Here is a 144179-nt window from a genome sequence, read left to right as displayed (position 1 = left end):
TGCTGTTATAATTCTTTTAGTACCAAGTTTGAGTATGCGGTTTTTAGGGCTTGATAGTTTAACAATAATGTACCTCCGGGATACTCTAAGAAATTATTCCCTTCAATAACAGGGTCGACTATTTCTTTTAGTTGTGATGAAAGGTGTCAAAAATTTTAAAAAAATTTCTAGATCATCTTTAAAGGAAGTTAAATACTAATTTTAAACCATATAAGACCATTAACTCAAACTATAAACACTGTCAGATATTACTCGTAGAAATGCATATATAGCCTTAATATTTTGTTAGCTCTTGTTAAGCATAGAACACTCACCATTTGTTACAATCAATGAAATATTATACATCTAGCGATGATCGGAGCTCAAGCCAATGACTGTTTGTAAGTCAAAAGAGACGAAGATTAGTTGTAAAACCATTTCATTTTTAGCTTATACATTTTTAGCTACCAAGACTGATTAATAATTATAGTCCAGCATAGGAAACAGTCTTATATATGCTTTATATCCTTTAATAAGTCTTGGTAGCTGGGGTTCCTTATTTTTTCAAATATAAGCAAGATATAAAATGGTTTTCTTACGAGATTTTTCTCTATTTTACGGAGCACCAACAGTTCTAGTCTTTGATGCTATCGCAATTTATATCCAACACGCACATTTTAAGATAGAAAGTGAGTTGGATCTTTTAATACTGCTCAATAGAATATTCATCACATTTTTCAAGCATTTTACTAATGGTACCAGAATGTGACGTTGGTTTAGTTGTTAAGCAAAAATGAGGATGTCCAGTTGTTGTTGTCTAAAAATTAAAAAAGTGCTTAAAAATTAAAAATGTACCCCCTATGGGATAATGATGATGAATATTTTAAAATTGCCATGAAGCCATACGTGATTCAACTTAGAACTAGCACTCGTTTTTATATTTGTATAGTACAGTGCGCAAAATTAAAAACGAACCACCCTGAATAACTTTTGTTCTAATGATCTGATCTTTACGTTCTATGTTCTTAATGGTTCGAGGGGGTGGCCTCAAATATGCTAATCAATAAGTGCACACGATATTTTAAGTTACGGAATCAGACGCAAAAACTTATTTTCCTTGAATAAACATGCCTTTTTTTCGACAGATATAGTTTTCTGATCCTCGAAATATGGCCACAATATGGGAAATATGATCTCAATAGTTTAGTCAAGAAAGCGGTCCTTTTAAACCATATTTCGAGAACTTTTTAGGAGAATTGTAAAGTGTTTGCACACAGTTATAAAATTCGTTTATCCAAAGATAATTCCATGCAAAATATACATTTTAGTAGATATCTATTATTTTTTCTTATTTTGTTTAATGATAGTCGAAAATTTATGAAAAAGATAGGTATCATTTTTTAAATATATTTTTTAAGAATGTTACTTTACCTGGAATAATACAAAATTTGAGTGAAATCGGTTAAATAGTTCCTGAGAAATCGAATTTTGAAAAAGTTGTATTTTTAAAAGTCGATATTTCATGAACTATTCGAGAGATTTCGCTCAAATTTTGTATTTTTGCTCTTAAAATGAAAAAAATAAATAATGTGAAAATTATTACACCTTACAAAATTTTATTATTAAATAAAATAATAAAAAGTAATAAAATCATGCGTGCAACAATACTAACTAAAAGTTATATTTTGCATTAAGTTATCTTTGAATAAACGAATTTATAATTGTGCTCAAAAACTTTTCAATTCGTTTAAAAAGTTCTCGAAATATATTGCAAAACGCAAAAAGTAAAATTTGCATTAAGTGGTTCGAACTTTGAACCGAACCCGTTCTCTTGACCAAACTATTGGGACCATATTTCCCAGATAGATTGCGGTTACCGCTAGATTTTGGGAGTCCGAAAAAAGGTATGTTTATTCAGAGAAAGTACGTTTTTGTGTCTGATTTCGTAACTTAAAATATCATCTGCACTTGTTAAGTAACATATTTGATTTCCCCCTCGAACCTTTAAGATGGAGTTCTGGAACGTAAAAATCCGATCATTAGATCAAAAGTTATTTAGGGTGGTCCGTTTTTTTTCTCCGCATTGTACGTATTTTGACACGAGGAATTATATTATGCACGCGTGCATATTCTAACAAATACTCATTGTGTAATAACTAGAAAAAAACATGAAACTCATAAAATTAATGATGATAATATTACACTAAAAAATTGATTGTATTTACTGCTACTTTTCAGTCATAGAAGTAAAAATATATTGAGAATAAGAATTGGAAATCGCAGATAATACTTTCCGAGATAAAGGACCATCATCTCAAAGATGCAAGTGTCCGAAACCCATTAGAGTCGATATTACCCGGTTATAAAAAGAGAACTTTTTAATGAACAGGAGGATTTTTCGGTCATGAATTTAAACTGTCATTTATATTGTTTAATCTTGCATTAAGTTGTGTGAAACTTCTTTATTTTTTAACACCCCAAGAAAGAGAAGATATCTGAAAACTAGCACACATTCCTGGAAGACGAGATATTTCGTACATAACATGCGAAGAATCCTGAACTACGAAATATCTCTTCACTGAAACAAAAGGAGCATTGATGAATGTGAGATAGATACGGTACTAAGCAAATAATCCTAAGTAACGAGATATCTCGTCTAATGTCTAAATGACTAGATATTTACATAGCTAACAGAAGACAAGGTATCTAGTACATAATGAACAATCCTAGACAACGATATCTAGTCTCCAATTCATGAAAGACGAAATATCAAATATTTAGTGAACAATTTAGAATTGCTATATTTATCATCACTTGCTCATAGTGCCAATTGCTGGAAAATTCGAAACCTCGTTCATATTCTGGAGCAAAGGATAGAGGACATTGCTTAGGAGACATAGCGTACATAGAGAACATTGCTTAGCGTACAGTTGAAAGCGCTTAGTGAACAAATTATTCCTACAACTGCATGTAACGTACATTTATAGAAAACGAGATATCTTGCCTATATCAATGATAAATAAATTAAATTAATTAATTCTAAATGGATAATTCAGAAAAGAATGGAATAAAACTTACTATTTCTCGCTTTCTTCTTTCTTCTCTAGACTCATATTTCTTACAAAGTTCAGCTTTGAATCCCCCATGCGGTCCAGAATGTGGGTCTTCCTGGGCCAACAAATCCATGAGATAGGCGATATAACTCGTCGCTAATTTCAAAATTTTGATCTTACTAAGCTTTGTGTCTTGTGGTACGTGTGGAATGCACTCACGCAATTCTGCGAAGGCATTGTTGATCGAAAGAGTTCGTCTTCTTTCTTTTCTGTTCGCCGTGACGCGTTTTTTGTATCCCCTTTCGGGTCTCAGTTCACTTCCAACACAAAATTCTTTGTTTTGAATGGGTGATATAAACTCAATTGATGTATCCGGACTATAATTGCTGAAGGACCAACCTAAATATGAAGAATCTGAAGGAGATTGTTGAGATGCCGATGCAATGTCGTAACGATTGCCGTAATAATGCTGAGGATAGGCCGTTGTGTCTGAGCTGCGAAAGAGTTGTTGATAATTTCCCACTAGGCTCATGCTGTATGACAAGTACAGGATTCGGATGGGTTCTGGTTTGTCTCATGTAATGCGAAAGATTGACTCCTCCCTCAAAAAAGGCGGAGCTTAGTGGTCCATAGTTGCTTACCAAAGGAGGAGAAACTCATGAAGGTATCTGAGTAGGGGATCAAGCAACCATTTTTGTAATTAGATTTAGAAATGCGTCGAAGTCTGTATTTGCACAGAAGATATCTATCACGGGATGTTACGATGTTTCTCTCTGAAATTTAATTAGTTCGTAAGGGATATATTTTTCCGCCATTGGAAAAACCATGATTAAGATCGAGCGTAGGTGATAAAAAAATTTCATCAGATCAATTCTAAATTAATCAGATTGTGGCGACATGTAATTAATTAACCAAAATAAACTCAAAATATGAATTTGAAAAATTCATTCCAGAATTTTTCTTACTAATCATCGATTGAACGCATTCAGCAAAAAAATAAAAGTAGTAACTATGTTCGTTTTACGATTCTCGTTTATAACTATTTTCAAACTAAAACTATTTATTCAAATATATATATATATATATAGATATAAATATATATATATATATNTAGCTACTTCCAATATATAATTTTACATTTTATATATATATATATATATATATATATTTATAAAATTGACCAAAACGAATTTATTATTAATGTTGTGATGATGTGAATTTGTGAAAATTTTCATTTGAATTAAAAATTTATATTGCGTGCATCCACGAACGAATGCATTAAATAAAGTACTTTAATGTATTTCAATTATACGTACTCTCCGGCTAAAAGTGTTTTTCCCCTTTAAATTGAAAAAAAATCAAGATGATCCAAGTGAACTTAGAAATAAATGTTGCAAAAATGCAAATTATTCATAATTTTAACTTTAAATCCAGCATTCATCTTACATGTATCTGTCATTGAAGCATCCAGTAAAGAAATAAAAATAACTACATTCGTAATCTCAGGTTAAAACTATGTCTTCTTAAATTTAAAAAAAAAAAAATTGTCAAAAAGACTTTAATATAAATATTTCAAAAATGAGAATTTTCTTTTAAAAATTTCAACTTGACCCGAGGTGGCTCAGGGTAAAGTGCTTGCTTTCCATTGTGGTGACGGGTTCGAATACCAGCGATGGCTGGTCGATACGAATTCTGCACCCGGCTGGCACCAACCACAGTGATAAACAAAAAGTGAAATTAACATTAAGGGGTCCAAACTAATACGAAATAAAAATTTCATTACGCTCAATTCTTAATTACTCTCAATTTATTTATTACAATCAATCAAAAATATTCTACACAGTTAATAGTTGCATATACAGTTAAAGTTCTGAATTAATAATAAGTAAACTTTGTAATTGAGTCAATTTCTTCTGATTTCTCTTAATGAAAATTAACAACTGAAAGCGAATTCTGTATTTAAGTCATAGACTGATAGAACACACAATATGCTTGTATGGAACACTCATTTTATTATAAATTCACAAATAGTCAGAGAAGGAGCTTAATGTATAAAATTAAACAAAAAAGCACAGAATAAAAACATATTTTTTTAATTTTTTGACAGATTTGGTATTCTGACCCTTGAACTATATGGGGGGCGGGGGTCCCACAATCTGGAAAATATTGTCCCAATAAATTATACAGTAGAGTGATTAAAAGTTTGGAACACTTTCTCTTTTTGCGTATTTCGCATTATCTCGAAAAATTGAAAAGTGAATCAAAAAGATTTTTGCACACAATTATAAAGTTCGTTTATTCGAATATAATTATTTGTAGAATAATAATTATTACGATATATTTTATCTAATGAAGGGAATTTAAATTGTAAGGTATTACATTGTTAAATATGTAATTTTAAATGAAAAAATACAAAATTTAATTGAAATTGATGGAATAGTTTTGGAGAAATCAAGTTTCAAATATACAGCTTCTTATAATTTATTAACACAGAAACTATTCTATCTAATTACATATTTAACAATGTGATACCTGACAATTTAAATTCCCTTCATTAGATAAAATATATCGCAATAATTATTATTTTACTTGGAATTATATTCGAATAAAGGAATTTTATGTGCAAAGACCTTTTTTATTCACTTATCAATTTCTCAAAGTATAGCGAAATACTCAAAAAGTAAAAGTAGTCCAAACTTTTAATCACTTTCTTGTATAATTTATTGATACAAATCTGTCAAAATTTTTTTTAAAAAAAGTGCTTTTTTGTGTCTGATTTCATAACTTTAAATATCGTCAGCATTAATTAACTTATTTAAGGTTAAGTTCCCAAACTATTGAGATTGAGTATGTGAAAATGCAATCATTAGATCAGATCAAAAGTTATTCTGAGCTTTCACTTTTTTGTTTTGTTTATAGTATGTCAAATTTGGCCATTTTAACACGATCCGGAGTAGAGCACCCGACTCCTCTTAAAAACAAATCATTCATTTCGTCTAAAATAAAATTTAACTCTTATTACATTACAAAATATGTCTACTTTTTCCACATTAATTTTGAAACTCAGAAAATTGTTCCGTTGACAAGCATACTTATTTGGCAATTGAAATAATCTATTTATAATCAATTAATTAAAGTGACTTACCCTATGATTAAAAAAAATCCCATAATGTTTCAACAACATTTGCAATAATCTATATAAAGGAAGGGGGAATTCAAGTTAAACTAACTTATTGTTACGTTTCATGTCAGTCGTTAAATCTTTGAAGAATCTCTTGGGGCTAAAGGGGGTTCTTGTTTCCTTTTCTAGTCTCGTTGCATTATTAAAACTTAAAAAAGATGAATACTTTTAAAGTCAAACTAAGTCTCTTTGGAAAAAAAAAGAAAAAGAAAAACATACTGAGTCGCGCTGTTTCAATCTGTTTAAATTTTAAATGTTCAATTTTCCAGTTTACCTAAAAAATTAGTAACTGATCTCCTAATCATGTAATTGGTTTAAAGAAAATGTCAAGGAATCTCTCTTTTATTAGCCCTCCCACTTCTTTGTAACAGAAGTCGCCTTTAAGAAGGGCAATTTAAAAGTGTCAAGCATATATCTTATTAAAAATAATTTATCTCTGAAAAAGGAAAAAAGTTTATAGGGTGGCAATTAGTGGTTCCCAAGATGTTTCAAAGATGAAAAGGATGCTTTGACATGTCAGTGTAGTAAATCAATTTGTTACACTAGTTTACACAAAGCTTCTTCCCAGCTCCAGTTTCGTATTTCAGACCTCAGCTATCCACCGACGTTTCATCTATGCTATAGATTACGTAGGTGGTCCGTTAGGAAAAAGCATTGGTCATTTTGTGATGGGATACTGGCAATACACAACTTTCTTCTTCGTGAGATTGAAATAAATAGAATACAATAGCAATTTAGCTTAAACCATGATCTTGTGTAAGAGCTTATAATTGAATAAAAAAGTGCTAAAAATATTTCCAGAAAAGTACATATTTTTTTAATTTTTTTCTTATTGGAGCTTTGTGGTGCCCCCATATATACACATATATATATATATATATATATATATATATATGTGTGTGTGTGTGTGTGATAAAACAATCACGAATGAGATAAATTTTTGGGGATGTATTTTTAACAGAAAAAGTCATAAAACGTTTTGCTAAACAAGAAAAGAAAAGCAATTTTTTTAACTATGAATTTGAATTGGTTTGGATTTCTGAGATGAAAGATACAACATTAAAAATAATGCAAGAAAAATTATCTTAAATATTGTTTACAGATTATCATGATTAAAATAAATATATTAATAAGACTCTAAACTGCAAAAAAAAAGAAAGAAGAGAAAATAAAAGCGAAAAGTTCAAGAATATTAAAGCAATTTTACGCTTAGCGTTTTTCTCATCTTGTTCCGGTTCAACTTACATGGTTTTAAAAATCGAAATTGTTGTGTTTAAAAAGGAAAATAAAGTTATTCAGTTGATTGACAGCACTAGTATTCATATTTTGAAAAAATGATTAATTATAATAATTGTGGTGGGAATAATTTTATGCACATTTTATTTAATATATTTACCTTTTTATTATTTACGAGAAAAGAAACAGACAAGATGAGATATTTAGGCTTTCTTGGATAGCATGGTCCATTTTGGTAACCATTAAAATTTCATATACATTTACACAAAGAAATGAAAAAGGCAACGCATAGAACTCTTATTTCCTTCCTCTATGAACAGTATTTATAGTTTCAGTATTAAAATTTTAAAAAACTAATGCTTTTAATTCAGAAAAAAATGTTTGTTAAAAATACCAAATTATGAAAATGTTAATTACCACAAAATAATTACTTTAAAAATCCCATATTATTTTGATAAAATAAATAAAATTACATGAAGTACGCATAAAACACTCGTACAATAAATTAGGTAAGTTTAACAAATTATCCCATTCTTGAAAAAAATATTTTTATTAGTTTTTATTACTGAGCGTAATAAAATCATATAAAATTTTTATGGAACTTTTGCATTTAAAATATTCCTTCATTCTTTTAATTAATTAAAATGCTAGTTAATGTTAATTTTTTATATTAGGACACAATTAATAAATATTTATATAAATTTTTTTATTGAATTATCTGTAAATTTCTTTATACCTTATTTAGATATAAACGTGACATTAAATTTCTAAATGAAAACGAAGTTATAGAAAAGTCATAAAAATTCCAAGTTTTGATTTATAATTTTAAAAATTTCAAAGAAACATTGATTTCATAAATATAAAATAAGAGCTAACTCCGTGCGTTAAAAATAAATTCATGCACAATGAACGTTAAAATCATGATTTAATGTACTATATAAAGAAATTTGATATACAAACTATAAAACATAAAGCAATTCTTACAGTATATAAATATACAATTATAAATGTATTAAGTGATTTAATACAAATATTTGCTTATCTCCCCAGGAATGTATTTATTTAATGACTTCTTGTTATCCAACAATAAACACAATTTATGAATAGATAGCCAACAAAGTGATGGGTCTGTTGATATCTGACATGTTATAAGAGAGGACAAAAAACCCCAAGGCCATAAATACCATAAAGACAATTTCAAAATGCTGACCATTTTCCCATAGCTTAAACTGAATCGGCTATTTTTGAGATATCAAATGATTACGCGGGTGGCGTTGAGGGATGCTTTAGAATCTTCTCTATCAGTTAACAGTGTGAAGAAAAGGAATGGTGAGAAGAGCGTTTTATTGCTTATTGAAGTAAAGGTTGACAGTGACAATTCTCTAAACACCTGTTTTATTTTTTTATACAGTGCATTTTTCCTTGTGTGTATTTTATTTTTCAAAATTTTTTTAAATAAATAATATAATAAGTTGCCCTATGTAAAAAGAAGAGAGACAGAGAGCAAACAAAGTGAGAGTTATGGAAACAAAACAGAAATATTTTCTCAAAATAATGGACCCAGGCTTCCCAGTTATTAGGGGGGGGGGTCCGGATCCCTCGGACCCCATGGTTCTGACACCAGTGTAAGATTGTGTTTCATTACACTCTGTCTTTTCTTAACAGTATAGGGTTACAAGTGGAATAGTGCTTCTTGTAAATAGAATAGCTTCTGCAGTTTTTCTGGTTTATACGCCCTTTTTAGTCGAAATTTTCAAAGACCATTTTACTTAAAAATGGTTCCTAGGTGGAAGTTTTATTCAAACATAGTTTTCCTTATTCAAGGCCTTGGGCTTCTTAGCATAAATCTCCGATATATATATATTGNTATATATATATATACAGAGAGAGAGATATTGAGGTAGACTGAGAGATAAATATAGAGAGATATATAATAGATTCTAATGAATAGAAAATTATATTAGCATTTTTTTAACTTAGAAAATTTTCTTTTCTCTTATAAATGATCTTATAAATTGTCTTATAATTTAATTGATCATAGTTCGGCTTTACCCTGTCCCGCCCCCATTTCGGGCATCCAGGGAATACTGTTGAAGGATTAGTTTAGACCAGATCCTCAATTCTGTTTTCAAAAAGTCTTTTAAAAATCTCTTCAATTCCTTTGTTTATTGTCTTTTGGTTCCAGTTTTTTTTAATGGTATCAAAGTTGAAATTTCTCGGGAAAATTTCAATTCTTAAATCATCGTAAACTGGACAGACAGTAAGTATGTGTTCGATATTTTCATAAGTTTTACAAACTTTATAGTTCGGGTGTTTCCCGAACAATTTTGACTGATAACTACCTTGGGCTCCATGGTTAGTTAGAAATTGATTGATATAGAAGTTAGAGTAGATTTTTCGATTACTGACTTTTGGAATAAAGTGGTAAGTATCATTGATCATATAAAATCGGTCATAAATGATCTTATAAATGATCTTATAAATGATTCAGAATGATCACTACCCCACAGAAGAGGATTTGTATTCTTTTAATGCCATAGAAATAACAAAAACTATTCAAGCACACCATGAAATATGATTCTACAGAGGATACGACACCAACCAACCAACCAGAATGATTATTACGGTCATTTTGAAAAAGTTGGGTTCAAAATGGCGACTCGCACAAAATATTTGATTGCTAAAATAATATTGACCTCTTATAAGTATTTCATCATTACTTAAAAGAACACCGTTTGGACTATTATTGTTACAGTGATCCCAAATTTACTCATTAAACTCATCCAATTTTTTTTCTTCATTTTTAATAAATATAATACTTTTATCAATACTTTAATTTAGAAAGTTAAAGGAACTATTAAGAACTACAAGATGTCTCAAAATTTACACAAATAGTAATTTCTATAGAAACAACGGCATTTAAGTAAATTTTTACTGATCCACGAAGTATACAGTATAGGGGTATGTATAAACATATGGGGTAATTAACGGGGGGGCGGGTGATGTCACAGTTTTTGTAGAAATTTTTAATAACCATTTTGGATAAATAAAGCTTTAATGTTTTTAATATCACTTTGAACTTCTATCTTCAAAGCTTGGGTAATTGTAAGAGTTATTAACAACTATAATAGATTTTTTTTTAAGGAAAAACGAAGGGAGAGGCCACATTTTTTAAAAATTTTTCTGACTTATAACTTAGCACTGACTGTTTATAAAAGGCGTTCATATAAAATATAATAATTGAAGGACTTATTGTTGATAAACCACGAAAAATAGAAATTTAAAAAATAAATAAAATAAAAGTGTGGAAGTTACTCTCCGATTAGGTGTAATATTTGTTTCCTCATTGTATTTAACAGTAATTTTTAAAATTTGCATAACGAAGAATATCAAATTTAAATTTTACATCTTTTCACTATTATCTTTCATCTTTACTTCATCTGATACTTATTAAGTACGAGGAAATTTTTCCAAAACTTCAAATTTTCTCAAGGAACAAAAATATAAGAAAACTGAAATTTGTCATTATCGCAATTTCACAATTAACCATTTAGTTAAACAAAAACTAACAAACTAAATAAAAGAATGTTTGGAATTTCATTACTAAAATTTTTGTAGCTAAAATACTTTTATACAAGTATCTTTCTTTGTCTATACATACATATGCACATTTTTTATCGCTCATCATTCATCTGCAGTAGCGCTAAGAAATTCCTCAATTTCAAAACGTACCCGCAATGCAGAGATTCTAGAGTAAGTGTAGCTCCTCCCTCCGATCTTTGATTGGTGTAAAATTTTGTCCTCACCTATCTATCGACCAGAAGGCGGGGATTTTGGATGGGGCTCATATTAGAAATTGAGGTGCTAAATAATTCCTGATACAAATAAGTGTGTTCACTATGTGTGCTTTCTATATTTATTTACAGTTCTCATACTATAGCGGAATTCATTTTCAAAATCGAAAATTTTTTGAGTGTCGATTTAAATTCCTAATATTTTAGTTAAAATATTGGAGTTTATAATATTTACAATAATTATAAAATAAATATAAATTTAAATCAAACAATGATTTTGCTCTAATGTTTACACGTACGACTGGAATAGCGAAAATTGGGAAAACTGGGAATAAAACAATCAACAGTGTTTTCTGCAGATGAAATTTTGAAATTTTCCAAACTAAGAGAGTTTTTGCCATTTTGTTTAAATATTGAATCACTTAACTAAATTCTGTTAATAATATTTACTTGCATGTAATAGATGTTCTTGAAGTAAAAATAGAGCTTAAACGCTCCTTATATACACTGTACATAAAAAAAAATAAAAAAAAATAGCGGAATCTTATTATTTTCTATATATTGAGTTCTAAGTAATTTCTAAGTATTGAGTTCCTGATGCAGTTTTTCTTTTTTTTAAATAAACTGTATGCTTTCAAAAGTTTAATATAGTAATAGATTTTGTTTTAGTTAATAAATATTTTTAATGAATGAGGGAAGGTTTATAGACAATTTAATTTAGCAAGGATAGGGGAGAATTGCTCTAAATGGGTCACTTTTGAAATTTTATTGTTTGGTGTATGTTAGAATAATTATTACTTCAATACGATGCATATCTAGGCATAGATGTTATGCTTATAAAATGTTGAGTAAATATTGAAAAAATAAAAATAAGCGTCATTGGATCAATGAAAGAAACCTTCATTGAATTAGTGGGTTATAAGATACCTATTGTATTTTTTAACACTGTATCATCTTAATAAAAATTAGTAATATATTTATAACTATTATAAGCAATGTTAAGTAAATATAAAATGCTGGGTAGGAACCAACTCAGAACACGGGAAATATATTAAAACATACTCTGATGTACTATGCCGACTCAGAAGGAATAAGCTAGATAGCTATAGAATTTTAGATTTAATTCCCCTTATACGTTTCCTGAAAATCAGATTCAACAGCACTTTGTTGTGAAACTGAAAAAATTTAAAAAATATTAGCCCCCACATGATTTCTAAGAAAGTCTCATCAGCCTATTTATGAGTTTGGCTTTGCGACCCAAAAAATCTTTATTTTTAAACTAACAGTGCTTATTTAATATTATTTATTTAATATTGTTTATTTGATATTGTTTATTTAATATTCTTCATTAAGTAAAATGCAGCAAAAATTATAAGACCATTATTTTTTTAAAAAATAAGTACTATTAAAAATATCTTTACCATATGCTTGTTATAAATTTTTCCGACAATTAGAACAATACTTCACTGGCCGATGAAAGTAAACAGTTTACCAGATATAGCTTTCATATATTTGGAAACGAAATGGCAGACCAGCTGGTCAAAAAAGATTGCTTACTTTCACAGCTTCCTTTTTTCTTTCCTTGCAGTCAAGTTTATTCCACCATTGTCAGGACGACAAATAAATTTGATGAAAACAACCTAACAGTTAGTGCTGAAGGAAAAATGTGGTCCGGCCTTATTCTCGATCCCATTTCCATTGACCTCCCTCGACAGAATTTTCTCTGCCAATTTCAGAATTGTTATTCCACTGTCCCATGATGATTTCCAAAATCACCCAGGCCGTATAGACAGTTCTGGCTCTCTGACTGTCCTCTGTGCTCCACAGGATAAGCTATGAAACTAATCACTTAACAGTTTGCCCATCCCTTCCTGAGTAACATTAGCAATTCTTTGATCATTGACAATTTTCACATGAAGGCTACTCTGTACTGGGCTGCTAGAAAGAAAATGGCTGACAGGACGCCATACCATGGAAGAAATTTTTCCTCGCATATTCTCTTTTTCCTTCATTACTAATTTAAAATTTAAAGTGCAGAAAAAGTGCATTCAGACAAACCTTGAGTAAGTCATGAAGTTTCAAATACCGAAAAGAAAATTTTAAGATAGACAAATGAAAATAAATTATGCGAAGATATCTTAGGATTACGCAAAGGTGAAGTTCTCTTCTAATAATTGGCTTACATTTTTATATTTTGATGTATTTTTTTCAGCAACTGAAACTGCGTGACTTACTCTAAGTATAACTGAGCTTACTTTTTCTTTCCTTTAAATTTTAAATTAGTAATAAAGGATAAAGATAATTGGCGACGAAAATTTTCTTCCGCGGTAAGGTGTCCTCTTAATGTAGGAAGGGAATAAAATAAAATAGATAAGGAAGAGTGGAATAAAACTGAGTACCTCATTTTTGGCGAAATTAGTTCTGTTTTCTAGCGAATATACTCTGAACTACGCTTTACTAGTCAAGAAGAAGGACCTATTACATTTGGTATGTTGTTATTAATTAATTCACGGCGTATGTCAAATGTTTTCTTGCTTTTAAGTCCTCCTTATTTGATGGTCATTACAGTTATAAAAACTTTTTTTATTCCAGCTTATTATACAATTACTAAGGATTTATTCCCCAACAAACAATAAGGATTTAGCCCAATGAGTAGCAATGGTCGTGTCGATAATCTCTGTTCGCGGGGTAAAACTTGGTAATACCCGGTTAGGCAACCTTGACGTGTGTCTATGATGGGCCCACGAAAGCTGCAGCGCATGGGGAGGAAGAAGATAACTATATCCAAGACAGAGCAAATATTTTGCAAGCTCAAGGACAAAATTTATTACGGGCTCCATTCTCAACGCCCAAAAAGCCTTATTTTAATTTTTGAAATTCTTTTATACAAAATTGTAGTTTTTATATAGTTATAAAGAAATTCTCGGCAATTTTCTTTTGAAAATACATTAATAAACACTATATTGTGTCTAAAGAATTTTGGTTGGGCCCTCAGCTGTCCCAGGCCCTGGGACAAATGTCTCTGTCTTTCCCCTGTCCCCCTTAAGTACGCCCTTGACTACACCACAAGCAGGCCCGGCGCCAGGTTAGAGGTAAGCCCTATGAGATCCAGATTTATGTTCCATAAATTATTTATTTTTTCTTTTATAAAAATATTATTTGTTCCAAAAATATATTTATAGTTTTTTTTCTTTTTAAATCTATTCTTAGATTCACTTTCTTTGTAGTTAGAGTTCTTTATATATAAGTTTTACTAAAGATGGAAAGAAAAGTCATTTTTTGACAATTTAGTTTCCAATTTTCCTGAAATTTCCAGTTCCGCATTCCGTAAACCATTCAACAGCATTCATTTCCAGTTCCGTAAACCATTTAACAATCAAGGGGTGAAGGGGGAATTAGTTTAAGATCAGAGAATAAGCATATTAACAACAAGTAAGTATATTAACAGCAGTGAATTTATTCATGGACTAGTGAATGAGTTTATAAATTCATAAAAATATTTGTAAACCAACAAGTTATGTTACAACAGTTAACGACAACAATTTTTCTTTTTTAACATTATGGAAACATAATGAATGCCAAATAGCTTCAAAATATCATTTAAATGTGCATAGTTAAAATAAATAGACCAACCTAAATAACTTTTAATTTAATGATCGGATCTTTTCATATTCCAGAACTCAATCTTAATAGTTCAAGGGGATGACCTCAAATATGATAATTTATTAGTATTGACTATATTTTAAGTTACGAAATCAAACACAAAAACTTACTTTTTCTGAATAAACATATTTTTTACGAGAGATTCAGATTATTGATCCAAAAAATATAAGGGATAGCCGCAATCTGGAAAATTTGATCCTAATAGTTAGCACAGGAGAGCGATCAAAAGTTTGGACTTCTTAATGTTAGTTTTATTTTTTAAGGGAATGGAAAAATTTTTACACACAGTTAAATAATCATTTATCCAAAGAAAATTCTAATAATGTAAAATATGCGCTTTAGTAAACATTTATTATTTTTCATTATATTATTTAATAAGAGCTAAAAAAAGCTTTTTAAGTTTGCAGTTTCTGGCATCATTTTAAAGAACATAATTTTACATGGCTAAATATAAAATTTAAGTGAAATCGGTAGAAGAGTATCTGAGAAATTAAATTCTAAGAAAATCGTATTTCTGAAATTCGATATATTTACCAGATTGCAGCTATCTCCTGTATTTTGGGGCCAAAAATCTGAATCCGTCGAAGTAATAAGGCATGTTTATTCAGAGAAAGTATATTTTTGTGTTTGATTTCGTAACTTAATATATAATCTGCATTAATTAAAGGACAAATTTGAAGTCACCCCCTGGAACTGTTAAGGTTCAGTCCTTGAACTTGTAAGATTCGATCAAAAGGTCATAAGTTATTCAGGGGGATCCCTTTATATTCTTTTTGTGCACTGTACATAAATAATACATTTGAGTACATGCATTTAAGACTTAGATCAGTTAAGTCTCAACTTCTGGTTCTCAATATTATGAAAAAAATTTTAGCAGCAAAAATCTTTCGCATGTGCTTAAAAAATTAAATATAACTGGTTGGCATGTCATTTTAATTACCAATTCAATAAATGCTAATTTAATTACCAATTCGAATACATTTTAAGACTGATTTTAACTTTTCATCGCAAATACTCATAGATAAATGACTCCTGGCTGGGATAGCCTGGTCGGTAGGGCGCTGGGTCCATGTCCAAGAGTTCGTGTGCTCGATCTCCGCAGACTAAAGACTCCCCGTGTAGTAAATGGTGACTGATGCACGTTAAATCTGTCGAGTCTCAAAGTCCTCCATGTTCCCATAACAAATCAATACTTCTGGGGGTACTGATCCACGAGTTTTCTTGTCGTCCGGATTGGTTCACAATTACAAGGCTACGGAGTTGAACATTAGTAGTCGTAAACCCCAAAAATTGTGTCGGCTGTTCAACGACTGATATAAAATGCTCGTAGACTTGGTTACGCTTTTTTTATTTTTTGAACAGTGCCATTAAGCTAAATTTTTCTTTAAAATGCATTGTTTAATATTTTAGATCCATGAATTCTTTTAACTAAAAGAAATTTATAACAGTTAAAGTTCGTTTCGTTTTGGCGAAAAAACACATACAATTGACTTTCTTCGGCCTATAATTAACAATTGCAAATAAGTGCAGAGTTTGATTTTGACAAGGTTACTAATTTGATTTATTATCTTAAAAGGTGCCATTGAGATTATTAGCCTTTTTTTAGCATATTTTGTACTAAACATTTTAATAACAAATTCACCACGATACCATAAGATCATTGAAAAAATTAACAGATACTAAAATTAAATCCAATCTCACTTGCGCAATATGAGTTTATTATACTTACATATACAGTCTTAATATTTGACTGTACGATTTTAAATCTCGAAATACTTGAAAATCTAATTTTTTAAAAAGGTGGACCAACTGGTCGCCGGTTAATATTTTATAAAATTTAAAAACAGGTATTTTAAAATATCAAAATAAATCTCATACTCAGTTTAAGGATTGTACTTTTCACTATTGTCTAGACTAATATGACTGTTTCTTTTTCCAAGTGCAGGTATGCTAATTAAACATTTTCTATTAAAATAATTACATTTTCTTTTTATTTAGGATTTTAGTTCTTTAGTTTTAGTTTAGGAGGGAATGCAACAACTTTACTTTTGTTCACATTTTAATAACATTTCTCATTAATTTTTAAAAATTATTAGAAAATAATCTAAAACTAAATAAATCTATAGTATTTGATTTTTGGATTTTAGACTGGGGCAAGAAAGGGATCTTCTAACAATGATGAAAGAAAAGTATGCGTCTTTTGAGAATTATTGCTCTAAGATGCTTAAATATCTCTAAGCTTAAAACAGACTAAGTCTACATGATTCAAAAGTCTACAGTAACTAAGAGACTAAATTCTTTGGCACTAATTTCTATCGAAAATGAAACTACAAAAACAGTTCATTATAAAAACTCTGAAATGTTTGCGTCTGCTAAAGCACGAAATTTTTTTTTTTAATGTTTAAGCTTTTATATTTGTATGTCATAAAAGAATATGCACTTAATGAATATTACCTATAATAAATGTTTTTTCTAGAATACTTGAGGTGATATTCTCATCAATTAAATTAACGACTTTCTTTTTTTAAACCTTGAAATCGTTAATTGTTATTTATTTTCATCACGCGTTTCTTAAGTCAACATTCTGGGTTGATTTAGATTTGATAATTTTCTGGTAGTAATATTCTAATTTAAAATATAAAAGCAATTTTATACAGCGTTATGACTACACCAGAGAGGCAATTCAAAATTTTTTTTAAGGTAACTTTTCCAAAATTGAGCTCAGGGCGCCGTTTTTAGTGTCGCCCGGGGCGCGAAAATGTCTTGCGCCGACACTGATCACAAGTAAATTACATGTAAATTTTTTTAAATTGTCATATAAAATAGAAATGTTTACTACTTTTTCACTAAAAATTCTAGTATTATGATTTTACGAGAATGACTTAGGGGCCGGGATAGCCTGGTTGGCAGGGGGCTGGACTCGCATTTGTAAGAACGGGAGTTTGGATCCAACCGGCAGTAAATGGTGACTGGTGCACGTTAAATCTGTCGGGTCACGAAGTCCTCCATGTTCCCATAACAAATCAGTACCTCTGGGGGTATTGAATTGGAGATTGATCGTTCTCTGATTCAGGTCGAAATTACGATCTGTGGATGAATGAATGGGTCCGCCCTATAAACGGGTGTGACGTATGGTGTGGCCGAAGTCGAATTCTTGGCCATAGGTGGCGCCACTGAAAAGCAAGAAACGCATCATCTGCCTTAAATTTGCTCGGTTTCGCCTAGCATGTTTGCTAGTGTGGCAAGTGGCATTAGAAACAACAACAGCAGCATTAATTGTAATTGAGCACTGGTTCGAGGGCATTCTAATTACTTTGGTTAGTTAGAATTTATTTATAATATGGGATATTAGTTTAGTTAGCATTACTACACTTTAATCTTTGTTATTTTGCCTTAAATGCTAAATTGCTTATCTTGTTATCTGATGATTGAGTTTTTAATAAAACGTTTTTTTTAATATTTTTTTCAATGTTTTCTTGACTTTCTGATATGGTTGCATGAGATTTACTTAAAAAAAACGGGGGGGGGGCGTAAAATTAAGGTTTCGCCCGGAGCGCCAAAATGTCTAGGGACGGCCCTGATGTGGCCCACCCTATGAACGGGTATTTGTGGCAGTGTGGCGTGGGTAATATTGTTCGCCTTCGTGACTATGGTTCACAGGTGCCCACCGGGCAACGATAAATGAGCAACACTTCCGGCGTTTTCTAAGGCGAAGAACAAAAGTTCAGTGCCTGCCGTTATTAAATTTTTTTTTTTAGTTGTATAAGCAGGCCAACCAAATTTAGTTTATCTAGCACACCTTCATGGTGTTGAGATATTTTTCCGTCAGTGTATATCTATCTATCTATCTATCTATCTATCTATCTATCTATCTATCTATCTATCTGTATATATATATATATAACCAGTTGATTTCATGTCATGTATTATAAATATACAAATTATTATTCAAATGTTATGACTTGGGAATTAATGGGCTAGTAAATAAAATAAATTTAAAAAAAAATGAACGATTCTCAAACTTGAAAAATCTACTGTTAGAAATTTTTCTTTTCTTTATTGCAAAATTTAGATGCAATTTCGATTTTTCCTTTGAAAAAAGGAGGAAAATGTAAAAAATTTTGCTAAAATTGCGCAAAAGAAGCTTTTCAAAAATAAACACAGATTTAAACTTTAGTGGCTTTTATTTTAACCCTTTAATAAATGTTATTTGTTTGTTTGATATTTAATGAGATTATTATGTAATGACATTATTATTTAATATTATTATTATTATATTAGATTATTATTTAATTAGATTATGTAATAAGATTATTTAAATTAATTAAATCACTTTTGATTACAATAGCTTAGTAATGCGTAAAAAATTGAAAAGAAACTTATTTTTAAAAATATAAACTTTCATTAGTTTTTAAATATGAATAAATATAACAAGTCTTCATTTTCGCTGAAAATTACACAACATTTCCTCCAACGTAAAACTCCCACAGGGAAACCTTTATTCTCAATTTATAAATTACTTTTCTGTTTCGTATCACAGGGAGTTTAACTTTCACTTCAGAAAAAAAAAAAGAATAAATGTTTATCTGCCTTTCTTTTACAATTAAATTAAGCGAGAGGGAAGGAAAAAATATTTCTGCACTCTAAAAAGCGATATTATCCAAGAAGATGGCGGAAGAAGATATGCTCTATCCATAACAATTAGTGAACTTCTATGACTGTTGCTTTTATTGCGGTTCTCCGACATGATCATAGATAGTCGTTTTACCCCCACTGCATCTGTTCAAATAGGGGAGCCAATTCAATTACGCAGCCACCCCTTCTCGATAAAAGATTATATACCGTTATTGAATGCCAAAATGATTGAGGGAATTGGTAAGCTATGAGAAATGCTTGCCCGACTCTAATAATTTTTCTCTATATGGAGATGTTTTTATTGTTTTCGTAAAGCAGTAGGTTTATGTATAACAAAACTATAGTCCTGACCAAAAAGAAGAAAGAAAAAAAATCTTTACAAGGTCAATACAGTGCCGGATTAAGCGGACGCGGGGCCCTAGGCCATTAAAATTTTTGGGGCCCTTAAATTAAAATTTTTTTCTCGTATATTTTTTATTTATTCAAATATAAAAGTATTTATATATCTTTTTATTTAAGAAAGATCTTTTTATTTATCTTTTTATTTAAGAAATTTATTTTTATTTAAGATAAAAATAAATAATAATAAATTAAATTTTACTTTATTTTGTTAAATTAGAAATAAAAAATAATCATAACATTTTATAATCACAACATATATATTTGAAATTGATTTTTTTTAAAATAATTGCTTTTCTTAATTTTTTAAATTTTTTTTCAAAAAATCCATTTTAAGGGAGCCCCTAATTATAGGGGGCTCCAGGCCATGGCCTAGTCTCGCCTAATGGGTGATCCGGCACTGGGTCAATACAGCTACAAAAGTAAAAGTTTTATTTTATCCATATTTCTGCACGAAATAAGTTTTAATGCAGTCAATTTTCGTAAGAATTCGTGGCATATCGTAATTAAAAAATAATAATAATTCGTCAAAAACTCATCAAAAGCAATATTTTTATAAAAAGTGTTTTTTATACATTTATACAGAATATTCCTTAACCTACCTGAATAAATATTTTTAAAATTCTTATGAATGATGAAGTAAAAATATAAAAATAAAAATAATTGATTACGAAATAAATAAATAAATAATAAAAAAATGGGAATCTCTAGCAAGGAAACCGGGATTGAAAACATCAAAACCAGTTTGATTACTTGAGGAAACAAAGATGTACTGAAATGAGAAATTGGAAATAACTTTAACTTTAATTCGGCTATTAGCACATTTTGATATTATTAATTTCTATTTCCTCAATAATGATTCGGCAGATTTCGATTGTGTTTGTTTTTTTCCCTCCCCGATGTATTAATTGCACCAATACAACCATAAATATGTATAATTTGATATCCTTTTTAGAAAGCGATTCTAAGAGTAGACATTTCAAGCGGTGAATATAGAACTTCCCGTATATTAAGCTAAGAGTACAGTGAGACTTAAAAATTAACTTTCATTTTCTTATACTAGAGATTTTTTTATATGCCAACTATACATAAACAAGATGCTTAATGTGACAAGTTTCATAAAGATATGCTATAATTTATGGGGACATTAGTTTAAATATTTTTTAATTACACGTAACTAAAAATGCTTTTAATGTTAGAATTTAAAAAAAAAAATTTTTTTTAAACTTTAAATCATAAATACGATTTAGGTTTACGATTTTTACAAACGCAACTACGATACGATTTTTTGGCACATGCTGTGCCAAAAAAAAAAGAAAAGAAGAAAAAAAGAAGAAAAAAAACTTTATCATGGTCAATATCAATATTTTTGTTATAGGAAACAATATAGAAATAGGATAGTGGAATCGAATAATTTTGTTATAATAAACACTATAAAAATACAATATAGATAACGAACTCCAGCGAATTATATTGTGAAGAGGTCCTTGATTCAATCCATGTACAAGAGGAGAAGAAAAAAAGTAAAGGGAATCGCATAATTATAAAGTAAATAACTTTATAGTAATAATAGGTAGGTATAATTACAAAGTAAGTATAATTACAAAGTAAGTATAATTACAAAGTAAGTATAATTACAAAGTAAGTAAAATTATAAAGTAAGCTACATAATTATATTATTTTGATATGACCTGCTTTTCTCGACTCATCAAAACTTAAAACAATTTTTACCTCAATTTCATTTGGCGAATACAGTGCTATCTGCAAATCAAAGCTATTTATTGTTTTCTGAAAGATCCAAATCTGCAATAAAAATAAAAGTTCCAAATTAAAGAATTTAAATTTGGTCCAGCTCCATTCCGGGAGTTAGAGAATCAAGTTTGGCATCATTGAATGCATCTCTTGAAAATATATTTCATGCATATATTGACTGTTTCGATACATTTTTATTTCATTAACTTTGATTTGCAGATTGAAAAATAAGGGTAATCATAACAGAAACTCCCTGTTCTATGTCGTAACTTGGAAGAAATTTATTAAGTTATAATAAGTGCTGAAATTTTTTTTTATAATAGCGCGAAGTTTTCAATATTTAACAAAAAATAAAACTATTAAATTTTACTTACAAAAAAGTAGAAAAAAGTATAGATTTTTTTTCGCACAAAGTAAAAAAAAAGAGCTTAATTTGCTAATTTATAAACAGGGCTCTCTATTGAATTGAAGAGTTATACAAACACATAGGCTTCGATAATATTTCATTCGTTTTGAACCATTGAAAATAAATCAAATTAGAAGCAAATTAGCAAATTATTTTCAAGCAAATTAGAAACCACTTTCTAATTTTTATTGCATCAGAGTTTCTGAATGGTTGCCAAATTTAGTTTGCGTTCCATTCAGATGAATAATTTAAGTCATTTTTAAATTTAGAACGACTCTACCAATTATGTGAATTATAGTTCACATGTTAATCAGCTATCGCAGTTCATAATCCGAAATCGATGGTTCAGTGGTTTTGGTTTAAAAAAAAGGTATTTCAAGTTAATAACAAGATTTTAATTGAAAACAATGATAATATTTAACATCCTGGAATTAAGTTTGATATAATGGCTGAAGTTTCAAGTTTGAAGCAAAACAGTTTTTATCAATCTATAGTTTTGATACTATCGAATCGAATCAGAAATTAAAAGTTTCAGTTTCATTTTGGAGGTGTTGCCAACGGCCATCTGTAAATTTTATTAACAACTAAGTGAAGGTTTCTCTTCATTTGCAAAGAAATCTTGTCCTCTTGTCTAATAAGTGAAGCTACTAACACAAATTTATCTGAAATCCTATTTTGACTTTTTTGAAATTCCTTTCTTTCCTTTTCAATTCCTACTATTAATCCACACTCTCCATATATATATTTATATATTTTGTTCAAATTTTCAATAGTTTATAAAATACCTTTTATTCATCCACTCAAATTCAAATACATTTTTTTAAATTTGTAGTGGATAACATTCGATGTTAATACAGTTTTTTTTTCAACTATTAATTCATTAATTAAATTCAATTAATTAATTTTAGTTTCATATGGGAGAAAAAAAATTCTCTTATATAAGATATTTAGCAGGATATAAATTTAGGAATAAATACCGTCAGTGGCTAAGCGTGTAGATTGCTGTAAAAAATTTGCTTTTTCAGATTCTTTATAAAACAAACAAACAAACAAAAATAGTACAACCCAACAAATACTACACCGTATATAAAAAGGAAAATTGCAAGGAAATTCGCTTTCTATTTTGCCTCTTAATATTGTGATTCTTGCATATGTACATACATATTTATGTTAATTGTAATGCCGGGATAGTCTGGTCGGTAGGACGCTGGGCCTATGTCTGAGAGTTCGTGGGTTCGAACCCCGCCTGCCGAAGTAGTAAAGTGATTGATGCGCGTTAAATCTGTCGATTCGCAAAAGTTCTCCATGTTCCCATAACAAATCAATACCTCTGGGGGTACAGGATTGGAGATCGATCATTCTCTGAATCAGGTCAAAATTACGATCTGTGGGTGAATGAATGGATGTATGAATGGGTCCGCCCTATAAACGGGTGTGACGTATGGTGTGGCCGAAGTCGAATTCTTGGCCATAGATGGTGCTACTGAAAAGCAAGAAACGCATCCTCTGGCTTAAATTTGCTCGGTTTCACCTAACAGGCTTGCTAGTGTGGCAAGTGACATTAGAAACAACAACAACAACAGCATTAATTGTAATTATTTGATAAAAATTAACTGAAATAAAATTTTTCCTTGTTGACCTAAGTAGAAACTTAATTTAATTTTTTTTTAATGTTACTTGTTTATTATAACCTCACGCAGAGTTACTCCGAGATTGTAGCAAAACTTCCCTGCAGTGGTGCAGCTGGAAAAATTTTTCTGGGTCGGATTTTTAAGTTGGTAGTTTTAATTATCCAAAAATTTAAACAGGAAACATCCCTAAATAGATTTTTGTAAACTCCCTATATAGATTTTTGTGATCTCCCTAAATGGATTTTTACGAACTCCCAAAATAGATTTTTGTGAACACCCTGAATAGTTTAGTGTGAACATGATTAATTAGTTAATAGTTGTTCATATATGGTAAGTAACCTCAGTAAACGGTATCATAAAAATCACCAAACCTTAGAATGGTTACTTTGTTTATCGTTTTCCAAATTCAACTAAGAGCATTTTATGCCAGCAAAGCTTTTTTTAATGTAAGAAGAGAATGCCAAACATAGCATACTATTTCCAAATTCTTTTGCGTAACAATGGTCTTAAAAAAAGAAGAAAAGAAGCTAACTTGATTTCTTTCATCCATTATGGCTAGTGTTAACAATGGTGGTTAATGGTTTTAATGTAAGACTCACAACCTCGAAGAGATATTATTATACCCTATCATACTTAAGGAAATGGCAAAATAGAGCTTTTTTTCTCCCTTTTCAACTAGGTAAAAAAAAAATGATTATCTATTTTTTAATATGGTACTGAACACCGTTTGTCCTGAATTTCACCGATAATGTAGGCTCCGAGATAAGTGCGAAATTCTAGCTCAAATATCTTAGAAAGTTGTAAATCGATTTCAATGCCGTTTTATAAACATTTTATTTATTTAACTATTTGCATTTGGTGAAGTCTTACGTTTTTGGAAATACTCATTTTTAAGAAATCGTTAAAAAATTTCCTATTTTAGAAAATCCCTAATTTAGATCACGTATTTTGAACTAAGAGGCCAACGTTCAACTATGTGGAGAGGGAATTTTCGCCAGTCATGTCAAAAAGTTCAAAAATAATTTTTTCTGGAATCGGGGTAATTTTTATGTCAGTGCAATGTTCATATCATAAAATTTTTTGTACAAATGATGTTCTTGTATTTGATCTTGATCATATGTAGTTTCGAAAAGTACACGTTGTTGATTTACTATAACTATTAAGATATTGCTTACGGTGAATGGCTTTCTTCTGAAATGAAACTCCAAATTATGAAGAGCTGTCTATGTCTGATTTTGTCGAGAATTTATATTTAAGCAGTTCCCAAAAGCAAATTAACTTTGATAAATGAAAGATAAATTTTTCTTTTAAAGAAGAAAAAGAATCCGAATTATAAATTTAAGGATTTCTCAGAATTTATTTTTAAAAATTAGCCGATAATTAATCAAAATACACAAAATTTTAAATGTATATTACAAAATCTTTACTTAACTAAACTCCTTTAAAAATTTGAACTTGATGTTTTTATTTATAATTTTTTTTTTGTTCTCGAAAAGCTCTTATGTTATGTTTGTTATGTTCTTTTTTTGGTTCAGGGCATGAAGTGATCATTCCCTAATAAGGAACCTCGGCTCGAATCCCAACTGGTCGATTTAATCATTACTCACAGCTCATACTGATGCTTTTCTTTAAAAAAAAAACTATTTAAAAAAAAGATTTGTCATAACAATAATTAATACTTCCTTGTTAACACCAAGTAATTCGATATGCTTTTCTTCGATGTACCATAATAACTGTTACACGAGAATAATCAAACAGTCATCGATAGTTCTATAGGGAAAAGCCGAAAACAACTTCATTACTGAAAAATTAGTACAGTTAGAATGATAGATGGAAAAATTTAATTAATACTGACAGTATCATACTAATTAGCAGCAATTTTTTTTCTTTTTTTTTTGCTTGTCACGTCGGAAGATTTTTGACTTTCTGCTTTTTAGTTTTAATTATCAGGTATTGAATTCGTGTGCCCTTTTCTGGCTATTCCATGAACAGTCGTTATTTTCTTTTCCAATGCCCTACCGGATATTGACTTTCATCATTCGGGTATCAAAAGGGCAGATTTGTTGACCACTCTCTCTGGGCTAACGTAGTAGATGCTCCCATAGTAAGAAGGACAGATAGGATAGAGAAGAGAAGGAAAGAACATCCATGCCTAATCCGAGATTCGAATCTGGGACCTTCCTGACTTGAGATCAGCTCCCCGACCGTCATACAAGCAGATCGGCTGAACATTCATTACTGTTTTATTTTATTTTTTATAACAGGAGACGAACAGCGGATTTAGTCCTGTGTTTACGACTATCAATGTTCTACTCCGTAGCCTTTTAATTTTGAACCTAATTCAGAAGACAAGAGAAATTCTGAATCAGGCATTTTGACAAACTAGTTTTTGTGGAGGACTTTTTAATGGAACTAAACCTCATTTGCGTTACATGGGATAGAAAACCATGAAAACCTTCCGCGATTAAACCTACGGCAAGGGGAATCTAACCCACGATCTGTCAACCATTGAGTATATTTTTTCATCAGCACAGTGGTGAGTGTGAGTCGGGAGAAGAATTCATATCAACCAGTCACCGCTGGGATACGAACCTGATTCATCTCATTAGGAGGCGAATGCTTTATCCCCTGAGCCACCGAGGTTCAGTTGTTACTGTTTATTTTGTAACCGTCGTCGAACAGCTGACCAAAATTTTACGACTTCCGTGTCGTAAACTTGTCATCTTTAAAATTTTATACTCGGATACATCGTATATGTAGTTTCTTGTGATGGCATTTCGAAGTACCGAAAAATTATTGTTTGTTAGACATTGAGGTTTATGAAACATTGAGTGTGAGAGATGAAATACTCAATTTTAAAGCCGAATCAAATTGTGCTAGTTTGATATATGAAAAAAAATTGAAATTAAATTGAAAAATTGAATGAAAATTGAAATTACGTTAAAAATGCATGGATATGAAAACTGATTATTTTTAACGGTGTAAATACAACAATTAAAAATACTCGTAAAAACACCCACCGTGAAAGCCTTGCCAAGGACATAATCCAGTTTATAATTGGCGCCCATTTTCGTCATTATCCCTTTTTAGCAATTTTGGACCTTTTTCCTTCTTTATGATATCATTTCCTAATGATATCGTAATTAATGGTCGAAAAATGAAATCTTATTGAGCTATTACTTTTTCCTATGTATCATAAATATGAAAAACTTAGTCGAGATATAAAATGATGTAAATTGTTTGTCGTTAAGTACTGGGTGTTGCGTAATAACAACCTCTAATATATATAGATATTATTTAAGTTCCTTTAAAATATAGCGTTAAATGATTTACTCATCAGAAGTTTCAAATTAATACTTAAACGAGGAAAAAAAAACTCCCTCTCAGTTTAAATAATTACTAATCAGGAAATCGGAACTATAAACATCTGAATCTTTTTGATTGCCCGTGAAATTTGAAGGAATAAACTTCTTTTTGTTTCCTCCTATAATATTTACTGTTCCGCCCTCCTCTGTAGTGACTCATTACATTTCGATATCATCTTTATTTATTTCTTGCTATACGACACTTTATGCGAAATATTTTTAAATGGGATTTAAAAGTATAAGTTTTATTTCATTTTATAACAGTCGTTGAACAGCTGACCCAATTTTTAGGTTCACGACTACTAATGTTCAACTCCGTAGCCTTGTAATTTTGAACCGGATCCAGAAGACAAGGAAACTCCTGGATCAATTATTGGGAGAAATTTGCCTTCGTGGAGGACTTTTTGATGGAACTCACCCGCATTTGCGTTACATGGAGAGGAAGACCACGATAACCTCCCACGGTTAACCTGACGGCAAGGGGGCTCTAACTCATGATCCGTTGTCTACCACTGAGGATATTTTACGTTAGCACTTTGGTCGGTGTGAGTCGGGTTTCAGAATTCGTTTCGACCAGCCATCACCGGGATCGAACCCGGTTCACCTCATTGGAAGGCCAGAACCATGTTGTGAGTGGTCACTCTGTATACATTTTAATGTTTTTTTATTTATTTATTTGACCGATTAAATGTGAGTAACAATACTTTATAGATCGCTGTCAAAGAGAAAAAATAATACGCAATAATAATTCATAATAATAATACATAATAATAATACGTAATAATAATACATAATAATAATACGTAATAATAATTATACTTAATAATAATAATAATAATAAAAAAGACGCAAATAGATTTTATTTAAAAAAATCTTTCTTTTTACAGAAATATTTCCCAAATTTAGACACAACTGAAATTTTGGAAATATATTTTTAAATGTTAAAGATAATTGAAATAAAAAATGAGAACTTTCATAAGTTTAATTTTTGCAAATTAAAAAGTTATTATTGATGCGAAAAACGCATTTTCTTTTAATGATAAGGTTTTAAGAGAAAAATAGGATTCGTAAGAAATTTCGTCATTCACACATTTGACGCCAGCTACCGGTTCTATAGTCGCCGCGTCAACCATTTGGTCTTATTTCTAAATGGATAAAAAGAAAGAAGAAGAAAAAAAAAGAGATAAAGTTTCTCTTAGAAGTCATTAAGACATATATAGGTTCTCTTGTAATTTAGTAAATTACACAGTTAATGCTACGAAATTATATTTATTTCATTTCTTTTGCAGTTTAATTTTAATGGAGTTTTTCGCCAGAGAAAGTAAAAAAAAAAAAAGTTAAAAANAAAAAAAAAAAAAAAAAAAAAAAAAAAAAAAAAAAAAAAAAAAAAAAAAAAATAGTTTGAGTGCAATAAACTCAACTCAAATTTTAAACTACTCGTATAAGTACTATCTTATAGAAAAAAAAATGTTTGAACTTGAAAATCGTCAAATAATTTATATAGAACTTAAAAAAAATTATTAAACGTTTGAATCGCTTATTTGGCGAGAGTTTTCCACCTGAAGTTATGCTCATTTTTTAATTCCAGAAAATGTAGTGTTGTAGCACGTGCCGATGGGCATATGTCCCCTTTATATTTCAGTCAAATAAAGAACATTTTTATTAATCATCATCGATTTAAATTCACCAATGTTTAAAACAAGAAAGAGATAAAAACTAATTATTTTTTTTCCAGATATTTAGCAGATATAAGAATTTATTTCTTATGTGTGAAATTAAGAGAACTATTATTACTGTATTTTAATTTAACCTCCCTCAAAAATTGGACACATGCACGCACATGCGCTGTAATAAAATTTTAGACGTTGAAAAATTAGATCAAAAAAGCTTTTAATTTACATAAAATGTGGGTTTTCTTCATACAGTCATTTTTCAACTCTTACATTCTTAGCATACAGCACGCTGGTAGAATATAAACTAAACTTAGTCAAGCATTCATGAAAAAATTTTACACTCTCAAAAAAGCTGTAAAAATAATAACATATACAAATCTTTATTTCATATAAAGACAAAACCTTTTTTTAAAAATAAAAACAACACATTATTAGATAGAATTCTTTATTTGGTATAAGGACAAAGCCTTCTTTAAAGTTTTTTCTTTTCTTTAAAAGTTAAATTTTTTTTTGCTGTAAATTTTCTTTGCGGTGATTGTTCCTAAATATTGCAGCTTTGCAATCATATTACCATAAGAAATAAGTTAAAACTAAAGTTAGAGGTTGCATAAAAAGTTAAAATATCCGGCAATTGCTCATATAATATGATTCGTAATTACTACCAATAATATATATTGGTTTTGGAACTCTTGTTAAAAATGAAGTAAAGAAATTATACACATTCAAGGGTCTTAAATCATTGTTAAAGGAAGGAAAAACTATAAACGTCATTAAAACTCGTTTGATTGCCAAATTTAACTTAGAAAAGGCTAAATGTGATTATTAAAAACACAGCCAAATTTCCTCCGACAGTCAATTCCTCTTTCCCAATTAGAGATTTTCTTCACTTAAACATTAACTTGAAACTCCGTGTTAATACCATTTTCACCTTATTTTCCACAAGATTTCTAAGTGTATTATATTAGGCAGTGTCTAAGAAATATCCTGTATCAATACCACTTGCAACAGCTTGGACAACAATAACAAACTTTTCATATTTCAGTTTTTTTAATTTATTATTTTGAAAGTTAAGTTCAATTTTAATTTTACAAGAGCATGATTTTATCATGATTCTTCAACTGTAAATAAGATTTTCCTCTCGTGTACAGTGTGCTTAGTAAAAAATCGAACGAAAATCACCAATCACTTGATTTTCACGCACTTTTTGAGAGGTTGACCTTCATCATCATCATAGTTGGCCAGACAGCCCAATGTGAGCCAATGCCTTCCTCTGAAGATTTCTCCATGACGACTTCAGATTTACCTTTGATCTCCAATTCTTAACCTTAAGAGGTCTTGAGAGGTTCACCTTAAATATGCTAATTAATTTGTACAAATGATGTTTAAAGTTACGGGACACGAAATCGTGTTATTTCCGAACAAATAAACTGTTTCTTTTCTTTCTTTTTTTCCCGCTGAAATTGGATTCTCGAACTGCGAAACAGAATGGGTAGCTACAATCTGGAAAATATGAGTTCCAATAATTCAGGTGAGAGGTAGAAAGTTTGGTCTCCTTATTGCAAATTAAGTTTTTTTTTTCGTATTTATTTATTTAAATTAACCAAAAAGTTCTTGCTGATATTTATAAAAATTATTTGTCCGTCGATAGTACAATTAAAATTTGTGGGATTATTCATTATTATTTAATCTAATAAAAATAATTATAAGGGATGAACAGATTTTAACATAATTTTAGATTACAGTAGAAGACCGATCTAACGACAATTCATAATAACAGAGGAAATTGTTGTTATAAGCAAATACGCTTATTTAATGTTAAGATAGCAATAAAAAGATCAAAAATTGAAGTAAACAGATTTACCTCTTTTACTTCAATTTTGATTTAAAATACACATAGATGGCTTTTGTCTACAGATAGTAGTTTTGATTACGTAGCTCCGTATTTTATGTAAGGCAGAAAGGTCTACGGCAGTAATGCTTCAGAAATAAGTTTCCAAATCGTACTAAGTAATTGCAAGAAGAAAATGAATGATGTGCAATACCTTTCGACGTTATTGATAACAGTGAATATTGATTTTAATCGTAAATTGTCAGCCGGAACAGCCTGATTGGCAGGGTGCTGGACTCGAACGGGAGTTCGAATACTGTAAATTGTGGTAATTTTCTTAGCATTACTATAAATTAGAATAATTAATATCGAACATGTTCATATTTTATACTTTAAATTTGCTTCATACTTGTTATTTCGTGTTATTATTAGGGAGGTTATTACAAAAATATTGAAAAGTAAATTTTTTTTAGTTTTTATATTTATCTCATAAAATGCAGATAGTTGAAGTTTTAATTTCTTACTCAACTTTGTGGTCATTCTACCTGTACATTGATTTATAGTAAATTTTTACTCGTTATAAATATAATGTTTGTGTATCTTTAATGTTAGCATCTTAACGGTAACTTGGAAATTTGTGGTAATCGCTGTCTTCGTAAGATACCGTACTCTTTGCATTGAGCTTTTACTTTATTCAACTTTAAAGTGACAAAATACAAAATTTGAACAGAATCGCTCAAATATTCCATGAGAAATAAAAATATGACTTTTTTTTCGTTGATATTTTACTTGAAAACTATTTAACTGATTTCGTTTAAAATTTGGACTGTGTCATTAATGTATATAAGCACAACGGACAAAAAAATTAGTCACCCTGAGAGAAATCATGAAAAACTTCATTTAATCGCTTGTAACACCGCCTCTGGATTCGATAACCACTTGGATTCGGATAGGAAGTGAGTCCACAAGGTTTTGCAGGTACGTCGAATCCAATGTAAACCACTCGCTGAGGATTTGATCACGCAAATCCACCGAATTGCGAGGATGCTGATTTCGGTGTTTTACCTGTTGTTCCAACATATCCCACATATATTCTATGATGTTCAAGTCAGGCGATTTTGCAGGCCAGTAGAGATGTAATTGAGTATCTGAGCGTTCGTAAAACCAGTCACAGATTCGTTTATCCCCATGAACTTTGTTGTAGTCATCTTGAAAAATAGGGGTATTGACAACATACTTTTCATGAAGATGTTGATTGAAAGGCAGCATCTTATCATCCAGAATGTTCAAATTAACATGTTGGTTCATGTTAGTGGCCACCGCAGTGAGGGGGCCAAATCCATAGCAAGAAAAACACCCCCAAAATATTACAGACCCACTCTCTGCCTGAATCTGACCTTGCACACAGCCAGGATGAAATGCTTCATCTGCTCTTCGTATCACTCGACGGAGTGAGTCTTTTGAATAAAGGCATAAACGTGATTCGTGAGACCATATTACATTCCACTAGTCAGCAGCTGTCTACGTTCAGTGACTTCTAGCCCACTGAAATCGCGCAGCTTTATGTGATTGTGTTAGCAATGGGCTCTTATGAGGTGTTCGACTTCAAATGTTCTTTGCATGCAGCTCCCGTCGCAATGTTCTCTCACTAGCAGGTTGGGATGGACCTTCATTTATAAACTAAAGCAATTCCTGGCAGGTTTGGAAACGATTTTGAATGACAAGTCGTGAAGCACGTCTCCGGTCCGCTTTCATGCAGGATCCTTTTCCAACCACAATTCTGACGTCGTCTTTCTGGACCACGTGTATTATACTACTGCTTGCAGACGCGTTGAACAGTCCGCATCGAAACACCAACAAATCCAGCAACTTCCTTCACCGTATGACCTAGGGCACGGCCAAACACAATTGCCCCTTTTTGCCACTCTAACACATCCTTACACTTATCCATATTTACACACAATTTCAGCTTCAAGCAAAAATATCTCACTGATAGGTACTTGCGTTTGATCACTTTGAAGCAGTGAGCACGTAACTTGACCACCGCGTCATTTAACGAAACCTAACGATCCATCGGTGCTTGCTCACTAGGGTGACTAATTTTTTGTCCGGAAAGCTTAGTTTAAAGTGATATGAAAATTTGTACACTCTACGGTTCAAAATATTTTCGATCCTAACTAAATTAAATAATAAGAAAGACCCTGGAATCACATTTGTATAAACTTATTGTTTTTTTTTTTCTTTCTAATTCGCTTAAATAGTTCAAAAGGGATAACGAAATTAAATTAACTTTAAGGTCACCAAATGTTTGATCCCTTCCCTGACTATACTTATTGGGACCACATTTTCCAAATTGCGGCTACCCTCATGTTTTGAGAATCAAAAATCTGAATAAAAAACATGCTTATTTATTTAAAGGATGTTTTTGTGTTTAATTCCATAACTTAACAGTTGGAATTAATTAACGTATTTGAGGTCAATTCTTTGAATCCTTAAGACTCTGGCACTTAATTCGTCAAAATCCAAACATTTGAGCAAAAATTATTCAGGGGCATACATAAAAATTCACTCATTAAATTCGAAGTTATTAGATGTTTCATTCTTTAATTTGCTCACTGTGCAGCGCAAAAAAGAAAAAAAATGAATCACCCTGAATAACTTGACCTAATGACCGGAATTTTAGGTACTAGGTCTCAATCTTAATGGTTTGAAAGGGTGATCTATATGCTAATTAGTTAGTGCAGATGATATTCTAAGTTTTCGAGATTATCAGACGCAAAAACGTACTTCCTCTGAATAATATTGTCCCATTAGTTCTTAAACAAACTATTGGGACAATATTTTGGGGATAAGTAATTCAAATCCATCGAAAAAAAATTTAGATTTATTATAAGAAAGCACGTTTTTGTATTTGATTATTTCTTAACTTAAAATATCATCGGCACTAACTAATTTGCATATTCGAGGTCACTCCCTCAAGCCATTAAGATTTCACAGTAACTGAAAATCTGATCAGTAGTGATTAGAGCTGATCAAATTATTCAGGGTAACACTCTACCTACACTCTTTGCATACATGCGATTTGATAATCATGAAAAAATTATGATAACATTAGCTTAATTTTATGTCATTTATAAAATCTCCGAGATCCTCTCCCATAGTGTATTACATGTCATTCTTAACATTAATCTGAGGTTTAACATCTTTCTCAAACCTTAAATCATTTGTATAGCTTTTAGAATTGGAATAACATTGAAATCTGAATAACATTGCTTAAAATTTTAATTAAAAGGTTAATTTAAAACCTCTAGCTCCAAAAATAAATGCGAAAAAACTATATTTCAGAGGTTAAATTATACTTTGGGAGTATGCTTGTACCGGCCTTATCCTACCTGGTCGGATAAAACCGAGTATGTATTGAAATGACGAAAAAAACAAAGTTTTTTCCTATTTAAATATTTCTTTATAGCATTGAATCATTAAAACTACGCTTCTAGTCTGAGAAACATACACGGATTTGACCATAGAGCTGAAATGTAGGTAGAGCAGATCTTGCAGACCGATTTTTATCTCAACAAAATCACATGTCAGTGGGCGATTCGTGAGGGAAATTTCCTAACTACAATTTCTCCTTGTTATTTCAATTTAAGTAAATCTTATATGGTATTTTATTGCGGTGCATTTGGTTGTAAAGAAACTTCGTCAATCAGTTAAGCGTGGACTTAAATTTCAGAAATCTTCTACACGTGTATACACTTCGAACGCAGGGCAAATAGTCCGATTATAAATTGTACTACCAAAATTTATTTAACAAAACATATTTGTAGGAGTTTTTCAATGGTAATTTTTATTTTACAGGACGCATAAGCACGTCATACGCACTGCAATAGAGATTTGGTTTGATGTGTATATGCGTCAAAACATTTAACTGGTTAAAGAAAGATCTTATACCTTTCATAGCCAAGTAATTTAAAAATTTTTTTTTGGAATTACAATGGCATTATTTACTATATAAATGAAGTTTTAGCACATGCTTCTTTCCCTTAAAACATTAATCCCGATTATTGCACTTAATTATTTTTAAAAACCAGAACTGAATATGGAACTAACTTAAATGAATATGGACGCATAAGACTACAATTTAACCATGAAACAATTATTCGTTATTAATAAATGTTTTTAAAATTTTAGTTCAAAAACGTAGTATAGTCCATTCCACCTTAAGATAAAGGCAGGTAGACCAGATTACAGCCGTTGTCATGGAAACTGAGTTACTCTTTAAATCAGTTGGGGGATGAGGTAGCAAAAAAGGGAGAGAAAGTGGCTAGTATTGGCGTTTAAGAAAGCAAGACGCCGATTTTTTTTTTTAAACCAAGAATCGTACTGAAATTTTGAACAGAATACGGAAAAGAACACGAGTTTCTAGAGCATTTCTAATAAGTATTATTATAAGATACTAGTTGTAAGCATTTCTTAATTAGTATTTAAAAAGCAGATTTTCTAATTATGATTTTTTAACTAAACGAAACTAATTTTAAACAACAGAAAAAAAAAAATATATATTTAGAAAGATTCTTTTTCGCTGAAATCTAAGTAAAAAAAAAAAAAATAATGCATAGATGCGCATGAATACTTTGCTTTAAATATTTATTTTTATTTGCTTATTTTTTGTAGATTAATGTACATTAATTTATCCCACATAGGCATTCTGTTGGGGAAGGAAAAATCAGCATAGGCAGGAAATTATTGATCATGAAAAAAATCATACTTATGTTTTATAATATTTACTGTTCTTTTTTCTTATTATGATTTTTCAATTAAACGAAACTAATTTTAAACAAACAAAAAAATATATTTAAAAAGATTCTTTTTTGCTGAAATCTAAGTAAAAAAAAAAGAAATGCATAGATGCGCATAAATACTTTGTTTTAAATATTTATTTTTATATGCTTATTTTTTGTAAATTAACGTACATTAATTTATCCCTCATTGGTGTTTTGTGGGGGAAGAAAAAGTCAACATAGGCAGGAAATCATTGATCATGAAAAATATCATACCTTTGCTTTTTTAATATTTACTGTTCTTCTTTTTTTATAAATAAAAAATTCAAATGTTTTTTCAGAAATTATGGTTCACTATAACCGGGAGTTCACTATATCCGTTCCTCAGACAATTTAACTAATGGTTCCAAACTCCTCCTTTTATTATACATTATTTAAATAAATGACTGAAAAATAATTAATATGTAGTAACAAAATATGTGTTAACTTTTATTTTTATTGCAAATATTGGCTTGATTACATCCATTTTTCAGTTTATGTCCATCTTATCTTAAATGAAGAACGTTTTACATTTACTGCTCGTCATAGTTTAATTTGTGACACTTATTTGCAGGATTCCTTAACTGAACTGAGAGTGTAAACGAGTTGAAATTCGTGCCTTATCTTCACAGATTAGTGTCCACCCCTTTGACCATTAATTAATAACTACGCATTCCAATGCTCTCTCTCTGATAGGAAAGAAATATTGACCCCTTACAGTTGCAACATCTGCTGGTGTTGGCCTTTGTTTAAGGATGGGAAAGTGAGATAAAAGAAGCAAACAAGAAAAATGCTTATTGCTATCTTCCCTGCTATATATGGTTTTAAAAATCGGTTTATGTATTTATTTTGAAGTAGAAATTTCAAAATTATTATAAAAAAATGAAGGGAACAAATTTGTCGAAGACAGAAAAAAGTTCATTATATCCGATTTCCTCTCTTCCTTTGGTTCACTATATCCACAAAAAATAACATTATACGTGTATAGCAAAGCACGGGAGCGAACTTTTCGTTCACTATAGCGGGGTTCGACTGTATAAAAAGAATTTTTTTCTGAAATATACGTATTTGCTTCTAAGAGACAAAAGAACTTACTTAAAAAAAAATTATTCTCAAAAATGGCAAAATTTTGGATTTTTGGTATTATCCACATGGGGGGCGCGTACTGCTTGTATCCCACCCTCTTAGACTCAACAGGAACTCTTTGAATAACATAATAGCCACCTATCCTGGTGGTTATCATGTTATTCATTTAATATTTTAACAGTTGACGGTTCCTTCTGCAAACTCTTTGTGGGGTCGCCCTGAATTGAATTCAATCTACAATTTCTCATCAGGAGAAATTCTACTTAGGTGGTTAGGTGCATTTCTTCAAAAGAAAATACATATTTTAAAATATCAGAACTTTCCTTTACTTTTCATGATCTTTGCGGGTGAAAGGAGGCTTAAGAGAAAAATCCGTATAATTAGTTATTTAAGTATAGTAGAATTAGTTAGTCTGGAAATATTTTGTCAGATACTGAAATATCTTAATATTTTCCATATATAAGAGAAATAATTTCTCAACTTTTTTGGCTTTGTATTTCAAAAATAATAATTAAAATATTGATTGGTTTAAATTAACCTTTCGATGTTTAAAAAAATTAACGATTCAAATTTTGTGTCTTTTTTGAAATTATTTCAATTCCTATACATTTTATTAGTTTATAACTAACGGATTTGCACACTTATATTATGGAATTTGTATTTCAGATAATATTTAAAAGTCCCTTTAATTAAACAAACTAAAAATCTCAAATTTCCGCCATCACATTATTAAAGTTCCTATAAAAAGTGAATTGTACTTCAGAGCTACACATGGCGCAAAAGACACAAAATTTGAATCTTTACAGAGATTGAATAAAGCGAAAAAAAATGTTTACTTTTGTCGTAAAAAAAATAATAAAATCACATGTTGAATTAGCTGCACATCAAATATGCTCAACTGTCAGTTTAATAATATTCACCTGTGTATTTTTTTTTCATTCATTCTGAAGGGAAAATTTTTGTCATTAAATATTGTACATATGAGTTTAATATTTAGAAAATTAAATAACCAAATACAAAAAGAAAGCGAAATAAGAACTGCACAAGAGATAGGACACTTAAGCAAAGAGAATGGAAAGAGCTGGCTGACCCGTGTAAAAACATAGCCAACGCGTCAATTCCTTGGCCTTGAAAACTAATCCAGCGCCAAACTAAGACACCTCCTTCTTTGTACATTCGCTTTACTGAGAAGGTATTTATAAGTTAAATACATTTAAACATGAAAAACTTCTAATGCATGTTTCAAGATAAACTTTTCTTACTATACAACATTTATTTTCTTTTGTACGCGCATTTAAACAGCAATTACTTCCAAAATAGCGAAGAACTACTTTTCCAAGGTGGAGTATTACATTTCCTACCCTTCCCTGCAGTGCCAACTTAAGGTGAAACGTTTTACTCTCTATAATGCTTTTGAAAAAATGAATTCAATATTTTTAAACTTAATCTGATCGATTTAAATTAGTTCAAAAAATACATATGCTCAGAGAGAAGAGGGGTTATGAAAGATTATTTATAAAACTATTCAATAAAAAGGACTAAGTTGCCTTTAGGACGAACTCTTATTACTTGGATGAAATCGTCAATTCTTTTTTAATTGCAATAATATATGGAAAAAAAATAGTGTAAAGTTTAAATAAAATCGAAAAGTTTAAAAGAGTAAAGCGGATTTTTTATATTCACAATTTTTACTTTATTTTTCGAATCATTTCTTGTAAATATTTTCAAAAACTCCAAATACATGAGAAAATATTCATGATTTTACAAGAAGCTATACTATTGTAAATTTTAACGAGTATTATCACAAGATAATTTTTAAAATCATTCAAAAATTAAAATTCTTGTAATTTTTTAAAGATGAGAAAAATTTTGTGTTTATATACATACATATTAAGAGCTCAGAACTCAATAAGAATTTTTAATATAACTAATTTAAAATAGCTATTTATCTTTAAGGAAAAAATCTAATTTTTACTTTTTTGTAAACCTTGAACTCAGAAGTTTAAACTTTCCCTTTCTTACTTTTGAAAGAAAAAATATAACAGAATAAAGTGCTCACCTGTCATAGGAAACCCTTCTCACGTCTTAGGGACTGATGCTTGGGACAGGGTGATATTGTGAAGTATATTAGCATGCTTCTGCTACCTCAATGGACTCAACCGTTAAAAACTGAGGAACATAAATAATTTGTTTGCAACTTTTAATAAATTAATTTAGGTACTTAGAATCACAGATAAAACTTAAATCTTGTTTCTCTACTTTCATATATCCAACCACCCTAGGATTTTGACTTCACCTAGCTTATAAACTTATACCCTATCTGATTGACTGAGAAGGCCCCGAATTTACCGAAAATCTTCTACCAGTTAAAAACTACAAATAAAATCCATAGTGAAAATGAAGTCTAGTAGCATCTATCAAATTAAAAGAGAAAACATAGCTTGAATATTTAGCACCGAAAAAAGTTTTTGTTTTAGAATATCTTTGGATTTTGCAATTCTTAAGCTATAAAAATGATTTAAGGTTTGTGAAAGTTGTTAATTTCAGATTAATGTCAAGGATAACATATATTACACTACAGGGGGATCAAGGAAATTTTATAAATGGCATAAAATTAAGCAAATGGTTATCACACTATTATGTCAGAATTCTAGATTTTGTCTTTCAGTACTTATTTTAAAAATTGTTTATTTATTACTGAATGATTGCATCAGTTAACCTTAAAGATATTTCCTGCAAATATGTAAAATACTGTGTTCGGATTTGTAAAAGTAAATCAGTTCAAAGAGGTGCTTGCTGAAAGACAGCAACCTTTTTACTTAATTTCTTCTATGTTTTTCTATAAATATAGGCTTAAGTATTTTTTGGAATTTTATAACTTCAGTGACCTCATTTAAGATGAATTTAAATTATCTTAATACTATAAAGAAAAAAAAGACGTTATCTTTTAGAGTCTTTATTTATTGCCCATACATAAAGTAATCAAACGTCCCAAACCCAATATAACATAACCAATTGATACACATAGCGCAAAAGCTCAGTTTAACAATACAAGCATTATATGATGCATCAATTCTTAAGGCTGATGCATATATAGGCACATGGTTATCAATATTACATATAAATTCATAAATCACAACAGGCACTTTTAGAACTTCAAACTTTACCAAATTTCACACTACACATACAAAAACAATGCTTTCACTTGAGCAAAAATGAAATGTACACAACATATTTTCAACAGCACAACTCTGTCAATAAATGAATTTCACACACAAATATATACAAAAAAAAAAACCTAATTATTAAGTAAGGTTGAAAAAAAAAAATCTGTTTTCATCATGTATTTTTAAGGAATTAAGTTAACTAAACACAACAAGAAATCACAGTAAATAAAAAAAAAATCTCAAATACATAGCAGATAGCATTTACTAGTTTTACTAGAAGTTTAGGAGATATTCATGACTATCATAAAAAAAGTGAAATCTCACATTTATGAATTATTGAGCTGAAAATCTAGATGGCACAACTTTTAAAAAACAAAATTTAACATGCAGAAATTACTTTTTGTGATTATACTGAACAATCTTACTTGAAAAATTAAACTAGTAATTAAAAAAGAATATTACAGCTCAAATTCAAAACTTTAGTAATTTGGCACAGCTTCAAAAGTTCTGCTGCAAATTATCAACATCTTAAAATGCATTTCTATGCTCAACTTCAATATTAATAATAATAAAAAATCTATTGGAATTTTTATAGTCGTGGGGAACAAATAACAGCAATCTAATAAGATATGAATATTACATTGATTTAAAAGTACTAATTATGCCAGGAAATTTTTGATATGAAAATATTTATAGTTTATAAAATAGCATAGAGAAAAATAGTACGACAAGACCTAATCTGAAATTTTTTTTATAGAGCTTATCCAATCTTGAAGCTAAACAAAACACAGTAAATATAATAATACAAACATTTTGATTGATACAAATCATGAACTATGTTGGAATGCAACATACTGAGCACCATTAGAATAGCAGGAGAGTTCTTCAATTAAAGAACAATAGTTAGATTTAACTATAAACTTAAAAATACATAGTTAAAATGTCGTGCTTTACTGATCTGAATCTGGGTCGAAAATTAAAATAACACTAAAATGCAAATAAATGCGTTAATTAAGAAATTATTCAAGAAATAGTTATTTTGTATTATACTTAAAACAGTATTAATAGTTTCTATTAAGTAAGTTATAGAAGGGAAGACAAGTTTCCTGAAAAATAGAAATAATTTAAAATAGAAAACCATTTAATCCTTTTGGACTAGGATATGTTAATCTATAGATGACTGACTAGAGTATAAGTAAATATATATATATAAAAAGCCTTAAAACTATATCTTCTTTTACACAGTAAAAAGAAACTTTTTTGGTAAAGCACATCCGCAAGCTATAACCCAAATTTATAAACAAGTGTTCTTGAACAGGTGACCATGTTAAGAAATTTAAGTCAAGTTAATGTTTTAGAAAAATTTACAAGTTTTAAAACAAGTTTATGAGGCATGAAAAAAAAACAAAAACACAATAAATCTCAAAGCCAAGTATGAACACACAGAAAATCTTAAAAATCATAAGTAATTTTTAAAAGAGACAAATTTTCAATAATTACACAAGCTATTAAACGCTCAAAAGCTAATGCATCTTTTTGTAACTATATTGCAAAAAGACAGATAAAGATAGCAATAACTTTAAAAAAAAAAAATGAAAAAAATTGTTTGTCAATAGTCAAAATTTTTTTTAAATATTTACAACCTTAAAATTTTTTAATCTATAGTTTAAAACAGTTAGGTTTCAAAATATTCAAATTATTTTGCTTCAAATGTTAAATAAGTGAATCATCTAATTTATAACTTAAGGATTTAAAGACTAAGTCTTGAAAAATAAATAGGGGGAAAAGTAGCAGAAGCAGTACTTCTTCATTAGAATGAGCTCTTTGAATGCTTGCCTTTATAATTAAAATTTTTTTTTGGCACAGACTAATATCGGATGAATTTTACCTATAAAACACAGTTAACAAGAGGGCTTCGTAAATTACAAGTAAGTATATTCAGTTTCCCAGTAAAATACACCATTTACACAGATTGCAAAGCCTCTCAAGAATAAAGAATACTTGAAACTATAAACAGACAAAATAACATTCAAAATGTACAAAACAAATTACACCCAAAGCATAAAATATTTCATGACATACTATTTCCTTTTTTTAAACCATAGAACATGAAATTTTATTTGCTTAAGGCTTAGACCTCAGAAACAAACTTAACAAATGAAATTAACTCCAGAATAAAACTATTTACAAATCATGCTTAACAAAATCCAAAAGAAAAACATTTAGGAATTTGCTGTTTTCTTTTTATGTTGCACAAATTAAGATGTTCAGACAGATTTCTTACATGAACAAATACTTTTGAAATCAGCTACCTACCAATTTGTAAAGTAATAGCGAAAGGTTGAGTTGACTTCACGTCACAGCACAAAAGAAAATTATAAAATAAAACTCAGTTTTTATGTATATGAAAAATATATAAATTAATCCTTTAAACTAAGGTTTTTGGTAAAAATATGTGCTAGCTTAACATAAGTACAAGCATATGCATTAGTAAATTGATTTAATTAAAGAAACTATAGTTAATTAAAAAAAAACAACCTAGAAACAAAAATATAATCTATAGAATACAAGTATATATACTATTGGTAAAAAAAATGTGCTTGCTCAACATAAGTACATGCATATGTATTAGTAAATTTATTTAATTCAAGAAGCTATTGTTAATCAAAAAAAAANAAAAAAAAAAAAAAAAAAAAAAAAAAAAAAAAAAAAAAAAAAAATCTATAAACAAAAATATAATATATAGAATACATGTATATAATAGTTTTTTTAACAAGAAAAAAAGAAAAAGAGCAAGAATTCTTATCTTGCATAAGTCAACTTAACACTGACACATTCTTTGAAATAATGCATTCATTTCCAACAACACATTCACTCATTAATACAATAAAATTTGTCAAATATTGGATACAAATAAAAGAAGTTTTTATATATCACCAATGTTTTCAAAAAAGAAAACATGAAAAAATTTAGTCGGATAAAAATGATTTCAATATATGTATTCTCTTGACAATTAAATCATTCAGATACAGCTAAACATAAATCACACATTATCTAAGAATTTTTTGTTGTTTTTTTTGTTGACATAAATACAAGGCACAACTATTATTTGCAAATGGCACAAATGAATTTAGAGGATTTCTGGAGTTCAATTACCAATATAAAAATATTTGTATCACAAAATTGCCTTAATTTTTAATAAAGTGAACTCAGGAACAGAGTCAATTTCTGGACATCATTTAAGGAAACATCTGAAAATCAAGAAATCTGAATTAATGACAAAAACATTTATAAAACAAAGCAAATACAATAGACCTCTTTTTAACCAGTTCAATAATAAAAGCCAGAGAAATGAGTCAGCATATTCTTACAACAAGCTATTTATCACTTGCTCATTTATTCAGTAAAAAATTCATTAGAACTAGAGTAATCTAAATTTTTTTTTTCTAGAACTATAATTGAAAAAAAAAAAAAACAAAAATATTTTTTCAGCATGCATAATTTTATACATATTGACGAAACAGGGTGCGTAGCCAAATTTTTTGAACAAAAAATAAGTACACTTTAAGCACTTAAAAAATATTTAAAGCTTTTCATGTATATACATAATATCAGACTTGGATTAAGAGGGAAGTCACTGGTATTGGAGTCCCCCAAGCCCTCAAATAATTTAGAAAAAATTATTACACATTTTCAAGGGTAATATTTTACTATCTTTTTTTAGAATCATTAAAATTTTTATGTATTTTGAGTGAAAATTTTACTATATATACAGGTATAGGACAAAAAAGGAACACCTGTACATAGTACCGCTATGCACAGGTGTTCCTATTATTTTGTCCTATACCTGTATAGATATTTGGTTATGTTTATCGTTCTACAACTCTACAAAATACTTAAAACTTAACGGGTGAATAAGGTACAAAAAAATATAATTGTTTGTTGAGCTGACATAGACATTTAATCATATTTTAATGCTGAATGTAATTTGTATAGTAAAAATAAATAAATCAAAATGCTTTTCCAATTCCAATTTTTGTAAAAAAAAATGTGTAATACCAATAAGTTTTTGTTAATTTAGTATAGAATAGTATACAGCGTTTTCATTACAGAAAAAAAATGGGAGAGAATTTCTCACCCTTTCTCAAAAACTGGGTGAGATTTCAAAAAGTTAAGTGAGATTTCTAAAAATTAAAAAAACAGGAATAGACTTGTGAAAAAAAATTTCTTTAAACATAATACATTTTTAACATCATATAATTTCTAAACCATTGAATATTTTTGCTGCATCACCATATGGAAAATGTTCTATATCTACTTTCGCATTAGCTATTCTCATTAGGTTGCTCAAATGCTCATCAGTCAATCTGATATATTTTGTTTTAATTCGGTTTTGGATGCTAAATGAGCTTGCAACAGATGCTGAACTATTCGGAATCACAAATTAAATTTGTAGCATTGTGCACACACTTTCCTATCTTCTACATATGCTAGCATAGGCTTTTCAATTACTTCTAGTATAGAATAGTGAAGTTCGTTGAAGTCATTTCCATGTTCATACTTCTTGTTATGTCTTCCAGTATAGTTTTCACAGACTTCAACTTTTACAAATTGCTGTAAATTGCCGATGAGGGAGTTTGGTAATTCATTAACAGCTAAAAATAGAGCTAGCTTTAAACAACTTATTATAAAGGACTCATTTTCTTTCTCAACACTTGTTGCAGCTGTTTTCATATCTTTTTCAAAATGGCAGAAGACTAAATTTTTTTTCTAAAATTCAAGAGATTTGCACATTTTAAAATTGATAAATGGAGTGAGCGAACTTCTCGCATTAATCATTTTTTAATGCGAGAAAAGAAAAATATATCAGAGATTCTCGCGCTATGGTGAAAACACTGGTATAGGTAGTATTCTAAAATACATATTAGCCCCAAGCCCTAATCCTTTACTGTAACTTAACTAATTGTTAAAATTTAGATTTTTCACATGAAAACATTTTATGCATGATTTAATATATTCACTGTGGAATTATTCATTCTATTCTTTTAATTAACAATTACTTTACTCAATTATGCAAAAAAGAATAACAAGAATAACTTTAAGATTACAATAAGTTACGCTTTATTTGGTGTATTATTTAGATTTAAATAAAATATTTATAAATGTAAACTAAACAAAGGCATTTATAAGACTGACTGATAAGATGCAAAGACAATAAAGTAAACAATAGAAATCTCAATAAATTCATATAACAAATTAGTAAATGGCCCTTTTAAATTACTATTAAAAACTGTAATTTAGTTCATAATTCACTTAATCAAATGATTAAAAATAATTTAAACAATTTTGAATTGAAAATATAATAAGCATCACAGCTACACACTTTTATGAGAAGTAAATTATTATACGGTTCCTAAATTCATTACATCAGATATGTGATCGATGAAGTGGACTAATCGTAATGCAGGGGTGATTGTGGGCCCAAGTCAAAATTCCAGAAAATTCTTCGAGTAAAAAAAAAAAGAAAAAAAAAAAAGAAAAAAAAAAAAAGAAGTTTAAATCGAAAAAAATTTAAAAAGGTTTTTTCCTTTTCTCAACATTTCTTAGTTTACTTAAAATATATTTAAAATTTTACACATACCTATACCATTTACAAATACCTATGTCGATGTGGAGAATTAAAATCTACAAATATGTCTTTTTTTCTTGAGTTGATGATTATAATAACTATTTACTGATTAAAAAATGAATATTAATCTTGAATATAAGCTTATAAAGTAGCTCTCCTTACAAACAAATAAAATTAACTGTGTTTTTAAGTTCCACCTTTGCGAATTTGATTTCCGGAAACTTTTGTGATCAATGATTTTTTGAAACGTCTGAACCTTCGAACTCCAGAAACTTCCGGATCACGGTTAGCAAAAAATCCGGATTTTTTCCAGAGCACAATAAACCCTGGTAATGACACAGTTCTCAACAGAACACCGAAGTCAAGCATCACTGGCTGCGCTCAGTAAGTGGGTGGGTGACCACTTTGATCAGCCAAAGCAGGGACTGAGGTATCGGTCCCTATTAAACTGTTCTACCTTAAAAGTGCTAAAATTCATGCACAAGTCCTTGGGCTACCAAAGCAGAGGAGCCACCCCATCTGCAGAGGATCAAAATTGCGATGGCGTGTCTTTGGATCATCTTTAGGGATGTTTTCCAGACTGTCGCTAACAGCCCATTGTGCAGCTCTAGTGTGACATTCTGAATTTTTTTTGCTCAATGTGTAGTTCTTCTTCTTAATTCATTTTGTATATAAAAGATAAAATAAAACTAATTTTTTATGCCCAAACTAACATTCATAAAATTTAAAGATAAATTCGTTTTTATTGAATAAATTTCTTTTCTCTCTCTCTATATATATATTGAAAACAAAACATTCCTCATTATGCAAGTCTTCAAAATCGTTTTGCAAATTACTAGCTGTCGCATCCAAAAAAAAAAGAAAAAAAAATCTGGGCTTATGATAAGCATTCGCCACTTTGCCAAATGTGATAAAATTGTAAATTTGATGAATAAAATAGATTTTTTTTGCGAGAGTATTAGCAAATTTTTTTCTAAAGAAATCAGTAATTTTTTATTTGATTACAGTAATTTTCGGTACATGCGTCACACAACCGTTTAGAATTGGGTCCAAATAATATAAGCCTGAAATAAACTATCGTAAAATAGTTTTCTACAAGAAAATAATTATTTAATAAATAATATAAAATATGGATTAGCATAAGTATGAGAATAACTGTCTTGAGATTCGCGGAATTTGATTAGTTAACTGAACAATCACATGCCTGTTATATTTAAGAAACTTGAGATTTTTGAATTGTTAATTTACATTTTTAAACTAAATGATAACGAACAAAAGAATTCAGTTTTTTGAAATGACAAATTTGAATTACATAAGATTTCTCACTACATTTTCTAAATGTTAAATAAGTGAAGTGCCATTCAATTCGTAGTTTAAAAAAAAAAAAATTCTTTAAAAATTGTATTTTTTTAAATAAAGAGTATAATAAAAAGCCAAAATTACTTGACACAATTACAATTCCACAGGTACAAACTCCCATGATTATAAAATTATAATTTTTGTCTTAATTAAATCAAATGAATCAAAAATTTTGAAAAGATGGAATTGTCTACTGCTTTGAATTTAAATGAAAATATTTTATTAATGAAGGATTCCAGTTTTAAGTTCAAGGATAGCAGTATTGATCAAAAAAAGAAATATTGCGTGATCTAGTTTACACTTTCCATTGGCTTTTTGTAAAGAAAGTCAATGTTAAGTTGAAATTTTTATTTTTTTTAAAGAGAAAAATATAGAGCTAGAATGAAAAATGGGGAAATGAAAAATAGAGAAATTGTTATAGGAAGAAGTTATTGGTTCATATCAGTAAATTTGTTAGATAGCAGTCAATTTCTGAAAATTCTGGTTAACAACACTAGACTGTGTTAATTAGTTAAAAAATAAGTTCAGTCTTGAAATTTTCTTTTAGAGTGGCACCCATGGTCACATTAAATAGTTTTAAATCTTTAAACTTCCTTACAATATTTAAAGCAAATAATGAAAACTATGAACCAAGCAATTCCAGTAAGTATTTGTGTTTTTACCTACCATTGGTTTCAACTTATAATATTATGTATACTAAAAGATCAATTCTATTTTATTTTTGATAAATAACTCAATAGTTTGCATATCACTAGTTACCATTGTAGGGTAGGGTATCTATAGAATATCACGCAGAATAATAACTAGAAGCAAAAACCTCTTGAGTAAGATTAAATAACACGTTTGCACACTGTAACATATAAAATTATCAAACATACCACTTGAGTTTTGAACTAAAAATCTTTATTTAGATGTGCGTAATTCCTTAATTTACTATTTCACATATCAGTGTTAAAAAAAAAAAAAAATCTTTTGTGTACTTGAAACTTTGGTTGAAAGCAAACAATACCGTTCAAACAATTTCAGCTTCTTTAAACTTATCAGCTGTACATGAGCTAACAAAGTTTCAATTATAATTTTTCCGATAAAAAACTATTTAAGATTAAAAAAATTTTCTTACCATTCATTCAACTGACTTCTTCTCATCATCAGGTTTTGTACAGCTATCGGAAGAAATATTTTCACTCTGTTCTTCTGCTTTCACACTGAGACTAACAAAATCACAGCAGATGTCAGCAGCACTGTCATCATCTTGTGAACTTTCTTTGCTTATAGAGGTTTCTGGTTTAACTTCAGATGAAGTGTTTTCAGTACATGATCCTTTATCAACAGTATTTTCAACCTCTTTAGTGGGTTGCTCAGTAAGCAATTCAAGTGATTTTGCATCATTTAACGTACTTGACTCTTGGTTTGAAAGATCAATTTTCGAGTCAGAGGAATTTTGGTTATCATCACTAATAGCGCTTGTAGTGGAACTATCACTTTCAGCAGGAGGAACTTTACTTTCTTTGAATGGGGAAATTTCTTCTTTATTTAATTCACAAGTGTTGCTACTTTTTGCTTCATCTTCAAAACTACATTTCTCAGAATCACTAGCCTTATTTGAAATAGAATTTGAAGGGCCAGTAGCTAGTTTTGAATTATCTTTATTGAGACTTTTATCAACAGTTGAACTCAAGACTTCAGATGCTTTATTTTCAAGTGGGGCAATTTTTACACTTTTTTTCTGTTCATTTTGCTTAGAACCACTACCTTTTCTTCGACGAGAAGCATCAGAAGCAGAAATAGTATTGCGTCGAGATCTAGCATCATGATTATAATTTTTATTCTGCCTTGATCCAGAAGATTCTGATAAATTGCGATGGCGTTCGACAACAGGGCCAGTAGCATAGCTGCATTCATATGCCTGTTAAAAATTAAAATTTTTTTGAATTGAGATGGTCAGTTGAAAAAAAAAACGACTATTCTTTAAAATTTTATTCTTTTTATAAGCATTTAAAGAAAACCATTTAGTACAAATTATACACTCAAAAAAAAAAAAAAAAAAAAAAAAAAAAAAAAAAAAAAAAAAAAAAATCAAGGACTTTCCAATGATTAAATGATAGACTATCACTTTTATACAGAAAATAGACAGATGATAGCTTGAAGAAATTATCTGAAATTGTTTTCCTCAATGTGTTATTTTCTTTTCCATTTGTACAAAGAGGAAAAATAAAAAAAACTACTCATTTTTGTAAATTAAATTAACATTTATAAAATTTATAGAAAAAAATTTCTTTTATCCACTAAAATGCTTTTTTTTTTTCACTAACCCAAAAAAGAATATATATTGAAAAATTACATATACACATTTTTTGCACATAGAAAATCCTCATCGCAAAAAAAAAAGAGGATTTTTAAAGCTGTGTAATCTACAGCAATAACTCACGACAAAATTGCACAAATCAGCTGTGCTAAAAAAGTGGTTATTTAAATATACAGTTAGAGACTCCCCATGTATAAAATTAAAACTGTATCAAAAACAAAGATTTTCCTTAAAAAAAAAAAAAAAAAAAAAAAAAAAAAAAAAAAAAAAAAAAAAAACAGTATTGATAACTGATAAATTTATTGGAAAAATGATCGTCAAATAGAGAACACTCATGTACATGCCTTGAATTTCCCATGTAATAATATCAAGATTTGAAAAAATCATGTGAAAATTAGCAGCAATAACAGCAAAAAAAAAACCCAATTAAAATTCAGTATGGATTTAGCACAAATCTAGCATCAAAAGTAGTTATTGTAGGCACGTTAAGTTGGCATACACAATTCAAATGTCTCGTTTTCTAATAATATTGTATGAAAATATTCGGGATTTAAAAAAGCATGTGGAACAGGATTTTTTAGACAAATTATCATTAAAAACTTTATGAATACTTTTATCTAGATGGCATCCTTAAAAAGATTTTAAACTATCTCTGAATAATCAGCAATGCAAATTATCAACATTTAGTAATTTTGATAAAAAAAAATTAAGGGTATTCAGATTTTCTAGACTAAGTTTTAATCACATTGCTTAAGATTCATATACACTGCAAAGCATCAAACCAAAACATCTACTTTAACAAAGACTAAACACATTCCTACTAGCATTTTATAAGCCAATACAGTGACTTCAACAAGGATCTGCAGATTAAAGACTTCATTTTGGCCAGAGACCTGGTTTGCACATGAAAAGTGAAGCATTTTGAACCTCATGAAGGGAAGCAGAATTTAAGTTTTTAAATGGAGACATGCTATTATAAAGTGGAGCAGTTGGCTTGTCTATTTTTACAAACTTCTTTCAGGTATAGACATAGCTTTTAACTTCTTAAAAACAAAAATAGGAACACAAAGCATGATGTCATTGAAGGGTAATCGTAACATAAAGTGAAAACCCCTGAAAATTTTACTTGCAAAGAATTGATATCAATTTACAAACATGTTTCATATTTAAAATAATTTTTTGAACTAACATTTTTAATTAAATTACTTACTAATGAAGAATATATCTTTTAATAACTACTCCAAGAAAAAACTTACTTCTTGCAAGAATAGCGATATTGGATTTTAAAACCGCGTGAATATGAAACATGATTCATATTTTTTAGATTGCCTGAATACAAATCTGAGTTTTCAAATCCGAAAATCTATGTTTGGTATTACAATGGCGAGAATACAAATGACAACATTGGATTTTAAAAACGCTTCAACACAAATTGCGGTATTGGACTTTAAAGTCGCAACAATTTGAATAGAGATATTGGGTTTTAAAAAAGCACAAATACAAAACATGATATTGGATTTTTTAAATTGCGTGAATAGGAATCAAGATGTTTAAATCCCGTTAATACGAATTGCAATGCGCAACTTTCAAATCCGGTAAATACGGAAAGCGGTGATTGACTCTAAGACCGTGTGAATAAGAATCGTGATATTAGAGGATTACAAGTATTTAAAATGGCAAAAGTTTGACAAACGAAAACAATAAAATTGACAGAAACGTCTAGTTAAAAGGATTAAGCAAAAGTTTCACAATTGCATTGCATTATAAGTTTCTCATTCGAAGAAGTTCGAGAAGCGTTTGTCTTGAGATAAGCAGAGTTTTACGATATTCATAGAAAAGTTATATGCCCTGCTTCTAGTTTTCAGACCCATCTCGAGCTGAAAGAAAGTCAGTATAAGGAGTGAAAAGGTGCTTTAATACCAAAAATTCAGAACATTTTGCTCTAAAATTGTATTTTCGGAGCAAGGCTAAAAAATCTGAACAAATACGATTTAATCAGAACAGTGTCCAATATCTAAACTCGTGATTTTTAATATCTTATTTAATATGTAAAAAATTAAAGAAAAGCAGTTTAAAAAAATAATGTTAAGTATAAAATATTCTTGTTAATCAATACAGAGAAATTAACAGCTGAAAGGTTTAGAAATAAGACGAACGGACAGACAGATAAAAAACAGACTTTGCAAACAGTATAACTGATTTTTGAAATTAGAAAATAAAGATGAAAGTAAGACAAAATTATTTAAACACTATATAATACTAAGTAAAATATTTTAAATTTGTTAAATACCCTGAAGTCTTCAACAGTCTTAAATCTTTGGAGAGTTGCCTTTAGAACTGGATCAACTTTAAGTGTATCCTTTTGGCCAGAATATTCAAGGAATGCCCAAAATTTTTCAAGACCATATAAATAGCCTATAAAATGTAAAATAATAAGTTGTTGATAAATACTATAAATCAACAAGTTGGTGTCGAACCTATCATTCCCAGTTCGGATGAAAAATTGGCATTTATGTTTCTAGATCTGCCAAATTAAGTAAAGAGGAAACTTAATACTCTATTAGCAAGAATGCTTTATATAATGAGGATAATCACTGTGGCTGAATAATGAGAAAATCATGATTGGACAAAAATTTAGCTTCACACTTGCATCTCTAACAAGGGAAACTAGGGAAGTGTGACGCCAATTTTGAAATAAACTAGTGGGATGTATGCCTTATGAGGAATAATTTTGGGGGGCAACATTCGTTTCGGCCCATAGAAGGTCCTGTCAGAGATAAAAAATAATTCGATATTTAGAAAAATTGGTATTTTATTACTTCAATGCAGACTATTAGTTATTGTAATTATCTCATACTCTAATTAATTTTGTGGTACTTCCACGTACTATATAATGCATCTTTATTGTCAAAATTGGTTTCGAAAATTTTATATATCTGTAGTTTTCAGAAAAACCTGTTAGGTTAATTAAAAAAAGAAAAAAAAAATATTATCAAATTAAAAAAAAAAATTTTTTTCAAAAATTTTTCTAAATTAATTGGAGTATGTAATAGCAAATCAATTAATGAATAATTAATAAATAAATTGGAGTATGAGACAATTACAATAACTAATAGTCTGCATTAAAGTAATAAAATACCGATTTATCTACGTATCAAATTATTTTTTTATCTCTCACAGGACCTTCCACGGGCCGAAACGAATGTTGCCGCCAAAATTATTCCTCATAAGGCATACAACCCACTAGTTCATTTCAAAATTGGAGAGTCACACTTCCCTAGTTTCCCCTGTAAGTGATAATTAAAAATTGTCTTGGTAGATATTCTGTAAAAATGTTAAGAATTAAAGAATTAAATTTAAACTGCAAATCAATACTAATTATACCACCCTTGGTAAACAGAATATGTGCAATTTCCCCATTCTCCACAATTTTCCCTTCTATGTTAACATGTTTTTGGCAAATCCTGTTTTTCTCTCCTCACAACAGTATATTCCATCTGATTATATTATTGAAATGTACTGCTATCGAGGAAAAAGATTTTCCAACACTTGGTTACAGAGAGGGAAAAAACTTAAAGAGTGGGGAAATCCCATAGCCTTGAGACCATTTAATTTACAAACAGTATTATAATAAATAAGTTAAATTATTCAAAATATAACATTTACTTATTAACACTAGATTGATCAAGGAAGTCATTATGACTGCTTTTTCATTTGCAAAAAATGTACAAATAATAATGCATAATTTTTTCTTCCAGGTGAAGTAAATTTTTTTTATTGTTAATATTTACTAATAATTTGTTATATAACAAACTTATTTTGATAAGCAAAGAAAGAATTTTTCTGGAAATTCGGTCCATTTCTAAAGAAATCAGATTCAGTAAGTAGCTAGTTGATCTGAAAATTAGTTCAATAGAGCTTTATACACAACAGAATATCTTTTTTTCTTTTAAGCTTCTCAAAGAAAACTTAATTGTAACACATAAATAATGCCAGTTTGTGTGAATAACACTAAATTTTATTTTAGTCTAAACTATTGCAACTGTATAATCACATATTTAAATCAAATAAACATGAAACATTTAAAATCGATAACAAGAAAAAACCAAATTTTTTTTGATTCTTTCAGAGGTAGAAAGTCCTATTTATGGAATAATCAGGACTTCGGCAAGTCCGAAAATTTCTCTTTCTCTCTCTGAATAATAGTCTTTAAAGTAGACACCAAAACTCAAGTTTTTCAATAAAAAAAAAATGGTGATAATCAAGGTTAATTTTACACAGCGCTTTCCCATAGGTTGAATGGCATAATAATCTAAAATAAAGAATCAAATTAATAAATAAAGTTTGTCTGCTGGTGTACTTTTGAAACACTTAATATTCTGTTTCATTAATATTTATAGTTTATTCTTCTCCCTTATTTTTTTAAAACTGCTCTTGTTTTTTCAACAACTTTTTTTATGGGCTTATTAAAAGGCAAAATAAATGTTATTTTGCTTTGAACAAATTTTTTTACTAATACTTATATTAAACAGATCCAGAATGTAAAAATAGAATTAAAAAAAAAAAGGAAAGCAGTTTTGTTGATGTTTATTGTTAAAAAGCGCCCGGAAAATAGATGCTTTCAGTAAATGGAGATTTGGACACAGGACTTTGTACAGTATCTGTTCTTTTTGATGTTATATAATCAAGCATGTCTGCATTAGACATTTAGAATAAATAGAAAATAGAGCAGCTTTGCCAAATTATTTTTTGTGAGAAAACATTGCATAGGTGCTGTTATGCATACCTTCTAACAATGGCCATCCAGTCATTGGTAGTACTCAACCACAAAACTGGGTTACACACAACAGTTAATATGATCATATTAAAACTACAAAAAAGTGCATCTTAACAGAAACCTATTATGAATAACTAAATGTATATGAAAGTAATATCCAATAAATATCATAAGGTACATGAAATCCATAAAGCATATTATGGTACAAAATTAGATTAAATGCTTTATTTTATTTATTTTAAAAACTTAAAACATTTCAGAATACCTACAATGAGCAGCAGAGAATTATGTATTTAAATTCATTACTTAAATAGAAAATTCAACCACTTTTATTTGAGAAAGGGATAAAAGCTAAGCATAGAAATATAAAACAGGATTTCCTGGGAGTTGTCCAGTTTGACCATTGAATGAAAAATTTCTGCCTTGCATGCCCCTTAAACTAATTTTGAGACTCAATATAGCACAAAAAAGAAAAAAAGGCTTATTCACACCAAATTTTTTGTAAATCCACACAGTGATCGGATCACATTTTTGACAGCAATTAATTGTTCATGGTTGTTTTCCTGTGGTTTTTCTCATTTTGATAAATTTCATACGAAATTAGAAAATGCAAATTTTGAATTTGAGATATCACTTTTTTGGGAACTTTCTTATTCTTTTTTCAGCTCACTTCATATGGTTTTTCAAACTCCGATATTTTTAATATAAACAATGTTCCACCTTCGAATTTCAGTTACCATTTTGATAATTTTTTCTTTTAAACCTTTTTTGCTCCTTTCATAGTTTTCAAATCCGGATATTTTGAATGAAATGCTACTATGACATTCATATTTGAGTTCCATTATTGACATATGAAAAATAATTTTTATTGCTGAATGACAGTTTTTCCCACAGTAATTAATTATTATGTTTGACTATTTATGTGTAGCTTTTCGAATTTCAATATATTTAATGCACTACAAGTTATCCCTTTTTGATGTGTATGATTCCATCGCAACTCACATTGTTGGATGATAGTCTTTCCAGTTGTTATACAAATGATTGACATATAAATACTTTCTCTGAATAAAAATAATTTTTTTTTAAGGATTTGGAATCCAGATTTCTAAAGGTATGGTGTTCTGGAAGATAGCCCAATGGTATTTTTACTTTTTTGTTATTTCTCTAAGCCAATTGGGCACATTAGTATCTTAGCAGACATTCATAAGACTTTATTAACATTTCAAATGTGAAAATGCATACTCTTTAGGCAACATGTTCCGAAAATATAAACATTAAAAAAGTACTTCACAAAAAATACCTTAGCAGATTTTTTCAAATTATAGATATAAATGACATAGTTTAAAAATTTTAATACATGTCTCAAGTTTAAATTATTTACGAAAATGCATCTGCAAAAAGTCATTTCAGCTAAAAAGGCTCATTTACCCCAGTCTGTCTCAGGAAAGACTGCATATTTGCTAAAATTATAAATCATATATTGTCTCAATAAAAATTGCCCTGAATATGTGTTTATTACCCAATTTGTTAGTTATATCAACTAGAGTATAAATATAATTAACAAATGTTTATGCAATGAACAAAATTAAGAATGTATATTGCGATAATTTTTCCCCCAAGCATAATTCAAATTTTTGACAGAAAATTGAAAAAATATTACCCCAAGACTAAAATATAAATATACATATATAAAACAACAACTCAAGAATAGTATTCGCAGACTTTTGAGAAGAACTACAAGTAATAATCTAGATTTAAAAGCAGTGTTATTTGAGAGCAATAGTATTAAGTAAATAAAATGAATAAAGTCATAAACAATAGTAATAAGTAAATAATAGTATTCAGTTGATTAAATAAAAAAGTAAATCTGTAGAACAAAATGAACATTTAAATTAAAAGCCCCAAAACTAAAATAGTAAAAGTAATCACCATTTTGTAAATCTTTTAGTGTTTCATTTTGGAAATCCTCGAACAAATCTTCTCTGAAATGTTTTTCCAGGCCATAGCTGAAAAATCTAAATAAGCACTCCAGACCATATCTGCAAAGAGAAACAACATAGGTATAAAATTTGTTTCACAAAATAAGCTATAAAATAAAAGAACCTGTAATACAGGTCACCCTGCATTACCAAGAAGGAAAAAAAAATTAACCTTTCATTTAACTTTTTTAATAAAGAGCAATCACCTTAAATTGCATATTCATTTCAAAATAGGAATGAAGATATTTGAAGAAAAAAACAAAACAAAAACATTAACTATAAAACCTACATTTAGTTTTAAAATCCTAACACGAAGTTAATTTTATGTAAAAGAGGCATTTTCCCCTCTGTTAATGCAGGAAAATATGGAATAACAAGGGGGGAAAAAACATAGCCAGACTTTTCAACAAAAGAAGCACCCAAAATATATTTTTAATCACTTTCCAAAAATAAAAAAAAAATAAAAAATCAATCATAATTAAGATCTGTGCAGTAATAAAAATATTTTTTCTATCGTTTAAAGTTCTTTATTTATAACATAAAATCAATAAAATTCAAAAAACTTTACACTATCATTATAAAATAACAAGTTTCTGACAAATTAAGCACTTTAAAAACGTTATGCACCTTGCAATTATAGATAAGCAATGTGTTTTAAATTCTGCAAATTTCACAAATAAAAGAAATATCAGATGAGTAAAATACACACCATAACTTGCAATAAAAAGTTAATTTACCGATATTGCAGATTGGCATCTTCTGTAGCCAATTTGCGAAATTCTGTATACATTTTGCGATTGAAATGATCTCTTAAGAAAAATGACCAGAACCGGAAAAGAGTATTCATTTCTTGGGATTGTCCAATACCCAAAACTTTTCTTTCTATGAGAGAAATCGATACATTAAACATATTGAAGAATAACAAATGCTGATATAGTTAAAATAAAAAATATTATAGAATATAAGAGGCACTTATTATCACAGTTATCTTGCCATTTACATGCACTCAGTATAATTGAACTTGAGATTGATATAGATATGTCAGGTACTGTTTCTTATGCATCTTTTTTTCCTTCATTTAATTGAATGAGACTAATATGAACCAAAAGGGCTAATATTTTAACAGTTGAAAATTTTTTTTGTTGTACAAAATGTACTATTTCTAAATTGTATTGATTATGAAGAAAACACTTATAACTATTGCCCTGTTACGGTTGGGTATAGAATAAAAAATGAAAAGTTGCAAAAATGTTAACAATTTAGAAAGAAAAAAAACTAAAAATTAATTAATGGCCGGGTGAAACATATAGTTAGTACATTTTTTGAAGTGGTGTCGCAAAACTTTTATAACCCATAATGAATAGTAAATTTTCTTCAAAAATAAGTTCCAGAAGATAACAAGTATATTCTAAAAAAACATACCTTCTTCTCCATAGAAGCTCCCTGAGTCTAGGATGAAACAAACAGAAAAAAACCTTGGCTAGTGAAAATGAATTAGTCCAGTTCTTTTTTTGAAAAAATCTTTGTTGTTTTATTGGATAAGAACATGTTAAAAATCATCATATTGAGGTCCTAAAAATGTGGTAACTAGTGATAACTGGAACAGGAGTCCGGACTTATTCTTGACACGGAAAAGCTGCCGACATTCTTTTTGAGATTTTTTTTTGAAGAGATTAACAAGCGGGAGATATCCCGATCATGAAGTTAGAAAATGACTGTGAANAAAGATTTTTTTCAAAAAAAGAACTGGACTAATTCATTTTCACTAGCCAAGGTTTTTTTTCTGTTTGTTTCATCCTAGACTCAGAGAGCTTCTATGGAGAAGGTATGTTTTTTTAGAATATACTTGTTATCTTCTGGAACTTGTTTTTTGAAGAAGAAAATTTACTATTCCTTATGGGTTATAAAAGTTTTGCGACACCACTTCAAAAAATGTACTAACTATATGTTCACCCGGCCATTAATTTTTAGTTTTTTTTCTTTCGAAATTGTTATCATTTTTTGCAACTTTTCATTTTTTATTCTTTACCCAACCGTAACAGGGCAACTATAATATGTTATAAACTAGAATTTTACCTCATTCACTTAAACAGAAAAATTTTCATCGCCAAAATGTACCTCATATATTCAAATAGCAAAGTAAAAAGTGTAGATAAGTCATGTACAAAATAGTACTTTTTATAAAGAAAAACACTCGAAACTTATGAACAATTTGGTCTATTGACTCCTGTATAGTTTCATTCAATTCAGTGAAAAAATATATAGGTAACAAAACTTCGAAAATATTTATCTGATCGTCTCATGATTGACTTCATTTGAAAAAGCATGAAAAAATATATAAGAAACAATGCCTTACTTACATGATGCAGAAGAAATTAAATTCCCTCAAAATCACTCCCATTTCTCAAAAAGGAGAAAACATACAGGAGAGTAGAGGAGTTTTAAGGTATCATTTATGAGGACAAAGTTTTCGATGAAAAAACCTTGGGTATTAATTTTCAGAAGAAAAAAGTATAATTTTACTGGACTATCCAGTCATTGCATAGCCCTTCATATGCATATTATAAAAATAGTATGAACTTTCTGCAAATAGAGGAAATTTATTCAGTTATGTCTTTCTTAATAGACCGAGCATGGTTTCTTTTTCATTTTACAGCGTAGTAAAAATAACTGCTAATTATCTTTAAAACCAAAATGTAAATATTCGCCTCACTTCCACCTCATTAGACACCAAAAGAAATCATTTTACCCTCTTGTTTATCGCAACGAAACAAGCAGTATTAATTTCACAATAGTGAACGTTTATCGTGTTAAAGAAGATTGATCTAAGCAGATGTTTACTCAATTGATGCAATTTAAAAGATGCAGCTTAAAAGAACATATCATTGCAACATTTTAAAAAATTTGTATCTTTATGTGTTATATCACTTCATTCACAAGAAAGAACAAGGATTATTTATTTGCTGAATGTGTAAGATCTAACATTAAGATCATTGTTTACATCTAATCTGAAATACATGACTTGATCTATTTTTTATAAATTATTATAAAAATTCAAAATTTTGTGCCAGAGAGTCATAATTATATGGACACAAATACTACCATAAAAATAGTTTAAGAGATAATTTTAAGACAGTAAAATAATCTAAATTACCTTTAACACAGCGGGATCTGTATTTATGATATGAATCTTGAGTAAAGCCATTATCCTTCAGCAAAGCGTGACTTGGATGCTCAAACGCAGGTAAAAATTGTGGAGCACTACCATAACTACTAGGTGACATGACAGTTTCACTATTGTGAAAAGAACAAAAACAATACCAGTTATTAAAAAAATTCATATCAAAAGTTCTTACTTAAAATATACCAGGTTAAACATGGCAAATTTTTAAATAAATTTTAATACATTTTAAAACAGAAAATAAATAGGCATTTATACAACACCAATTTATTAAAATACATGTAATAACAAATACATTCAATGTTTAGTAATAAATCAAGTCACCTGTAATAAAATTATACAATACGACACATAAGTCTACAAACCTGGTAGAATTGGTTCTAGACCGGGAGGGATGTTCTTTTATGTCCATGACCCAACCAACATGCTGGCCCATAGCATCACTATTGCTTCTCATTTTTTGAAACCGTTGTCGCTAAATGTAAAAACATAAGCACAATATAGTAATATATTTAAATGTAATCAATAAACAATCAAAAACTTATGATAGTTTTATTGCCCTTAATACCACCCATGGCACAACATAATTTTTATGAAAATTTTACTTTTTATATGTATACATATTAAGGAAAAAAAAAATTCAAATATTTTTTATTTTTCAATAACTTTAAACTCAAAGGAAGGTAGTTTAACATCAAATTTTAAAACAAATTTTTTCAAAAAAAAATAATATATATATTTTATAGTTAACACAGTCTAAACACTTGCTAATTAGTAAACCAATCAACAGCTGGAATTTAATTCAGGTAACAAAAAATTTGATAATTTATTATGAACATAAATTAACTAGCAGAGTCGAGAATTATAATGTATGGATGCGCAAATTCAATATACGTCACAACAAGGAGGAAAACCCCTGATCAAATATTGACAGTTGAAACAAAACTGTTTCTAACTCGATAATTAAAAACAGCATACTTTCTGCTCCACAGCGGAAGTTGCGCTTGTAAAGGCAAAGGTGCAACTGCCAAAGCTCCACCCATTTTTGGAAAATTGTCGGAAACTTGATTTGGAGAAAAAAAAGCAGATTTTTTAAAATTATTTCTGAACAATGGAAGTATCCAAATTTGGTTTTATAGAACTTTTATCACAGAGAAAGTAACAATTTAGGATGTCAGTGTTTTGCAAAAGCCATTATAAATGAAAGCAAAAAATCAATACTAACCGCAGTTTCAACAGGCATATTTCGAATAACTGGATAGAATCGAGATTGTGGGCCATTAGGAAAAGGCCACTTGCCAGGCAATTGATTATCCATAACTGGAATTGCTGGAGCTTGTGAGGAATGAGGCATAGATCCATAATACAGTCCATTACCTTGAAATCTTGTCTACATAAGAAAAAGTTATAAGTTCAATTTCTCTTATTATTTTATTCCAAACAAACACAAAAGTACTTTAAATGGAAACAGTTTAACTTTACATAAATTTATCGTAAGAATAGAACAAAACTACTTCACTAAAAATTTTTTTCTTCATTTTTTTTAAATGGCAAAAACATGGGTAACAAACTAATTTGAAATATTAAATGAATAAAATATCTTATTTTTGTATTAAAAGATAAAAAAAAGGGGCAATGAAGTAATTATTGTGACATATTTACAACTTAGAATATAACAACGCAATTCCAGATTTTTTTATTTGGAAACATAAGCTGCTTGTAACTTGCATCAGAAACGTTGTGATTATATACTGATGACCTTTCTTTGATGGAAGTATTCCATTGTTAGGTCATAGCTCAAGTACTTGCAAAACTGTATTCTTAATGGCAAATGCCACATTGACATATGTTTTACTAACTTATGGTGAGGAACATATTTTTTTTATTTGGGCAAGTTTACATACTATTTCTCACAGGCCATCCATGACAAAAATATACTGGTAGAATGAGAACAGGAACTTCTTGCCCAAAACTTACTCAACTATTTAGGGGGTTATTGATCATGTGCAAGTCGCATGTTTCTTTATGGAGATCTTAAGTTTTTTCTGGCATATATTTTACTTCTATGCTAAAAATTTAGCATTTACTGGTGGCTCATCACTTCCTTTCAATAACAATTTATTAATCAATTATGATCATCTTTTCAGATTTTTAACTAAAATTAGTGATTTTTTTCCCAATCAAAAGTGACTAAGTGTCTAATGAAAAGAAAGCGAAGTTTATGGAAAATAGTGCTGTGGTGGAAACCCTGTTAATGTTATGTTAGGTCTTAAAATTTGTAGAACTATTCCCCGTTGTCATGAGATCGTTCGACTGATAAAGTAGAAACATCATCAAATCAAGCATGGATATTTATACATGTTAAAAAGATAAATAACAGAATCACTAACTTATAACTGCTATTACAAAGGTGCATAGTTAAATAGTTTATTTTCTAAAAATATTTTGCTTTAGTGTACTTACATCACCATGGAATCGGTTCATTAAGTCCTGTTCATAGATGTGTAGACCATCATTTATAGTTGCAGCGATTTCTTGGTTCATCACATAGGCAGGAAAAGACTGCTTGATGGAACGATCATGTTTACGGTTAGATGTACTTTGGGTAACAATAATGAGTTTATTGACATCTTGGTCACTTAGCTCATAGTCAGTTTTTTTGGAACTAGAAGATCTAAAGATGAATATAAAATAAAATTGTTTAGTTTCCTAGTAATAATTTCTTTCATAGTTATAATTTATTCAATCATACCACATTCAACCCTCTGAGCATTACACTTTGAGGATTAAATGGTTACGTAAATTTGCATAACATTGGTCATCAACATTAATAGTATGTGAAACTTAGATTTCTTTTATCCTGCAAAATTCTCTTCTGCTGTTTTCCAGAATTTTTTTTTACAGACATGTGATAACTGGAATAGGAATTTAAAAAATCCTAGAAACTCTATGGTTAGTTTGATTTTCAAATGAAAATTTTCTAATATGTAGACAAAATTATATATATATATANAGGTTATATATATATATATATATATATATATGTAACATAAGAAGCTTCAATTAATCTCTTTATGTTAGTACTTTTCGTAATTTATTATTCAAAACGAAACGCTTTCTCACACTTTTAACATTAGAAAGACTGAAATTTAGTATATACTTATATTGCCCAAAAGCAGTTAAAATGACTGGATTGTAAAAGAATAAATAATGTGTAAAGAAATTTGTTTAAAATTGATTTTTAATAATTTTTAATATTATTTACAGTTATATAACAAGTTATTAGTAAAATTTTGTACAAGTTATATCTTGTACAAAATTCTAAGTAATTGAGTCATTATATACATCATTGTTTTTCTAATTGAACTTAAAAGCAGTCAAAATGACTTACTAAGGCAATCTAGTGTTAAATTCACATCCTGTCTCTTAATCTATTTTTGGTTCAAGTATGCATTAATTAAAAGTAAGACACTTTTCCCTTTACTGTTTGTGGGACTCATGTGACCTATTTAATTTAATAAACCAATTACAATTAATAAGATTTCCCTTATTTCCTAAAAAGAGACATTTTACAGATTTTCTTTACAAGATTTTCCCTAATTTTAATTGAGCAGCACTATGATTTTGTGTCACTCTCATTTTCCATCATCACATAATGATAAAATAAAATTTAATTTACTCTTATTAAAATCCTGTGTCTGTTTGTCTTGCTCGCACGACTGCCACCATCATATATATATATATATATATATATATATATACATACACATAAAAAGAAAACATTTATAAAAGTTAAAGTAAGAATATATTACTTTTTCTAAATTTTTTTTCCTCATTTGTGTAATTTGGGATTAAAGCATTGAAATACATACTATTGTTCAAAAATATTAGGATTTTAAAATTCATGAACTTCAGTTAAGAAACGCTCAAGTGTACCTTAAACCTGTTAGTGGAAATAAGGTTTACCATAACTTTAAAAAAATTGATTGAAAAAAATTTATGTAATCTTTCATCAAAAAATAAATATTAAAATGCGTGATTCGAATTTCACTCACATTAATATCTTATAAAAATATGTAGATGTATATCAGTGTTGCCAGGTGCTGATAACCGTTTACCTCCAGATAGCGTTGTAAAATCCCCTAAAAATTTAAAGAAAACCCCAAAATATTTAACTTAATGTATAAGTATTAAAAAATAGTACAAAAGTAAAATAATGTACAGAAAACGTTGCTTTAATACTTTTAAATATTTTATTATCAACAAATTAATAATGTGCTGCTAATTAAAAAAAAGGATGAACAATTGTACTATTAATTTACTTTTAAACTGCTTTTCGTGTTCCCAATCTTTCTTGTACTTTTGTACGTACTTCTTTTTTTTTCTTTATCCTTCTGCATTATTTTTAAACCATGCACATTAAAAATTTTAAATAATTTGAATTCAAATTCACCAAACGTACAGGTTGATCGAGCAGAGTAATAACTTACTACATTCAACAAAGGGGTTAAGTTCTAAAATTAAATCTTAATCTTTTCGTTTTGGTTAAACATTGATTTTCATATTACCATCTCACACATTCAGTTATAAAATTTGATATTAGAACGTAACCAAAATTAAACTAGTAAAATTCACAAATAACCCTAAAACAAACTCCTAAAAACATATTTCCCTAAAATACCCACTGAAAATAAAAAATCCCCCTAAATTTAGGGGGGAAACCCCTAATCTGGCAACACTGATATATATATAAAAAATTCTAATAATTGTCGCAAAAAGAGCCTCTACTGCAAGCTGGTTTACTATGGAATCTGTACAAATCGAATGCTTATATAAATTAAAATGAATAAAAAAAAAATCAAATGCTTTAAGCATTTGAAACATATCGAATGCAGTTTCCAAGTCGTATATTTTTGAAATGACGAAGTTTTTAATCAAGTAATATTTAAGCACTCGAGTTTCTTTGGACAATTTATTTGATAGAAACATTTGCAAAAAAAAAAAAAAAAAAAAAAAAAAAAAAAAAAAAAAAATGAAGAGTTAAACAACAAATGGAATTATGATGGAATCGAATAAGTCAAAAAGCGAATACTCTATTCAAATTTCACATGCTGTAATAATGTGCAAAATATCAATTATTTTGATTAAATTCATTTCATTGAATTTTGAAAAGGTTGGTAACTATGCTGCATTAACTATATAATTTTTTTGTTATAGATCAGAATTAGTAATAAAACACCCATTGGCAGAATGCATCATACTATTTTACGATGATCAAATAAAAATATTAATCTTATGTCATATTTAAAATGTTGATTATAAAAAAATAAAACAAAAAGGTTTATTTTGGATCAAATGCTCCTTCAAATGTTCACAATTTTGGAATTTCTTTTAATGTCATCAATTTTACACGTATATTTTTACCATAGCTTGAGTAATTTAAGCCCAAGCTAGTCATCAGAATTGCTCTTTGTCTCATGTTCTTGAAATTAAGCCAAAGTTGCATTTTACCCTTACAAATTTACATTAAAAAATTACTATAGTGTTAAAGGAAAAAATTCCCTAAAAAAGGGAGGTTTGTTGGAGAGAGAGGGATAAACTTAGTGTAAACAAAATTTTATGACAGTTTCAAAATTTAAATTTTTGATTTACAGAAATCTAACATTATTAAAAGTTACTGACTTTTATTTAAGGTTCTAGAGCAGGGGTTTCTAACTGGCGGCCCGCGACCTAGAGTATATTAGTTGTCATTTTTTTGCTTACAATTTTTGTAGAAAATATATATGGGTTAAGAAAATATTTATTCAAATACAAAAACAATCGTGTATGTTGCTCTTTTTTATTTAATTTTTCCGTATTTTACGAATATAATTTAGCATGTCCGCATCTGATATTTCCTCGAAGAAGTTATCAGATTTAACTTTTTGAAACCACTCATTTTGGACAAAAATATTTACACACACATTTGTAAATTTAAAATATAAGTATCTATTCTCTGGTGGTTGCAGCAGACAAACCTCAATTTTCTCATTAAATATTTTGTGTGCTACTATGTAAGTTTTAATACCAACCTTTTTAAAGTTTTATACCTAACAATTTGATATCTGTTGCACATTAATTGTTTAATAGCTGCACATTAAAGTTATTGTAGCCCGAATCATTTAATATGCAGTTTGATATTTTTAAAAATCTACTTCTTATTTTAATTTGTAATTCAATAGTTTTGTTTTGTACAGCTTGGTAAAAATCTGACAGAAATATTTAATGTTCCTTCAAACATAAAAGAGTCCTGTATAAAATTTTGATAAAGTTGCGGCCCGCCATTTGTGTTTTTAATTGTGGCCCCCGGCCTCATGTAAGTTGGAAACCCCTGTTTTAGAGTATCAAAAGTGCCTTTTTCTCTTTCGTTATTCAAGAAAAGCAATCTTTTGAAAACAAATATGCAATAAATGTTTTGTTTATTTTTGCAATCCAAATCAATCTTTCTGCAACAACTTTGTAATGTTATGCAATAATGTCACCGTGATTCTGCCACAGGGCCTCACACCAAAAAGCAAGTTCTACTCACACTATTCAATGGAAAAAAAGTACTCAGCAAAGAAATTTTTTTATATGATTGACCAAGGGGTAAATAATTGGAGGGTTTAAGAATATTATTATTAAGAATATTACCCAGCTTCAGCAGTTTTACTAGCTTCTTCCAGATCTTCATCAAACTTGAAATCTAAATCATCAGTATCAGAGGCTTTAATACTCTCTTCTTTAATATTCTGTCCAAACAAAAGAAAAAAAAATTTAACTTATGCGACCCTGGTATCACTTTTTCTGCAAGAAAATATTTTTATACGGCTTCCTTCAATCAATTAAGTTATGTTATGAGGCTTAAGCAAAACCATTAAAATTATTATTGCAAAAACTTCAAACACATCCCAATTTCATGCAAATAACCAGCACAAAAAATCTTAGTACATCAGGAAAAATAGTAAGTTTAGGTATTACAAAAAAAAAGTTTTTGCTTTCTTTTTGCAAAATAAAGTGCCCAATATTAATGTAATTTATTCTTGGAAGAAATCTATAACTACACATTAAACTGTGCAAAAGCTATTGATATTACAATTAATTATGACACGATAAAAGCTTCTTGTATGTTTTTTTTTTAAAAGAAAAATCCAAGCAGACTTATGTAAATTTAATAATGCAAAATAGAGACAAAAACATACCATCATAGGAGGGTTTGATTTTCCTCTAAATCGTCCTTCCTTTCTACTTCCATTTTTAGAAATACTCTTCTGAATAGCTTCTGTAGTCTTCGTAACATCCAATTCATCAGAAGAATCTGTCGCTACAATAAATAATTCATTCACAATCAAAATGTAATAATTCTGCAAAACTTATACGACTTGTGAAGTAAGTGTATTTTTAATGATACGAAAAGTTATTTCATCTAAATGACATACTCTGATTAGTATATTGTATAGATTACTAATTCAGGCTGCGTAGCCAAATTATTCAACAAAAAATAAGCACTTTTCAAGCACTCAAAAGATATTTTAAGCACTTAAGTATCATAATTGGGCAGAGTGGGAAAGTTTTTGACAATTGACGGTTTTATCTTGTTTCGACCATGTCAAAAAAAAAAAAAAAAACTTTTGGCATTGTTTTTGACAATTGCTAAAAATCATGAAGTTTTGAATAATATAGCGTTTTCATACAATATGGCGGACTGACAATAAGTTGAAATAGATTGGGGGTGAATGAATTGTGAAAACTTGGAATAGAAAAATGTGAACTCTGTCTTTTTGCATAATTCGCAGCTAAAATCAACATGGTAAAGGAAAAATCTCATTTTGAAAAAGGGAAAATTTAGCACTTTTTAAAGACACCCAATGAAAAAAGCACCTTTATGGGCTTTTAAAAAACAAAAATAGACACTTTTAAAAAACGCTACGCACTTGCAATTTCTAAGTGTATTTTGGATATCCAGGTAATACAATGCAATGAAAATAAAAAAAAAAATAATTTAGCAGCATTTGCAGTAGTAGTTAAATAAAACATTTAATAATGAAAAAGAAAAGTCTTACTTAAACTGACAAATTTAAAATAGTCATTTACAAAGCACAACTTTATTGTTGAGGTATTTATTAATTTCGATTTTATGATGAAAGATAACAATTAGTAAAAATATAAATATTAATGAGTAATATTGCTGAAAAAAGTTTCATATTTAAATCTATCATTTTAATATAATTCACAATGCCTGGTGGTGTTATCATAGCATGTGATATACAACATTGTGGGAAGTGTGATCATACTAAAAATAAAATAAAAACGAAAAGAACAAGAAGTATTGCTACAGCCGTTTTCTTCTCCATTTTTCTTCTTTTTTATGTTTGTTTTCCATATGGTTCCTTACATTAATTGCGATAGTTTTCATTTTATCTTACCACTAGAAATTAAAAATATATCCATATATATAAAAGAAATAAAATTTTAAATATTTAAGGACACAATTTGAGAACCTGAAATCACATGATCGTATCATCATTAATAATATTAAGGTATTAAAATTTAATATTCAGTATTGTCATTACAGGCTTTAAATATAATAGCTGTGATGGGTGTCACTGTTTTGAGCACTTTCTGTTTTAGAGATATTTGTTATTATTTCTTTGATTTTATTTTACTCACAAGCAACAAAGATTTATCATGTTATTGAGTTTTGTAATCTAGAAGATAAAGTATTCATCATTTAAGAACATTAATAGATTCATGAACTATAGCAGGTTATAACCATTAGATTAAGTTTAACATATTTCTAGCTGGCACTCTTAATGATGATAATAAATAAGAATTTATTAAAACCTTAAAGTTCAAAAAAAAAAATATATGCAATTTATTTTTTTCATACTTGAAAAGAAGCTCCCTTACAAAATTTTTTATTCTCATAAAAATATGCAAAACATTGCGAATTATTAGGCTGTTTTTCAAAGCCTCGTCCTATTTTAAACAAAAATTTCATGGTGAATAATATGCTATTTTTATATTACATAAGTGCTAGGCTTTAGGTCTATCTCTAGACAGTGCCCTCTAACTGATGATGTAAATAGCACAAAACTACGATATAAAGAAAAGTCATAATCATTTTAATTATCCCACCAGTCCAGTTTTGAAACTTTATGCAAAAATTGAAATTATAAACTTAAAGATTTTCATCTCCTTGAAAAAATTTCTAGCTAGGCTTGTAATTTTTTTCTAAAAAAGTTTTATAATTTTAAGAGTATTTAAAATTTTCAATACCTCTAAAGCATTTTTAAATATCAAATTAGAAACAAAATATTAAAGTGTTTTGTCACCATTGAAGTCCAGTAGATTCCTTTTTAAAAAAAAATAGCATACATGATTAAAATGTAAAGCTTTAACCTCAGTTTATTGCACTTAATGTGGATTCTTTATTTTCACAAGGAAAAAAAAAAAAAAANAACTAAAAAAAAAAAAAAAAAAAAACTTTAGCCGATTTTCTTCAGGGAGATAGAATTAAGATTAAAGCTTTCAGTTAAGTTTAAGGCCCAATTTTATTCCCTTGGAAAAAGATTTCCACAAAATTGTTCGTTTCGTTAGCTGTGATTTAATGTGTATAGTCAGAAAAAAGTAAATTACCATCATTAGACTTCCCAGATAATGAAGGCACAATCATAGGACCATCACTATGAAATTCAGCAGATAGTGCATCATGTATAGGCCACTGATGAGGATTGACCAAAGTTCGCACTAATGCGCCTCTTTCTGGGCATTCTTTAAGTTCAAGCAGATCACTAGCACTGATTGCCTGAATTACAAAAAGAAATAGTACTTAGATAATGGTCAATATTTAAAAATCATGTAAATACAATACTAGAAAATGCCAAATCAAAATAGATTATCGACCAAATCACCATTCGTTACATCCTTAGTTTTTAACTTTGGAAGGATGATACTGAAAATCTGGAATTTCGAGGAACACCCAGAACATGGGTGCAAGTTGGAAAAAAGGCCAAGACTGAAAATTTTTTGACTGAAATACCTAACATACACAATACCCCCTCGACATATGCAAACTATCTAAGAAAGCTTTACCATAATACATTAAGTTTAAATACTGTACAAAAAATATTTATTCATCTGTCTTTTGATAAAATAACAACAGGATATAAGAAAGTAGACCAATAACGTAGACCTAAAAAATATTTTTAAGGGCAGAAAAAAAATTTCCGATCTCCGTCTTCGAGTCGGTCTTGTTTCCGTTTTACTTCCGCACGCGGACATTTTCGAAAGGCGGAAGACTTGCACCCATGACCCAGAATATAGTCACCCCTGCTTTATTTTTTAAAAAAATTATAAAAACAACTTCACATCAATTTAAAAGGCAAAGCACAAAATTTGGAAACAAAAATCTATCAAAGAGTTAAGTAATCAATTTAAAAAAAAAAAAAAAAAAAACAACCTTTCATTTCTTAATCTGTAGACTCACAGATAATTATAATATTTCTTAGAAGATTATTAAGTGTTTTTGACAGATTAATCTGAAAGGCACTACCTTTCACATCAGGTTTTGGTCAATGAAAGTCTGTTTTGTGGTTTTTTTTTTATTTAAAAAATCAGGATACATAATTGTAAAAATAAAGAAAAGAAGATACCCAGAAGCTGGTAGAGTATTAAATGCTAAATTAAGTAAGAATGTAATTGTCATAAAAAAATTATTTGTAACTAGCATAGTGTATTTTTTTCCACAACCAATTCTTTTTGACCACAAAGGTGTTCTAAAGAGTTTCTTTCATGTTTCATTATTTTTGTATCAATGCGTTTTTAACTTATAATTTTGTTAGAGTATGGCCATTGGTGACAAATTACTTTTCTTAAGAATGGCATAGCATGGTTGCTTCCGACTTTAGTACATTAAACTGTTCTTTCATCATAATCAAAATCAGAATGCAATGACAAGTTTATGCATTAACAAGTATAAGAATGATACTTAATTATATTCTTCCACTATGAAGATTTATTTGTCAGACAATTAAAAAAAAATATTTTAAATAGTCAAAAGACTTACTTCGAGCACTTTACTTATATCTTGGGTTTGTGCTTGAACTCTATGAAAACTTGCTATTAGTGCAATTGGTATATATCCTTCACTGCTCATGCGCCTCCTCATAAAAAAATCCTTTTGTAAATTTTCTTCACTGAAGTAATATTCTCTGAAAAGATATGCCAGAACCCTAAGCATTAGCATATAGAAAGTCCAAGTATCTTTGATAAAATACATATATAAACTATAAAATATTTAAAATCTCTGAATGTTAAGTTATATTTCTACAAATGCTTTATAATAAAACTATGGAAACATATTACAAAGCAGTTTCACTTTTAAGTTCACATAACAAAAGCTGATTGATATGTGCCTGGATTCCAAAATAGAAATAACTTAAACTTTTTATTCAATCAATATAAATTCCAACTAGTAAGTAAGATAGGAAATTTTTTGGGAATTGAAACAAATGCTGATGACAAAGCACCTTTTATTGCATTAAGCAAAACTTATTTTTCGTGGAACAAAAATAAACTAATTCTAGTAAAATAATAAAAATTTGAGTTTTTATGAAAAGTTTAGAATTAACCAGACATTTTTCAATACTTCAAAAACTAATTGGCCAATTAAGCATAAAACATAGAAAGGACAGATTATAAATACACATACACACATATATATATAAATAATTCGGGAAAATCATCTTAATCTACTAAAATGAAACAGTATCTACCTCACATGGCATCTACTTAACTGGAACACCATGAAACTATAATCGTTGTAAATATGACAATACTACTATTATGTCAGGTGTTAGAGAAGTCACTCCAACACAATACTATAAAAACATAGAGTTTCTATAATAGACAAAAGTTACTAATCTTTAAATTTTGTTACAGTTAAAGATAGCTGAAGCAGAAATTTTAACGGTTTTTACATTTTTTTAAGCCTCTACCAAAACTTAAAAACATAATGATTAGTCTATACCATTCTCACCTTCATATAAGTAAAAATTATTTATATGCGGTAAGACGAAATCCTTTTTACTCCAAATAAATAAAACAATAATAAAGTAACAGTCTGCTATTAAAGAACAATACTTTAATTTTCTGGTTTGCAGTCAATCTTTCATAATTTTTTTAAGCCGCCCACAATCCACATTACGTCTACAATACAGGTTCACCATGTGCGATAGTAAAATCCATATCACATGTAATGCAATAGACATGATTTTCAAATATTTTTAAGCATTTTAAAATTGAAAATTCTTTTGTATAATCATCTTCAAAAACTTGGGTTTTTTTTCAGATGACATTTTAAAAATGTTTAAGCTTTGAAATGCTTTTAATGATCAACCAATGCTATGTAAACAACACATGATAAAAATAAACTTGGAGAGTTATAAATTTTTTAGTCACTTACGCTACAATGGTAGTGTTTAAGCAACATTCTGACTGCCACGTCATAAACTAACACATCAACTTCAACTAAGACGAGACACATTCTCACCGTTATGCTTCAAGCAAATGCAGTGATTTCAACATGAAAACGCATTAAGTGGGAAGAGATTTCTGCTTTTGTATCAGTTAGCGTATGGAAAATGGAGTATTATTAACTTTGTGCAGTAAGACTTTGAAACTGAGAAACTCCGCTCAAAGCAGAGCAGTTGGTATGTCTGCATACAATATTCATTTAACATTCAAAGGAAAAGTTATTATATGATCTAAATGAAATAATTTAGTGTAAGAAAAAAATAGAGAATAACAAAGAAAAAAATGTGAAAAATTTTTGATATCAATATTTTTACAATAGTAGATCAAAATTCTTCTGCAAGATGAGAAATATAAAACAATTTTAAACCACTAAGTCTAAATAAGAGTAAAGAACAAGATTAAAAATAAGTTCATCTAGAACAGGGGTGGCGAACCTTTATACACCAACGTGCCATTTTTTCTAAAAAAATTGTTCGATGAGGTCATAGACGTGCCGTCAAATAATTTTGACTTCATGATTATTGGGAAAATAATACTAAATACTATCAACTCAAAGCTCTTTATTTACATTGAAAAGAAAATTTTTTGCAATGTCTGTTATACGCGTAATTCAACTTAAAGTAACATCAGTGTGACTTCTATTGTTGCAGATTAGATGACAAATAACTTATACTATTAGGTTGTAAGATGATAGTTTAAACGGGACTGTTATTTTTTTTTTTTTGCTAGTTATTTATTGTTAGTTTGTTTTTTATGGTTATTAATTGATTTTTTTAGCATTAATTGTTAATTTTTTATTAAGAATTGTTAATTATTTTGTGTGTTTTTTGTGAATTTTAATTTAATTGTTACATATGTTTCATAGTGTAATAACATTTGTGTAATAACAAATGTGATCGGTCGCGTGCCCGAAATATTGTGTCGGGTGCCATTGGTTCGCCATCCCTGATCTAGAACAATGAACCTATTAATCAATTACAAAGCATTTAAAAGACAAATGAAAAGAATATTACTAGTTAAAAATCAGTAAAGGCTGTTTTGAATTTTCTTGATTGACAATAGGTAAAAATTTTTCAGTTAAAAAATGAAGCAGATTTTTGAAAAGTTAATGCCCTAATAATGACATTCCCAGGAAAATGTTATAAATATACATAACTAAAAGTTCTTTTCATTCAGAACTTAATATAGATAAAAAATTTTATTGTAGGAAGACCAATATTGAAATTTAGAAAAAACAGACATTAAAAAAAAATTATGTACCAACAACTCTAAAATAATTACATTTGCTTTTTCAGTGAATCTTTCAGGGCCTCATCTCCCATGGAAAAGCCATTCCAATAGTAAGGATAATATGGATAATAAGCAATGTCAGAGGGTAAGAAATTATTTATATCTTGATAATCATTGAATCCAGGTGCATCTTGAGAGTATGCTAAAATAAAAAGATAATATAAAAATGGGAAGAGAAACATTTTGCAATAATTGAAAAATAAAAGGTTAGGTAGAAATACTGAATAACTTATCAGAATTATTCCCTTTTTCATTTTATAAAAAACAGCTTTAATCAGAACTAGCTTTCATATTTAACATGCATAAAGAGGTAACATTTATAATTATATATTGGGCACTATCATGAACATACTCACTTAGCTATAAAAAAGTGTTAGTGACACTGTGAATAGTTTAGTGACATTGAACATAGAAATAATTTATTTCCAGTTCTCCTATAATCACTAGCTATACCTTTAATTGGGCATTGAAAATAAAATAACAAATTTGGAATGATTCAAGTTGATCACTATTATGAAATCGATTGGATTGCCCCCCTTTCTTGCTAGTACTTACTACATGCTAAAATTAACTGTAAGAATATCAGAATTACAACCACACTAGTTCACAGCAGAAAACACTTTTAGAAGCATATGTTTATATTGAAACAATGAAGACAAATATTTTATGAAATTTTCTAAAAAAAAAAATGGAAACAGCTTTTTGTTTACAAATATTTTAAAAAATTAACTAATTTTGTTACTATTATAAATAGGCAAAAAGCATTTAGTTGATATTTATTTATCCATATACTTTGAAACAAAGCACTATTAAGCCAGAAATATGCACAAAACTTTTCTTTAAAAGGAACTTAAAAGCACCTTAAGCCCCTGATTTAATGGCAACGTAATTTAATTCCAACTTTTTTCAATTCTGTAGCCACTTAGTGAAATTATAGCAAAAAATTAGAATTGCTGAAAATTTAAAAAAAGTAATAAAAAAAAAGAGACTACATTATGAATTCATATTAAAAAAGAGACAAACTTACCTCTACGTCTTAATTTAAAATCTCCAGCATATCCACGACCTTTTCGTCCTCTCGGTCTTTGGCTGCTTTTCTCCTTTCGAGAATCTTGAAAGATATTTAGAATTAAAAATAATGACCAATTCTATTGCAATCTGAATATAAACAGAATTTTAGAAAATTTTACCTGATTGCTTTTTAGAATCACCATCTTTTTTTTTCTGCTCTCCGTTGCTGAGAGAAGCATCTTCTTTTTGGGAAAAAGCTTTTCCATTCCGAGTATTTTTCCTTTTGTCTGTTTTTACTGGTTCTACATCCAAAGGAACCCATTTCTGCTTAGAGCCTAAAATTATACATTTTAATTGAAAGTAATGCTGCTTGTTCAACATCATTATTTAAATTTAAATACTAAAGACGGAGATGTTTTTTCTGACAGCTCTTATTTTTTGAGAAATATAAGATTTATAATACAGATAATTTACTAAGAAAAAATTAATTTTTATACTCACATAAACATTTCTTTGATTGTAATTTGAAACATTCCGTATTTTGTTTTGTAGAAGGGTGGTTTGTCTTTTTTTTTTTTTTACTGATTTTTTAGCTGCATTCTCATTAAGTCTATGCTTATTTGAAGGAAAAGAATTTATACCCTTTACAGGTACTGTACTTTATTTCTTCACTGACTTTTCATTGATATTCACTTCAGTTGAAAGAGAAGGAACATTTTTCTCAAAAGAAATGAATTTTTGATTTGAGGAATGTGGTTGCTTGACGCACTTCTTTTTAAAACCGCATTATTCTTGTAATTTAAGTATGCTGATTTTACACAGGTTTCTATCGATTGGCTCATGCAGAAAATAGTCCTTGCGAAAAAAACTCAACTGCTGTTTCTTTCTTGGCTGTAAATTTATACTTGACAGTTTGAATAACGTCGAACGATTCTACATTCAACCTATTGGACCCCGTTGCTATAATAGAGCTCATAATGCCAAAACTGAACTCCACTTTGGGTCCATGAAAGCAGGTAAGCAGAGCACATGCCATGTTTGACAAAAGTGGAAATCTTGTAGAATTTTCTATTTCTATTCACCAGTTATCTATAGACTCATTTTGTTCAGGCTGCAACATGGTAGCATTGGGCTTCCAGGTCATATGCCTCCTTTAACTGGCAACTAATGTTAGTAGTGTAGATCTTTCCAGAGGTAGATCTTTCACGAATTTCAAAGAGAGAGTGTTGCCTACAAGAAGGATCAATGGCTGAAACTGCATTTAATAGCAAGTTATCTAATGGCATCTTTTGTTGAAATGTTTTTGAACAAGTCAGATATGCTTTTAAAACATTCCTTTTGAACATCTCTACAGTCTACATCGGAGACCTTGGAGCTGAAATGCATAGCTTTTTAACATTTCCCCCCACAAATATAGATTTTGTAGGCAAGTGTTGTTGTTAATTTACGTCGCACTAAAGCTGCACAATGGGCTATTGGCGATGGTCTAGGAAACATCCCGGAGGATGATCCGAAGACATGCCATCACAATTTTGATCCTCTCTGGAGGGGATGGCACCCCCGCTTCGGTAGCACGACAACCTGCGCGCGAAGTCGAGCACTTTACGGTAGCCCGGTTTAACGAGGACCAATACCGCACACCCTCGGTCCCTACGCAGACTGATCCAAGTGGTCACCCACCCGCACACTGACCACAGCCAGTGATGCTTGACTTTGGTGATCTGCTGGGAACCGTGTCTTAACGATCAGTCCACTGCAGGACACTTCCGTCTCTAAGCCATGCGACTGAGGTGCTAAGTTATTATCATCAGATAGTAACTGGCAGCAAAACATTTATTAGAATTCGGCAAGTGATTAACTCTGTCTTCCACATTAAAAGGATTGAATTTTTTACAGGAATCTTTGAGCGTGGCAAATTTTTCAGCTTTAATAAAGCATGCCAAAAAGTTAACTAATGAGAACTGTTTGCCATGTAAAATCTGTATAAGTGGAGCACTACTTTGAAACAGGTTTACATATTCTTTAAAGAGTAACAACACAGACACCAAATTTGAAATTAATCGAGTTTCTAAATGGCATTCAAACAATCTTTTAACAATTCTGTTTTTACGATTTTGGCCTGTTTGTGTAAGAACTTTGTAAGAACTCGAAAGTGTTCGCTGTAAATGTCTGATGTGCTCTCTAGTTTCATTACCAATATTATTTGCTTTGTAGATGCTAACAAGAATGTGAAGGAACTGACTTTTTTGTAGTGCACAAAAACGAATAGTTAAACACAGTCAAAGCATCCAACAGAAAAAAAGAACACGGTGCCCGCAATGAGTCATCAGAAGATAGAAACTTCAGAGGGAGGAATGAGGACTTCAATACTTTCGCTCTGCGGAAAATTAAATTCCTCATAAAATATATTAACTTGTGCAAAAAAATTTCTGCAGAAATTAGCGGGAAAAATGGAATAATCTGAAAAAAAGAAAAAAAAAAGCCGACATCCGCGGAGGAATCACGTCCCTGCAAATATAATATCCAGCTTAACTACCAATGGAGAGGATCATTTCACGAACATAAACTCAAATACTAGTTCAATAAAACTAAGTTCATGAAAATGTGTGTTGGTAGAAATAAATTAAAAAATTCATTGCTTTAAGAATGCATATCATTAAGTGTTGTTTAACAAAGAAGTAAGACTATACATAAAAACTTTTTGGAAACAATAGAAAAACATTTGTTATACCTTTCTTTCTTTGCTGTGCAGAATTTGATTTAGAAGAGTCTTGGTTTTCCTTGGCAGAGTCGTCATCTAAACCATTATCATTTGGACTTTGCTCTTTAGAACTTCTTACAGTAACGGGATTGGTGGAAGTGGTAGCATGCTTCTAGTAAAAATAAATGCATAAGTACGTGGGCTAATTAAAAATAAAGAACACATACAAATTTTACTACAATTATATTTGAATTCAAATATGAAAGCTTCAGACAAATAGAAGCTAAAATCAGGTATTCAGAAAACTAATTCATATTTAAATACATGTATAGCTCATTAACCATTAAATTATACTAATATCTTTGATGTTGTTGAGATAAGTTTATACTAAGCTACAAAAGCAGCAAAAAAAAAAAATCTAATATGTGTCTGCTTCCAGAAATTTGAAGGAAAAAAAATAAAGAAATTAAATTTATTTACTTCTGCCTCAAAAAATGCGATTTCAGTGTGCTTGATCTTAGGTCTGTCAGCTAAAAATAATTGTTACCTCCTACTTTCTTCTTCAACTATAACCAAAAACCTGATAAAAAGAAAAGATCAAAAGGCAACTGTTTATTTTACCAACCAACTGCATCTGATTCTGATTGAGGTTGAACCTCAGAATAAAAAGATCAGCTTTTGAAGATTGTGGAATGTTAATTTGGCTACTTCCTAAAAAGTAAATCAACATCCTCGAATACATTCAATCTAAATCTAAACAAATTTTAATAAAAACTGTAATAGCAAACATATTTATACTTCATTAAACAAAAGCGAGTAAAAATAAATAGCATACTGTACTATTTACTGTTACTCACATTAACAGAAGGAATTAAGTTGTCAAAAACTTTACCTCATTCATATGAACCTCTCCTAAAGTTGGCCATTCACTTAAAGATTTTGGATCCTCCTATAAAATATATATAAAAAAGTTAACTTTTTAATTGCAAAACAAGTTTGTATGATTTAGACATAAAATTATTAGCAACACATCAAGCCAATACTAGTATTTCATATGCAGCTTTGAAATTATTTAGAAGTTAGAGCTCTTCCCTGAATATGTTAACAAATCACATGTCGCCTAAAATATCCAAGAAAGAACACTGGTCGATTTAGTAGTACATTATAAGGGTATAAAAGATAAACATACCGTGAGATTTCACTGATGTCATTTATGTGTTTAAGAGTAATAAATATGCCAAAAAATAAGACAGGATAAAAAAAAATTACTCATGAATGTTAGCCATTAAAAGATGATTATGAAGAATTTATTTCTTATATTTATTTTTAATTTAGATAGGAATTTACATAATTTTCAAAACACATTAATATTTTATTCTTTTTGGAAAAATAAACAAGAAGTTTAAAAGTTCTGAGTTCCTAAGACTTGTACTTTTCTCAAGTTTAGCAATATAACTGATACAGTAAATTTTTGAAACCAAAATGTCATTATAAATTTTTAGATATTGGCATTTTTATCAATCCAACATTGATTCCATCTTCAACTTTTGAAAAGGTTAAAATTTTGAATCCATAATTTAATTTTTAATGGCATTTTAAGCAGCAAGAAAATATTAAAATTCAAAGAGTTGCACTAGAATACAAAATTAAATTTATGATACCAGATTGGTTGGTGTAGGTATATTACAAGTAACTAAATTTATTAAAAGTTATTGACAGTGATACTCAGCAAGATAGAAGTTTTATTAATATCTAAAAGAATGGAAGTTAAAACATTTAGTATTTTTTGTTTTAATAAATTGCTTGTAATATAATGCTTTATAATACAAAATCAAAAATTGATTGCACACATTTATTATGTTACATTGCTATTTATAATTACACTTCAATTGATATGAAATGCTAAGGGAGGATCCTCCTATTCAAATATAATTTCTTAAGCTTCAATATCACATTATTATATTCCTTAAAGCATAACAAGTCTGTTCCCAAATAACAAATTTATGATGTATGTATATGAGCTAAAGAAAATAAAAATTCCTTGTTCTTAATATATATATATACACACACACACCCAGTTGAGAAAGAATAAGTAAAGATAAAACACTTAAAAAAAAATTTATACAATCAGACTTAATTTTTCTACATTATATATTCAACTGGATGGGATAAAATCATCATAAATTTTAAAAACCAAGATATATTTTCCTATCAAACAAAATAAATCAACAAAAATAGAAACTTTAGAAATGAATCCTGAAGCCGGGTTCGATGATTTAAATCAACTAATCTCTTTAAAAGTATGAATGATTTTTTAAAAAATAACTTTTTTAGAAGTTATTATCAACTTAAAATTATTAAAGCATTTTAATAGAGATTTAAATTTTTTTCTTATCAATTTTCACAATTATAAAATTCAATGTAAATATAGTAGTTTCCACTTTAACCAAGCTATCAAATATTTAAAAGATTTTTTTTTATTCTTGTTTATTTTTAAAACTACCAACAAAAGAAAATCTGAATTTGATCTTCAAAACACTCAGTAAAGGAAATCCAACAAATTGATCCAATAACAATATCATTATTATCCCCAATAATGAAAATGAAACAATGAATCTAGAGAAAATGATGAAGACATTGACAATGAAAATCAACATATAAAAATCTCTCATACAGACGGACTAAAAGCTATCAAAAATATATAAAACAATAAAATCTCAAAATAAGTAAATAAAATAACAAAATGGTTATGGCATAGCCTCCAGCCTTACCTCCTGCCACATTTTAGCTTTTTAACATTTATTTATGCCACAAACTTAAATATTAAGTTATAAATAAAAGAGCTAGACTAAGTCAAATAAACAAATAACATGAAGACTAAAATGTAGAGATTTTGTCTCATCTAATGAAGATATTTTTCTTTTACATAATAGTGCAATGAAGCTAAATAATGCAACTGAATTTTACAATGGAAAAACTTATAAAAAGAAAAATACTTACTTTAGGTGTTTCAACAACATCTGGAGATTGCATAGCTAGCGTTCTTGAAATGCACTCTTCTAATTCTATAATTGAAATAAAAATAAATTAATTTGAACATTTTACATTAATGTATCTAATTCCACATTTTAAAAAAAAAAGGCTGTTAGACATATTAAGGAAGCAGAAGTATTTAACATATCGCTGTGCTTAAAAAAAAGGGGGGGGGCACTTACTTAATAATTAAGACAGATTTTAAACTCAACTGTAGTAAAAAGACAGATTTCCTTTCACTGTTTTATAAGAATTACTCAATACTTTCTTTTAGTCTCCTTTGTACCCCATTATTTTAAGGGAAAAAACAATTAAATGCTTAATTGAATCAGTGAATTGTTACATTTGAAATTTTGGATTGTTAGAATTTTTTACTCAGTTCAGTTCAAAGAGCAACGAAATTTTTTTTTCAAAAAATATATGAGCATATAAGAGCAAAACGTTAATTATTTTTTCAGGCAGTCTTACTAAGAAAAACTAAAAGAGAAGTCCCATTAGAACTACATTGTTTCTGTGCTCTTATTGTGGTATTGTTAAAAGCTTTTTTTAAAAATAAGTTATTAACATTAGTTGAAGAGGTTCTGAAAGGAATTCACCAATACGCATTCACTCCTCAAAATTTTTCCCAGGAGTGAAAATCAGGATTGGCAAGTTTTTGACAATTGACGGTTTCATCTGATTTTAACCATGGTTTTATCAGTCATGTCAAAAACCCTTTTATACATAGTTTCAGACAAATGTCAAAAACCCAAAACTTTAGTGTAAGAATATTTATTAGCTATTATAAATAAGTATTTATAAATAAACATACATATAAAATTACAAGAGTTTAATATCAAAATAATTCAATAACATGATTGAATACTTTTTGTTTTGAGAATCACTCGCAAAAACCTACATTTTGGTGAAGAAAATATCAAATGATTATAAATAAAAATGTGTAAAATTACTATTTATCCAATCAGTTAAATTATTGAAAATAAAAATACCAAAACAATCAGCATAAAAAAAACATTCAATCATCTTATTCATTATATGTAAAATCAATTTTCATTTACTGCCCATTTCAAGCCTCTCCTTTCCCTGAAACACGAGAAAAAAAGTTTTAAAGCCCAAGTGCAGTTTTGTATGAATAAGACTGAAATTCGAAATTATTCTTTCGAATGATGCTAACAAGCAACTAAGAGATTTATTCTACTAATTGTACTAAATATTAATAGTAATTAAATTAAAATAAATCCTTGAATTAATGGATTGAAAAAATTAACTCATTTAAACATAATTTTTATTAATTATAATAAGTTCACTAATCAGTTAACTAATTATACATTAATACAATTAAGATTAGTTCACTACTATTGGAAATATTCACGTACAGTGCGCCAAAAAACAGGACCACCCTGAATAACTTTTGATCTAATGATCGGATTTTAACCATTAAGATTGAGTTTGAGGAAGTGAAGATCCGATCATGAGATCAAAAGCTCTCCAGGGTGGTCTTTTTATGGTGCACTATATATATAAGCAAAAGGGCTATTCCATGATATGGTCAACCAGATAACCAAAATTTTAAAATTAGTAATTTAATGCTAACAAAGTGTCACTTTGAAGGTAAAAAACTGAAAATATAGAAATAATAATGATAAAGCAAGATTCAATGTTTCATTTGAATAATCTATCTTGACTTTGAAAATAATGAATATTTTTCTTGTAAATTAATAATAAATTATTTTTACGTTTGACACTATTTACATCCAACACCATTGTTTTTCACTACATTTGTTTTAACCTATTTTACCTTTTCTTTATGAAACAAAGTGAAATATGATCAAAACCCTTTAAATATTTTTTTAGGTCCATTTAGAATAATGTATTTCACCTCAGTTACTCAATACAATCTGTTCATCTATGCTGTACTAAGAATTATTTATACTATGAACTTAAAAATGATTATTTTTATTTATTTATATTGATATAAGCTACTCAATTTTAATCGTTAGTGAAACAACTCAACTGCATTTAGAACATTTCAAATCTTTAAATTATTTTGTTTCACACATAAATTCACTCATTTCGTTTCACGAAAAAAAAAATCATCACATAAAGAGAACTATTTATAAATTTGCTGATTACTATTTTTGCCTCATAAAAACAAAATATGCTGAGATAAAGTCAATAAATGAATGTAATAAATGACCAAGTTCCCAATTCAAGCAGCAGTTTTTATTTTCAAATTTGATTCTACTAGTTTTTAGGTTCAAATTTATCACCTACTGAAACTCAAATTTCAGACACATAATTTGATTAGAATAAGAGTAGTGCCAATATTTATGAAAACCTTACACTCCCACGGACCACAAAATTAGATTTCATAATTGGGTAATTGTAAACTATGATTCTAATCACTATCCCAGATGTGTTGCTAAGGTTGTTTAAAATTATATTTAAATTTCTGTAATGCATGGACCAAAAGGAAATTTAAAATGACCACAAGTAGAAGACAAAATCTTTTACAAGATATAAAATATAATTAAATACATCAATCACCCTTTCCAACCAGAAATGGAGGACAATTTAGATTTAAAGAAGCTATTTCGTGAAAATAAAATAAATAAATAAAAATATTATACATAGTCATTAAGATAAGCTTCAGCACTTAATTGTTATCATTAACTTTGATTTATATCTAACTTGAAGAATTTACATCTGACACTGAAAATGTTATACCGACACCACAGTAAAAAATTTCAAACCTATTATGCATCCAATTTTACTAGTCAAGATACAACATACTTTCATAAAAATGCCAAATTTTAAATTCAGTAAAGTTCACATTTAAATTGCAAATAAATTCACAGGGATTAGACCTGTGTTTCCCAAAGTGTGGTACGTGTAACCCCAGGGTTACGGGAACAGTTTAGAGGAGGTAAGCATTCTTATGGGAAATATCTTGCACCAAACGAAAATTTCAAATTTTTTTTATTTAAAAACAAAGTTAGCCATGAAAATTTATGATTACGTATTTCTCGATTGACTATTTTTGAAGAGTTATCAGTTAATAATTAGTGGCGTCAACAACCAGTTGTGATTTTAAACTCTTGTGCAATTTTTTTATAGTAAAAAATACATTCATTTTTTTATTAGTGGTACACAGTGCTATGAAAAATTTAGAAAGGGTACACAAAAGTCATAAGTTTGGGAAACACTAATTTAGACAATTTGCAAATGAATACTCATTTTTTGCTTTCGTGTGATTTCCGTCTGACACCTACAATTTCATCCATTTAATTTGAATGTATTATTATTATATGTTGCAAAACAAATTGTTTTTAATAAATCTTGATGTACCAAATATTTAATATAAAAATATAATCATTTTAAACTTAATTTATATTTCATGAGAGGGTTTTTCTATGAAAGTTTTGTTCATTTTCTTATGTCCAACACCATGGAATTGCCCAGGAGTGCAAAAATTCTCAGAGCCTAATATTCCCCATGAACAAAGTTTCTATTTGGATCAAAATTTCAGTAAAAATTTTAGCTTTTTTTCAGTATACAATAACCTTTTCAAAATATTTTAGGAAAATAAAGTTTATATAAAAATATTCATTTGATTTTATTCATGAATAAACAAACATATGTGTTATAAAATGATAGAAATCAAAATGTATTTAAATAAAACAAGTAGCCCCCTAAAATCCCCATTAAAGAAATAATTATAAAATCTAAATTTAAAAAAAAAAAAAAAAACAATCTCTGTATACACAGACAAAAAACAAAATACAATTAGAAAAAACTCTGTTTTGCAGTTACCTGCGTAGACAGAGATACTTTTTTTTTGTTTTTGTAAACAAGGATTTTATAGTTTGCTCAAAACTGAGTTAAATTTTTTTTTTCATGCCTAAAACAAATCATAAAAATTTTTATAAATTATTTCTACAGTGCCGGCCTGTTTTGTATAATCACTGCCTGACTCCAGATCAGAAGGTTGCATGTTCATATCACATCCGGGTCACCAATGTGGGGAAAGTAGATATTGACAATGTTAACCTTCATCTCTGAAAAGGTACTACCCCATCATAGAATCGAGCTAACACGTCTTATATACTAGTCAGGGTTGGGGTTTTGGACGTCCTAAACTGGTTTTGGACAGGACACGTGGGTTTTACTGTCTTAAACTGGGTTTAACTGTCCTAAACTGGGTAAAACTGTCTTAAAGTGTCCAAAACCTTGAACTTTGGTAAAAGGTAAAATTTCTATAGGTGTAACCATTGTACACATAATAATTACATGTATCAATAAATATTTGATATTTTTTATACAATTTACTATAACTTATTAAAAGAAAATAATATAATATAATAGGAAAAGGTTTATAATTTTTGAAGCTCCACAATTCACGGAACAACAAAAGTGAATAACTAATCCTTTAAATATAAATATGCTTTTAATACTGATAAATAATATTTTTGCATAAGGATAAATATGGCAGTATTAAAAAATAATAATTTTTCTTAATAAAAATACTAAATTTGTTCAAAAATTAACCTTTTATTTTTCACAATATTTTTTTAAAAAAATGTTATAATTTCTGCATCACAAGATGATAAAAAAGACATCTATTTTTAAAAAAAAAATGTTTTTTTAAATATAAATGTATTAGTTTAAATTGAAAATACAAAATAACTGAAAAATAAATTGTTCAGATAAAATTGTGACATAATTTGAGTAAAAGGGTTTCGGACAGGACGGTTTAAACCGTGGATTAATCCATTCTGTCATAAACCTTGCCAACCCTGATACTAGTGAATTGGAATTATACTTTTGTAGTGGTAGATACACTACAGTGGAATTGGCAAACTTCCAAGAATGGAATCATTTATAAATAATAGCTTTAAAATTTCCTCGCCAGGTCGGAAATATCTAATATCATTAAGAGGAATTAATTCTAAAGCATTGAAATATAGCACCCATTTTTAAAATAATTAATGTAAAAATGAATGTCTTAAATGGTTGTTCTTTAACTATCTGACAGTGAATTTTTTTTTACTAGTAATAAAACAAGCAAAACTAGCAATAGAGTAAAAGAATAAGTCACCACAAAAACCAGTAATAATAATAATGAAAAAAAAAAAAAATTGAAAAAACGTCCTTTGTTTTAAAACTTTTGATGTAGCGAAAGTTACATATATTTATATATATTTAATACATAAAAATGATATTAACAATCTTAATTTCAAGTTTGATTCGAATAATCAAAGAGTTTTAGGTTCTTTCAATAATTACAAAATTTAACTCATTTTAAAAACTATCAATACATGGAAATGGAAGATATTATTTTAATCATTCATTAAAGATATAATTCAATCTAAAAATACCTGCATAGAAAGCATGAAAATTTATTTTGTATGGATATTTTTCAGAAATACGATACATAAACAAATTAATTTTCGTTTAAAGAATTAAAATCAAATTAGGAATTAACTCAAATGTTAGGATAAATTAGGAATTAAAATCAAAAGTGGAAAAATATTTAACAGAAAATGAAATATTTTTTATTTGTTTATAGTAAATTTAAAATTATGTATATAATAAAAAATAAAGTTAAACAAAACTGTTTAGTTTTTGATGCTTTCTAATCTTTAATTCCATTGTAAATCCACAAGGCTTTCCAACAGTTTTTTTTTTTGGCCATTATATTTCTATTCTTTTCTATTCTATTCATTTCATATTTTTTCAATATTATTATAATAGCATTATGATACTAGAATTTAGAGTAATTATTTTTTGAAGCATTTGATTTGCAACTATTCCATTGTAATTCTAGGTTGCGTTTATGACAATTTTTCTCAGCCATTTTCCAACAGTTTTTTCAAATTTCAACGATTTTATCTGAATTTGATAACTAGGTTTTTCACAAATTGCTAATTTGAAAATCTTTCTTTAAAACAGCTGAATTGAATACATCTGGACAAGCAGACTTTTTATAGATGAATTAACCCTTAAAAACAGGCAATTTAAATGCCTGAATTTTTGCTAAAATCAAAATAATTATTTTAATCTAAACAACCGAATTTTCATAAAATTTTTTATAAGCTGAATTTTGATAGGGATAATTAACTAATCCAGTTACCGAGTTCTGGAAAGTTACAATCTTCTACCACTTCATGCAAAATATTATCTCTAAGTAAAGTAATAATGCTTTTTAAAACATTCCTTCCTAATTGTTCTTTTCCTTCTGAGAAACGAGAGAGAAAATTTGTTGAAAACATTGAAATTTTAATTAGATTTAAAGTTAAAACTAACATAATGGCCTTTTAATAAAACAGCTTAGTTCTTATATCGGAATTATATTATTCTGTGATACAGGTTGATATGGTGATCAAAGATATAGTTTTCCAATTTTTTTTTCACAGATTCTCTTAAATGCACTCCTAATTTATTCTATTTATATATTATTAAAATGTGTAATTAAATGAATATTTTTTACATGCTTAAAATTATAAAATCCATTTTACTAAACATAATTACTTTAATTGAACTATTCCTTTTATTACTCTTCGACAAACAGAGTGGTTTTTTTTTAAAATACAGAATCTTTTTTAAATTTTCCTTCAATCAAAAATAAGAATCAAAAGCTCAAAATCCGTAATAAGGAATGTAATGAAAAGTACTTTCAATAGAAAACTCAGCATGAATTTAATATTTTTCACTTGTTTGGAGTTAATTATTTTTACTAACATCTTAGTTTTCTATCAAAAAATTGCTTTAAGACTAAATCTTAAACTAAAAAATAAGGTAAGATTACATAATACAGTTGAACTTGTTTATCTCGAACATCTTTATCTCGAAAACCTCTATATCTCAAAATTTCTAAAATTCCCTAAATTTACTGTCTAAAATCAATGTATTTTCCAGGTTTATGTCAAATTTGTTTTCTTCAACACTTCTGTTTCTCGAATTTCAAATAATAGAGTCCAAATGTCAAAACTTTCTTTATCAGTAGAACTTCTGGCAGTTATCATAATCATCATAGTTGGCCAGACAGCCCAAGGTGAGCCAATGCCCTCCTCTGAAGATTTCTCCATGACGACTTCTGATTCACCTTTGATCTCCAATTCTTTTCATTAATTGCAAGAAAATCAGACTCCACTGAGTCAGCTCATCTCAACCGCGGCCTTCCCCACTTTCTTATTCCAATAAGTCTAAAAAGCAGCATTTTTTTATTGTATTGTCATCACTCATTCGAATCATGTGGGCCATCCAATTCATTCTATTAATTTTTATGTATTTAATAATATCAGGTTGTTTATAAATCTTGTGCAGTTCAAAGTTAAATCTCCTTCTCCAGTTATTGTTTTCATTTACACCACCAAGTATACTCCGCAAAATCTTTCTCTCAAATGTTGCGATACAATTTTCCTCCTGTTTTGTCAGTGTTCAAGCCTAAGAAGTGTTTGTCAAAACTGGCCGGACAAGAGTTTTGTAGATTAAGAACTTTGTTTCCCTAGAAAGAAACCTAGATTTAATAAATATTCTCAGCCCATAGACTGCCCTATTTGCCAGATAGAGTGTTTTTTATTTCAGGAGTAATTCTGTTGTCAATGGATTCTGGCAGTAAGTGAGGGATAAATGAGTAGTGCTCATCAAGGGTTGGCTTTTCAACATAGATAAGAAAGCTAAGAATCGAAATTCATTTTGACCTCAAAATTGCAACCAATGGATCAAAGGAGAATTAAGAGTTTTAAAGTGAACTGTTGGTACACAAACTTGTAGATGCCATAGACGAAAAAAGTTCTCTTCCAAAAATAAAGATGTTAGATGCTATCAGAATTACTGTTTTGCCTGGAGAAACTTGTCTCTAAGAACTATCCAAAATGGTTTTAATAAAGCTGGTTTTTAGAAAAGCTGTGAAGATGATGAACGAGAGGTTGTAGGCATCAGTAAAGAAGAAGAAACTGTTGAGTAATTCTTAAATTACAGTAAATTGTTGGCCATGGGGGATTTGCGCTCTTTCTAATCTTACGAGAATAATCGAAACAAATAAGGTTTTACTTCAAAAATCTTTGAAAATTTATTTTCAGTGTTAAATGTATGTTAAATTTTTTTTTTTTATGTAAATAGATGTACAATGTGGTATACTTAATTTAAAGAAATGCCTATTTTTTCTACTAAAAACAATTCAAGCACTTTTAATTGAATTTCGTAATTAAATTTAATTTTTTAAAGTACCTGTATAACTCGAAACCTCTTTATCTCAAATTTTTTGCCTTTTCTGTGAGATTCGAGATGAATAGGTTTGATTATAATTAAATTAAGTATAAAAACAGAAATTAACTAAATTGAATCAAATATGACACATTAACTGAAAAGAAATATATTGCAAAGCATATGGAAAACTAACCACTTAACAAATAAATAAATCATATTTAGGTCTTATTCTTTAAAAAGGAGTCTAATCCCAGAACATGATCTTGCATATAACAATCATAAACATCTGATACTTATTTCGATTTCAATACAAAAATTATAAAAAAACTGCAGGAACTAAATCTTGTTAATTCACAATTAGAAAGCCCATGCTAAATTAAGCTTGCTTCTCCTAGTTCAATCATTTACTGTTCAGTTTTATTTATATATTTTATCACACAAAACATTCTTTAGTTAACTAAGGCAAGTTAACCTATAAGAAAACTTTCTTTTATTTAACAATAGATATTTTTTTACTTAATAATAGATATTTTTTTTTCATCTATAAGACAGAGTAAGAAAAGCATTTATTTTAAAAAATACAACTTCCAAGTTATTAAACATAAATATTAAAGCTAAAGAAAATATATAACAAAACATTTAATTGTGTTTTAGTTTGCCTTAAGAATTCTCCTAGCCGTTCGCCTGGACCCGTGGCGGTGACTATGGTAACGAAGTATAACTATTTCAGGTACGGGTTACTGTTTAGGACAAGTTTTGACTCAGGTCGAAGAGAGAAAGGGAATCCTTTTTTCCGGTCTATTGTGTTAGCCCCAGAGTGAAGAGAAGCTTCCCTCCCTGAAATGCACTCTTGTTCCTTAGCAGCAGACTGCATTAGGCATTGTGGAGGGGGATTTTACCTCAGACAAACTATAAAGTATTTTGCTTTACATTTATTAGTATTATAAATCTAGGAAGAAATACTAGTTTTTATTTCATTGTTAAATAAGTCTTCTTAAAAAAAAAAAAAATTCTTAAAAATAAAAATATTTAAAATTACTAAATACATTGACCTTAAAAAAATGAAAACTTCACAAATTTAAGAATTTTAACAAAATAATAACTATTGGAAATAATTTTTTATCTTTATTTTTCATAAAAATTTTATTCTTCTGAACAGAATATTCATTTAACTAAAAATAATATATGCACTCAACTCATAATCTATTAAGATATAAGTGTATGCATCTATTTTATATCTACTTAGTAAAATAAGTGCAGACATTTATTTAGAAAAATAAGAATAACATTAATCAAAATAAATTATTATAATAGCTTATTCTTTATAAAATTGAAATAAATATGAAAATAATTACTTTTTAAATATTTTTTACTTTATTTTGTTACATTAATTTTTACTTGTTTTAAATTTGAACTGGTTATTTATTAGTTATTGTTAAATAATTGTATTGGTCAGATTCAGTTTCTTCCATTTAGTCCAGCTTCTTCGAATGTCCTGGAAAATATTTATTTCTTCCAGGCAAAATGCCAATCTTGATTAAACCCATTTTGACTTGTAAAATGCCCATGTTAACATAATCTAACAAATGTAAACTCATATGATTATCTCTAAACTTTTAAATAAATGCCAGTTCTATGTGTTATGATGCTATATGACACATTATGACATAGCATCGAACAATTATGCTCACTAGTGACAAATTTATCATTCAACAAAAAAGTGTAAAGAAAAAGCCCTCAAAAGTAAACAAACACACGGATTTGATTAGTAACATCAATAGATATCAATATGATGACATCAATCGATGGAGTATAACACAATTTCGGATAAAAGGAGCTAAATCATCTTTTACTATATAACATTTCATGCAAAATTTACTCTATTTAACCTAAGAGTGCTAAATGAAACATTCTAATACATTTAAAATATTATACAACACGAAAATTCTCTTTCCTATTTTATTCTGGAATCTAGTTAAATATGAAGCATCAAAAGTAGATCTTACAGCATATGCTAAGAAATGCCAGTACTGTTATTTGCCCTGTTTTCTTCCATCTCAAACTAAAGTATAAATAACAATGGGGATCACAATCTATATAAGATACTATATGCTAACATTATTTATCAATAAACAAAACATTGATCTCTTGAATTGGAACTGAACCTCAATCACACTTAATAGCATAAACTAAATTATTAGTGCAAAATAATTCATTACACAATGCTGTATTTTTGTGTTTAGAATATTTTCAAACTAATTTCTATGAAGTTTCTAGACATATTCCTATAATATTTACATCAATTTGTCAATTGAACTTATATATAAAATATTAAAGTTTCAGAGAAAGTTTAGTTATTAACCTAATTCAAAATATTAAAAATAAAAAAAAAATACAAATAAATCAAAATTTGTCCTTCAAACTTCATTTTTTAAATATCAATATTTTCACCATTTAACTAGAACTAAGAAAAATTAAATTCTGAACTTTTGTTAACATACATATAAATTTATATAAGCACCAGGATAATCTAAACATATAACATATTTGCGTATTTAATGTGGAATGAAGCAAAAAATAATTCAAAATTGATACACTAAGAGAGAATATTACCGGAGCAAGTCAGAAAGAATAGTAACCCTTCAAGCCGCTTTTTCCTAAAAAATAGACAAACTATAAATGGTTAAAGAAAATGCAGAACGGCTACTATTTAATAATAATTTGTAGGCTTATAATAATAATTAGTGGCAAAAAATATAGATTTTTCATAACAAAAACAAGTCAATTATACGCTAGCTACGTAGTCCACCATAACACAACACAACAAACACATGTCAAGGAAAATATTATAATATGGAAACATGAAATATTCCCAATGAATAGTCAATATTTTTATCATAGACTGATACAATAAGATACGAGCTAGAAGTTAGAACTATTTATCACAAACAACAAACCCTGTTACCGAGTGTTCAACTTCCTATTATAATATAAGCAACATCAAGGCTTACTAGAATACTTCTGGGGAATTTAAACAGAATATGTCAGTCAAAATATTTATAAATAAGAAAATTATTGTACTTACCGTGAGAACAAATATAAAATTGCTCTGTTTTATAAGCTTCTTATCGATATAGCCATATGGCGAAACGTGCTTTTTTAGGTTCGGACAAAGTTAACAAATTAAAACTTAAACAATGTGATTCTAACTAAATCAAAACACAAACAAATTTTTTTATTGGCTTCATGCAATGACATTTAATATAAAAACGACACGGTAAAGAAAATGAATCGCAAATGCTATCCAAACTACGTAGCACACCACCACTATAACACGAGATACGAAATATACATTTATCTTGTTTAAAGTAGACTTTGTTGATACTTCGATTCTTCACACTGATTCGTGAGAGCCGAGATCTTGTACATTTCCAAACTAAACTGATTTGTTGTTTTACAGCGCATGCGCAAATCATATTTGTCCATGCATCTATATTTTCTTTTAAAAATATGTAATATTCTTTCTAAATAACACTTTGAATAAAAGTTAAAAGATAATTTCTGATAATTTGGAACTTCGAATAATTATCAGTTTTATTTATGCCGCTGTATTATTTGGACACAATCATTCTGCTACGTTGTAAGAAATGAAAAAGCAAATAATAAAAATATAAATAATTAAAAAATATTAAAAATAGGGGTGTTTGTTAGTTTCGGACATTTGACTTTTCTATAAAGAATTATTCTGAAAATAGGTTAGAAACTGCTATGTATAGAAATATATGAACTAAAAGACCATAACTCAAAGCAGTCTCTCCCGTCTCAGTTTTGAAAACAAAATATCAAATATATTCTATGAGTGTTTTCTTCTCCTTAACTGCTATAATTATATATTTAAAAGAAATAGTGAATATTCATTTTTTTTTTTGTTGTGCATAAAAGAGAAATCTTAGAGGCTACTCTTATTATACAGTCTACTGATTTTAGATAAAGGTTACAAGCGACAGTTTAAGTTCCCACTTTTGGTGCCGGACCGGAGTGGCCGAGAGCTATATGATTATATTACAAAAACTATAACTGGTTTGTATAACATAAATAAAATACATAAATCTTCTGGTTTTTTAAAAAATCCGCTATAAAAAATGTCCGATAGTGCAAGTTCATTCATAGCACAATAGAATGATACTTTATTCACCCAACCATTCACTTATTTCGCTTCCGAGTTACATGATGAGCCAAATGAAGAAGGAAATATAAGATCGTATTCAGTACCCTCTTCTATTATGTTTCAAAATCTTCGAAACATGGAAGATAACCCACGGCGGCCCAAAATTCAGGACTGATTGATAGTTATATTACAAGTTTCTTTATATTAGTTAAATCTTGGATAAAGTTTTACTATTCTTTGGATATATATACGAGTTATTATAATTTATATATTTCTGAATGAGTCTAATTTCATTTCAGTTAATGTTCCTTTAAATCAAGAGTGTAATCTTTACAATAACAGCATGGAACATTTTGTCAAATTTCAACTTTTAGGGGTGAGTGACCCCTAAGAACTACACTGAAAATAAAGTCTAGAAAAATACGTAGCATAAATATACAAAGCATGTCTAGAAAAATTGAAAGCAGGGTTAGCATGATTTATTTAAATCATAGATTTATCTAAAAAATATTATACAGTACTGCATTAACTAATGTATTATACTTAAGTCTGCAATGATAAGTCATTGATAACAAATTTATTGATAATAAATCTTTTATTCATATACTGAGGAAAAAATTCTAACAAAATCACCATAGTTGTATGGTAGGACATTTCTGGTGAAATAAACCAAAGTTCTAAGTGTTTTAAAGGACTAAATTAAAATATATAAGACTATAGTGACTGTTTTGTTCATCTTTTATGAGGTAGTGGGATTTATTTATTTACGTACATAAGTGAGTTTCGTTCTAAATACAAATAACGGCTTAAAAACTCGTTTCAGTTTGAGGTAGGTAGCTACTTTATTTGCGTCGCACTAGAGCTGCACAATGGGCTATTGGCGATGGTCTGGGAAGCATCCCTGAGGATGATCCGAAGACATGCCATCGTAATTTTGATCCTCTGCAGAAGGGGTGGCTTCATTACTTTGGTAGCCGGACGACCTGCCCCTTACGGTAGACAGTTTAACGAGGACCAATACCGCACACCCTCGGACTCTACGCAGGCTGATCAAAGTGGTCAGCCATCTGCTTACTGACAGCAGCCAGTAATGCTTGACTTCGGTGTTCTGCTGGGAACCATGTCTTTATGATCAGTTGAAAAACAGATTGCTCAATTTTGTGAAAGACAGCAAGAATATACATTGAATGTTACAACAGAATTCAAACATACTACATATATACTTCAAAGCTGTTAGCGGAATACTGCACGGTAAAGTTCAAGTATAACAAACGTATGCAATTAGGGTCTCCATTGCCACAGGTTGTTGTCCTTCTGCCAAACATTCAGAAGCGGAAAGTTAGAGGGTTCAACATTTTTAAACTGTTTATCTCTCTTTTTTTTAATGATATCTGTTCTGCAATTTGACAAGATACAAGGAGTTATTTAAATTACTCACTCGACCCTGCATATGTATCTGTACCAAATTCATTTATTTATTGTTACACATCCATGGTTACGCTTTGGTTCGAACCAGCTACCCCCATTTTAAATGGCGTTTGATGGAAAGATGAGGCTAGTGTAAAAATAATTTTAAAAAAATCATTACTATTCCAAGAATTTATTCGTTCTTATTTATTGTTATAAGATTGTTGTAGTAGTAGTTCATTTACGTCGCACTAGAGCTGCACAATGGGCTATTGGCGACGGTCTGGGAAACATTCCTGAGGATAATCCGAAGACATAGCATCACAATTTTGATCCTCTGCAAAGGGGATGGCACCCCCGCTTCGGTAGCCCGAAGACCTGCACGCGAAGTCGAGCACTTTACGGTATAACAGTTTAACGAAGACCAATATTCCACACCCTCGGTCCCTATGCAGACTGATCCAAGTGGTTTCCCACCCGCACACTGACAGCAGCCAGTGACGCTTGACTTCGGTGATCTGCGGGGAACCGTGTCTTAACGATCAGTCCACTGCGGGACTATTGTTATGAGAAAAACATTGCAAAGATGCATTCATTCCAATATGGAGGTGGCTAGTTCGAATCCTGTGTCCCAGGCTGTATGTGTGTGTTGTTTCTCTTTATTTTGTGCTATCTGCATATTGACTTGACTAGGAGATAATAACCGAACTTTGTAATAAGCACACCGGCCTGCGTGTGTATGCATGACAATAAATAAATAAATATAAATAAATAGCTGTATCTGAGGTGCGGATCCAGATACTGTGGGATTTGAACCCGCTACCTATACGCTTCCATTTCAGGATGTTAGGACAGCAACGATGTAGTAATTTTATTTACCCTAATGTAGTATTTATCTAGTTTACTGTACAGATTTAGTTCAACCTTTTCCAGGCAATTGTACATTTACAAGTGCACGCTTTTTTTTATAATTTTAAATGTTCGTTGATGTTAACTTAGAGCTTACACAGGGAAAAAAATAACCGACAAGAAATAAAGATAAAAAGTACTTGCTAAATAAAATAGAGGTCATCAAAATGAACATTTTTGCGTCATCTCAAACTAATACTGTTAAAATTGCCAATTTTTGCTTAAAATTACCTAATTTTACAGCATTTACTACCAAATAGCGTGGTAATAAAAACAATATTTATTGTTAATTTTTTTTGATTCAAGAGCTCAAATATAGAATGCAACTTTTAATTTATAATTTTTCATTATACATTTCATATTATTTTCATATTTTAATGTGCTCATTGTAGTATGTAAAATAATTTGCTGCTTTGTTATCAATGAATAGATTTCAATTATACCCATATAATTATATGCACATTTATTTTAATACAAGTAATTTTAAACTTATTAATTATGTCGTTAGGGTATATACTTTGTAAATAAAGAATAAAGACTTGCTCTCCAAAGACTAATTCATTTTTAAAGATGTTTCTGTTCTTAATTAATTCCTTTTAATTCGTTGGTTATTCAATAAAAGGTAATTCAATTGTTGGTTCTCTTCCTTTGCAATTCATCAATGATTTTAGTTTGATAAGATAATAATATTAACCTTTTTATTACTACTGGTATTAAGAATTTTAGTTACAGTGTTGTTATTATTATTATTGAGTATTTATAAATTTTGCCAGAAATTTGATCGTTAAACGCAAAAATTATATTTAATATATCTGATCGAAAAAAAAAAATTTCTAATGCATACTTTGTTAAACAAAACATAAATTTTATTAACCATGATAAAATGTCTCACTGTTTCGCCCAGGGTCTCTGAAACTCTAAGCACGCCCCTGCTTGAAAGGCAAAGAAACAAGACATAAGCATAATTAAATAAATAAGCGCCCTTTCAACGCTCACCCACACACGATGCCGACCGACACTTTTTTTCGTGGGTAGCGGGTTTAAACCCCGCCGTAACCCGGGATGTGTTTTCGTGCTGTCCTTCTCTGAATTGTGCTATTTGTTCTTCTACTTGACAAAGACTCATAACCTGTACATTTTCTATCTTCAAGCTATCAATACATATCTTATAGTCCTTCCACATTGTATGCGGACAGCTTAACCATAATTCGGCTTTTATAGATTGAAATTTAAAGAAGTGGTAGGAAAATGTTTTCATCAAAACTAGGACTAACTAATCGCTTCAGCCATAACTTTAATTAAACTTTCCCTCCCCCCGCCTCAAGTCACGGTAGTACTGAAAATATACACTACCCTACAATGCAACATACACTACTACCCTTCAGCTTTTTACATTTCTTTTAAAAATTTCTCAAGAAATATTTAAGGGATTATTTTGTAACTTTAGAGGTGATTAGTTTATGCGATTTTTCATATTTAGCAATAAAGTTTGAAGCTCTCAAATGTTTGAAGGACTGACGAAAGAAAAAAGGATTTTTGAACACTCTATGCCAGAAAGTCAAGCAATAAGCTTGTAACTTGTATCGAATACTTTGATTGTTATTTGCAATAACAGCATAAAATTTTGTAAATTTAGCTTAATTATTTATGGAAATATCGACTTTTTATTTTATCTTATTTTATTAATTTTATTAAATAAAAAAAAACAGTTCTTCTTTTGTCGAACGTTTTTTTGCTATAACTTTGAAAATATTCAGTAAAATTAACCGAAATTTTTGGCGAAAATTAAAATCAATAACAAAAATATTGTTTTAAAATTAAATTTTTTTTTTTAGAAATTGTGCAAGATATAAGTATTTAAAGTAATTCCTTTATACAAAGTAAAGAGTAAAGTTATAGTTATTCTTTTACATAAAGTAATTCTTTTAAAGTAATTCTTTTATGGGTGAAAAATGTAAAATTGTTATTTCGTAATTTTGCAGTGAATCGTATTGGGCAGCTAATGAAAAAAAAATCTGATTTGAGTATCTTAAAAATGTAAAAAAGTTTCACGGAATTTTCTAAGTAGTTTTTGTACTTTTTAAAATAAAGCTAAAAATGATCAGGGGTTTTCCATTGAATTTTATTTTGTAGTATTGCAAATTACACTGCCCTATAATAACCGGACAGCAAGATGTGATTGTATAAGGAAAGAAAATGTTTGAAACATAGCATACCTTAATAAGGATTTGGCCCTGTCTTTTTTAATAAATCTTGTTTCATAACACAAAATAATATTTGTGAAAAAACCAGTATCATTTTGATAGCTTTCCTTTAAAAAGTAGAAATACTGCTTAGAAATTTGCTTGAAACTTTTAAAATTTTTAAGATGCTCAAATCAGATTTTTTTTATTAGTTGTCAAATACGATTGACTATAAAACCTTGAAAAATATTTTTTTAATTTTTCTGCGTGAGCGCAGTATTAAAAAAAATAATTTAAATACTCATATCTGGTAGATTTATGAAATAAGATGTAGTTTTTGCAAATAACAAAGTAATTGATGCAAGTCACAAGCCTATTGCTTGATTTTCTGGCATAGGGTGCTCGAAAATACTTGCTTTCTTTCGCAATTTACAGTCGATCCTTCAAACATTTGAAAGCTTCAAACCATATTGTTGTGTATGAAAAAACGTATGAACTAAACACCTGTAAAGTTACAAAATAATCCTCTAAGTTATTCTTGAGAAATTTAAAAAAATGTAAAAAACTTAAAAGTGTCTCTTCCATTATTGTACGGTAGTGTATCGCTTGGATTATTTATATTAGGGATGATAACGCGACTGTGTTATTACTCCTAAGTACCAATGGAAAAAGAAATAATTTATTACCGCTCTTAAAATATTCTTATGATCATAGAAAGCTATAATGGAAATTTTTATTTATACAAACAACGAGAATTTTCGTTCCCCGATATGCGAATGTGTTAAGATTCGAGTTTAATTTTCACCCTAGAAAGATTTTTATTTCAGCAGAAAGACTGGAAAAATTAGTTACAATAAAATCAGAGGAGGAAAATAAAACCATGATACATCAAAACATTTTTTAATACTTACCTTGGAAATTTGAAAAATCTTACTATATTTCTTAATAGAAGGATACGTAAATTAAAAATTATTTTAATTATTTTTAATTTAAATAATATAATGCTTTTCACTAAATTTTCACTACAATGCTTTTCACGGCATAAAATGCTTTTCACTTAAGATTAACTGACACTCTTGCATGCTAGAAAAATTCAATGAAATATATTTCAAATTTTTCACTTGTATATAAATAAAAAAAGTAAAAAAGTGAATGCTGATAAATGTTCACTAAACTGTTTGAAATTTTGAAAAGTGCTAAACTATAGCATCGTTTTAAGTTGCTTCAACCCTTTTAGAGTGCTAAATTGAATCATATTATTGAACTTTTAAAACTCGATTACACTATACTTAGTTCATTCTGAATGGAATCATGGTTCAAATAAACATCTTATTTAGGTACCGATAATGTGGCTCAACGTTGAACCGTATTTTCTAAGAGTGTATGATCTCATCTCCTTTTAATATATTTTTAAGGTTTTCAATAAAAGCAGTTAAGTAAAACGTTACTTCATATTTTATTTAATTGCAATAATCTAATATAAATCTGCCTTAATCTAGAATATAGTTTTAATTTTGACGTTATTTACATATTTGGATACATTTTTAAAAATCTAACATAATTGATGATCATTTCTTGATATAAGATTAGAGTACGTTGTTCGTATTTTTAAAAACATTAATTTATTGTAAAAAAATAAATAAATAAGTGGGCAGAGCAAAAATTCTTTTATACGATATCTTTTATTAGTACACTTTTAAATATTTAAATAAAATATGTCAGTAAAACGCCTTTTCACATTTAAATCTGAAATATTAATTTTATTTCTATATTATTTAAAAGTTTCACTTAAAAAAAAAACTAATTAAAGTAAGAATGATTTTTTTTTTATGCAAAAGATTGATGTTTTTGTAGCCTATTTTTCATTTAGGAAAATGATGTACTAGATGATTTTTAGTTTAAAAAAAATCAATTTATTTTCCATGCATTTTTCGTATTGAAGACTAGTTCCATAGGTAGGCATGCTGAAAATTCCACCCACATGGTGAATATCGTTTGTCATGTAACAGAAAAGGGGGCGAGCTACGCATGCTCAGTATGACCCCACCATCTCTCCCATCCCTTTAGTAGCAACAATGCTCCTTATGTAAAAGCTTGACTTCATCAATCCTATTTTGCGATAAACGTGTTAGTACAACATCCAAATGCCTGTTATAAACCTTGACTTAGTAGATCTGGCAAGTTCAAACCCAGTAAGTGTTTGTTTCTCTTAGATGTTTTTAAACACATGATGTCACTGCGATTTGCTCTTGAGCTTCCCAAGATTCTCGGATGTTGTGATGGAGAATGGATGCGGGGGGTCATTACCCCGCGCTGTCAACATAACAGGCGCGCTTTCTGAGTAGTAACTTTCATTAAGAGAATTGAATTGTTCCCTTAAAATTACGCTTCGCTTTTACTTTTGATTGAATGATTTATTTATTTAAAATATCATGATTAATATAAAAAAGAGTTATATAATTATTTAAGTTTGTTTGTCTATAAAATATTGTAGATTGCAAATTAAAAATAAATTAATATTACGTACAAAACAATGTAAGAGAATTTTCAAAACACTTAAGAAGTATTTTTAACAATAAGAATGTTCTTTGTAAATATTGTTGTCTCGGTATTTAAATATCACATTTGGATTTTTTTAGTACTATTATTTTTGGTGTAATTAATAATTTAATAACAAATAATACCACTTTTTAAAAATCAGATATTATTGTTACAGAATCTGTCATTAAAATAATAAAACCTTTTATCAATAAATATAAAATGAATTATAAAGTAATATATAATAGAAATATTGATTAGAGTTCACAGAGACTATTTTTGAAAACGATTGCTAATTTAAAAAATGTTTGTATAAAATACTTTATAGAAACATGATAAAGGATAATTAATAAGAAAGTAATTTTTAATTGTTTATTTTAGGTTCCATTTATTAAAAAAATAGTTTTATATTGTAATTAATTAAAAGTTTCTTTTTAAATAATGAATAACTTAATATAAAGTTTCAAAATGGCTGTCAATCAGAAACTTGCGAATTTCTTATAACTTGTTTTTCTGAAAAAGTATCAAATAGTCCAATAAAAATATGCAGATAATTTTTTTATTTTAAAAAAAGCTTACAAATAATTACAGACTAAGATGAGATCTCTATTGTATATAATGTTTTTTGAGCTGTATTCTTTTTCATTTATTGCATTTTATGATAATATTTATTTAAAGAATTATAATATTATGTTTAATTATAAAGCAATGCTCCGTTTCTATTTGTCGATATAACATTACTATATATATAGACATTTTATTTATTTTTTAGTCCATATAACATCACCATGTTTATTAACAAAAAGATATGTGTGCACGAAAAATATGAAATAAACATTTCTGTAAGCCAAAAGCTCAGTAATATCTGAGATAGTTTTTGGAAAGGGATCTTTAATAATTTATGAGCTGTGTTGTTAGACACTTATAGCATTTTTTAATAACATTTATTTAGAGAATTATCGCATTATACCTCGTTATAAAGCAATGAACCATTTATATGTATAACATTACTTTATGCATCGATATGAATGTATGATAAAAGTATTAAAAAGACAAATGAAAAAAAACAAAACATTTTTTTTCATATAAAGTCGAGTTAGTATTCGAAATAAATTTTGGGATAGGAATTAAATGCGGTTAATATTTTGTGAGCTATGCTGTTCGACATTTATCACTTTTTTAATAGCATTTGTTTAAAGAATTATCACATTACATTTATTTATACAATAATGTTATATTGATCTGAATCACATTACATTATGAATAGATATGAACATACGTAAATATTGTATTGCTTTCAAGGTAATAAGAAGGCATGAAAAATCATTAAATAGACTAATGAAAATAAACAAGCGATTATTTTTTGTTCACAAAAAGCTTAATTAAATATTAGAGATAATTTTTGGGATAGGATTTGCGTTTAATAATTTTTGAGTAGTGTTGTTCGACAGTTCGACATTTATTGTACTTTTAAATAGCATTTATTTTAAAACAATATTACAGTATATATGTTTTTAAAGTAACATTATATTTATTTATAATTTAATTTAATGAAAGAATTCTCTTGATATAGTCTGCAAATAAAACTAGTTATTAAATATAGTTACTTTTTTTAAGCGAGAGACATTTTATATAAACCTAGACAATATTTTTTGACCAAAGTTGAGTCACATAATAGAATTGCGAGTTTCAAATTAAGCCTCAAATTCTAGGTCTATTATTATACTGTATTCAGACTTTTTCTCTGTTTTAAAATTAAGCAATAATTCAAAAATTGATTAGAATGGTCTTTTTTTTAAAAAAACTTTAGCATTCAACATTTCAATAAAAGCTTAATATTTACCACTTTGTAGCTAATTATTTCCTTCTAGACTCATTGAAAAACATTGATTGCGTAAAATTTCCTGTCATTTCATTTTAAATATAAATTAAATAAAGTTGGAAAGTAAAATAAAGATATTTTTAGATTCAGACTTTCGCACTGAATATACAAACAAGTATCAGGAAAGAAGTAGTGTTTCATATTTGGAAATACGTATTAAATTATTATGCAATTGCTATTAATTTGTTAACAATTTAATAAATAATTAGAAATTGTAATTAGCATTAGAATTTATTTCAGTGAACTTAATAAGTATGGCATTATTAAAGTGATTATTTAAAAAGAATTTGAGAAGTTTACTAATTGTACTAATAAAGCTCTTATTTATTGCTTCCTGGTTTAAGTAGAAGGTTTATAGAATTCATACTTTAATTTATTCACCCAAAAAACATTTTACTTCAATTAAAAAAGCAACGATTTCAGCTTAATTCCCTTAAAAATGTTATCCAAGTGAAAATGTTTATTTCCAATTTTAGAAAAATTTAACTGACTCTCACGAATTTGCTGGAAATTAAATTGTGGGATATATAATTCTATTAATATGTTTTTACTTGCATTGTGTATTTTATTAACATTTAAAACTTAAAATATTACAACATTATTGACTGCATTAATATATGCGGCAATATATTTAATTTATTGTAAAATATATTTTGTTTAATAAATATCTTAAGTTTTACTCAGCTATTTAATATTTTAAACATCTTTTTTTCTCAGGCACTTGCTCAGAAAAAAGCTCGAATTTGTGTAGGCCTGGGTATGGCTCAAGCCCGAGATTTCGAAATCGATATCCCCCCTTCTGCAACTGTAGAGCGGTAAGCAAAAAATTCTTTGTGTAATATGCATTTCATAATACAAAGCTGTCGATCCCTCAACTGTTATGAGGGAAAAATAGGGGTTTCTGCTTTATCACTTACAATAAAAGAACTATTGGTGTTAAAAAAAGGTGCAAGTTCTCGTACACATTTTGAGATGGGATCTTTATAAATAAAATAGTTCATTTAAAAATAGGATTATATAATATTTTTCTACTAATAAATTTACAAACGCCAATTTACAATTAACACAGGAAAGACTGAGTCATATTTTGTTGGTATTATTTTGTATATTAATATTAAATATAGTTAACTAATTTTAAGGAAAAAGAACAATAATTCTGCAGGAAAATTTTTTAGCTTTATTAGAAAAATTCGTGAAGTTGTGATGACTCATGCAAAATGCATAAGAACAATGAAAATTTAAAAATTAAGTGCGATTTTAAGAGAAAAAGGTATTCTTAGATTAGTATTAAAGTTTTAAATGTAAATTAATAAGCAAGTTATAAAATTAACACTTCTTGTGAATGAGAAAGGTTCTTTTGAATCGGGCATGGAAAGAAATGCATTATCAGCTACATTATTTATGACATATGTTGTCGTTCATAAAATTCAAAACTGTATTTTTAAATCAAAATTAGTTCTTTTTTGAATTTACTTGCTTTTTGTACAGGTCATGAAAGAATAAATAACTAGTTTTAAAACGTGTTCACATCAGCATATCATGGGACTTGAGTGCTATTACTACTACTTTCTCCCCATTTTTTTAGAAAAAGTATTATTAACATAGTATACTTCCAGCTTCCGTTTCATTCAAAATGAAGAAAAGCGCTTAAATTTTAATGGGAAAAAATACTAGATTCGTTCAAAATATAATAACCGATAAGCTATTTTTCCTATCTTTCTGTTTTATTCGACAAGTTTATAAAAATTGCCTACGTTAGCTCATGTATCCCATATATCCTAAAAATACAGGTTTCATGGTGCAGATAGGGTAAATATTTTTTTAATGTGTCTCTAGGAAAGTTAATAATTTACCACATTTTTCTCTGTAAAGTTCGATTTTCTACAACCACTTATGAAAATTTTACAGCTCAGTTGTTAAAAATGTAGTATTTTCATTTTAAAGACTAAAACTCATAGAAATTATTTATTTTTTGAAAAGGTTTAAATTATATAAAAGACTCATGTTTAAATTTTGATACTTTGCTTTGCTTATCGAAGTTTAACTTACTACTTTACGAACAAAATATCTTAGATGAAGCGTAAATGAGGGTTTAACTCCATTAATTATTAAAAATCCTTTTTTCTAAAATAACTTTTCCGGATTTTGAGAATTAAAATACAATAAAAATATTTAAATTACAAAAGGATGCATAAATAAATTTTCGAAAATAGATGAATAAAAATAAATTGAATTAAAAAATCTAAATCCCATTAATAATAAAAAATAAAAATATTAATTTTTATTTAAAAATAAAAATCATTAGCGACCCTTAATAAACATAATTTTTGACTTTACTTTTTACAAGAATTTTAAAAATATATGTTAACGATATATATTATGGAACAACCTATATGTCTTTCCGAGGGCCGGAATAGCCTGGTTGGTAGGGCACTGAGCCCATGTCCAAGAGTTCGTGAGTTCGATTTCCACCTGCCGAAGACTCCCCGTGAAGTAAATGATGACTGATGCACGTTAAATCTGTCGCAAAGTTCTCCATGTTCCCATAACAAATCAATACATCTGGGGGAACTGATCAAAGAATTTCCTTGTCTTCTGGATTGGTTCAAAACTACAAGGCTAAGGACTTGAACATTAGTAGTCGTAAATCCAAAATTGGCTCGGCTGTTCAACGACGGATATATATGTCTTTACGAGTAATAAAGTATTTTATCAAACAAACAACTGTTTCTGTTATACTACGTTGTTTAAAAGGAAAATAATTTTTCCATTTTATGAAATTGAAATAATTAACACAAACAAAAATATTTCTTTCATAATATATCGCTGGTTCAAAACTAAAACGACACTTCTGAACTCACTTCTCATTCAAATAACACGAGAAGTGAGTGCAGAAGTGTCGTTTTAGTTTTGAACCAGCGATATATATAAATTCATCTTCTGATAGTTCACAGAATTTTCATATATTTATTTATTTTGGCCTTTATGTAAAAGTCTCATGCCTATATTTTAGAAAATTAAAAATAAATAAATAAATAAATTCTATAAGATTTTCTTTTCGTAATTTTCTGAATGATTTCAAAACAGTTGCAGTTCAGAGTTAAGGAAAAATATATTATGAACTATTTCACTTATCCAATATCTATACTTATCCCCAGGGGGCTATACATGCCGGTCACCTCGGCCAAAAAAAATATGTAGCTGACATTTAAATTTTTAGTAAAGTTTAACTTGATTTTTTTAAACTTGAAAATTTGAACATATTCAGGCTGTTTACTTCTAAATTAGGTTTTGGCTGCTAAAAATCTGAGCTCATCCGAGCGAGAGGCACTCTTCGGACTAAATACAAATTCAAGATCTCGCTATTCGAGCGTTGTTGTTTGTTGTTTAAGTAAGAAAATTCTTCAGTATAACTTTTTCTTATTCTGTAAAAAAGAGAAAAAAAATTGGATTTGCAATGTCGAATTTCTAACAAACTAACCCCGTTTATATTATCTATAGATTCATTCTTTAAATCATTTGATTTTTATTTTTCTAGCTTATAATAAACTTATTATTTTAACTTTATCGAGAGCTCGAACACTACCATATGTTAATAAGGCAGTATCGGGCCTTGGCTTGAGTTTTCGAGCTCTAGTTGAGTTAGTCAACTCCCTACTGCCCTAGCATATAACCACATGTCTACTCCAGCATATCTAAAATATACCCATAAGTCTAAAATATACCCAATAGTCTGTCTATCCCGAAACTGAAGAACATCTACTGATTAATCAGAATTTTGAAAAAAATTAAGAAACTGGATTAGGGTGAAGGTTGCTGTTGCAAATCTAATTTAGCGAATAATTGGAAAATAAGATGATAAAAATGACTCATCGCATTACCGACTCGTTCATAGATACCACTAAAATGAAAAGTCTTATAAATATTTTACCATTAAAAAAAAGTGGCGGCTACAATAAGGGCTCCAATGCTTTGATTTTTTAATGAAAAGCCATATTAATAGCTCTTGCCTATTTTTTTTCACTATTTTTTTAAATTTAAGTTGAAATAAAACCAGCGATGAAGCACACTCCATCTATTTTGTTATTTGTTTTTCGCATAGTGATTGATCTTTTGGATAAGAGCCCAGCAGTTGTTTAACTTGAGATCTAGTTAAAACTGTCAAGAAAGTATTAATTATCCTTCGTAAAGTGTGTGTGCCATTTTTCAAACTGTTAATCCCCATCCTTTGTTGCATTGTTAGATACAGCCATGATACCTTTATTTATTTTAGAAAAGTGTAACTAGTTTTGTCAATGAAGATTGAAGGATTTATTTTAAAAGAATTACAAGTCTCATATCCAATGTTTTTATGAACATTCAAAAAATAAAAATGTGGTGCCGTGATTTTTTTCCTGGCTTCTGTATGAGCAAAGCACCTTAAGAAAACATACAAAAAAATAAAAAAATTCTCGCAACAACACGTTGTGGACCAGTAGGTCTTAAAGATTAAGGCTTACCAATTTCGTGACCAAAAGCATGATGATGATCAGATTCACTTCCTAGATAAGCTGACAAGTATGGGGAGCTATCTGAAACAGTCACCTTTGATAGTACCCCAGTCCTTGACAATTAGTTCATTATCTTAACCACTGTACCATGACTTTTCTATTGCAATGCGTGGAGTCAAAAAATCCCTGTCGAATGGAGTATAAAATATTATAGCTAGCACCCTAATACTCTTATGATTTTGGATGACATAATTGTATGCACTGGGTTTTGTTATTCGATCTCTCATTTTTATGTATGGTACTTAAGTGCTCTTAAAAATGTTTCAAAATAGTTTGCATGAGCACTTGACTAAATTTAACTTCCACCAACCTTTAATTGATAAAAAGCCGTGGTTGAATTACGAATTAGGATCAGTAAAGCGTAATGTTTTCTCTAATTTCCTTATTATAGACAAGTTATAACCGTTTTTTCCCGAATCTGTTTAAATTAAAAATGTTTAAAATGCTTATGAAATCAATCACACCACTTTGTACAAGAGTCAACAATGCAAGCGAATATCATGAGAGTAGGCACATCATTAGTTAAATATGAGCTGGGTTGCAAGTTTATCACGAATTTGCGTTTTCTAAAATCAATCTGGAATCCATGAATTTTTCAAAATGCTACTTTTGCATGAAAATTCGTTAAATTTGAGATTTGCTTTGCTTTTTATTTCCTTACTTTCCTTTTAACAGCAATTAGTACTGTTCTGAAGCTTCAAAACTATTAATTTATAAATGATGAAAAATATACATAAGAAAAAAAGATCTATAACCAAATGACACTTGGCCATGGTGCGAGGTGAAGCGTCCGCGTTCTTCGCTGTCGCGCACTTTTTTTCGGATTCGAAGTAGCTACCACTGCTGAAAGCGGCTGACCGGACTGTGAGGGTCAACCGACTGGTCAGGGAGCTGACCTAACATCAGAAGGGTCCTGGGTTCGAATCCAGGACAAGACATGGATGTTCTTTCATTCTCTGTACTATCTGCCCATACTGAGGGAGCCACGTTGGCCCATCTAATATGGTGCTTCTGAAAGAGAGGTCAACAAATCCGCCTTAATGATACTTTAAGGACGAGTGTCAATAGGGTCGGCATTTGAAAAAATAAAACCTTATAAGAGTATTCCGATATTTGAGGACTTACTGAAAAAGAAGTTAAATGCTTACAAAGCAACGGTTAATTAATCCGTTGCAAAAGGAGAGACATCTAGTTTTCGAAATCATAGGACAGAACATTAAAGAACTGGCCAAAGTGGCTATTCGATGTCTTATAGTGTCTACAAATAGCGTGGCGAGGGCATGTAAAGACAGTTTTCGAGTTAAGCGAAAAATAAACGAGAATTATTAAACACAGTACAATATCTTGCACAAAAACTCTGTTTCAATAAAATATTAATAATTCATAAAATTATACATTATTTTTTATATAGTGATAGATTATAGATTATAGAGTGATAGATTATATTTATGTGAGAGTTTATTAATTTGTGTACTTTTTAGAAAAAAAAAAGCAACAGGTGCAGAAATGATGAATTTCAGTGCAAATGTATTAGCAGTTTAAAAAAAAATTACCTAAGAATGAATGATTTACGTTCAAATAATGATTAATGAGAAAAAGGTTTTAATGATTATATACATATTTATTAAGAAAAGGATAAGATGGAACGTAAATTTAATTTTTGATCGTTAGGAAATATGTTATTGGCAATTCTCTATGTGACATGTATGTGCTTTTCCTCCAATTGATTTCTTTAATAAAAATTTTTTCATTAGCCTGGAAAATTCATTTTCTAAAAGTAATACATTTATTTCATATTTAACATTATGACTAATAATCCAATTTAAATGTGTAAAATGTCACAACTGTCCCCCGTCTCTTTGATACTTCTGTCCCTATTAAAGTAAATTTTTAATGTATTTGCGAAACAAGTTACATATACAGTGTGCGTACTTTTGCTGAAAGTAAAGGTTATTAGATAAGCATACTATATTTTCTCTTAGTCTTTTAATTTTTCCCCAATTCAATCAGAAAAATGCTGTCTCTTAGTTTACTTATCATCTCTGTCTCTTATTATAAATATCATTAAATTGATCATAAGAAAGCCACATAAAAAATGAAATAGGATTAAATAATTTGTACAACTCCTTGTTTTTCACATTCAAGTGAAATTCGGTTTCAGACTAGAAATTAAACATTTTTGTAAACCATCTTAAAGGTAAAATTATTTTTGATTAATCTTTAATATTGTCTCCTCTTCTATGTATTGTTTCATGTTAATAGATAATTTTATATTTTTAATTAATAAACTTTCTAAAAAAATTTAAAATTAAATAAATATACTCAATAAGGTTATTATAAGCCTAACTAGGTATAAGCAATGCAACATTTTTCGAGATTTTGTCACTTCTGTCTCTTTGTAAGCATATATTTTATTCTTGCCTGAATTAATATAAAAATTATTTGGATTATTAAATCTATGTAAAGTGTGTAACTGAAGTATGTTTTATGATATTAAATACTGTAGAGATTAATTTTATTAATAGCACCAATTTAAAAAACAGTATTTCATAAATCATGTTTTACACTTCTGAGCATCAAACTTAATGAAGAATCACTCCTATGCTTATTTTGGCATGATAGTTCGAGTGACTAGATCATTCTTGTTGAGTGAAGACTTGATTCTGTGAAATAAGTTACCCCAAAGTTTAAGTATGTTGGTATCAAAAAGTATAAATATTTTATGATAACCATTATGCAGTTATGAGCTCTCTAAATTACTAATTTTTTATAAAATATATAGCGGAATTATTCAAACAAAAAACCAGATTCTTAAGCAAATAAAAAATGACTTCAACCAATTTTTTATTGCAAAAATGCACAAAATTAGATACTACCTACAGAAAGTTTTGCTTTTAAGTGACATTTCTTTTAACACTGAGATCTAATCGCAACCACCTTAATTTTTTACTATTCCATTTGTAACTATGTCTGCTTTTAGCTGCCATAGCAAAGAATAATAATTATTTTACTTCACTAAAGTCTAAAAGTTCAGAAAATATCTAAAATTAAAAAAAATATATAATTCAAATTTTGTTTAGGTATATAACTTATTTTCTTTTTAAAAAGTTAGCCTTTTTTTAAATCTTGGATATTATATTCATTCAACAAAAAGTAACTCCAAACCAGTACGTCAACTGTGTATAAAATTAATACAACCACAAGAAAAGCCGGATTTATATTTTGTAATAAAGAGAAAAACGTTTTTATTAATGATGTGGCGCATATTTTTATTTAAAGTAAGTGGATGTAGAGTTGCCAACTCTCTCTGCCTTGTGAGCAAATTTTCTCTAGTGAGAGCAAAATTTATATTTTAAAGTGTAATATTGATTTAGTAAATTTTATTTATAGTTATTGTATCCATCACTATAAGTGTAATAATTCAAATATTCTTTTATTAAAGATGTGGTACTATATTTTTATTTATAATTAGTGGCTGTAGAGTTGCTAATTCGATCCGCTTTGTTAGCAAATTTTTTCTAGTGATAACGAAATTTATGCTTTAATATGCAATATTAATTTAGTAAATTTTATTTAAAGTCATTTTATCCATCACCGTAAGTGTAATAATATAAAAAGCAATGTAAAACACCACTTTATTCTGAATATCTCGTTGTAAGCCTTCAAAAGTATCAGAAAATTAACCAAGATTCAACGACGCAATGAAGAGAGAATTTTTAGATCACAAATGCTTTTCATATTAAGGAAATTATATATTTCCGCCATATTAAAATTTTACGTCACTTAAATTATAATCTTTCTGTTATCTAGAGGATTCTGAAAAGAATAAATTAGAATGAATAACTATTACGGACTTTAAATATCATGAAAGAGTTTTCGATAAACAGTTTTAAAATAAAAATAAAAAATGCTTAACGAACTAACGGAAGAATGGAAAGAACAGAGAAGTTGCATTAAATTATAAATCCTGGGAAATAATATTGCTATACACAAGCAATTTAAAAAATGTAATACTATTTGTAATGTTTCCCTAAAAGGAAAAGTGTAATATGCATAATGCATGGCAGATGATCATTTGAATAACAATTATCAAATTCAAGTTCATTTTTATGCGTGTAATGCATATTTAAACTTGTTTTCCTTGCTTTCAACGCAGCGTAAAACTAGTTTAAGTAGACTAAAAACGTTTTAAATTAGAAGAAGATGAAATAAATTTATTTTGCTGCAAAAATGTTTTGTTTTATTCTGATCCTTGTCCTTACAAGATTTCGACTCGCAGGCAGAATGTTTCATTTTCTTTTTTAAATACCCCTATTAAAAAATAAATATTTGACTTCTTAAAGAAAACGTTTTCTACACTTTTTTTTCTAGGCTGGGAAGAAAATATGAATTATGAGTTTCCTTAACTTTATAAACTGTTATCTTTCATTACATAATAATCACATTTGTTTTAGGAAACTCTTTACGAATTTTTGGAAAATATTTTTTTAAACCATCAAATTACTTCAGTGTTGAGCAGAGGGGAGGTGGGGAAAAGTGCAACAGCTCCAGGCATCCAATCAAAGATTAAACACACTAAAGCTTCAAATCTATTATTATATTTAACTTTATTATGACTTTATAGTTTTTTAACAGATGTATACTTGATAAAAGCAAAATGTTTCATGAAGCAAATATCATGATTTTTGTACAATTTTATAATAAAGTTTTCGGTTATTAAAATATAAATATGATGTACACTTAAAAAATTTAAAAATGGTTTTGCTAGAAATAATTTGTTTTCTAACAGAGAACAGTTTCTGATTAAATTTAATACAAAATGAATATGGTTTACATAATTCCAATGATTTTTCAATTAACTAGATTGGCTTTTATTGCCTGCTTATGTGATTACATTCCTTTTTCGGCACATTTAATTAAAGATTTTGCCCCGGGCATAGACATCTCTCTGCACGCCACTGTTTTCAATCGATTATCTAACAAAAATTCTTACTTTTTTGTTTACAAAAACTTACCGTGAACTAAGAAGATTCTTCGGTCCTTGCGGGTATACTTTGGCACAACACTCCGGAAAAGATCTGTTATTTTTATGCTATAGTCAATCAAAGTATTATGATGGAGTTTTCCTGTTTTATTATTTTTTTAAGAAAAGAAAAACAGAAGTGGCTTTAATGCTTTTGGGAATTTATATGTTGTTATTGTGGCCGCGCAGAAGATATTATAAACACTATGCATCACCATACGATATTTATCTCTGCAAAATCTTAATTGTATAATTTTCACTTAATAGTAAAATAAGTGCAAAAATATTATAAGTAATGAAATACAATGGGTTTACAATAAGTTTTCCTTTGTTTGTTTAGTTTATGAGAAATAAAAATGCTTTTTATAGGACATAGTGTAAAACTTATGTTTTTTGGGTTACTTTGGCTGCCCACATTGTGGTAAAGTAGCTCACCAGATAGTTGCAAACTTGTCCGTTTTTATGAATGAGATTTATTAAGCAGTATAACAATATAACTTTATTTAAATAGTTTAAATTATTTTCATAATTGTGAACAGAGTAAAAAACTGTTGTCAAAAATATCTAAGTATGATAAATTTCATCGCATTTTCTCCCCAAAAAATACGACATTTTTTATCGTTGCATTTTGGTAATGACACATGATAAAGTAACAAATAAAATGATGCTTAATTACATGCTGTTTTGCAGTAAATTTGGTACATTAAAAAATGCACCACAGGACAGTAAATTCACAGTCTGTAAGTGCGTCCGACGGTTTCGAAACCCTGACCGTTTCGGCGAGGTAATCGCATGTGTTCCTGTTGCGCTGCTAGAGCACGATACATTCAGAGACAAAATAATGAGATATGCATTTTGTAAACCTGAATATGATGGAGATCATCAAGGTAATTTTTGAAATGCTCTCCAAAAATATTTACTTATTTCAAACAGGAAATTGTTAAAAATATTCTAGTAACGAAATCATAAATGTCACGAATTATTCTGTACGTATCATGTAACTATAGATATTATTCATTATCATTAATAAAAATATTTGCTGTTTAAAAGAAAGAAGGAATACATTGAAATGAGAAATATGATTAACAAAAATATATACCTCTAAAAACGTTTAAAAATATGTAAGAATTTATGTTTGTATGAATATGTATGAAGAATGTATGAAGAATGTATGAATATGTATGTTTATGCAAATATTTAATTTTTTTTGCCTATATATCTATTATTGTATTGTTGCATAGTCCTAAAGTGAGGCATCTGAAGAACAGATTTCTAAATTTTCAATTTAAAATCTTGAGCTATACTTAGAGAAGCACGTCTGAACACATTTTTCATCCACTATAGCATACTAGCCAACTTTTTCCGAGGAGTTTTCCCAAGTGGCAGTGAAATTACAATTAAATTGCAAGTGTAGTAGAATTTCTTATTCTTATGTTGGCAAAACTTAAACACACCATTATATGATTAGTATGAATTTATATATATATTTAATTTATTTCTACATAGTGGTGGAGAAATTTATTTTAAATTGCATTTATGAATTCAATAAAGAAAAAGAAAAAGCATAAATTTTGCCACCACTTTATACATAATTTTTTATTTACGAAAAGTCGTAAAAGTTGTCAGCCATTTAATAGCATACATTTTGATGAGCTGATTGGTGGAGAAAATTATTTCGAGTTGCATTTTATATTTCCAAGAAATAAACGAAAACTGTCAATTATTTTACCATTTTAGCATAAAAATCAAATCTTACGAAAAATCTGTAAAAGTTGGCAGCTATGCCATAGAAACCTGTCTCGCAGTAGACTGATCGTTAAGACACGGTTCCCAGCAGATCATCGAAGTCAAGCATCACTGGCTACGGTCAGTGTGCGGGTGAGTGACCACTTGGATCAGTCTGCGTAGGGACCGAGGGTGTTTGGTATGGGTACTCGTTAAACTGTTCTACCGTAAAGTGCTCGACTTCGCGTGCAGGTCGTCGGGATACCGAAGCGGGGGTGCCATCCCCTCTGCAGGGGATCAAATTTGTGATGGCATGTCTTCGGATCATCCTCGGGGATGTTTCCCAGACCGTCGCCAATAGCCCATTGTGCAGCTCTAGTGCGACGTAAATGAACAACAACAACAACAACAGCCCATAGACACCTACATTGTGCTGAATTGATTGGTGGTGAAGATCATTTCGAACCATATTTATAAATTCAATAAACAAAACGAAAAAGTATAAATTTTTCTACTACTTAACATGTAAAAATAGAAGTGAATAACCTGTAAAAGAAATGAAATAAGTGTAAGATAGAAATGAAATATTCATAAAAGTTGGCAGCATTGCTAGAGCACTTTACACTTAGCTGAATTGATTAACTTTTTCTTTCTCAGAGAATGTTTATTACTGTTGCGACTATGGCGCAAATTTGATTGCTTATAAAATTCAAACACATTGATTGCTTATAAAATTCAATTTCTGTTCCTGGTTCAGATTCACAGAAATTTGACTTTCTTATGAAGTTGTAAAGCTATAAATAGTAATAACATTACTTTTAAGTTTAATTATGTGTGTCTTCAAAAAAAAAAAAAAAAGTATTTGAAAATCTCTTCTATGTTTGAATTCAAGCTCACAAGACAAAGTATGTCCTAAAAAGTTTTCAAATCTGGTTTTTGTTTAATTTTATTTCATTTGAAACTCTTGATTATTATTCATAATTTCGCAATATCGCAATTTATTGCTTAATTTCAAGCAAAATAATAATTGTTGTTTTGCCTTAAAAAGTAAAATCAGTCTCAAAATAGTTTAAAAACAAATCTCTTTAAAAAAATCGAAATATTTCTCTCTATTTATGTAGCATAAAAGTTAACTGATTTTTAAGTATTTTAGCTACTATTATTTAAAAAGAAAATGTGTTGTAAGCATTCTAAAGTTACGATATAGAGAAAGGTGTGAAAAAATTTTACCAATTCTTTATAGTATTTTTAGTTGCCACTGTTTAACAGAATAATATTTAAAGAAGGTGAAGTAACACACGCAATAAAAATGTCTCGAAAATCTCTAAAGTCAATGTTTATGATGTCTCTTTTATTTCTGCAGAGTAGACGTTTCTAAGCTGCTCTTGTTCTGTCATTATGCCAGCTTTTCTTTAACGTTAAAAGAATGTTCAGTTCATGGTCTTAGACAAGAGCAAAACAACCTGAAAAAATTCATGGTCAATTCATTTATGCTGAAGAAGAAAATCTTTGTTTTTGTTCTTCAGTTGAAGTGTAACATAGTTTTAAAACTGGATGAATAACAAACCATTTTTAAATAGGATAAGATGGGTAACTTGTTTACATTTCTTCACTTGCACTCAGAAACGTTAATCCAGCTCATTCATGGACAAAGTTGGGCGTTGATTGCAAAAATCGATAACAAGGGTTATATAGTAGTCGATTACTTTACGATTACTGTTGTAATCATTAACATATAATTTACGATTACTATTGTAATTAAGAGTGCAGGTAATCATAAATTGCGATTATTATTATAATAATGGTAGATAACAGTTCGCCATAATTTATAATTGTAAGCATGATTACAGGTAAACATATTTTTCAAGATTACTATTGTAATCGTTATATGTACCAGGTAATCATAATTTGCGATTACTATTGTAATCGTGACACAACTAATAGATAAAATGACTATTAAAAGTAATCATATGATCGATGATTTAAAGTATTGTGATTTATGGATACAAGTAATCAGAATTGCATGTAATCTTAATTGCAAGTAATTTCTAGCTACGATTACATTTAATTCCATTGCTTGCATTGCTACTAAAAATACAAAATTTCCATTTGAAAAACTTTCATTCTTCATAAAATTGCATTTGATGCTAAAATGATAGTGATACAAACACATTTCTTTAACAACTTTGATATTGCGATGACAAATAATTAATGCAAATGTACCTGCATGTTTTATGATTACCTGATTTCTCAGAATCGTTGATCATCAATGCCGAAATAAAGGATCAAGAGAAATATAAAACTAGTTAATATGCAACCAGAAGATAAGACGAGTATCATTTAATGCCCATCATTGTTTTTGCAAATGTTTTGGTGAGGAAATGCCTATTATTGGTGAGTGTTCAGTAAATGATCCACTTGCTCAGTAGTCATCTTGTCTAATGGCAAATGTACTACGCAATGAATTGGGTCATTATATTCAGGAAAGATAATGTTATAAAAACTAGAGATCAGATCCTCTCTTTGCTCCTGGGTACCTTAATTTTCTCATTCTAGACTTAGTTTTCATTTCTTAGACTTAGCACTTCATTTTTTAGACCACGCGTCTTGACCGATTGAAACGTCATTTAACCTTCCCAAGAAAATTCGATAAACATTTATGAGTGGACCACGACCTTGACTGCGTATCATACCTCTGGTTCGGAAGGTTCATAGTACAACATTCTATTTATAGCAAAATCAAAGTAGAAATATATAATAAATAAAAAAAAGTTTGTTAAACAAAGCAGTAATATATTAATATTGTTTGAGAAGAAATATATAGAAACTGTAAATAACATTTCTACATTTTCTGTTTAAAAATTGCCCTTTTCAGAAGCTTTTAATGCAAATCACATATTATGAATTTCCAATCTGTCAAAATAAATAGTTAAAATACGTTAAGGTGTTATAAGTACTGACGAACTTTAAGCTTAAATTATAAAAAAAATTTTTTTTCATGAGAAAAGTGGTTTTATTATTTTTTATTTTATATAAATTTCTTGCATCTTTCATTTTTAAATAATTTCTTAAACTATATTTGTTTTCACCATGTTTTGGTACAAGAAAATGTTCTTTAGAAATAAATTTCGAAAAAATCAATATTTTATTTATATTTCTTCCACATCTCGAAACATTGGTGCATTTGCATTTTTGAATTTTTTTCGAAACTACAAATTAGTTTAAGGAACATTTATGAAATCTTCTTTTTGAATTATATATTTTTTCAAAATTACTCTTTGGGGGGAAAGTGGGCTCCTCACCTTGGTTGAATGTCCCAGATAATGCAATACAGATTTAAACGAAGACATTAAAACCAGGGTATATTTGAGACAAGCTTCCCAATTTTTTTTGCATTTTAAAATCTTTTGAAATACTGAACTATTGTACAATTAAGGAACATCCGTTCATCTCGGGTAAGTTGAGTAACTATTTTTTAACTTTCATAGAGTATTTCGATATCAATAAACAAAATATTTTTGAGACATATTTTTGAATCTGGCAGATTCAATTATTTCAAAATTACTGTTTAAGTTTAGAATTTCGTCTTAAATTGAAGAATTAATTATTATTTTCTAACTGTAAATGTAATATAAAGTATTTACTTAAAAAACATATCTTTTCCCGAAACATAGTTGGTTTTTGGACCTTGTAGGCCCGGAATATGATGAGTTAAATTGCTGCTCCATCTTAGTAACTCAAGATTTGTCTGCTACCCTAACGCAAGTAGGTGGAGACTATTAAGGCTTACCCAAAGATATGTATACCAATATTCTCAAAAAAGTAGATGAACACAAGAAATGAACGTTGTTTAAATTTAATTATATATGAAATTATACTTAAAAAGGAAGATGAATTCAATCCATTTCTAAACCATCTAGATAACTAAACAGAATTTTTTTTTACGCAGAGTAAATTAAATTCCAATTTTTAATTCAATAACATGCGCTGTAAGAAAAAAAAATGCTTAATCAAAAATACCAGAATATGGTTAAATTTACCGTGTTTCATGGGAACACCAAAAAGCACTATAATTCTTATCAAAGCGCTTTGGTAATAAGTTTTTGGTAAAGTCAAAATTAAAAAAGGGTTTTTATTATCATCCTGTTTGGTAGTAAATGTGGTGAAATTCAGTAATTTTAACCAGAAGTGGGTAATTTTATCAGTGCTAGTATAGTTTGAGATGACACAAAATTTTTTATTTTGATAACCTCTATTTTATTTAGTAAAATTAACTTGTCAACTTTGTTTCTCGTCGGTTAATTGTCTTTTTTCCTACGTAATCTATAAGTTAACATTTGCTAACATTTAAAACAATAAAAAGTTAACAGTTATTCAACACTTATAAGCCAATAAACCGCCATTCAAAATAAACCATAGAAGCTTCAGTAGATAATTACCATTCTAATTGGAAAAAAGCATTAACATGAAAACTACCAAATAAAAAGTAAAATCAGTGACAGTTCTGAAACACATTTTGGAAATTTTGCTGTGATATTTTAGAGTATGGCATAAAAATCATTTATTTGGTTAAATCTATTTTTCAGTTTTTTATTTGTTACTAAATGAAAACTGTAATTTTGGAAACCAGAATTTCCGGTAAACCGCTACCATAGCGGATGGTAAATTTATCAAAATAATGATTTAAATACCGTATTTTGTTGGTTTAATTGCTAGAATTTGGTTCAATTGCCAAAATTTAAAAACCGGTTTTATCGTGATAATTTAGAGAAAGGCAAAAAAAATTTTTTGGGCTAAATTTACTTTTTGATTTTTTATTTGATACTAAATGTATCGCAATAAAAACTATAATTTTGACAACCAGAATTTCTGGTTATCCACTACCATAGCGTATGGTATATTTATCAAAAGAATGGCTTAAATACAGTCATTTTGGTTTAATTACCAGAACTATTGTTTCGTTAACCAGAAATATCTTTATCATACAAGTAAGGTAATTTTTCCATAGTTTTTCCTCTGTTTACCAGTATAATTATAACCATTTCATAAAAATTATATTCGCATTATCTTTCTTGTTTCAATAATAGCACACAGATTTTGTGGAGTTACTATGATAGACAGACTATACATTGCGCAGCTGAAATATACATATCATTCCGTATGGTGAAGAGTATTCGACAATATTTAGTATGCAAACAGAAAGATTATGCAAAAGTTTCTGAAAATCTCTCTGGAAGAAAACTTTCTGAGTTATCTATGCTGACTTCATTTGCAAACAAATTGCCGTATTATCCTTTGAGGAATTTGTCTCCAAAAAATTAAAATATTTCTTCTAACTAAACTTCTGTAGACTTCTCGCTCTAAGTTTATTTTTCTTCTTAATTACAGATGAAAAATAATCTGTAGCCCCCAATGCTGCACTGGAAGTTTTCTGGCACTGACCTTTAAGGCAGTTGTTGCGTCTAAAATTTATATCACAGAAAAAAGTTAATCATAAAATTTATATCATAAAAAAAGAGAAAAAAAACCCAGAAGAAACAATGAAGTTTCAAATGCGAATTTTTTTAATACAAAATATCAGAATGTAAACAAAGTATGGAAAGTATATATAGAATTGGACTGTGGGGAAGTAATTCTTCAATAATTTGCTTGCATTTTGATATTTAAAAAAGAATTTCAGCATTTGAAATTTTATAGTTTACTCTGAATTTTCCCGAACTTACTTTCCTCTAAACTTAAAAAATTTTAAAATACTGATGCAGATAAAACAGAATTTGACATGAAATGTTTTTCCTGTGGTATAGAGTCCTCTAAAGAGTAGCTCATATTGAGCCACTGATTTAAATAATAATTAATGAAGCACGGCTAAAAAATATTATTTCACCAATAATTTTTATTTTGATGATTAATTATTTGTTTTTTTTTTTATTACACGAGCAAATAAATTTCAACTCAATTTTCAGGAGTATAAAAAAAAACTGTATTGTTAAAGTAAAACAAAATACAGTTTCCGAGTATTCAAGAAAGCCATTTGAATAGAATACCTAAAAAAATGCTGAATCAGAGTAATTGAACAATCTAAAATATCTTTTAAATCACGAGACCTAAGTTTCAGATTAAAGATGAAAATGATAAGGAGTGATACATAATCGCAATCCCATATGTTTTTATGGTTTTTATATGAAACTTCAACATGAGAAAAACATTCGGTACGGTGAACTGTACTCCTACAAAAGAAGGATGCTATTATAGAAGCAGGTGTTTATACTCACTGTTATGATATTTGATAGAAAGGGATTTAATGGATTCTTATTTCTGAACGCTTAACTGAAGTCAGGACAATATGCATTTCCTCATCATAACTTTTATTTTAATGGAATATTACTATTTTTTAGATTGTGTTAAGGAGGTCACTCACAAGAAAAATATAAAAAAAATAATAATAATAACAATTTTCTTAAAAAAATACTTAATTGATAATAAAATGAGAATTATAAAATTATGAGCTTATTATATTTACCATTTTATTTTTATTATAATAAGAGATAATTATGAAATTATGAATTTATTATTTTTGGCATTTTATTGATACCTAAAATATGTCACTGACTAAATAGAATATCCGGATATTAGTAAATGTCGCATTTTGCAATGCTCCAGGCTAATTGGAAATTCGTATGTATTTTCTATTCTGTCTGGTACTTTTTGGCTTATTGCAATCAGCCTATAGGCTAATCTGAAAATGTGCTAAGAATAATTTAATCAACCTGAATTCATTGCAATGTGTCTATATTTATAATTACGTATTTAAATAGGCCTCTACCAGCGTTTTGAGAAGTTTTTTTTAAAAGTCGGATTTATCTTCAAAATTATTATCTATTAGCCTATGATCTATTAGCCTACAAAAGCTTTATTGCTTTCGTAATGTGTGACGATTGTAAAGGAGTCACAATAAAGGTTTATAATAAATAACTTAATTAAAAAAATTCATTCAGTTAAATTTTATTTTAACTTTTGTAATCTTATTACTTTTGTATGAGGGGTAGTAAGCCTTTTTTAAAATTTAATAATCAATTTAATTGTAATTATGCATTAAATTATATGTATAATTTATAAGAGTGGAATCTCCTTTTTTTTTTCAATTTATTGTTTCATGCACGCTTCCGAAGTTTTGTTAATTTTAATTTTATTTTAGTTGCTAATTCTTTCTCACCAACACATACACCTAATACGATTAATGATTTGAAGAGCTTATCTTAACTATACTAATTAATACGCATCATTTACTACACTGCTAGAAATTTCTCGGAATTTTTTTTAAATAACAATTTATTTAATTGTTATTTTAATATATTCAAACAAAGACATTCAAATAACCATAAATAAAATGGTAATCAAACCGTTAAATGCGAGAAAAACCGTTTATTAACTGCTTTCACCTAATACGGTTAAACAACCAGAATTTTATAGCACCAGCTAAGCCCACCTAATAAAGCCACTTAGTTCCTTGCAACTGCTTACTTATTATAGCCGAGTGGGCTAATTTGCCAGTCTCATGAATGACAGACAGAACTGGGATTCGAGTCCCAGTGTTGACACTACAATATTTCCTCCATTCCCTTCAACATTTCTAGTGTATTGCACTCTCCAATGCTAATTACCTGCATATAAGTCTAGCTCCAGTTAAATTTCTTTATTTCGTTTTTGAAACCATGTTAGTTATGAATGGTTAAAAAACCGTATAGTTTTGTATTCATGGTATTATAACCATGCTACTGGTAAACGATTTCAAAACCGTAAAGGAAAAAAATGTTCTTTATCGTAAACTCTACGGTTAAATAGAGGGACAGACTGCTGTCGTTTATTTTCAATTAATTTTTATCCTGATTAGTATGATATGGGAATTATACACAATCTCGAAAACATGAACCAAATAGTTGAGCTGAACAGATAGTAAAAAGTTTGACCTTGCTGTTTTTTTTTTATTTATTTATTTAATTTTTTGTTTTTGTTTTTTTTACTTGAAACCTGTTTAGTACAGATGCATTTTCTGTGTAAAGAAATTATTATTAATTTAGCTATTTCAATAGTGATCAAAAATTTTTCAAATTATATGGTATAAAATTTTTTACATACTCTTAAATAGTGTATTTGTAAAGAAGAAAATCTAAAGTTTTGACTAAACTGATTAAATTCTCCTTGAGAAACAAACATGAAAAAAAAAAATATGTATTCCATTTATTTGCTTATTTTTTGAATAACTTTTCGACAGATTTTAATTTTGGGTTTTAACATTTTGTTTTTATAGTGTTTAAAATAAGCTTATGCAGCAAAATTATTTCGATGATCAGTACAAAGGAAATGAAATGTATGGAATAGTGAAATGTATAGAATAATATAAATTCCAATACAACCAACGTTAGCAAGTTATCAATGGAAATATAAGTGAATTTCATTTTATTTAATTTCTTTCATCAATTACATCATTCATATTTGTAAAATATCAAATTTAACCACTATTTTCTTATAAGGATAGTATTTTATAAAAATTTTAATATTCATATAAAACAGTCAAACATCGTAAACATCAACTCGAAGGGCAACAGAAAATTTTTTTCACGTTAAAAATAGTTCATGTTATCAGTTCAAAAATTTTTTTGATGAAAATCGTACAATACACAAATATTTTCCATTATCCATGTCTGTTATCGAATTGTGTTTTCTAATATTAAATTTCTATTATGAACGCATAAATTAATGTATATTTCACTTCAATAAATGTTTTTATTCTACACTTTACATTACATTAATAGCTTTAAAACATCTCATAATAAATACAATCAATTACTTTAAAAATAAAATAATTTTACAGAGTTTATACGAGTTTAAAAAAGTTTTATAGTTTATACGAAATTAAAAAAGTATACTTATTTCCGGTGCTCTATTATTCTTCAATTCTGTAGAAGCAAATGAAAAATTATTGAAAAGTAACTAACTAATCGAAGAAAACTGATTTAATGCATAAATTAGAGAGAAATTAACAAAATAATTGGTAATAGTTCGCTGCTCTGGCTTCTTATTCACTGATGATTTTCACAAGTTCTCTCAATTGCATCCAAAAATGATTCGAACTTACCTTTTTTTTACAAAATGATTGATTGCTTCTTAAGCATTCATCAAAGGAAAAGATCAAAGTATTCCCTGGTGAAATTTAAGAAAAAAATTAGCTTCTTACGACTTTGCCTGTAGAAAAGAAATTCAGCAATATCAATTTCTTAAAATAAACTATGAGAGTGTGGGAGAAATGACTATCCATAGTGAACAAAGGATCAATATGGGTGGTCATTTCTCAGGAAAACATGCTTCATTACATTTACACACTCAGGCGACAAATCCAAGCGGTGAATGAAAACTCTATTCTATAGAGATGGTATAAGGGGTTATAGAGAGGGCATTGCAATCCATTCAGTGGAAAGAAGTGGGATCCTATTCATAACACCTGACAATAAACAAACAAATTGGACATTTCTGATTAAAAACTAGTTGAATTAAACAAAAAAAAGTTACGAGTTTAAAAGTAATAGATAAATTGTTTCATCTCAAAATATGAAACTTTTTACACGTTATAAACATTTTAAAATAAGATACATTTATTCTCAATTTAATATTCATTTTTATTATTTTTTGTTTTTTGATTTTTAGTTTTAAGATTTTTAGATTTGATTTTTGATATTTAGTATTAACAAAAATAAGTAAAATAAAATTGCATTCCCAAGTAATTTTATTGATATGCTTCCAAAATATTCAATCGCTGATACATCCAATTTTAACAGCAAATATTAATTTCTTTTTAAAAATAAAAAGGAAGCTTTAAAACTGATATGTTAATAATATAATAATTTAATAACACTTTATAGGGTATTTAACTAACAAGCTCTCTAGTGCGTTTTCTGAATGAAACGTTACCTAGTGACAGATGAATTATTTAAAAAAATATATATTTTTTAAATTTTTATTTGTCCGTCCTTTCATTAAAGTGCTTTGAAATTTATTTGTGATTTAACCTTTTAATATGCTTAAAAATTATATTTTCATACTTTTTATTTCAATTTCACAACAAAAATGAGGCTATACTGCTCTTATTTCAAAATATCCAATGAATCTATTTTTATTCTAAAAACAAGTTTAACAACTCTATTTTCTATATATTTATTATTCTGTATTTTATAAGTTCAACAAATTTAAAAATTGCTATACGTACATGTAAACAAAAAAAAATATTGAAATAAAAATTTGCTCAATAATTTTGAGTTAAGTAAAAAAAAGTAGAATATTTATGTTTAGTTACTTTAAATGACTTACTGCAAAAATAGTTAAAATTCTCTTTAATCGTTTGAAATTTTCGTCGTAAAATGTTTCACTATGCATCGATTATTTCCCTCCCCCAGATTAATTAAAATCAATTATTTCCTATCTACTCCCCCCCCCACCGAGAAAAATGATTCATTGGAGTATGGGTGCAGTGTAGCACTTGAAAATCGCCAAACTTGTGCCAAATGAAGAAAGAAAAAAAAATACTAAATATATATGTAAAAAATAAACTAAAAATATATGTACAACAGATCTAAATAGACTTAACAGGGAAACATTACGTATAATCTCTAAATGAATTTTTCTTTAAATTTGAAGGCATAATAGTACATTTAACCATTTTTAAAAGGGGCTTTTATTTAGACACCACCCCTCTAACTCCTCTATATCATCTCTATACTCCATTCATATTAAGAATACAAAAAAGCAAAAGTCCTGTAATGTTGCTCTCCCTCTTCAGATTCAATTCAGACAATTGTTTCATTTGACTGCTGTAATTTGAAATTATCAATTCTGTAACAAAACATTCGAAAAACCAAGATATGGAACTGAGAACGATCAGTTTTCTTACCTGCCAGGGGAAAAAGAAATTTTCTGTTCATATTAAATTTTTTTTCCATAGGTAATGAATTCAACTTAAGAGATATTGTACAATAAGAGTGTTTACATTGAAAGTTATTTAGGGTTTTATAAGCGTATATAACATTTTATTTCGTCAAAATTCAATATGTTTTCATTTATTAGAAAATGCATTAAAATTTAATTTCTCGAAAAAGTAGCCATATTAATTTAGATAAGAAACTAGTGCGTTAAATTATACTGAAAAAATAATGTTTCCTCTTTTGAAATTTTATGAGCAAAAAAATATAACAAATACAACACGCTACACTGTCAAATCACTAAAATTACAACATAATGCAGATTTAAGAGTGCTGCTTTTCATAGGAATATTCAAGTATTTACATAATCTATTTTCTATACTGTATTGAAATCGTCAAAATACATCTGTTTGATGCAATTATTAGATCATATATAAAACATAAACTAATGCAGAGCATTACACAGTATAATCACTTAATTTTTGTAGTTAATGCAGTTACATTTACAATTAAAGGAATTAAATAAACCGAAAATAACAACTCCGAAATTAAAAAAAAAAATTCAGGTCAAGTGTGTTCACGTTAACGAGGTTCGACTATATTAAAGAAAAGAACACTTTAAATAACTTTTGATTTAATGATTGGTAGTAGACCTTATTATTTTGTCATGTCTGTGGAACTATTTAAGAGGAGAAGATTTTTTTTATTATATATATNATTCTTACTTGAATTTTCTCTTAAAATTTTTTTTTTTGTGCTTTAGTTTCATGCTTTTGTCAATCTCTGCCCCTATGTGATTCCTCATTTTGAAAATTTTAATAACTTGTGTTTCTTGAATTTATATATATATATATATATATATAATTGAATCATGCAGAGAAATTAATGTTTAAAATTAATAAATTTTGTATTTTAAAGGATTAAAATTTTTAAATTATTTTAAAATTAAGTAATTTTTTAAATAATTAAGTTCAGAAGTAATCAGAGTCACATAGTTTTTAAGGAATAAAGCATAAAAAACGTAATGTTCAATTTTTTTTGTTGTTAAGATCAATTCGATCGTCCTCCTTTATTAAATCGTCCATCCTTTAAATGTTTGAATTTTGTCCTTAAAAACTACTTGGTTCAAAATTTTTGAAAAAATTTGTACACGTTTCAATTCAATATTTCTCTATAACTATTAAATTTCATAAAAAATTCGAAACATTATATTTGTGTGGAATTACCTTTGAATATACCAGTTATATAATTGTGTAGAAATTTTTTCATAAGCTTTAATGGCTTATGAGATATAATGAAATACATGTAAGAGTAAATTCGAAATAAAAAGGCTTAAACTTCAAACGCTTTTCTTAGGGCCTGGATAACCTGGTTTGTAGGCCGTTGGGTCAGTGTGCAAGGGGTAGTGAGTTCGATCCCTGCCGGCTGAAGACTCGACATGTAGTAAATGGTGACTGTTGCACGTTAAATCTGACGCGTCACAATGTCCTTCAAGTTCCCATAACAAATTAATACCTCTGGGGCACTGAATTGGAGATTGATCGTTTTCTGATTTAAGTGGATCAGTGGATTAATAATCCCATATATATGAATGAGTCTGCCCTTTAAACCGGGCTGTGACACGTGTGTGACTGAGGTCGTATTCTTGGCCACAGATGGCTCCACTGAGAAACAAGAAACGCACCCTCTGCCTTAAATTCGCGTGGTTCCACCAAGCAAGCTAGCTAGAAATTGGTATATGCCTTTAGAAACAAGAACAATACTCTTCTAGCTAAATTATTGAAGCATTATTTTCCAGGTTGCTGCTATCACTGAATGCCTTGAGGTTCAAAAATTTTTAACTGTCAGAAAAAAAAAAAACACGTTTATTCAGAAAAAATATTTTTTTCGATCTGATTTCCTAACTAAAAATGTATCTACACATCTCACTTAGTATATATAAAGTTAACATGTTTGTATGCACCTTCTTCTTTCTTTGGACTAAACACAATCAAATCTAAATTCAGCTGTATCAGAAAGTCGCAAGTTTAATAAACAGATAAAGGTATCCAAATATTCAAGCTAACTTTAACAGATACAATTACATGCAAATGTTTCTTCTTATTTAAAAAAAATGGTTTTCGCATTGTCATTTTTTAAAAAAGTAAATGGCATCTCTTTTAGATTTTTGAGATAAAATATTGGACTGAGATAAGCATCCGTCATTACTAATGGCTTTATTGGTATTTTATCTGCGTCATAACGATGTTTTTTTCTTAGGTTGTAAGCAAATCATAAAAATATAATAACAGAATAAATTATTTTTTATTTTATTTTTAAAAATCAGCCATTTGTTCGGTGAAATTGAGTAGGGAATTATGTTTTAGTTTCATATTATAAAATGAAACTATTTTTTAATGAGCCTTACTATGAAGATTTGTTGTTTCATGGTCTTTGTTTAAAGATAAGTTTTCTAAATTTTAGCATTTTATTATTCAACGAACTTTTTACCAAGCAGTAAAAATATCTTGATTCTTTATTAATAACTTAATTAATGTATATAGCGTGATGTAACATTTTTAAATTCTCTCTTGACAAACAATTACGTAACAGTGCGTGAGATAGGACATCGGATTACTCAGAATAACCTATTTTATAATTATCACACACTAACATGTGATATTGATGATTTAAGGGTTAAATCTGAAACATGCTAGTTAATATTAGGCAAACTATATTTTAAATTCCTTTTCCAGATATAAAAACTAAAATTTCTCGACATGTCTTTTCTGCAAGGGAATCGGTTTTTTTACTCTTCAAATATACATTCTATCTTGAGAAATTTTAAGCAACAAAATTCAAAATTTCATTACTCTGAGAATGTTTCAGAGATTTTGTTCAAATTTATAACTTGTTTTAAGAGTATATAGTTTAAAATAAAGTAATAGTTTGCGCATAATTAATATTTTTAAGTTTTTAGAATATCTTACGTAAATTAAAATCTTCTTCTTAACAATATTAATAATAATAAGTATATAAAAGCAGTCTAATTTCAAATTTTAGAAATTTTTTTCTTCCTAAAAATCACTTATATAAATAAATTCACTCAAACATTCCTAAAAGAAAGCTATGAGAATTGTTTGAAATGTATACGATTCAAATAAATAGATTTAATAATAATCCTATTTTCATTCAACATGTGTTTACTTCGTCTCTTTCTTTTTGGTTTTATTGCTAACTTATTGCATAAAGATGACAAAAAGATTATTACATTTTTATTTTTATTGCTTATATAATCATATATCATTAATGGAATCGAAATGTCATTCAAAGTATCTGAGTCATTACATTTCTCTGTGCTTAACTTTATTTGAAATAATTTGTTTTTAAACTCACCTTGTACTAACCTTTAGAGTTCTTTAAGAATACATATTATGTGATCATGTTTCAAATAAGGTATTCAATATACTGATTAATAAGGACTATGATGGCCTGGTATTTTTAATAAAGTGCTATAAACAATTCCCGATTAGGTATTAAAGTTCCATCTTTTTATCTCGTTAATTTTTTTTTTTAATTTTCAAACTTTGGGGGAATTTTTTAAAACTTTAAATGTGAAATTTCTTTGTTAAAATTCCATTTGAGGAAAGGTGCTTAGTATGCGATAGTTTCCTGGAATTCGACACCCCCTATTGTAATCGAAAGGGACAGTGGTGGAGCAATCAAAAAACAATCAAAAACAATAGTGAAGGTTATGGGAAGACAAAAGTTAGTTGTAGGGCAAGCGTGGATGGTGTTAGAAGAAATTGCCTTTGTTTTGTAATTGCCTTTGTATTGTTTTTGTAATAACTTATTTTGAATATAAATGGCTTACGTTTATAGAGAAAAAACAACAACATAAATTAGAAATTTATATTGCTGGTTCTTTTGGCGCATTCACTGTAAAAAAATCCGGATCAAATAAAGATAAAATGAACCGGCACCCAGGGTGCTGGTACATTTTACCGTAAAATTTTATGAAACAAAATATCTAATATACCGCTAATTTCAAAATCACTGAATCACTGTAGTTAAATAATTATTACAAAATTATTATAAAATTAACTTTACGGAACATGCACAAAGATTGCCGGTACTTTTTAACGTAATTTGATCCGGAATTTTTTAAAAGGTAGCATTATTGACTTCATATTGAAAATAACATAAGCTGAAATTTTCTCTGCCATGCAGATTTTGTTACAAGTAAACTTTATATACTATATAGTCCTAAGCTCTAAATTTAAGATGAAGTCATAATTTCTTAATTATTACAAGAGTAAATGTGGCTAAAATGAGGCACTAAAAATAATTGGTGCTAAAGTAAGTAACACACAAAATATAATGAGGCTGATATATAAGAAAGTAAACATTATGTGGCTAATATTAGACACTAAAAATAATCCGGCTATGAGACGCTAAAAATAATGGGGCTGATGTGAAACACGCTGAAAGTCAATTTGTGTGTCAATTTTTTTACTGTAATAAAATTGTGCTCGTGTTCATTTCGTAAAACAAGCATATCTCATTATTTATAATTGTTACAAACATATTCAAAATATTTAAAAAATCTACATTACTCAGCCCTCCTTTTTTTATTACAAGATATCAAGATTTTTGTCGTGTAACACTTTAATAATAAATTAGGTAAATATTTGTGATAGAATCTTATTTAGAAAGGATTGATAAACTTTGTAAGCCATTGAAACATGGAATTATTTTAGCATAGCTTAAACTGCAGACTATCAAAGTCGAAAGGCTAAAATGAGACATTGCTAGATGGAGTTAATGCAAGAATGTGTGTGCGCCCTACTTACTATTACACCGAAGAATCAGTTAGAATATAAGTTGTCCTAATTTTTTTAAAGAATATTTCAAAGTAATTTATGCAATTGCATGGAGTTATAGAAATAATAATTTTCTTACAGTTCATAAAAATTTGAAACTGCTTGATTTATACAATCAGCATTGATAGTATACTTCTTTATATGGACAACACGTGAAAAAACCTTCAATATTTTCAAAATTGAAATATCGAAACATTCAATGTATTTAAATATTACGTAATCAATAATATTACGTATTAAAACATTTTCAAGCATATTAAGTCTTCACAAAAGAAGTAACATTTTCTTGAAATGTTTAATAAAAAATATTTGCAGATTATGTATTCATTTTTAGTTTGTAAACATGACTGTAAATTTTTCATAAAAAATGAAGAATAAATAAATGAAAATCATAAATTGAACTAATCTAGAAGTTTTCTTATTCAATCAAGCTACTAGAAATCGAAGAGTGTAACTTGAAATTGGAGAACATTTCGAAAAAAAAAGAATCTTACTGCGAGGAGTTGATTGAAGAACTAATCAACTAATTTATCACTTCTGCACGTAATGCCAGGAAATAAATTTACATCGACGCGTTTGAACGTCGAGTAAAAAGTTGAAGTACAGCTTAAAAACGCGCTTATTCTTTTTTACAGCAGATGGCGCCATATTCCGACAGGAAAGGAACAAATTTTTCATTCAAGTTTCTGGAGCTATACAGAAAAAACATCATAACCTCCATTGGGCATGGGATTTTTTTAATTTTTTTTTTAAAAATTGTGATCTATATGTATGTTCTGTTTTATCAATTGAATAATTACATAATCACAACTCATTACAAATCAATTATTAAACTTAAGTATTTTTTCACACATACCGAGGGAAAAAAAAGAGAGGAAGAGAAATGAAAGGATATTTTTGTTTTGAAAGCTCAAAAATGCGTATCTTTTGCCAAAAGTTATAAAGAGCATTATTTGTTTTGCATAAATTTTATTTTTAATCTACATTGAAAAATACAAATTGCATGAAAATAATATATTTTCCTTTTTGTGAAATCAATGATATTTCTTGAACTTCAAAATTCTAATTTACTTAAGCAATACATTGTGCCCAGTGTATTTTCTTAATTTTTCATTTTGAATTTTTGATATTAGAATGAACTTAATTTTATAATAATGCCTTTAAAAAATCTTAATTTTATAATAATGCCTTAAAAAAAGTGGAAAACAGGCAGTTGTAAATTTCTCAGTATGTTGCTAAGAATTGTAACATTTTTTGAATGCACAAAAAAGAAAAAAAAAACTCACTTAAAAGTGTCATAAAATGTCTTGTTTCTTCCTGCATTTGATTTAAAATTCTCCAAATTATGGCCACATTAAAGTAAGTTATTTTCCATACAATTTAAATTTATAAAATAATTTAATGCTAATTAAAAAAAAAACACCTCACATTAATTTTTATACCATTTAAACTTTGAAGACAAAATAATAATTATTACGATTAATAAAAAAACTGCAAGCGATAAATGGTATATTTATAGAAAAATCAATGGGGGTACGTCGTACCTATGGATACATCCCTGAAAATAAGCTATCATTTTTTGTGAACCTGCTCAGTTAATGTAAAAGAAAATTCAAATAACATCAAGTAACAGTTTGAATTATAGTTCTAAACGTTATACAATAAACATATCACATTCTTTCTTTTTTGTAATTTTTTAATCACCGGTACACGGAATGATTAAAATGTATAATTCTCAGAGAAAAGCGTTAGATTGTATATATATGCTTTATTTGAAACATTATTATTATTATTTTTTGAAAAAAATAAAACGTAAAAAAATTGAAACAAGTATCCAAAGAAAGAAAAAAACTGTTTTCGCTACTCTGCAGACAAAAATATGTGCGCCAGGCATGTAGCCAGAAAAAAAATTTCGGAGAGGGACGAAGTAAATCTTTACTACTGTATTTGTTAAGAGTCATATGTTTGATAGGTTATGTTTTCAGAAAAAATTTACTTTACCAAAAGTAAAACTTTACTGAAAATTTAACAAAGCATTCCTTGGTGTGCTTTACATATTTAATAAATTTAATACTAATTAATTTTTTTATGAATTACTTTAAAAAATATTTGACCATATTTTAAATGAATTATGCCATTTAGATATCGTTTATTTTAATTAAAGCTATAAATATTATCTTTTCATGTAATAAATTAAGGCATGTACGCGTATCTGCCTGCGTCATGCATAGACTAAGGTCCTAATTTATGGTCTGAGTATCTAGAGTCTTTCGGGGACAAAATTTTTTTTTGTAGACACGAAATTCAATACGAAGATGGAGGATGTTTCAACTGAAAGCCTGATTTTAAAGTTTTCGATTAATGTTTTAATTAAAAAAAAAATTTCTTATTTTTTGATATATTTCTGCACATTAGGACCCATGGCATTTGTATTTTCTTTTCGCCATGAATTTTCTTTTTTATTCGCTAAGATCATGCTTTTTCCTTTAAAACTAAGTATTTCAATTTTTCTTAGGATTATCTTTCGATGCTTAGTAAAATAATTTGGAAATCCTACTTTTTCTAAATTGTTTTCCCCTTAAAACTATCTTTCCGCTGGAGGCAAGTCGAAATTAAAGAAATTAAATCGTTTACAAAAACATTTTATTTCGACCAAATTAAATGTGTTCTTATTTATTAGAAAATACATTAAAATTTAATTTCAGGAAAAAGTAGCCCTTTCACATTAAGTAAAAAACTCGTATATAACTAAAAATTAATGTGTTTTCTTTCAAAATTTTAACAAATACAACACGCTACACGGTTGAATAACTAAAATTACATATAATACAAATTTAAGAGTGCTACTTTTCAAATAAATGAATATTCAAGCATGTAATAATTGTATTAAAATCTACAAAATACTTCTGTTTGATACGATTTATTGGTTCACAAATAAAACATAATACCACTGCAGAACATTACACACTTTATTCGCTTAATTATTATACTTAATGTAGTTACATTTACAATTAAATGAATTAAATAAGCGGAAAATAACAGCTCTAATATACTACACAGTTGAATCTCTACTTACAAAATTTACGGAGTTATATTGATAATTCATTGAACATTCTGGCATTCTTCAATATTTTCATGACATACTTAGATATTTTTTCAATAAAATTGTAATGTGTTTTGTTCGTACCATTTAGGAAATTGTAACTTGTATTGGCTCAAACAAAAGTTGAGATTTGGATTAACAATAAATTCCTTTTGGCAAAAAATTTTGCTTGAAGCTGTCCAGAAGCGATTGAGAGCACAGAGTTTGAAATAAAATTTGAGCATTACAGCTAGTCGGAAATGGTCAAATGCTGAAGTCCCACTGATGATAATTACTGCTTGTAGGTATCGGTAAATGATTGAAAACCTGCTATGTATCAACAGCATTTTCTGTCTTGTTTTTTATTACAGACAATCACTTAAATGGCGAAAAATTTAAAAAGAAAACCTTTAATTATTATTTTTTAAAATGGTAGTATAAAAATTAAACAAATGGTTCATATCATCATTATTATTTTGCTGACAGCACTTCGAGAGGATTAAATTATTGCAGCATTTAACAAGTTTCAATGTTCACGAAATCTCACTTCTCCAAGTCGGTCGAAATATGATATAAAAATATATCAACTTAGTAAATCAATAAAATATTATATCATTTAGCGACAGTTTGATTTTTTTAAACTCCTTCCTTCTCAATTCCATCGAGAAAAATTACTATGTCAGCCATACACAATTTTTTACTAATATCAGATTCTAAGTTTTAAAATGTGTAACGACTAAGTTCTACGTCGTTTTCATGTAAAAATTTAGTTTTAATGAAATAATTCTATCTTATGTGGAGAAATTTTTCATTATGTTTGTTGAACACTAAAATTGATTCAAGTAAGATATAACTTAAAATAAAAAAAAATTACGATGTTTGCTTAAATTATAAATGTTTTTAAAAAGGAATTTCTTTTCAAAAACACTAAACTTTTTACACTATATTACCAGCAAAAAGTAGAAAATTTTTCCATTTTTTTCATACTTTCATTAAAATATTGATGGGCACTGAGCATTACTTCATTTTGAACATTAGAAGTCGTACCAGTTGAAAAGCATCGTTTTTTTTCCAAATATTAATAGAACTTTTCCACGTGACTATAAAAAGTAGGATTCATTCCTTATAAATGATCTCGAATTCTACGGGTACTGATTGAACACGAGTATCGCACCAAATGGGGCGCACCACGGATATCGTAAAAATTTTGCTTAATAATTAAAATTTTTATGATTTTTTAGATTTTTAAAGATACTTAAGATTTTTATAAGTATGAACAAGCATATTTTGGCGAAATTTGTTTAATCAAAATAGAGCAATCAATTTACGGATTTAAAATGCATCTTACTTTCGATAATAATTTACTGGAACTCTCGTATGATTTCTTTAATTTTTTAAGAAAAAAAAAAACAACACAAATGTCTATTTTCACAAATTTCTTAATTTTAAACAATTTGTTATTAGTAAAATGTTCTAGAAATACTTGAAATACACGGGTGCCAGAAATAGTACAAAAAATAAATGTTATATCTTGATGTTTTATGTATTGAATTTCTCATAGAAGAATACCGTTTGTTTGCTTATCAAATAATATTAGTTCTATTTATATGTTTTGTATATTTTCTTATTTCTTTAAGTGAAACTATATACACCTCGGAGAAATTTGTTATTCATAAAATAGTCTAAAAATATATCTTAGAAGAAAAAAACAAACTTTCAGGAAGAAGCAGTTATATAACATTTACGTAAATTCTAACACCTGTATTTATTTTGTCATTGAAGAAATGTACACTGAGTAGAAATGTAACTAAAATGATGCGCAAAAATACAAACAGCAAGTAATAGACATTATAAATCTTAATTTTGAAAGTTCAAAATTTTGTAAAATGTAGAAAAATAAGTATTTGTAAGTAATTGTTATTGTGCTATATAATAACATAGCAGGTAATTATTAAAAAAATGATTACGAAAAGAAAATTGACAGGTGTTTGCTCAATGTTTCCTCCGTTTAACACATTTATTTTCAAAGGGAACCTCTATTGGCTCCTAATTATAATTAATTATTTTTATTCTATACAATTTATGATAGGATCAATATTTCAACTAAAAAAAATTCCGTTTTCCAATAAGTTAAAAAAGAAAAATTAAAATGCAAGTGGTTAGTTTTTTTTTCTTGGAATTGGGTATTTTTTCTTTGACAATTTAGGGATTTAGAGGAGAAAGTTTCCTAAATATTTAAACAATGAATAACTTAGTAAATAAATGGATATGTAGTAAAAAAAATAAAATGATGAGTTTAAATATCAGAGTTTATATACAGATCACTGTTAGGCGAATTCCACATCAAGGTGAATTCCATTAATCAACGAAAAAAAAAATTATGAGACTAACAATCAATCAAGAGAAACTTTTGTAGCTGTAAGCTTCTAAAAAATCGTTATTTTATTGAATACTAGCCGCCTAAGGCGGCCAGCTGTCCGCCACGCTGAAGGTTTTCACAAATANTCTGGGGCGATATATTGTGATTACAGACACACACACAGCCGCGTTTATTATTATGTATAGATGAGACATGAAATTTCCAGAGGGGTTAAGAAAGGGAGGAAACTACGGGTGCTTTGCTCTCCATGTAAAAATAATTGCATTTGAGAAAGATTTATCTCCTTTCGTAAACTCATCTAAGGGAAATGTTAAAAATAATATTTCTGTTTATGATTTACGGTTTTTAAATTATAACTACAAGAAAAAAAATCTGGTAAAATTACCGTAATGTAGGGAAATGATATTTCTGGTGAAAAGCAATGTAAAATCTAGTTATTAGAATCAAAATATGTGCTATTTAAACCATTCATTTGGTAATTTTTCCGTTCACCTGGTAATGATTTGCTGGAACTTCTAATTTTCAAAATTATAGTTTTTATTAACACGCATTTAGTAAAAAATACAAAACAGAAAAGTAAATTTAATCGAATAAATCATTTTTGTGTTATGCTCTTAGGCATTATAATAAAATTACCAAGTTTTATCACATTTACCAAATTTTATCACAAATTATAAAACTATATTTTATTGTTAATTTTACCAAAATCATTACCAACGCACTTCGGTAGAAACTACTGTGTTTTTGGTGTTCTCATAGAGCCAGAAATATGGTAAATTTTGACATGATCTGATAACTTTGACCATATTTTTTTCTTAGTGCATGTATCCTTACACCAATATGAGGTATAATTTTTTTTTGGTCGACAGGAACTATTTGAAAAACTTTCAAATTATCGATGAATTTCTACGCATATTACTCCAGGCTATAAAACCTTTATAGCCTAAAAATTGTAAAAATTTTTTTAAGAGAAGAAAGAAAGGTTGTCTAATAGATTAGTTTGGTATTTGTGGGTAATCGATTTCAGTCGTTATGCTTATTTTTCTTCCGAAGAAAAAACGAAGAATAATCAAAATGTAGAAATGAAGGAAGATATAATCAAAACGCTAGTATTTCATGAAGTCGTATTGCTTTTATATGAATTATACTTTTTTTTCAAGAAAAAAACAAATAGCCAATTAAACTGAGGCTATTCACAGATAATACAAAACAGGCCGACTTGTCCAAAATGCGTGCACTGTGTGAATAAACGTGTATCAAATTTCAATTATTAGGATAGAAAATTACTGCAATTTAAATAGGCATTCTGCTTCAAAATTACTTTTTTCTGGTTATTTAAATGATTGCAAAGCATCGTTTAATTTCATTCAATATTTCGTAAATTTTGAAAACAAAAACAAATATTTATGACTTTAAAGGAAGAGAATTTTTTTTTAAAGTTAGTAAAACTATCTGACGAGAATCTTTTAAGAGTCATAAGAAAGTTAGTTAATAATGAGACGACTACGAGAGTAGAACCTAGATTGTATTAATCTTCAGAGAAGTACTATGATTCTAATGTGTGGATTTTTACTTACTAAATGCCAATGATAATTGTTCAAAGGATTAACCTCAGATACGATAATTAATTAGAATTAAATTTTAGCTAAATTACGAAACCAGACATAATGCAGCCTCCCTGAATAAAGCACAGTTATTCAACTGAGAAATGTATACAATACAATCGACGTGAGTAAAATGTAATTCACATTTCACCTGTCTTAGACAATGACAAATGGTACTTAGGAATTAAAATGGGACTAAAAAGGATATTAAACCAATCGCAATTATGCAGGATTTTTAATGATTGCTCTTGATATATCATTTTTTAGGAAACTTTGACAAACAGTTTATACGTAAAAGGTCATAAATTAATATTTAATCGAGGGGAAAAAAACAAGAAAGCTATCAGAAAATGTCGAATCATTAACAAGGAAAGCAAGATTAAAAACATATAAATCTGTTTGATTGCCCGAGAAAAGAGAGTAAGTAAGAGGCATTTGTTATAAAAATCTTTAAGTTTTCAATCAAACTAGGCTTGAATTTTTATAATGATTTAATATTGTAAATCGAGAGCAGCGGTGGATGAGGAGATCGAGAGCTCATCTCCTTATCAGGTGACCCGGGCTCGAATCCCAGCTATCGCTGGCCAATATGAAATCTGCTCTCGGCTCTCACCGACTAAATTGCTGACATAAAACATCCTCATTGATGGACGGATCATTGACTACAATCCCTTTACCATGTGTCTCTGTGGCTCAGGGGATAGAGAGTTCACCTTCCAATGAGGTGAACAGGGGTTCGATCCTGGCGATGGCTGGTCGATAGGAATTCCGCATCCGACTTGCACGGACCACAGTGTTGACATGAAATATCCTCACGGTATGGGTTACGGATCATGGGTTAACGGATCATGGGTTAGAGACTCCTTGCCGTCGGACTAACCGTGGGAGGTCTTCGTGGTTTTCCTCACCATGTAACGCAAATGCGGGTTAGTTCCATCAAAAAGTCTGCCACGAAGCAAATTTCTCCCAATACGTGATCCAGGAGTTCCCCTGTCTTCTGGATTGGGTTCAAAATTACAAGCCTACGGGGTTGAACATTAGTAGTCGTAAATTTAGTTTCATGCTTTGTCAATCTCTGCCCCTATGTGATTCCTCATTTTGAAAATTTTAATCACTTGTGTTCCTAGAGTTTTTATATATGGTATATATATGTCCTTTCTGTTTAAAAAAAAATAATAATAATAATTACTGGAATTTGATAACTTTAGTACTGTTGTGCCAGCCATAATTATATTCTGAGTTACAAACATCCTTTATTTTCCATGTGAAATTGTTTCCTTTTATTAACTTTGCACCCCTACTGAAGATGCGACATCAATATCTCTTCTGATTGTTACTGTTTATTTTCTTTGTAGTGTTTGTTTCCTTAGTTTATTTCTAAGTAGCACTGTTTTCTGGATTTCATATTTAATATTCCACCTATTTGTTAAAACTCTAATTTGAAAATTTTGAATATGTTTGCTCATGTAATTGAACTGTTACACTCACTTCGAACTTTCGGAGTGCCCCCAGATGCCCCCTTACGGGGGCGGGACGGGCTAAAGCATGTTATTAGTAGTCGTAAACCCAAAAATTGGGTCTGCTGTTCAACGACGATTATAAAATAAAATATAAAATTCCTTTACCATCGGGCTAGCGTGGGAGGTTTTCGTGGTTTTCTTTCACCATATATCGTAAATGTGGGTTTGTTATATCGAAAACTCTTCTGGTTTTGGTTCAAAATTACAAGCTACAGAATTGAACGTTGGTAATTGTAAAATCAAACTTGGGCTAGCTTTTCACCTTCAGTAGTAAAATAAAATAAAATATTTCATAACGCTTTTCTTTTTTCTTCGCTCATATATTGAGGTCCTTATTTGCATATTTTTTTAGCATGGATATATTAACAAGGAGACTAAAAATATATATTAAGAGTGATAATTGATGATTGAGCGAGGTTTGATAATAGCCTTGTATGTAGCAAAATAATTTTATTATTTTTTTATCTATAAATAGCATCAATCTACGTGAAACATTCTTTTTCGAATTATATAAGAAAATCAAAGATTTTTCTTCAAAAATTTTATTCACATATATGTTTGGTTATTTGTTTCAACAAAATGTCACTCTTTATTTAAAAAATGAATAATTTTTTTAATAAAGGAGAGATATAAATAATTTATATAAATAAATACGGCATATTATATTATCTTGAAAACTTCGAAATTAAAAGATGAGTGGAGATGAGTGGTTTTTTTTTGTTGAAAATTTCTTCGTAATTAGTATTTTAAGCGATTAATAAAAATTTATTTTAAATTTTAATTTGGAAATACGAGTCTCATTAAAATCAATAAAAATTAAGAACTGACTTACGAGATCACAGCTTAATTGCTAAAGTTCGAACAATAACCCTTGTTGATTAACAAACTTTGCTGAAAAAATAGTTTACTTAAAATAATTTAAGACTATTCTTTAATAAATTCTTATTTACTTTTTAAGTAGGAATTTTTATTATCCTTATTAATAGATGAGTTTTTCCATGGAATGGAAATATGAAACTCGAAAGGTTCGAAATTTAAACTTTATAAGACTCTTATGTAAAAATTTGCCCTCTCATATGGGTATCATTTGAGGACATATAGAGTTTTGCTTCATAATGTTATTCAGATTGACATTTGTACTACAATTTGCACTTAATCTTCATTTGGAGACTCCAAACAATTCCTGTAAACCGCAACAGGTGACATTTTTGCATTCATTCAAGATAGGCATAGATAGTCAAGATATATAGATAGTCAAGGCATATATAGTCAAGATATATAGATAGTCAAGGCATATATAGTCAAGATAGTTAGGGCATTCAAGATAGTTAAAAGAATATGACCTTCTTGGAAATTGATGGAGGATTCACGAAAGAAGTGAAAATCTTGATATTTCGTTTATTCATTTTTGAAAGTAGATTAAATTACTGGAAAGGTTAGCATTATTTTGTATTATATCTTTTTATACCTTACAAATGAAGTTTGAATATTCAGTTTTGTCATGATTAATATTGATAAGATATACCACAAAGCCACATGTCCACACCAATTTTTGACTATACAGGACAAGTAAATTATTACACCACAAGCCTGAGAAACTAAAATGGGTTTGTACCATATTTAAATATCGTTTATAACTCAAATGAAAAATTCATGCATGAAAGGATTAATTTGACAATATAAAAATCGAAATTAAGACTTTAGGGGGTGAGCATTTGTGTTACAATTCGTTGTAATCGACAAATATCGATCTTTGTTGTCCATTGTGGCTCTTGGCCAGGTTTCCTCTCGACAGATCTAGAATTCTGAAATAGTTTCCATAAACTGCACACGACGTTGAGTGTTAAATTGAATTTTTCAAAAATTTAGATTTGAGAGCAGTGATGACTCAGGTGATAGAGCGTTAGCCTTCCAATGAGGAGAACCGGGTTCGAATCCCAGTCGATAGGAATTCCGCATCCGGCTTGCATTGACCACAGTGCTGACGTGAAATATCCTCAGTGGTAGACAAATCATGGGTTCGATTCCCCTTGCCGTTAGGAGGCTCTCGTGGTCTTCCTCTCCATGTAACGCAAATGCGGGTTAACTCCATCAAAAAAAGTTCTCCACGAAGGCAGATTTCTCCCAATACTATCCAGAAGTTCCCTTGTCTTCTGGATTGGATTCAAAATTACAAGGCATTAAAATTACAAGTTGAGCATTAGTAGTCGTAAACCCATAAAATTGGGTCGGCCATTCAAAGATGGTTATATAAAAAAAAAAAAAAACAACAACTCTAGATTTGAGACTGGCCTGCTTCAAGTCTCTCCACAATTTGCCACCTCATTCCAGCATCTAATCGTTGGTGGATATTCATTTTTGCTGTTTGAAATTAAATTTAAAAAATTGATTAAGACTGTTAAAAAAATTGTTAAAATGTGTAAGCGAATGAATTGCAGATTTTGCAATGTGTCCTTATAAAGTCTATTTCTTTACTAGCTCTGCTACACACATGTATACGTTAACATATTCGCCACACAAGATTTACATTTTTGTTTCGAAGCAGTAGTTTCATACTTTACTCAGTTGTTTTCTGAAAACTCTAAAAAATATGCAAATTCTACTAATTTTGAAACTAGTGTAAGTTCAGTGCACAAAATAAAAAAGCTAAAATCAGAATTCTTCAAAACACCCTCTATTTTTCTGGTTAAGTATACGATTTTTTCCTTTTTTTTAAAATAGATTTTAAATATTGCCTTCAAAGCAAAGATGATGACAGCAATCAGGAAGATATGATTATAACAGTTAAGTCAGAAGACTAGTAAAGAAATTAAACCCCTTAATGTTACTTTTGTCTATTTTGCTCTGTCCCTAAGACCTACTATTGTAAATCAAAAAGTTTTCGCACGTGTTTATAAATCTAAGCATAACTTAGAGTAAAAAACTAATAATATTATTTTCACTAATTAAATTAGATGAATTATTAATTCCTGAATTAGAAAACAGATTTTAAAATAAATAAAATATTACATAGTTCAAAAATCTGAAGTATTGTATGATCAAATCTGAAATTGAGTCAAATTTGGTTTCAGCATATAAAAACTAAAAAGTTTGATTAATGAATTTTGATTTTCCTAGCACTGTCTGCTGATTTCCTCAAAAATGAAGATTTTATTGATCACAATTTTATGATTTAAGTTGTTGTATTATTTGGTATTTAATATTTTACTATTCAAAAAATTTGTGATCTAGAAAATTATAAATTATTATTAAAAACTATTATTCTTGCTTGAAATTATTTTTGGTTCATAGGGACTTATAAATGGGTGAAAAGAATTTTTTGATTTAGTTAAGTTTGATTTGTAATTAAGCTAATAATTATTTATTTCAAAAACATTTAGATGCATTGATGCATAATGCCCTATTGGGGGATAATTGTTGTATTTCCTTTTACTTTAAGAAAATTAAAAAAATAAACATAATTTATACATGGAATTTTAAGTGAAAATCAAAATTAAAAAAAAAATTGAATAATTAAGTGGTTTTTTCAACGCAACTTTACGCAAGTATTTATATTTTTTAATTTAAACAAAACCATGGCAGATATCAAAAATGTTTTACTTTATAAATATGTATGAAAAAAATCCCCAAAATTTTAACCAGCGAATAAACATTTATAATTTAAATATTCCATCTCGAGATTTTATAAATTGAGGAATTACTTATTCAAGAAATTTTAAGGAAAAAAAATCAAATTTAAAAGTTATAAAAATAAGTAAAATCATTAAGCAGTTTTCTTAATGCAAGCCTTTGTAAATGCATGGATATTTTATTTTAAATAACAAAAACAGCAACAAATATCAAAAATGTTTCACTTAATAAATATGTATAAAAATAGAAATCTGAAACCAAAGAAGAACAAACATTTACAATTTATCTCGAGATTCTATAAATAATTGATGAATTTCCTTGTTCAAAAACGAAACAAAAATCTTTCTTTTAAATGAATTCCGGAAAATAAATAACTTTCTCCCTTTGTTGTATCGATAGTACCATTTTCGCTCTTGTTTATTTGCATTCTCGAGTACTTGATATATTTGAGCCTTTAATTGTGCCTTCATTGTACATGTTAGGAGTGTTATTGATGTGATGAAGCGCAAGACAATACCCTTGCTTGACGGGAGCCATTGTTGCAGCGGCCACTTAATGACAGGTCGCGGCACTTTTTGCTAAGCTCGCGTTCAGACCACAGCTTATTTCACTCTTCCATAAGAACGAACAAACTGGCCTACTTAACACCGAGAAGACAGGTGCCCCGGCATGGGCCGGTCGGCATCGAAAGCCCCGATGGACACGCCGGGGCTTTGCGTGTTTCCAATCCGGAAGATATGTCAATGGACATTGGAAATTTAAGTCACGCTGATCGTTTGGCAAAAGAGGAAAAGGATAGAAAAAGGTGAGATTTATGTTCATAGGTTTCGTTTTTCACTTCTTAGTTTCGCTTTTCATTTGTCAGTTTCGTTTTCACTTGCAAGTTTCGTTTTAGATATGTTAGTTTTATTCGTTATGGTATTTTTAATTTTTTTAAAGAAAGACTTATATTTGTGACTGTTTGGCATTATATTCTTGAATTTCATTGTTCATATAATATTTTTTAATTTATTCGGAAAGAAATTCAAATAAAGTTTATCAATATTGAGATATCGACTTTCAATATTAATTTAGTTATCCTCGAATTTTGAAATATTTCATTATTTGTTTCAGATTTTATTTTTCACACACGCACACAAAAATCCCCCCCCCCTTTTTTTAAAAAAAAACATCCAATCCAAAACACAGGTGAATGTTTTTTCTCCACTTCTTATTTAATATGCAAAAAATAATAATAATATACAAAATAGGTTGTATTTATTTAATCTTTTCAAACTAGTGAAAATTAAATTAAGGTAATTTTTGAAATTATAAATATAAAACTCTTTTCAAAAATATAATTTTCATTTCTAACTTAGCAGAAAACGTAAAATTTACTTAAAAAAAAATTTTTTTTAAACGTTTTGTTTAAAAAAAATAATAAGTAGGAGTTTTCCCTCAGCAAATAGAATAAGAAATAAAAAATTAGAACTAAATATTTAAACCTCAATTTTACTTATTTACATATAGAATCATAGAAATTTTTATGTATCACGCAAGTTAGGTTTAAGACAAATATTTCGTTTTTTTTTTGAAAAACATAAATATTAAACAAGTTGAGGCAATTTTGAAATATATAGTTCCGTTAAATTAATTGCAATGCTTGAAGTGATTACTCAAATAACTTTGAATCTTGCTTTTAACGTTATTGCTCCAGGTGTAAGAAAAACTATGTTCTTATTTCTCTTTCATGAAATTTCTTTTCCGCGAGAGATGAAAATTATAAAAATCGAAATAGTAATATAGGTAATATTATTTTGCAAGCATGTTTATAAAGTATAGATTTATATTTAAATATACCATTACAAGATGTTTTCCCATTATTTCAAAGTAGATACAAATAAAACGAAAAATTCTTAAAAATTAAAATATAAAATCTAATGAAAGAAAATGTAAGTATTTATAAAACGCTTTTTTTTAAAATTTTGAGTATGAAATAAGCTTTTGCAAAAAAAAGTAGAATAGAAAGTAACTGACTTTTATACCATAATTTTTTTATAAATAATTTGTTAGTTTTATGGAAGTTTAAAGTAAAACATATTTTTACAAAAATGAAAAAGATTATAAAACACTTTTTGAAATTGTAAGAAAAAAATAAGCTTTCGAAAAAAAATTTAGAAACTGAAACTAATTTCTATTCCAAATTTCTTTTATATTAATTGTATTGCTTTGAAAGAAGTTAAAATTACGCATAAAACATACTTTTGCAAAATTTTTTCATATACTTTTAAAGTGGATATAGATGGAATAAAAACTATATTTTTAAATAACTGAAATATGAAATAAAATGTGAAAGTTTATGAAACACTTTTTTAAAATTTTGAGTAAAAAGAAAAAAAAAAAGGATGCTGATATTCAGAAAAATAAATTGACTTTTATATGCAGATGCCTTTTGATTCTTGTGTTTTAATATGGAAAAAGAACTTCTTACAACAAAGAGTTATCATTCTGAATAACATAAAATAATGACAAAAAATTTATACTATCCTATACGACATAAAATGAAATAAAATAATCTAGAGTAATACCAGATAAAACAAAATGAAATTTAAAAGTTTATGAAAAACTTTTTTTCGTCTTAATAGATAAAAAAGAAGGCTTGGGAAAAGAATGAAATTTATTTTTTACCGAATTACTTTTTCGTCTTCTAATTTTTAACTTAAAGAAGAAACTTCTTAAAGTGAAAACTTATATGATCCTAAACACTCAACTTATATTCATTTAAATATATGAATATCAGAAACTCTTAAAAATGAAAAAAATCATTAAAAATTAAATAGATTTTATGAAACATATTTTACTTTAATTAACATGCATTAATGTATCACTAACTTAAACAACTCATTAAATTTAGTTTAGCTAGAATAAATATTTTTTGAACAAATAAATGAAATTTGTTATAGTTATTATTTATTTTAAAACAAGAAAAATTCTCGAGAATTTGAATATAGTTTTTGTAAAACCAGTAAATAATTAACCATTTTTTTGTAACTAGCAATTAATTATCAAAAATAAAAGTATCTTTTAGAATTCATGCCTGTGTTAAACTGTTTAGAAATATCTTTCATAGATTAAGCTTAACTGAAATCAAGAAATATTTGCTGTATGCATATTGCAGTTTTTAGCGCGACTCCTTTATTACAGTGAACCTTCCATAACGATCGATGCTCCATTTGCTATTCCAATGTCAAAATATTGTTTTTATACCACTCAGAACTGTTCGTTCTTATAAAGCTATCAATATTTAGTCATAGAAAAAGTTTCGAAAAATTATTTAAACCATTATTTATTTGATTTTGCCATACATTAAATGCAAAATCTTGTAAATAACACATTAAATCTAATTCCCTTTAAAAAAAGAGTGACCGTAGACTCTTATCCCGTCATGATCTGTTGCAAAAAAAATTTTGAAATATTACTTTAAATTGATAATCATAAAAGCACCGAGAAAAAAAGTCTAGTGGTAATTACACTTCGATATGGTAACTACTAGTCTATATTACTACTAGTATATATAATTACTACTAGTAATTATATATACTAGTACTCCTAGTATATATAATTACTAGTCTATATGGTAATTACACTTCTAGTAACCCCCCTCCCATAATTCTGATTAATAAATTCAAATACGCTGTATTTAAATCATTTATTTGGTAACTTTTCAGTTGATACTTTAACGCTTTACTGGAAATTCAGGTTTTCAAATTATAATTCCTATTACCACACATTTAGTAAAAAATTCAAAACTGAAAAGATAATTTAACTGATAAATGGTTTTAATTGCATGCTCTGATGGTATCATGATAAAATAACCAAATTTGTCGTATTTACCAAATTTTATCGTATNACCATATTTTATTGATAATTTTACCAAAATCATTGCCAAAACTCTTCTGTAAAAATTAATGAGTTTTTGGTTTTTCCATAGTGTAAGAAACAGGGTAAATTTTACTTTACTTTCATATTCCTGTAGTTATGACCATACTTTTTTACTCAATGAGTGTA

The 144179-nt window shown here is 28.5% G+C and overlaps 3 protein-coding genes and 1 long non-coding RNA gene across 8 annotated transcripts in view; 1 reads left to right on the top strand and 3 right to left on the bottom strand.

The window, feature by feature from the left end:
* Positions 1-3600, bottom strand: part of LOC107446652 (heart- and neural crest derivatives-expressed protein 2) — an 18843-nt gene extending 15243 nt beyond the window's left edge. Inside the window, exon 1 of the mRNA XM_016061345.3 lies at positions 3058-3600. Coding sequence (XP_015916831.1) covers positions 3058-3564 — 507 coding nt within the window. The 5' untranslated portion in view covers positions 3565-3600. The remainder of the gene's footprint in view (positions 1-3057) is intronic.
* Positions 3601-41738: 38138 nt separating this feature from the next.
* LOC107446658 (La related protein) lies at positions 41739-91157 on the bottom strand. Of its 5 annotated transcripts, none has more exons than XM_016061352.3 (21): positions 90785-91157; positions 90313-90356; positions 79456-79520; positions 77348-77404; positions 76486-76627; positions 73934-74089; positions 73771-73854; positions 72735-72885; positions 69985-70129; positions 68556-68724; positions 66119-66240; positions 65571-65668; positions 61362-61572; positions 60124-60288; positions 59264-59373; positions 58872-59011; positions 56455-56599; positions 55668-55777; positions 51252-51376; positions 47777-48562; positions 41739-42919 (listed from the first exon to the last, which is right to left on the bottom strand). In XM_016061352.3, the coding sequence occupies exons 3-20, from the start codon at positions 79486-79488 to the stop codon at positions 47780-47782; spliced, it is 2946 nt and encodes a 981-aa protein (XP_015916838.2). In that variant the 5' UTR covers positions 79489-79520; positions 90313-90356; positions 90785-91157; the 3' UTR covers positions 41739-42919; positions 47777-47779. The 5 variants fall into 5 exon arrangements, with proteins under 5 accessions (XP_015916838.2, XP_015916840.2, XP_015916841.2 ...); XM_016061354.3 differs by having other exon boundaries at positions 76486-76624; positions 90785-91142; XM_016061355.3 differs by having other exon boundaries at positions 47777-48534; positions 51269-51376; positions 90785-91107.
* A 7262-nt stretch (positions 91158-98419) lies between these two features.
* The window catches only part of LOC107446644 (proton channel OtopLc), a 120331-nt gene continuing 74571 nt past the window's right edge, over positions 98420-144179 (top strand). The window contains exons 1-2 of the mRNA XM_016061335.3: positions 98420-98558; positions 101504-101601. Of these exons, the coding sequence (XP_015916821.1) occupies positions 98511-98558; positions 101504-101601 (146 nt within the window). The 5' untranslated portion in view covers positions 98420-98510. The remainder of the gene's footprint in view (positions 98559-101503; positions 101602-144179) is intronic.
* On the bottom strand, positions 120849-128489 carry LOC139427081 (uncharacterized). The gene is made up of 2 exons (XR_011638252.1): positions 128411-128489; positions 120849-121285 (listed from the first exon to the last, which is right to left on the bottom strand). It is a non-coding gene; the product is annotated as an uncharacterized lncRNA (long non-coding RNA).

The sequence above is a fragment of the Parasteatoda tepidariorum genome, chromosome X1 (assembly GCF_043381705.1).
Source record: "Parasteatoda tepidariorum isolate YZ-2023 chromosome X1, CAS_Ptep_4.0, whole genome shotgun sequence".
In the NCBI taxonomy this organism is placed as follows: domain Eukaryota; kingdom Metazoa; phylum Arthropoda; class Arachnida; order Araneae; family Theridiidae; genus Parasteatoda; species Parasteatoda tepidariorum.
This window is presented reverse-complemented; position numbering and strand designations above follow the sequence as displayed.

Excerpts from the sequence above, each read along its gene's own strand:
- LOC107446658 (XM_016061352.3), bottom strand. The coding sequence starts at position 79,488 with ATGCAATCTCCAGATGTTGTTGAAACACCTAAA. Across the intron at positions 76,628-77,347 it reads GAGAGGTTCATATGAATGAG|AAGCATGCTACCACTTCCAC; the intron begins GTAAAGTTTTTG and ends TATTTTTACTAG. Across the intron at positions 59,374-60,123 it reads ATATGCCTGTTGAAACTGCG|CGACAACGGTTTCAAAAAAT; the intron begins GTTAGTATTGAT and ends TTTTACATTTAG.